At 53.9% G+C, this 112,181-nt stretch overlaps 5 protein-coding genes and 2 pseudogenes across 8 annotated transcripts; 3 read left to right on the top strand and 4 right to left on the bottom strand.

Moving 5' to 3' along the window:
• Nucleotides 1-265: 265 nt before the first annotated feature.
• DRAXIN (dorsal inhibitory axon guidance protein) lies at nt 266-27,563 on the bottom strand. Its single transcript, XM_032361714.1, has 7 exons — nt 27,460-27,563; nt 14,855-15,315; nt 12,280-12,470; nt 10,816-10,927; nt 10,333-10,422; nt 8,664-8,753; nt 266-4,704 (listed from the first exon to the last, which is right to left on the bottom strand). Exons 2-7 carry the CDS (start codon nt 15,303-15,305, stop codon nt 4,592-4,594), a joined length of 1,047 nt encoding a protein of 348 aa, XP_032217605.1. The 5' UTR covers nt 15,306-15,315; nt 27,460-27,563; the 3' UTR covers nt 266-4,591.
• Nucleotides 27,544-40,768, top strand: MAD2L2 (mitotic arrest deficient 2 like 2). 2 transcript variants are annotated; one of them, XM_032361720.1, is made up of 9 exons: nt 27,544-27,562; nt 35,810-35,861; nt 35,956-36,074; nt 37,542-37,613; nt 38,179-38,279; nt 39,113-39,207; nt 39,533-39,606; nt 40,089-40,181; nt 40,424-40,768. In XM_032361720.1, exons 2-9 carry the CDS (start codon nt 35,822-35,824, stop codon nt 40,463-40,465), a joined length of 636 nt encoding a protein of 211 aa, XP_032217611.1. In that variant the 5' UTR covers nt 27,544-27,562; nt 35,810-35,821; the 3' UTR covers nt 40,466-40,768. The 2 variants fall into 2 exon arrangements, with proteins under 2 accessions (XP_032217611.1, XP_032217612.1); XM_032361721.1 differs by lacking the exon at nt 27,544-27,562 and adding an exon at nt 35,268-35,410.
• Nucleotides 31,159-31,846, bottom strand: LOC116601080 (annotated as a pseudogene).
• Nucleotides 40,769-40,884: 116 nt separating the features above from the next.
• On the bottom strand, nt 40,885-47,500 carry FBXO6 (F-box protein 6). Its single transcript, XM_032361716.1, is given in 7 exon segments — nt 40,885-41,184; nt 41,186-41,335; nt 41,481-41,616; nt 42,409-42,504; nt 42,952-43,078; nt 45,037-45,348; nt 47,387-47,500. Coding segments are annotated over 6 exon segments (861 nt in total). The 5' UTR covers nt 45,299-45,348; nt 47,387-47,500; the 3' UTR covers nt 40,885-41,094.
• Nucleotides 47,501-48,664: 1,164 nt separating this feature from the next.
• Nucleotides 48,665-54,201, bottom strand: FBXO44 (F-box protein 44). 3 transcript variants are annotated; one of them, XM_032361718.1, is made up of 6 exons: nt 54,105-54,201; nt 52,712-53,000; nt 51,417-51,514; nt 51,145-51,240; nt 50,898-51,033; nt 48,665-49,814 (listed from the first exon to the last, which is right to left on the bottom strand). In XM_032361718.1, exons 2-6 carry the CDS (start codon nt 52,974-52,976, stop codon nt 49,654-49,656), a joined length of 756 nt encoding a protein of 251 aa, XP_032217609.1. In that variant the 5' UTR covers nt 52,977-53,000; nt 54,105-54,201; the 3' UTR covers nt 48,665-49,653. The 3 variants fall into 3 exon arrangements, with proteins under 3 accessions (XP_032217609.1, XP_032217608.1, XP_032217610.1); XM_032361717.1 differs by having other exon boundaries at nt 51,388-51,514; XM_032361719.1 differs by lacking the exon at nt 51,145-51,240.
• A 429-nt stretch (nt 54,202-54,630) lies between these two features.
• FBXO2 (F-box protein 2) lies at nt 54,631-60,112 on the top strand. Its single transcript, XM_032361715.1, has 6 exons — nt 54,631-54,739; nt 57,700-58,080; nt 58,522-58,651; nt 58,723-58,818; nt 59,307-59,445; nt 59,679-60,112. The coding sequence occupies exons 1-6, from the start codon at nt 54,718-54,720 to the stop codon at nt 59,811-59,813; spliced, it is 903 nt and encodes a 300-aa protein (XP_032217606.1). The 5' UTR covers nt 54,631-54,717; the 3' UTR covers nt 59,814-60,112.
• Nucleotides 60,113-109,400: 49,288 nt separating this feature from the next.
• Nucleotides 109,401-112,181, top strand: part of LOC116568245 — a 5,450-nt pseudogene continuing 2,669 nt past the window's right edge.

Here is a 112,181-nt window from a genome sequence, read left to right on the forward strand (position 1 = left end):
GGGACTTCAGCTGCCCCAACCCTAAAATGGAGAGGGAGGTCAAGATAGGAAATTCCCACCAAGAGCTCTGGTTGAAGGAGAAGGATGAGGGCCAGGTGAGGATAGAGACACTGTCTGGTTTACGGCCGAGCTCAGAGCAAACGCTCCAAGATGTGGCGGAGGAAACACTAGGCTTAGGGTCCCCTCCAAATGCCCTAAGCGTGTTCCCCACCTGCACGCACAGATCATCTCTGGGAGAGGCAGACAGAAACACGAAGGCAGCTAATTAACCATCAGCTCTTTATTTACAGCTCAAGAGAACACATGCAACACGCCGTCACAGGACTACAAGGGCATAGCACCCCCCTCCCCCTGCTGCCCCACACTTTATAGAAAAAGTTCCCAAGAGTCAGAAAACCCAATGACTGCGGTGAGGCCAGTCCAGGGGCTCCACCTGATTTCCCCTGAAAACAGACCACTTCCAGCCCAGGGGGCAAGGTCCTAGAGCCTGGGAGTCGGTCACTGCTGGTTATTAACCAGGCAAACTCGATCTCAGATTTGCCAACTCACACCTGAAGGTAAAGTCCCTGACGATCCAACTTTTCTGTTTCCTCTTAGGAATCCTAGACCTGGGTCTCTCAAACTTGATTGTGCCCAAGAACGGCCTGGGGACTCGGTAAAATGCAGGTGGCTGCACCCCACATTCTGGTTCAGCAGATCGGGGTCGGGGCCTGGGACCTGGCACTCCTGCTGAATTCCCCAGTGACGCCCTCTCTGCTGCTGGTCCAGGAGCACACTCTGTGGGAAGAGGGACTAGGAAGCCTTGTGCACCCAGAAGAAACTGGATCAGACTATCTGTCCTGACTTAGAATTCAGAAAACACGCTCCCTGCAATGAAATTCCTTGGTTTTTCAAATCAATTCCTGCTGCCCCCTCCCTGACACACACACACACACACACACACACACACACACACACACACAGGCACACATGCACTCCTGTCCCCCGTGAGAGGAAAGGTCCCCCCAGAGGTGATGGTGCCAGGCCCACAAAGTCCTACATGGTTTGCTTTCCTGGCTCCTTCAGTGTCCCTCCCAGCCCCCACTTTCCCCGCTGTTCTGTTGTCTTATAAACATGTTCCTTGCAGTTCTGACTCTCCTGCTGCAAGACAGACCCCATCCCAGGGAGCTGGGCGCCCACCCTCTCAAGAGTAGATTTGATTGGGTGGGGTGAATATGGCTTCGAGCAAGGATCCATCTCAGCGGTGGAAGGGGGTCGTGGCTTTGGGATTTGACTTGTGGTTCCGTCACCCCTCAAGGGGCAAGCAAAGCTGTCACTTTCCCATGAAGCTCGGCTCTCATGTCCTGTGCCCCTCAGCCCGTTCCCAGCAGGCTTGGGAGCGGCTCTTGACATGGCCGGACCAATCCCAAAAAGGAGTCCCGTGGGAACCAAGCAAAACTCTGGGGAATGGTGTGCGACTCCGCAGAAGGAATGCAGGAGGACACAGGCCGCCTGCGAGCAGCTACTGGTTTCCACTTGGTCTCCTGCTCAGCTCTCCCTCTGGTAGTATTTTTTTGAAACTCATGAATCCCACCCCAGACCAAGGCCACTTACCCCTCCTCCTGCTCTGCCTCCGCGCTCCGGATCTGAACCTGCTGCCTTGGGCTGAGCCCAGAACAGTTTTCCAAACTTCTCTGATCCCAGAACTCCACTCTCTCTTTTCTAAAGGAGCATCTCCTGGCCCCAGGGTTTCTGGGAATGGAGCCTAAACCGTGACTTTGATGGATCATTGTCACAGAACAGACCACCTACTAAAATTATCCTAGAAAACAAATCAGCCAACACTGGGAGCTTATTCTGTGCCTGGCATTGTTCTAAACATGCTATGAGGATTTTATCTTTACTTCTCACAACATCCCTATGACAGGAGAGTCATTATTCCCATTTTACAGATGAAGAAATTTAAAAAAAGTAACTTGCCTAAGGCCGCCACGGTGGTGAGAGGTGGAACAGGCAGTTTGGCACCAGTGGCATTCCCATGGTCGGAGCACGAGGGCAGAGTTCATGCCCAGCTGTACATTGGAGTCGTCTGGGGGGGGGCCTTGAACACACACGATGCCCAGACACAACCCAGAACAATGAAACCATCACCTCTACCTGGGCCATCATCAGTACCTTTGAAAGTTCCCTAAATTATTCTAACGTGCAGCCAGGTTTGAACCCAGTGGGCTAGAGCAGGAATCTGGAAACTATGGCCCATGGGTCAAATCCAAACCGCCACCCGTTTTGGGGTAATCTGCAAGTTAAGAGAGGTTTTTACGTTTAGAAATGGGTTTTCAAACACCGAGATGTGAACGTGATACGAAATTCACAGCTGAGCCTCCATCAGTAGTTTTATGAGAACACAGCCGAAATCATTTACCCGCCCTTTACGGTAAAAGTTTGCTGAATCCTGGATTGGGGGGTATTGATTTCCCTACTAGCCAAGGAAATCTAAGACAGAATTAAGGCAGAACTTCCGGGCAGAGAGGTTTGTTAAACACTGGGGGGAGGGGGGCTTTGGGATCCCCAGCTCTGGGGTTAGGAGCCTTTGTGACCACCCACCTTTGCGACCTCAAAATGAAGGTGGCTGGGACAAAGAGCTAGGCCCTGAAGGTCCAAACGTGGAACTCCCCTGCTAGACAGGGATCATTTCATGGGGCCTTTCAGCTTTGTCTTGACCTTCTGTGCTTTCCACGGCTGTGGCCCTAGGGCCATCTGAGCTGCTACCCCCCAGACTTAAGCAATGCTTTGTTTCCTGCCTGCAGCCTACTCCACTTAGGGTTCTAGCACAATCTCCAATCAGCCACCCCCAGTGAAAAACACGGCGTGGGTGTTTTCTGGTACAGTCTTAGACAAAACTGCTGGGGGGGTTGATTTCCAAACAGCCGGCTTTGATCTCTTCCATTCCTTGCCCCACCTTCACCCCTAAGATTCCTTTGCGCATAGAACTTGACTAAGGAGACATGAGCAAGGATATTTCGTTTCTCTTTGATCTGTGTGCTTTGCTTGGTGCCAGACCCCTGACCCTGACTGAGTTTCCCAATGGAGTAAACAGCCCTGGCATCGCGGGTGTGGTCCCCCCGGCAGGCGTCCAGGCCAGCGAGGAATTTGGATGGGGAAGGCTTTTGTTGTTTGCAACCTGGTTTGCCCTGGACCAGAGGGCTGACCAGGAGTGAGGTGCCAGGAGGGGTGGGTGGCTGGGTTTAAGTGGCTCCTGAAGTGGCCCTTAGAGCCCGATCTGCTGGGGCAGATGTTCTGGATGGGCATCGTGGGTGGGTCTAGCTTGTGGGGGCCAGTTAGTTTCAGACAACACCTGAACCTCAGAGGTGCGCCAGTGCGTCAGGAGGCTCTGCTGCAGAAGTGTGGGATGGGGTGGGGGGTGGTCTAGAGACGGTCTGTGGGAGGCCTGGAAGCCACTAAGGCAGTATGCAAAGTGGGCGCATATGCACAATGCGTGTATTTTTTGAGCCCACATCAGCATTCGATTCTCGAAGGGCATGAACTACAGAAACTAAGGAAGCGATTGGGGTAATGTCAAAGTGCGTGTCCTGGGACTGAGTGAGCAGAGCCACCGAAGTAGAAGGAACAGCACTGTCGCTTCTTCCAAACACATCGCGTCTCATTTTACCAGCTCCCAGAGGGCAGCGGCCAGTCTTCCCAAATCATGCCTTCCCAGCAAGCAGGGGCTTAATGCACGCTTTGTTTGTAAAGATGATACAACTTTGTCCAGGAAGGGAAGGAAACAGCCCGTAACTGCAGATCTCACCACCGCGAAGGGAACTCCCAGGGAACGTTTCTCTCTCACTGAAGGCCATGGAGAACCTGGAATAAGTCTATGGTTGTGGAGAGGCAAGGATTTGGGCCCCGGAACCCTACAGGTGCAGCATTTACTCCCTAGGACCTGGGTGCTCTCAGGGGGCTTCCCTAGCGGCAGCATGCCCCCAAGAGCTTGTTAGAAATACAGAAGCGACCCCACCAGACTCTGCATTCTAGCCAGATCCCAAGGATTCTCACACGGGTTTAGGTTTGAGGAGCATCCATCTGGGACCCTGGACAAGTCCTAACCAACTCTGCCTCGGTTTCCTCACTGGTAAAAGGGTAGTAATGCATCCTTTGAAAGGTCACTGTGGTAACTAAATGAGATAACGCATGGCACGCATTTAGCACAGCGCCTGGTACATACAGGTGCTCCCCACGCATTTCCTGGGATTCTCTGTCTCTCTGCGGCAGTTTGCCTTCCAAGGCGCTCAGAAGTCTCTTCGTTCTTGGACTTGAAGCGGTTGCAGTGCGGAGGTTGGGCAGTAGAGGGCGCTCTGGACATTGCCATCCGCGGAGCACCGGGCCACCGGGAGGCGCAGGCGGTGCGGGTCCTCCGGGGCGGGGAGGTGGGCGCAGGTGTGCGGCAGTTCGGCGCCCGGGGCTCCCCTCCCGGGGTGAGGGTCCCGAGCTCGAGCCTGCAGCCTCGGTCATCCGGTGCCCCACCTGATCTCCCACTGCTAGTTCTAAACAAATCGCCCGGCTTCTCCGAACCTCCGCGCGGCCGGTGGGGAGGCGCCTCCCCGCAGAGCCGCTAGACGTTGATGAAGGATCCCTGGTCGCCGTTGGCCGTCTCGGGCTCCACGCAGCGCCCCTTCCTCCGCGTGACCCTGCGGTTCCTGTGGAATTTGGCGTAGCAGCGCAACCCTGAGCGGAGAGAGGCCAGGGGGTCAGGAGTGCCCACCGCCAGGGCCCTCCTCCCCTTCCTTCCTTGAGCTCTCTGGGACCCTGTGCACCCTCTCACCACCACCCTACGCTGCCCTGCAACCCACCCAGCGCAGCCTGAATGGGCTTCAAAAAGGCGATCGTTGGGGGAGAAGGGAGGGATGGACAGACGGAGCCCAGGGGCTGTTCAGGGCCCCCAGACTACTCTGTGTGATGCTGTTAATGGTGGATACCTGTTACCATGCATTTATCAGAACCCGCGGAATGCATAGGGCAGAGAGCGAATGCGAATGCAGATTAGGGACTTCGTCAACGTTGGTTCCTCCATTGTAAAAACCGAACCAAATAGTGCAAGTAATAGCAGAGGAACCGTGCAGGGGAAGAGGGTATATGAGAGCAGTGTTTTCTATGCCACATTTCTGTAAACCCGACACTGCTTTAAAAAAAAAAAAAAAAAAAAAAAAAGTCTCCTAAAAAAAACTTGTAAAGGAATGCAGATTCTGCTCTCCCTATAAAACCTGTGGCTCCCCCTTGTACTCAAAAGGAAATCCAAACTTCCTACTCTGGCTTCCAAGACCCCCTAGGACCTGGACCTGCCTCCTGTCTGCCCTCTTCACTTCCCACTCGCCTCTTCATGAGCTCCAGCCACACTCAGTCTTCTTGCTTTTCCTCAATCCCCAGCCATGTTCTGCCTCAGGGCCTTTGCACTTGCTTTTCTCTCAGCCAAACTCTCTTCCCCAAGCTCTTTGCATCGCTGGCTCCTTTGTGGCCTTCAGGACTCAAAGACCCTCCCTCCCTGACCACTCAAACGAAAGTCAGTGTGGCCCTTGTGGCCTACCAGCGGGTGGGTTTCAGAGCTGAAGCTCTCTCTGTCATGACCACAGGCATCCCCTGAGATACATGGGTGGATGTATTTTTCATTTGAGGCCTCAGAAGGCCACCTCCTCTTGGTGGTGGGGGCAAGAGATGTGAGTGTGGCCTGAGCAATCCCTACAGTTCGGGTTAGGAGTTGGTCCCAGGGTCCCAGGAAGACGGGACATTGCTGCTTGAAGATTCACTTATGTCGCTACCAAGAGAATAAAGGAAATGCTGTGAAGTTTGTGTTTAGGGGCCTAGAATTTACAACTGGGTCACTGGGCATCCAGTCCTAAGGTCACACAAGTGACACTTGGAAAGGGGCAGGGGGTTCATGAGCAGGAGCGCCTGGTTCCTGCAGAAGCCCTTCCAGAAGCCTCTACAACCCAGGCTGGCCTTGACTGCCAGACTTCAGCCCTGGGCCCTCAGGAGTCCTCAGGACTCTTGCTCCTCCTGAGGGTTCCTGGCATCACCTAGATCCCTCCAATGTGGCATCTCGGTGACCAACGTCCTCCTGGACCAGCTTTAAGGAGCTGCCTGAGTTATCATTCCCATTCTTCTTCCTCTTCTTCTTCTTCCTTTTTTTTTTTTTTTAATGGAGCCTGAGTCTCCAGGGAGGAGGCCACAGTTTCCTCCAGGATCGGGGACAGCCAGAGGGATCAGAGGAAATGAGCAGATGTGGCTTTGGCGCAGATATATGTTTTGGGTGCCTGGAAAGCTGCCCCCTCCCACCCAATGTCCAGGGGAGGAGAGAGGAAGGATTCCTGGACTCAGCAGGGCCACACCCGCCTCCTCTGGGCACCAGGGTTGGACCTGGAGGCCAAGGACTGTGGTTGGGCCTCAGCACGGTTCTGGCCCCTGTGGACGAGTGTGCCCTCTGGCCCACTCCACACCCCAGTCTCCCACTCTGTAAAGTGGGGCCCCAACCGTGCGCACAGGTAACAGAAGGTCGTTTTCCAGCATCTCCCGCCCCTCTCAACCCTGCCCACTTCCATCCACTCCTGCCCCCCAGAGTCCTGCAGCTGGACCACGTCACTCTCCAGTTTAAAACCTGCCTGTGACTTCCAATTATAAATCAAACAAAGCTGACAGGGAGGATCACACAGGGAGGATCCTGTGTGATCCTCCCTGCCAGCTTCTCCCCACCAGCCCTGAGGCCACCTTCTTTGCTGGCCACTGTGTGCCAGGCCCACTTAAACACGCCAGCCCTATTCCTGCCCGAGCTCTGGGCCTCTGCACTGCTTCTTGCCCAGGGCTCTCCCTCCTTCTCCGCAGCCCTATCCTCAGCTGGCTGGTTCTGCTGCCCTTCCTGTCCAGTCCAGTCTTTCTAAAACAACCCTGATTTCTCATCAGACTGCCCTGATTTTCGGTACAGCCCTTATTTCTTTCTAAAGACATATCACCTCCGGGGCGCCTGGGTGGCTCAGTGGGTTAAAGCCTCTGCCTTTGGCTCAGGTCATGATCTCAGGGTCCTGGGATGGAGCCTCAGGTCTGGCTCTCTGCTCAGCAGGAAGCCTGCTTCACTTCCTCTCTCTCTGCCTGCCTCTCTGCCTACTTGTGATCTCTGTCAAATAAATTAATAAAAATAATTTTTAAAAAAGACATCTCATCTCCTGATTTGCTTACTATCTGCACATCTCACTCGAATGGAATCCAGGGTGGGGGGCGGTTTGCCTGTTCCCTTTGCCACTGAATCTCCAGTCTCCAGAACAGTACCAGACACATCGTGATCACTCAGTAAATATTTCTTGACTGACTAGGCTCAAATGACTTTACTGCTTTCACAGCAGATAATTTTTGAGGCTCTTAGGAGCAAAAACAGGGCCCGTATCTTAGGATGGCTAATAGAAGGACCAAGACCAAATTCTCCAACTCAGGATGTGTAAGAAACCAATTAGCTACTGAATGATATTGAGTAATTACTGTTCGTGGGTGTTGGCTTGTTTTCCTTGAGAGAGAGACTGTGTGTGCGAGCAGCGGGGAGGGGCAAGGAAGGGGGAGGAGAGAGAGAATCCTAAGCAGACTCCACACTCAGCACGGAGTCCAACACAGAGTTCGATCCCCCGACCCTGAGAGCACGACCTGAGCTGAAATCAAGAGTCGGACGCTGAGCCGACTGAGCCACCCAGGCGACCGGTATTTTATTTTTCAAAGAGTACTTATCTTTTAGAGATATATACTGAAATATTCACAGATGAATGATTGGCCAACTTCCCAGAGTTGCTTCAAAATCATACTGGAATGGGGAACTGAGTAGGGGAGAGGCGGCCCAGACTGGCAGTGAGCTGGTATGTATTGAAACTGAATGATGGGAAATGGGGGCTTCTTATTTCAAACATGAATATCTGAAGTTTTTCGGAATATAAAATTAAAAGTATTCCCCAACTTTTCTAGCTGTGTGAGTATGGGCAAGTCGCTTAACCTCTCTGTGCCTCAGTGCGTCCAGGTATGAAATGGGGGTGATAAGAACTCCTTTCTCAGGATGGTGGTGAAGATTGTTGGAGATAAGAGGAGTGAAGTGCCGGGCACAGAGCCTGGCACGCTGGGCCACACCTGGGCAGGAGGACATGCCCGCCGCAGGTGGGAGGTCAGAAGAGTTAAGGATGGAGACAGCCAAGTGCATCCCCCCTGCAACCCCTGCCTCCCGGCCATGAGCGGGCTGGGATAGCCTCGCCCCTCATTCTCACACTTGGAATGCCTCCCCTGGGGTAGAAGTCTGGGGTACCAGCCCTCTCAGATTTGGTCTTATTTAAAGAGATGTGCTCCTCTTCTCCCTTCCCCCACCCCAGATCCCAGGAGAGTGTGCCAGCTTGTATTTCAAGAGGTGAGAAAAGCAAATCTGAGAAACGATGCCAGGAATCGAGACTAAATGAGTTCACAGATTGGAAGGCACCGAGCAAAGCTGTTCTCGCTCGCGTTTGCAGCTCCCGAGGGATCCTGCCACCCTCTCCTCTGCCGTCGGCCCCTGGGCCCACCCTCCACTGGGACGTCTTGGCCTCCTTTCCGTGCAGACCCAGCGTGGAGGAGCAGGGGCTTACTGGCTCTGGAGCTCGGGGGGACCCCCTCCCCGGAGAGGGTGGGCTTACCTTCCATGCACATGCAGTCATCAAAGCATTTGTTGTTAAGGCCACGGTTGTGGGGCGTGCAGAGATGCTCTCGCAGCTCACAGCAGGTGCCTGTCCACACAGCAAGCACACGGTCAGGCTCAGCCGGCTGCCCGGACCCTCCCACCGACGTGCGCACAGTCCCGCCGGACAGGAGATCCATCATCTCTGTGCCGGGGCCGTGGCCTGGCAGGGTGGGCCATCTGGTGCCCAAGGCTCCCTACTGCGACCACTGATGGATATCATGGCCAGGGCCTCCCCGCCCCGGGGACCGGTGGCAGAGACCCCAGCTGCCCCAGATGGGCAACTGATAGATCATGGCGGAGCGAAGGCAGCGTGGGCTGCCCTCCCAGGGAGAGGGGGCAGAGCAGCGTGTGTGTGTGTGTGTGTGTGTGTGTGTGTGTAAGTAATCAGCTTGGAGCTGGGAGGGGCCTTGGGGATCATTGCTGCCAGCATCTTCTTTGACAGATGGGGAAACTGAAAGCCCAGGGGAGCAGCAGGAGGGCCCAAAGGATGCCCCAGGGAGGCTTGAGGACGGGGTTTCCCCCACTCAGACCCGGCCAGCTCCTAGGGTGATTGCCCAGTTGGCCCAAACTCAAGCCTTTTCTTTCTGCTCAGGGTGAAAACGATGGCTTGGAGAGGAAGCAGCCTGTCCGGGAGCTGGTAGTCTGCCTTAAACAGTGCGAAATTGCTTCTTTGGTTGCTGTTCTGTGGAATATCCCGGCCGCTGAATTAAACACTATGGTACTGTGGAAGTGGGCCGCTTGGGTCTCCCGCACCAACCCCCTCTGCCGCAGCCCTGTGCTGTCCGGAGGTGAGGACAGCAGTGAGCTGGTGGCTTCCAGCTGTTAGTACCTTTAGGGCTGGGCCGATGGCACCCTGGTTCCCCAGCAGCCCAACCCCCCTAGCAAGGGGACCAAGGCCTGGCCAGTCCTGCCCAGTGTGAACTCCATCAGCAGGCCACCCTGCTCCGGAGCTCCCCGCTCGGGCTGGCTGAGATTGCACCCCAGGTTTCTGGGTCCATTCCTGCTTCCTCCCCACTTTTGCCATTCACAGGCTTTCCCTCTTCCCCCAGAATAAACCTTCTGCCCTTGGACTCCCACCTCGGTCTCCACTTCCCGGGGGTCCAAACTGACCCAACAAGGGCCAGCAGTTTAAGACATTAGTCCCAACGTCAGGCCCCTTGTTTATAGACTGTATGATGGGCACAGCTGCTCTACAGGTGATGATAGCACCCCCCCCCAGCCCCCTACGAGGCCGCGCAGCGTCATAAGAGGACAAGGACAGAATTAAGTCCAAACAGGTTAAGAGGAAGAAGTCGAGGGAGGGCTGATCCTGACTTGAGACAGCATGGGGCTAGGGTGGAGAATCACACAGACCCACGTTTGAGTTACCTCCTTGCTGTGTGACCTCAGCCAAGACACTTAGGCTCTCTGAGGCTTGGTTTCCTTACCTGAACCCTGGGGATGAGAGGTGCCCTTTCTCTGGGTTGCTGTGAAGATTTACTACAGTATAACAGCAAGTCTCAGTAGAGGGGTAGCCGTGATTATTATCACTTGTCCTCCCCCAAAGGCCCTCTCCCCTGTGCAGGCTCTTCCCCCCACCCCCCTGCACCAGCCTCCTGTCCTGATCCTGGGTGCTGCTTGGGTACCTGGCAGGCAATCTTGGTGATGGTCGCATGGTTCCCCTTCAGCGGGTGATGTCTCATTACCGTCGCTGGAGAATTTACCTCGGTGTTTCTCTGGGGACAAGAAGATGTGTCATCAGAAGCTGACGCCCAGCAGAGCAGAGGGACTGAGCACGGGGGCTCATACGGCCACTCGCGCTGTGTGCTGTGGATGAGACTCTCTACCTCTCTCTCTGCCTTAGTCTTCTCCTCTCTAAAATGGGATCAACAGCAGGATAGACCCAACAGATCGTTTTTCAGGGTAAAATGAGTTGGTAGAGGAAAACATTTGGCCCTCGATCAGCACTTGAGAATGGCATTGGCGTCCTGGGTGTCAGTTCCGGGTTAGACTCCATGCCTTTCTACTCTGGACATCTGTAGGTCAGGCTGGGCTCACTGGTCTCCCCCCGCCCCCCACCACAACAGAAGGGAGCCCAGGCATGGGGGTGGCAGGGGAGGTGGACATACCTTTCTTCTTAGCCGAGGGCCAGACTTCAGGTTTTAAGTCTTCATAATCGGTCCAGTCGAACAAGGCCATGTCCAGCGTGGGCATCACCTCCCCATCAGGCCTGGGCTGAGCCTGCAGAAGGGGCATGAAGAGGAATGAGGTTGGAGTTCCCAACCGGTGGGGAGAGGAAATGTGGGACCCGGATCCAGAGGGCAAAGGAGGGACTCCTCAGGGGTTGGGGGGGTTGGATGAAGCCAAGCCGCTCACTTCCCTGCGGTCCCTTCTCTCCCCTGCAAAATTACTAGCTTTCTGTGGCACCGCGAGACCACAGCTCAGCTGGACTCACAGCCCTGGCCAGAGGTCTCGGGGCCGGATCAGCATATGATAGGACATGGGCAATAAAGGCATCTTCTAGGGCAGGGTTCTCAACCGAGTGGCTTCTGGGGGGGCCTTGGACAGCATGAGACACCGTGTATTCCTTGGAGATGGTCCCCAGCTTTTATCAGACACAGGCGGGGCCTGGGTGTGGGGTAACTGGCTGGCTCGGTCAGTGGAGCATGTGACTCTTGATCTCGGGGTTGTAAGTTCAAGCCCCACATTGGGTGTAGGGATGACTTAGAAAAAAAAAAAATCTCAAGGGGGGAATAAGACCCCAAAGGGAGTAAGAATGACCTGCAGCTTAAAAAGTCTGACTTCTTCTATACATACACTTTATTGATCTGCAATAATTTTATTTGGAAAAAATTCAAAGCTGCAAAAGGGGTCCAAGAAGGATGCACCTCTTGTTAATTTTTCATTTATTCATTTGAGAGAGAAAGAGCGCGTGCACAGGAGCAGGAGGCAGGGGCGGAGGGAGCGGTAGAAACAAGATCCCCGCTGAGCAGGGAGCCCAATGTAGGGCTCGATCCCCGGACCCTGGGATCAGGACCTGAGCAGAAAGCAGGTGCTTTACCGACTGAGCCACCCAGGCGTCCCGGGGACGTGGCTTTTTTTTTTTTTTTTTTTTTAAAGATTTTATTTTATTTATTTGACAGAGAGAGATCACAAATAGGTAGAGAGGCAGGCAGAAAGAGGACGTAAGCAGGTTCCCCGCCAAGCAGACAGCCTGATGCGGGGCTTGATCTCAGGACCCTGAAATCATGACCTGAGCCGAAGGCAGAGGCTTAACCCACTGAAGCCCCCAGGAGCCCCCCAGAGGCATGGTTCTAAAAATTCTTCTTCTCTGGACTGTTGGGTCTGTATGAAATTTTTCCCAAGGTCCTGGCTCTTTTCCCTGGAGAGCCACTGTGCAGAGAGGGTCCTTGCCTCCCTGCTGCCCCTGGAGTGAGCCCCTAGGACCCCATTCTCCTGGACAGTGTCTGTTGGGGTGCACCCGACCTGGACGGGCATCAAGAGACCTGGTTCGGTGGCCTCAACCAAGTCCCTCCCACCCCCTGGCCTCAGTCTCCCTGCATATACTCCGAGGTTGTTCTGGGGCCCCTTACCTGGGGCCACAGAGATGTGACAGGCAGGATCAGGGACTCTTCTGTGGCGGGTGCTGCCTCAAAGGTGGTTAGGTAGAGGTTGGTGGGGGCCAGGCCGGTGGAGGACTCCTCCATCGTGGCATCCAGCGCCTGGTCTTTGGGGGGCTCTGCCTTCTTCATCAGGGAGCTAGGACCTCGGACCACGGCTCGGCCTGAGACACGGAGGGGGACACACAGGGGCTTTATCTGCTCACCGTCCTGGGTCAGCCCACAGCAAAACTCACGTTTCCAACGCCAAGCAAGGAGGTGGCAGGGACCATGGGACAAGCCATTGGCTCAGCCAATATTCCTGCTGTTCCCCTTCCTGGGGGGGTAGAAATGGGGGACTCGGGGTGGCAGGAAAGAGGAGGGAGGGCACGTCTTCAATGAACTTGTGGTGTGGCTGAGGGGACAGCCCAAGGATTCTCTCTAGAGCAATGTTCTCGCAAGTTCAAGTCCAGGTTGGTGGGTGCAGCCAGGGGTGCAACAAATGGAAACTAGTGGGACTAACCACAGGAGGCTTCCTGGCAGAGGTGAAGTCTGAGGAGGGGCGTAACGTGATGAGGCTAAGAGGCATTGCCGTAGGGGAGAAGACTGAGAAGGTAAGAGCTGCAGCTTCTCATGTATAAATGAGTCTTCCTATGTGGTGGTAATCATCCCCCTGTTTATTAAGTACCTGCTGTGTACTGGGTCCTTGTCACATGCTGGGTCCTGCCCTACAAGCATTATTTCATCTAACCATCGTAGGAACTCTTAGGACATGGGTGCTCCTTCAGTTTCATCTACAGGGGAGGAAACTAAAGCACAGAGAGGTTAGGCAACTTGCCTCGGGACACACAGCTAGCAGACAACAGAGCCTGGATTCAAACCCAGGTCCATCTGAGTGCAAAGCCAATGCTTTTTAACAACTAATGCTGCCTTCCAAGACCCATGGTCGTTGGGGTAGGTTAAGTGTGAGGGCGACAGAGTGTGCAGGGTTGGGGTGATCAGAACAAAGAGACTTTGAGAGAAGCTGGGGGACCTGGGCTCATCCTTGCCTCCCTTACTCAGGCAAGATCTGACTTTAAGATTGGTTGGGTCTGTTGGAGCTACCTCACCCTCCAGAAACTAACCACAGAGAGTAGAAAGGGGACTTAGGGACCCCTGAATTCGCTCCATTCATTTTACAGAAGAGGAAACTGGGGCTCAGGCAACCGGAGCTCCACAGCAAGTTAGCAGGGCTGGGCCTGGCTTCTAGACCTCCACTGTCCCTCCTCCATGCACCCAACACGCCGACTCCCTTCGGAGGGCCTCCTTGGCTTGACGGAGCTGGGGCCTGGGGCTGCGCCGGGATGAGTTCCTGCCTCGGGGATACCAGCGTTCCCTCCCCAACCTGACACTGACCTCCAGGGGTGGGAGGCTGAGTCTAAGCTGGGGTCTCTCAACTGGGTTCTGTCCACCTTGTGGGGAGGCCTCAGGAGGCCTGGCAGGGACGCAAGCCCCTGCTGATGCAAGAGACGGGGGCCTGAGTCTCCATCACTCTCCTCCTACAGAATGCCTGTCCCACGTTTGTGAAACTTGGTCTGCCCCTGGAGGCTGTCTGGTCACCTGAAGCCGAGGTTGCCTGGTGGTCTTGGGGCAGGGGGAGACAGGAGGAGCCACGTGGACCGAGCGGCTGGGGTGTGTTTGTTCAAGGACTGAGTGGGTAAAGGGAGGGGGCAGCTGGGGCCAGGGACAGCGGGGCCCTCACAGGGATTTGGGGTTGTGGGGAAACCTAAAAGAAGGTGAGCAGGGCTGCTGGGGAGCACCTCAAGAGACACGCAGGGCAGAGGCCAGAGGGATAAGGACACCACGTCTCTCCCTGGGTCATCTGCATCCGGGTCAGGGGCCGGCGATTCCCACGTCAAGAGCAAGTTGAGAATTAGCTACGTTCATTGCCCCTGATGCCCGCCAGGCACCATTCTAGGCACCTAAATTATCTATGAATCGGCCCCGGGGGAGGATGGGGCCATTATCCTCATTTTGCAGAGGGAGAAACTGAGGCACAGAAAGGCGACTTGCACCGGGCACCCGGCCAAGAAGTGGTAGAGTCACAACCTGAACTTGGGCAGACCTAGCATCAGGGTCTAAACGCTTGGCCCCCGCTCCGGGCTTCCGAGTTGGTTAAGGGATGTGCTTGGACGGCACCAAAGGAGGGCATCTCCATTCAGGGCCCATCGTGGGCTGGATTCAGGTCAGACCCAAGGTAGAACTTCCTGATGTAGGAGGATTGTTCATTGTGAAGACGGAGCTTCGACAGCTGTGTATCCCTCTCCCCCACGCTCTACCTCCAGGCTTCTCCCAGCTCCTTCCTCTTCCCAGGTCATTCTGACTTTTGAGAGACCCCTCCCCACTTCTGGGGGCTCACTGCCTGCCCTCTTTGGGGGCTCTGAATATCTTGCCAAGGTTCTCACACTTCCCTCATGGCCTCCCGCTCCTGCTCGGAGAGCCCCCTTGGTCATTCGGGTATGATCTTCCCCCATCCCCCTACCCCTCCCTTCTGGGGCAGAACCCCACCCCCTCGCAGACCTCCAGCTACCTCTGTGCAGTTTCAACCTCTCCCTGCGTCTCTTGTGCTCCCTGCTGCGTTTCTTGACCCTCTCTGACCCGGGAGACTGGTCCTCCTTCTCAGGGTAGGGCAGCACCAAGCCTAGGAACAGCTCCTTGTCCTGCACCAGGCCCGCAGGACTCTGCCCAGGCAGCCGCTCCTCTGCCCCTGGCAGCCTGGAGGCCTGCCTGGTGGTGGAGACCATAGTTCCGTCCTGGGCCTGGCCAGGCATGCCTGGGCCCCGCTCCTTCTTGCCCAGGCCCCGCCGGCGGTGGTGGCTGGCTGGAGGCATCCACAGTGCTGGCTCCTGGAGGTCGACATGATTCTCAGGAAGGTTCCGAGCAGAGGTTCCAGGTCCCAGGGAGCCTGCCAGGCTCAGCTCCAGGAGCACCAGAAAGGCGAGGAACAGCATAGGGACAATGTGGGTGCTGGGCCCAGCCATGAGCACTGGTCTGGAAGAAAAGTAGCACCGTGAGTGGACAGCCCAGGAGCCCTCCTCTTCTTCTGCTTCCCCACTTCCAAGTCCCCTTGCCCACATTATTAGAGCCCAGTGTCTATCGACAGGGATGGAGGGCGACTTTGCCCCCAGGGGACATTTGGCAATGCCTGGAGACATTTTTTGTTGCCCCAGCGGGGCGGTGCTGCTGATTCCAGGGCCTGGGCCCAGGGATGCTGCTGGGCGCCCCCGAGTGCACAGGATGGCCCCAGCCAGGCGACCTGCTGGACTGGAGAGACCACACTGCTAAGGCTGGAAAGCCCTGTTTTTTTTTTAAAGATTTTATTTATTTATCAGAGAGAGAGAGGGGGAGAGAGCAAGCACAGGCAGACAGAATGGCAGGCAGAGGCAGAGGCAGAGGGAGAAGCAGGCTCCCCGCCGAGCAAGGAGCCCGATGTGGAACTCGATCCCAGGACGCTGGGATCATGACCTGAGCCGAAGGCAGCTGCTCAACCAACTGAGCCACCCAGGCGTCCCGCCCTGGTTTAAATAGTATAAGCAACACCCAGGTTCCAGATGAGTCTAGAATCCCTTTCTCTGCACACACCTCTGCCCTTTGCCAAGTATCTCAGAACGAGCTGGGTTCTTCCAAGCTTAGAAACAGGACCATCATCCCAGAGGTTGACTCAAAGCGTAAATTCAAACAAACAGAACAGCCCCCTGAGCATGGGCCCCAGGCAGGAATCAGCTTTATCAGTGCTTCATGAGAATTTATGTCACTTTGTCCTTCCGACAAGCGTCCAAGGTGGCTCCTGGTGTTTCCTGCAGCAGAAGTGAACTGGCACTGCTGTGTCTGTGCTCTGGACCTGCCTCGCAGCTGCCCCGAGACAGCCCAGTCCTGTCCTCACTTCTTTCTTTCCCTCTAAGGGCCTGGCAGGTTCTGCCCCAGCCCTGTCCCTGCTGGGGCTGCGGAACTCTGGAAGCCTGGCTCTGCCTCCTGCAGGTGGGTGAGCTGACCCTGACCTAACCCCAGGGCCGCCCCCCCATTCTCTATCAGAAGTGGGGTATCCGCCTATGGGAGGAGGGAGCGACCCCTCGATGTCCCTCAGAGACCTCAGAGATAAGGCTCATGAGCCCCGTGGCTGGGGGTGGGAGGGAAGGCTACTGAAGTCCGGAGACCACCCCCTGCGGCCCTCCCCCACGACCCCCACCCTGCACCAGTTTCACGGCTCCGGCTCCGGACAAGCTCAGCGCCAGGTTAGCCGGCTGATTGCATTTTTATGGCCTCCCCGGGCCTCCTATGTGTCCCATTAAGCTGGCAAAGGGGCTTACACAAACATTTCCTTGTGATTTGTGGCCAGGGGATCCCGCAGGGCGGAGGAAAGGTTGTGGGCCCGTGATAACTCCTAGCATCTCTCCCTCCGGCCCTCTCCCTCACCTCACCGCCCCCCTGCACCCCTACCAGGTTCACCTTTAGCCAATGCCCAGTGAGGCCCTGGGAATGGGCGGGGAGGGTGGGTGGGACAGGGAGGCTGGGGTCCCCGCCAGGCTGACCCACTCTGAGGAGAAGGAGGGCCGGAGTGGGGGGTGGGGAACAGCTCTTCCCACCTCACCTGGTCCCCACCATCCTCTCCCCCACCCCCTTCCTCCCAGCCTGGAGGGTGCTGGTCCCCTGCGAGGCCCAGGCCTTGTCCCCACCACTGCCCTCAGCTCTGCTCTTTCTAGAACCATGGGCTGAGAGAGAGAGTCTGTCATATCCCCTCACACCTTGGGAGCTGCCTGCGCGTTCTGGGAGAGCTGGGTGGCACCGTGGGGCGGCGCGGCGTGACATCACACAGCCTTCTGCTCCGAAGACCGGACACCAGGCAGTCCCGGCCCCGCTGTCTTGGCCGCCTCACGGGCCACGCGCTGGTTCTGCCCCCTCAGCCTCACCTCCAGCCTTTCCCTAATGAGGGCCCTGGAGGCCCAGCTCAGGCGGCCAGGCCGGCTGCTCCGAGCTCCCGAGGCAGCTGGGAGAGAGGAGGGGCCCATTCTAAAGGCCTGTCAGTCAAGTATTGTTCTGCTCCCCGGAACCCCTCAAACAGGGTTTCCAGGCCTGAGGCAGATGCGGGCCGCTCTCCAGACTGGTGTTGGCCAGACTTCGCTCTCCCTGTGGCTGAGAAAGGCTTGGATGCTGTGTGGGATGCGGTCCCCCCGCCCGGCCCAGCCCTTCTGTCTCGCAGGGACAATAGCCCCGGAGAAGCCCACAGAGAGGCCTCACGGGAGGGAAGCTTTGGAATCCCCCTCCCGCGGTGGGAGTCAGCGAGGCAGGTCACTCTAGAAGCGCAGGAAGGGGCCGGGGAGGCTGGCTCAGGAGGAGGGGTGGGCAGGACTGCGGGCCTATATGGGCAGCGTGCTTGGCAGGAAGCCGAGGTCTGAGCCGTCTGAGCGCTGAGGACACCCCCTCCTCTGCAGGAACCCAGAGAGAGGAAGCCCATCCCACAGCCTCAGGCATCACAAGCCCACCCGTTGCTATCACTCGTGCTCTCTCTCTCTCTCTCTCACTGACACCCTGTTGCCAAGACTCTTGCAATGGTTGTGGGCCTGTTTAACGTACCCCAACGATTTTCAAGACCATATTTGTTCCCTGCCTCCCTTTGCACCCCACAAATCATGCACAAGCCTGCCTGGGGCCAGCAAGAGGGGGATTTCGGGGTGCGGTGTGGACGGACCCGCAGGGAACCGTCTCTCTCTCCAGAGCTTCTCAGCACCGTCCTGTCCCAGACCAGCCCATACCGCTGACAGAGTCCTCTGACCCTGACCCTCGCCTGCTTAAAACTGTCCTTGCCTCCCTTTTGCCTTCCCATTCAACCATGGTCTCCTGACCTTGGCACTTGAGACCTTGAATAACGTGGCCCGGACCTGATTTCCAGCCTTGACTTTTTCCTCCCCTTCATAGCCAATAGAGACTATTTCCTGAGCCCCGAACACACCCCTTCTTTCCTTTCTCGCTTGGGCTTTCCCTCTGCCTGAAACAACCTCTCCTCTCCACCCCCATCTCTCTCTGTCCGAATCCTGCCCATCCTCTGGGGTTCACCCCAAATGTCCTCTCCCCCAGGAAGTCTCACCAGTCCCCCAGTTATAAGTGCTCCCTGCCCGAGCTCCCACACAGATTTGCCCAGCTCTTGAAGACCGCCCGTGTGTGCGGTGTGTATGTGTGTGTGCGCACGAGTGCACGCGTGTGTGTCTGTGTGTGTGGGTTTGAGAAAGATGGCTGGAGTGAGGGCTGGGATCCTGGCACCGCTTTGCCCCGGGACTACATGGAGCCCTCTCTCCAAGCCCGCAGGGTTTGTACGAGGATCTTGGCCCGGCCAGGCAGCCAAGATGCCAGCCGGGCAAAGCGCCAGCTCAGCACACGTGGGATGCTACAGAAGTCATGCCAGGGATCCACAGCGATGAAGGGCTCCAATCCATTTCTGTCACTCTGGAAGCCGGCTGGAGGCAGCGTCACAAAGCGCCAGGCATCCAGGCAGAAAGGGGCAGCAGGTGCCCGCCTCCCCCAGCCCTGTCAGCCCTGGACGCTTCTGCCTGTGGCTTGCTCGCTCACAAAGTCTGCTCTTCTGGGCCTGGGTTTCACCGCCTCCCCCGCAGCCTGGATGAGAGTTGTCAAGGGGCATCAAGACCATCCACAGCCCAGAGATGGCCCTCGGTCCTCTCATAACTGAGATCTAAGTGACTCATTAAAAGCAAAACAAAACAAAAGCAAACGTAATCTTCGGAGTCTCCGCTTCCTGGGGAAACTCGGCTCTACATGCTGATCTCACCCACTTCTTACGGAGTCTTCTCAGCTGCCCTACACAGTGCACCATTTTCCACGTTTTTTACAACGAGGAAGCGGAGACTCTGGGGCGGGGTTGCTCAGTCACACATCCAAGATGATGCTACTCGGGATGCACTCTGGACGGTCCTTCACGCCACTGCCCGTGCAATAAGCTTCATCAGGGGTCCCCTGCCTCCCCGTCATAGTTGGTTATTGCTGCGAGTGCAGTCAGGGCCCAAGAGGGGGACCCGGCACCATCGGCTGGGGACAGAGGGGAAAGAGCTGACATGTCCTGAAGCTGTCCCTGCATGCTGGGGATAGTTGACTTGTGAACTGTCCCCACCCAAAGGCTGCACATGCAAATGAAGGCAATTAATTGAGCCTGGAGTTGGCTTTGATTCCTGAGCCCCTCCCCCACCAACACCCTGGCATGTGAGGGCCGGGAGACTAGGGGGACTCCTGCCCCACATGCCTGGCCAACAACTGTGGAGCTGGGCTGCCGCTGGGCATCCCGGGACAGCTGTAGGACTCACATTCCTACCTTGTTGATCAGCTCACTCTGTGTGTTAGGGGATGGTGGGTTGGGGGCGGGGAGCAGGGGGGAGCTGGATGGGGATGGGAGGAGGGCTGGCTGCTGGGGATCTGGGCCAGGAATATCAGTGATGCTCTGACGGAGCTGAGGAGTGTGGAGCTCAGTCCAGGCCGTGAGCCAGACACCGACCCGCTGGGAGGACTTGGCCCCAGAACCTCTCCCCCTGACTTTGCATCTCCTCCTCATGTGGGAAAACAACACGTCGGAGCCCCCACGTTTGGTAGAGACGTTTCAGGGGTCCTTTAGATGTTCCATTTTTAACGTCTCATTTTTAAAATATATTTTAAATTATTCTGAAAGCCAACTATTCTGGAGCAAAAACAGCAGACGCTCTCAGACGCCTTCTCTGCTCAGATGCGAACGAGAGCACGCGCCATCACAACTCGGGCTCCTGGGTCATTGAAGACTATCCCCAGGACGCAAGGGGAACAGTTGCAAGGAAGAACTGTGACCATTTGTACCTACTTATGTACGCCCTCTGGGATTTTTCTGGACGTGACCCATAAAGCCAGTTAGACGCCCAGCCTCCTGGGGACAAGTGCAACCCACACCCACTGCATGCCTTTGTATCGCAGGGGATGAGTTCTTTTTTTCTCACTGATTTGCTTTAAGGCAGGATTGTAAATCGGGGGACATAAGGTTGTCACCTGGCATGTCTACATAGGGGGCTGACTGCTTAGGAGAGCTTGAAGTTGTGTCTGCGTGAGACAGAGCAAATTGATTCTGGGAAGAGATTCTCGGTGGGGGTGGTGGGGGGACTCTGTTCATAGGACACTCCCTTTCTCAGTTTGATGGGTTGGGATTATGAATAAGATTCCATGGGAAATGATTTGCACTGCTCAAAAAAGTTGGGGTGAGGGGAGTGGAAGAAAAAGACCACTGGTCACAAGTTGGGTGTCCTAAGGGTCTTGTCTGCCTGGGAAGCCTGGGAATTTACGACCCACCTGAAGTGACAAGCCTTCTCCATCTGTCTGCCTATCTAACTGACAGCCCCTGTGGGGAGCAGTGACAGGAAATATCCTCCAGGATCTGGAGTAGGGACCCAGGGTCTAGGACCATCTCCCGAGCAGCATGAACTCAGAGGACATATTGGCGCATGCTAAAAATTAAAGCACAATCATATGGTAACAACCCCATGCCAGGGCTGGCCCTCCCTCTCTCTTGTTCTTGGAGGAGCTCTGTCTATCTTTCTGTCCATCTCTCTAATGGTGGTTGACCCTCGGGCACCAGTGGGACCCAACCCCCAGAGCTGCTGGGATCCACCCTGGGACCAACATAGCGGTCTCTTTGGGATGATTCTGCTCTTCTGAGCAGCAGCCTCTGAGTGCCTCCCTCCCCGCCCCCCACTGCCCTGTGTCTCTGCTCCTGCTTTTCACCAAAACGTTCTCTGCCTCACGGGTCGGTCAGAAGAACAAATCTGATTACTGCCTCTAAGGCTTAAAACTCTTTGGGGGACATTTTTGCAACCTATCCAACGGACAAGAGATGAACTCCTCAATGTATAAAAAGGTCTTCGGGCACCTGTGTGGCTCAGTTGGTTAAGCATCTGCCTTCATCTCGGATCATGATCCCACAGTCCTGGGATTGAGTCCCGCATCGGGCTCCGTGCTTGGCTGAGAGCCTGCTTCTCCCTCTCTCCCTAACCTTCCCCCTGCTTGTGCTTTCTCTGTTTCTGCCAAATAAATCAATAAAAGCTTAAAAAATAAAGAGCTCTCACCTATTCCCAGCCCCTTGACACCCCCAGCCTGGGAGTGCTGGCAGTGACTACAGTCCTGGAAGCCTGGCTCAGTAGTGTTTAGGACAGATTTTGTTTGATGCAGGAAACATCTCTGGTTCTATGTTCCCATATGTCCATGAAGATTTTAGGAATGTCCTAACTTGGAACCCATCTGCCTGACTCCTCCCTCTGGTGCCTCCTCCTCACCAGGTTGGTGGCTTCCTGGAAGGGCTGGAAGTGGAGAATGGAGGGGGCCATGCCCAGGCCCTCCTTCTGCTCTTCTGCTCTTAGAACAATGGGGCTGCCCAAGCTGGAGCTCTGGCTGGGGGGTCTTAGAGCTCATGGGAGCAGATTCCTGTCTTCTTTACAGGGAGCTGACTCCCCTAGGGCTGGAAAATGGGTAATTTTGCTTGTTCAATCAAAACCATTATAGCCTAGATTGGGGGGGGTGGGCAGGTGGCATTTAAATTCCTGGGCTGGGCTCTTCCCAAGGCATTTTGGGACAAGATTTCACCCCTCTAGCTACTCCCACCATCAGACCTCCTCATGAGTCATGATGTCCCTGTCTGTGAAATGGCATTATCAGCCTGTCACGACATAGGATTATTTAGGAAATCAGTATTTCTATGTGCTGTGTGTATAGGGGGGAAGGAGATTCCTCTATGCATGGAGCCCCAGTAGTGTGTAGGGGGTAGAAGGCAGCAAAGAGGAGCTCACTAGTGGGGTGCTGCCCTAGGGGGTGCTCACTGATGTTCTGGGGCCTTGACAGTCTTGAGCTAGTCCCTACCCCTCTCCCTGGGGGATAGGAAGGGGCGTCAGAAGAGCCAGAACCCTACCTACTCTTCCAGAGGACTTTAAGCCAATCTGGCCTCATGCAGAGGACGCGGCATCTTGACCCGTGAAGCCCCAGGGGCTGAGCATCGGGTGCTTTCTCTGCAATGAAGGCTGTGGGAGAGGGACAGTAGGAGGTCACCACTTGCTGAGCCCGCCTGGGTGCGGGACCTGGATGTGACAACAGCCTGGTCCAGTCTGAAGGAGGAGACCTGGTCTCTATTCCGATAATTGCTGGTCAGAGTGGGGACACTAGGTCGGGCCCTAGGGAGCTCCCAGTGTGATGGGGGAGATCCAGGTCTTGCCTTGGAAGACTAGGAGGGAGGACTCCTAGGCCGATAAGAGACACCGCTCCTGCCCACACGGAGCCCTCAGCCCCGGACCCAAGGAAACCTACCGTCTAAAGGGGCAGATCCAGTGATGCCCTTAGGGGTTTCCCAACCCGATAGGAGAGTTCCAGATCCGCCCTTGGAAGTTCCCAGAACATGGGGAAAACATATCCTTTGCTGGAGGGAGTTTTTAGTTTATGGGCAGACACAGTCGCCTGTGCTCCAGGTGTCCCCACTCTGACCAGGTGGAGAGGCCGCAGGTCTAATGAAACAGCAAGGCCTTAGGGGCCCCTAGGCGGTTCAGTTGGTTAAGCAACTGCCTTCAGTGCAGGTCATGATCCTGGAATCCTGGGATCGAGTCCCCCAGCAGGATCCCTGCTCCGCGTGGAGTCTGCTTCTCCCTCTGACCCTACCCTTTCTCATGTGCACCCTCTCTCTCTCATTCTCTTTCTCAAATAAATAAATAAAATTAAAAAAAAAAAAGACATATCAAGACCCAGACATAACTAGCACTGATTCAAACACAGAGGGCAGCACAAATCCATGAAGCGGAGCCATGGGAGGGGTCCATGGAGTGGAGCGGGAAGAGCTGTGTGACCTTGGGCAAGTCAACGAACCTCTCTGAGCCTCAGTTTCTTCTCCTGTAAAAATGCCAGGCCTTGTAAGGAGGAGGAGACGTAAAGGTATATAAAGTGAGCAGTCCCCAGTAAGGGCGAAATAAGCAGCAGCCCTGGTTTTCACAGGGAAAGGGAGAGAGGGAGAGGGTGGCCAGTGGAGGCGGGGGAGTGGGGTTGGTCCTGGAAGCATGTGTGCATCTGTGCCTGTGTGTGTAGGGGGCAAGCGCAGGTGGCCATGTCCTCAGTCCTCAGTGGGGTGATCGATGGTTTCCGTGGGGTGGGGCAGGACAGGCCCAGGCCTGCCGGAACAGGACCATTGTCTTGGTAAATGAGGTTTGGCTTCCCCACAGGGGCCCCATCTGTTTCCATTGTTTCTAACCCTAACCTTGGGAATTGGCAACCCCTCTAAGGCCCACACCTCAAAAAACCTACACAGGGGTGTTGAGTTGGGGGGCTGAGAAACCCCCCTCCCAGGGGCTCCCAGTGTCCCACGCCCACCTCCTGAGCCCAAATCCTGCCTCCTGCTACATTATATGTAGCTACCACTCCCCCACCCCACCACCAAGCAATCCCCTGACCCCCAAACTCCATTATCTTGGTACCCAGACAATTTAACACCACTTTGCTGTCTGGGCAGACCCACCACTTAATCATCAAGTGACAAAATGCTTGCTGTTGGCTCTGGCAGAGGCCAGCGTGCAGTGGGAAGACACCTGGTGTCCGGCAGGCCTGGGGATGAATCCTGGCTCCGGCACTTTATAGCTGAGTGACCCTGGGCAAGGCAATTAACCTTTCTGGGCTTCAGTCCCACATGTGAAAGAGAAATGTGTTGCTTGAGCATCCTGTATGGGCCATGTACTAATCAGGGCCCAGAGCTTTATGCCCATTATCTAACTCAGCCCTTTGAAGTGGGCGAAAAGGACTCAGTATCAGGGCAAAGCTTTGTGGGACTTGCCCAAGGTCACACGGTAGAGAAAGTGGTAGAGCTGGGACTTGAACTCATGGTTATCTGACTCCAAAGGCAGGGTCTTTGGCCACTGTTCATGCTACCCTCAGGGACCCAAACCAGTGTGGGTGCTGGGACTCTCAAGGATGGTGCATGTCAGGGGCCATAAGCCAGAGCCTGGCACAGAGAGAGCCTCAAAAAACTTGCACTTTCTGCAATGACTCCATCTCAACAGGTGTGGATTCCAGCAGGGGCATTGCCCCACCCCACCCCCCAATTCCCCAATTCGGGGATGTGTACCAGATAGTCAGTGCCAGACCATGGCGTTGTGGTACAGAGAGCAGCCAAAGCTGGGACCTGGCAGGGGTGAGGGGCAGGGCCTCTAGCGGCAAGGGTTCAGCTGCCCTCCCACGTCCTTCCTGGAGAAGGCCTGCACTCTGGTGGCCAAATGGCCCACCCAAGAGGAAGGGCTGGCCGAAGACGGTCAGAGGGGCTGGGGCAGCAAGGGAGGCAGGTGTCGCCTGAAAAGGACAGAATAAGGATGTTCGTATGCACCCCCCTTGGGAACATGCCCAGGACCCCTCTCTGGAGGAAGCTCCTGTTCTCTCCAGGCTGTAGAATCAGGGGGGCTGGCATGCAAATTCCGGCTCCCCCACATTCCTGCCTGAACCCAGTGGAGCAACTCCCTCCAGGTCAAATGGTGAGGAGGCCAACAGTGGGGATTCAAACTTGTGCTGCGGGACTTGGGCGATCACTTCCCTGTCTATAACCAGGCACCAAAGTCCTCCTCATCTTCCAGAAGGATGAAGGGCCCCTGGTACCACAGGGATCTTCCCCTCGTACCCAGGTGGCTTGCTCCCCCAACAACCTTCCCGGCTATGGTCCTTTGCTCCAGGGCCAACCCTGGATAACCTGTGGCTTGCAATTCTCAGTCCACTCCTAACCCCGTGACCAGCGTTCCAGCTGATAGAACACGTGTGCCCAGGGCACCTACTCTGTGTACTGGGACCACTAACGAAATAGGACCCAGCCCTGCCCCAGGGAAGGGCAGACCCCAAGAGAGACAGGGAGGCAAGTGGGGAGCAGGAGGGATTCCTATGAGAAGGGACAGCTAACCTTGGCCTGCCAGGAGGGCAGCCTTCGACTGAACGCAGGGCAGGGGAGACATTCCAGATGGAGGGAAGAGCCCTAGCAAAAGCTCCGAGGAAGTCAGCATGGAGATGCTCAGCCCTCCGCAGTGGCTGAAACCCAAGATGCAAATGAGAGTATTGTGGGAGGCAGGTAGAGTCCTTAACTGAGTGCAACAGGGAGCATTTGCAGGATTTAGGGCTGGGGAGAGGGGGCTGGATTGAGCAGTGAGGAGGACGCAGAGAAAGTGGGTGAGGGGCAAGGCTGAACCCGCGGCTTGGAGGAGAGTTCTGCGGGATTGCAGGGGCTGCTGAGCTGGCTTTCCTGAGGAAGGCTATGGCCAGAGGAGGCAGACATGGCAGGAGGGTCCCGGCTTGGAAAGATGGACCCGTCTGCCACACAGAAGCATGAGCCGGAGGCGGGATGGGGTGTGTCTGTGCCCCCAGTCCTACCCTTGCCTCTGTAAAGAGAAAGGCTCAGGTTGCCAGCTCTGGCTGGGGCTGAAAACCAGCACTTAGCCAAGGAAGCCTAGAACTTGCTGGCTGGGAGAAGGTTTCTCTCTGCTGAAATGACCCTCGTGAAACTACTTGGCCCTTGTCCCTGCTGGACTCCTGGGGGTGGGGGTGTTGCGTGTGTGTCACCTGTTAGGAGGGTAGGGATGCTGTAACGGTCAGAGGCTCCGGGCAATTACACAGCAGGTCCAGGATACAGCAAGACAATGCCCCCAGAGGAAAGGAAATGGCTTGTGAGCCAGGGCCGTAAAAAAGAAATCGGTGCAAGGCAGAGATTCAGAATTGGGAATGAGTCACACGGATGCCTCATGATGAATGACCAGCTGTTGGCAACATTGACACAGCGACACTCATCTCATTTGGGAAGCAGAGACCCTTTTCACCCTGATTTTTAAACTGATTTTAGGACAGGTGGAGAGGAGGATCGAGAAGAGAGGGCAGTGCCTATGAGAGCGGGAACAGTGTACCGGCCTGGGCTGCAACTGTGACCTCCATGCAGGGGAGGGCCGCAGTCCCATTTCTCTGCAGCGTCACTAAGGCTGGAATTGGTGGTCCATTTCCCCCTTGCTGTGGCGCCCCCATTCCCAACCCAGCCAGGGACTGATGCCTCTCCCAGGACCCCCAAGCAAGCTGGTATACAATCTGCTCTTTTTTACTGTTCCAACATACGTCCCTGTAGGTAGGTATTATTATCCCCGTTTTATGAAGGGGACACTGAGGCTCAGCGACATGCGTTCCTTTGTCCAAGATCATTCCCAGGGCCTCCGTCTCCTAGATCACATCGGGATGGTGCTGAACCCGCCCCGGGACACTTCGGCGTGCCACACAGGCCAGGAGGAGGACAGCGTGGAGAAGTGTGCCGAGCAGGAGACCAGACGGAGGCCAAGGCCAAGGAAACACCCAGTGGAGGACAGCAAGAAGACTTGGCGGGAAACCCAAGAGCCCCCTGGTCTCAAATCTGGGCTCCTGGCTCCCGCAGGCGGCTGAGACCCAGGTGCGCGAACAGAGAAAAGCCAGTGGGCAGGAAGCCGGCCTGAGCCCGGGCTGTCGCGGTTGCTACGGCGCGGAACCCGCCCAGGCGCGGGGCCACCAGCAATACCGGTAAGGGCGCACCCAGAACCTCCTCTCCCAGAAATACTTTAGCCGCCCCCCAGCCCGTCCCGGCAGCCTCGAAAGGGCCAGGAGGACATGCCTGCCAGCTCTGCCCAGGGCTCAGGGAGTTTTCGAAGCTTCTTCGAACGGTGGTGGACTCCCCAGTCTACTCTCCGGCCTTGGAGACCACCCAGAGACTCAGAGATAGAGAGACAAAGAGAGAATCGGTCCCAGGGGGAGAAAGCGAGGAGGAGAGCGGGCGAACGCCGCGACCCAGAGAGGGCGGCGAGGGCGCGCGCGAGGCAGAGAGTCAGAGCTTAGAAAAGTGAGCGTCCGGCGGGAAGGTGGGCTGAAGCAGAGAACCGGGAGCAGAGCCTGGAGCTCAGCCGAGACGCGGCGAGGAGCGGAGGCGGCGGACACGCGGACCGACGGCTCCGAAGGCGGGGCGGGTAGGGCAGAAAGCGGGATCCTCACCTCTGGCCACAGACCCCCGCGCGCCCCGCCCCTAAGCGCACGAGGTAGCCCACCTTTGTCCCGGCCGGCTACCAGGTGCGGCGGGAGGGCGGGGCCAGGGGCGGGCCCAAGGCCAGGCCTTACCTGTCCGGCCGGCGGGGCGGGGGCCGAGGGGTGCGGGGCCGAGCGCCTGCGGGAGCCGAGCGCAGCGAAGGGCCAAGCCGAGAAGCGTGGACGGCACGGAGAGGTGCGCGGGCGGCAGGAGGATATGCCCAGGCTGAGTGGGGCTGGAGGAAAGGGGAGGGGGCGGGCGCGCGGGAAGGGGGCGGGCGCGCGGGGAGGGGTGCGGGGGAGGGGCGGCTGGAGCGGGCAAGGCTAGCCCCCTGCTGAGGGGCAGCCCCGGGCCGGGCCGGGTCCCGCGCGCTCCCGGCCAGCGCGCCCTCGCCAGCTGCGCTCGGCGTTCGGGGCCAGCTCCCCAGAGGCCTAGCCGCGGCCGCCGCCGCGAGGGCGCGGGGCAGACAAAGGAGGCAGACAAAGGCGGGCGCAGTCGGGCGGCCGTGCGGGCACCGGGCGAGGCGGGCCCACTCCTCCCGGTGCGTAAGAGCCGCCTCGGCGCTGCCCGGAGCGCGTGGGACGGGCGGGGCGCGGGCAGCGGTGGCGCATCTGGAACGGCCCCGCCGGGAGCGGGCGACAAAGGGTCGCGGCAGGGGGTCCCTGGCGGACCCCAACAATGGATCGGAGCTGTGCGCTCAGCCGCGGCCGCGTCTGGCTGGGCAGGGGCCGGCCAGTCCCCAAAAGGATTATTCCGCCCAGGCTGTCAAATGGGACGGAAGAAATGCCCGGTGCGAGGAAGGCGGGACGGGGCACCGCAGGGCCTTTGTAGCCTCGGAAAGTGCGCAGAGCGGGGGGCGGGGTTCTGGGAGAGGTTGCTCTTCAATGTGGGGTATAGGGGGGATCTTCAAACGTTATCAGGTGAGAATCCCGGGCGTGACGGCCGCACTGATGTGTGCCCCCCCGCCCCGGGAGGGAAAGTAGAAATACAGTTCTACCCAACACACACACACACACACACACACACACACACACACGCACACAGTCTTCCTCTAGCCACGCCCTGTCCAAAGTGCGTCTGATGCTCCCCAGCCCAGCCCAGCCGGGACAAAGCCAGCCCCAGAGGCGGCTGGCTCATCCATCACCGCGCGGGGCGCCGCGTCCCGACGACCCTGGGAGTCCGGGAATGCTGTGTTATGAGTCCCGTGGCCCCCATAACTCACGGTGGGGTCAGTGGGGCCACAGGCACGGCGAGGATCAAAGAGCAGTAGGGCGGGACTCCGGCGCGCGAGACGCGGCAGTCTTGCCCGGCGCTCGGAGCTCACCCAGTGGTTCCTTTTCGACTGTTTTCCTCCTCCTCCAGAATGTGCCAGTTACGGCTCAGAGAGGTTTAGGAGCTCCGTTCTGTGGTCAGGCCAGATGCCTGGGCTTATCTGCGGACGCCATTCCTGGTCACCTTGGGCAAGGCGCCTAACCTCTCTGAGCTCATCATCATCCCTAACTCTTATTAGAGTTCAAGGATTAAGTGCGATGACCTTTGTAAGGAAATAATGTTGCTAAGATCCTGGCCTCATGGGGAAATGCTCTAGAAAAATTAAGTGCTCTTGTTATTGTAATATAATCAGCCCGATGGGCGCCAGGATGGACTGGATTCTAGGCAGAGTGGAGCCATGACCTGATAGGGTTTAACGAGTTCACTCCCATTCCTAAAGCTGGGAGTAGACTGCAGGAGGTCAAGGACAAAAGTGGGCAGACAGCGAGGAACTGTCGCTGGGAAGAGGTGATGGGGGCTGAGATGGGAGGAGCCTCTGTGGGCCTGATCCTCCTTTTCAGGAATGAAACTCTGGAAGTATCCCCTGGGACTGTGGTTCAAAGGTGGCTCCTCTGGCTGTTCACCAATGGGGTGATCTTCTGCCCTGCTCTCTGTCTTCTGGGTTGTCCCAGAGTGATGCACTGGGAGACAGATGTTAGGAGAGGCCTGGACTCTTATCTCATTGTGGTTATGGTGACTTTGAGCCTCAGTTTCCCCAGAGTTGTATGGCCAAAGTGGAAACCACTCAAATATCCATTGACTGATGAGAGGATGAAGAAAATCTGCGGGGGCGGGGGGAGGGGGAGGGGTTCATACAATGGAATATTATTAGGCCATAAAAAGGAATGAAATACTTGCCACCGTATGGATGAATCCTGAAAACATTATGGAAGTGAAACAAGCCAGATATAAAAGGCCGCCTATTGTAGGATTTATATGAAATGTCCAAAAGAGGCAAGCCCATTGAGACAGAAAGTAGTCTAGGGGTTGCCTGGGGCCCGCAGAGGGGAGATGGGGGTGGGGCTTGACCGCTACTGTGTGTGGGGGTTTTTCTTTTTGGAGGGATGAAAATGTTCTGGAATTAGTGCTGATTGCTGTACAACTTACTAAAACCCACTAAATTGCATACTTTAAAGATTTTATTTCTTTGTCAGAGAGAGAGAGAGAGAGAATGAGCGCAGAAGCAGGGGGAGCTGAAGACAGAGGCAGAGGGAGAAGCAGGCTCCCCACTGAACCGGGAGCCTGATGCCGGGCTCCATCCCAGAACCCTGGGATCATGACCTGAGCCGAAGGCAGACGCTTAACCGACTGAGCCACCCAGGCGCCCCTAAATTGCATACTTTAAAGGGAGAACTTCATGGTTTGTGAAATACATCTCAGTCAAAGCAGTTATTTATTTATTTATTTTTTTTAAAGTGGCAGTTGAGCCAGATCAAGGGTTCTTACCCTGTGGTCTGAGATGACTTCAGAGGGCCCAGGAACCCCTGAACTTGTGCAAGACATTTTGTGTCTCTGGATGGAGGTTCTAAGTCTAAGAAGAGATGATTTGTAAGGTCCTTCTGATGAACAAGGGGTCAGTGATGCTGGAGAGTCAGCAGAACACCAGGGAGGGGATGGCATGTGTTTACTGTGCCCTGGCCGAGGTACTGGAAGCCCCCACCGTGTCGCAGGCCTAAGGTCAGGGCCCCGGCTTGGGTCTGAGGTCAGGAGAGGATCTGGGGAGCTATGTTAGTGAGGCCTCATCTCAGAAGGCCAGATCAGGGAGGGGAGGAGCTCAGTGCGGGTCACAGTCCCTTGTCCTCAGGCATCTTGGCCATGGGGATGCATGTCCTCCTGTGAGGCACCTTGGGGGCTGCCTTTTTGAAAATGGGGAAGGGGATGCAGCCGAGGGTGTTTTAGATCGGGTTCTGAAAAGCATGGTGGCTGGTTACAGAGTGCTTGCTCTAGGGGCTTGGATAATGCGTGTAGATCTTTTTTTTTTTTTTTTTTAAGATTTTATTTATTTATTTGACAGAAATCACAAGTAGGCAGAGAGGCAGGCGGGGTGGGGGGGGGAAGCAGACTCCCTGTTGAGCAGAGATGCAGGGTTTCATCCCAGGACTCTGGGATCATGAACTGAGCCAAAGGCAGAGGCTTTAAACCCCTGAGCCACCCAGGCGCCCCAGTGCGTGTAGATCTTAATCTCATTGTCATAACAGCACCAATTGAGAATATATGGGCCAGACATTGCGGACTTCACATTTTTGCAAACATCTCACTTGTTTTCTGCCCCCCACGCCCCGGCTCTATGGAACTGGTGCTACCATTATCCCATTTTACAGATGAGGAACCTGCGATTCAGAGACGGAAGGGCCTCACCGCTGACTAAAGACCAGGGGTGGAGAAGGGAGCAGTGCGTTAGGCCCAGGAGCAGCCTGGTGGGTGCGGGGAGGGGGCACATAGTGGCCCCCCAGCTCTTTTTTTTTTTTTTCCTGGACAGGACAATAAACACCTTTATTACATGACTGAAGGTGGGAGGAAGATTTATTTGCCTTTCCGGGCTTTGATTTTCCTCAGATAGAACTCTAGCTCCTTGCCCTCTAGGACGTAGCCATCTGCTCGGCCACACTGGCCTGGTGGTGAAGCGATGCACACAAGAAGCTTGCCCTGCTGCAATTGCTCCTCCAGAAGACTGCTGATTTTGGCATTCGTCTTCCTTTCATCATACTTCTGAATTTTCTTTGATCCTTTTTTATTTAAAATCTCTTCCTCCTCAGGCGTCAGCTTGGCCCCCTTCTTGCGGCCCAGGGGCAGTGCATAGTGGGACCCGTACCACTGTCAGTACGGTCTGCTGTCAATGAGCTCAATACAGTTCTTCGCCAGGGTCTTGGTGCGGACCAGTTCGTTGTTGGCTGCATTGTAGACAATGTCAATAATCCTCGTTTTGTGCGGACAACACTCAGAGCCCCAGGAGAAGTTCCCCATGTCTAGCCTCAAGGCACAGTACTTCTTATTGCCTCCCCGGACTCGGACTGTGTGTATGAGGTGGGGGCCGATCTTGCTGTTGGCAGTGGGGCGTCCCAGCTCGTACTTCCGCTTCTTGTGGTGGGGCTTTCTCTTGTCCCCGGTCTTGCGGCGCTTGCGCCAGTTGTCCCGAGAGATGCCCATCACTCCCGGCGCTGGCTGCGAAAGAGCTCTTACTTCATTTTTGAAAGCCGCTCTTCCCTGCACGTGGCCACCCGTAGTGCAGGCGTGGAAGCTCCAGGTATGTTCTCATCCAGAATAAGTTAGGGTTCAAGTGGGGCAAGTGGTAATGAGTCACTGTGTACCATGGCTTCCTCTCTCCTGTCTTTTCTTAATTCCTTTGCATGCCCTCACTGAGAACCTGGGTATGGCCAGGCCCTGGGTTAGGTGCTGGACCAAAAGAATGAACAGGGCTGGGTCTCCGCTCAGAGGGTGTTCTTTTTATTTTTATTTATTTGACAGAGAGAGAGATCACAAGTAGGCGGAGCAGCAGACAGAGAGAGAGGGTGAGGGGGGGAAGCAGGCTCCCCGTTGAGCAGAGAGCCCTGATGCAGGGTTCGATCCCAGGACCCTGAGATCATTACCTGGATCCCAGGACCCTGATATTATTACCTGAGCGGAAGGCAGAAGCTTAACCCACTGAGCCACTCAGGCGCCCCTCAGGGGGTGTTCTAACTGGAATGGTCCTTGAGCAACAAGGGGGGTGGGGGACCAGTGGGATTGTCACCAGACTATATGTGGCTGACTCTCTGTGACTGCCCCTCCCCAGCCCCCTCCCGTGTTTGGCATTTTAGGAATCTTAGGCAGGGATGGGACGAATGTTGAGTCTCTCAGTCTGGGAGGACTTTGGCAGCATCTCAGGGGTCTGGACACTCCACTGCCCGTTGTTTTACCCAGTTCACTCGTTGCGTGTCTTTTCAGGGGGACCCCAGGAATCTTCCTTTGCCCCTTGAAGGCCTTGGTCGTTGCAAGACTTTGTTACACCTTGCCTTCTCTTGGTTTCAATTTCAATGTCTCTTGAGAATGATTTTCTTTCTGTCCTCATTGCAGACCCTCAGGGACCTGCTCCAGTTGGCAAATAAGCTTCTCCTCCTAAACATCCATTCTTTCCTCCCAGATGCCTTCCTACATATTGTCATTATGATGAAAAATATGCAAATAACTTTGAAAAACAGTCTCCCAGCAAATGGGTATTCAAAAATGTAATAAATTAACCCCATAATGTAATCTGGGTCCCAAGACTATCCATCACACTGACGTGCTTAAGATCTAGAAAGCCAGATGCCGCAGAGCCCTATGGATAAGATTGACAGATGATCAGTCCTCCTAGAGCTCCCCCGTGGCCCCCCACCCCACCCCTCTCCAGCTTCTCGGCCCCCATGGAACCCAAGGCCGTCAGAGGTTTAGGGAACATCTGTCCAGCCTGTTCATTTTACAAAGACAGAGGCCTTTTTGGGGTGAAGGAGAAGATCAGTTTGAATCTCTCTTCATCTGTCTCCTAGCCTGCCTTCCTCTGATTATGGCTGGCTTTGAATCCAAAGCCCCAAACGTAGGCATTTCGTCCATGGGTTTCTAGGAGGTGCCCCGGAGTCAAACAGAGGCTGTTGGGACCTCACTTCCGTGTCTGAAAGATGTTGAGTGTTGGGTCGTATGTCCGCCAAGGTTTCTTTGATGTGCTTTAGCTCCGTGGGTTAGCAGACCGACAGGTGGCTTGCCCTGTGTCTTCTCAGGGCAGGGGGCTAAGGCTGGGGACCGGGCACGAGTTCCCATGTTGCTCACACTGTACCTTGAAGCCAGCCTGCAGGAGTAGCTGGACTCTTAATTTCCCACCCCAGATTCAATCCTAAGAAACAATTTACAAGAAATTACCCCGAACCCCCTCCCCGCCCCCGCAAGACTGCCACTTCCTGTCGCCAGTGAGAAAAGCTGCTTGAACAGCTCCAGAGAGGGACAAAGAAGGACCTCTGTCTCCAGTGCTAAAAAGTATCCAAGATGATTAAATCTCAAGGAGGCAGGGGACACTGTTTACAAGCCCGAAATGGGCTGCCAGTGTGTCAATTCTTGAAATAATTCATCTATCACTTTGGGGTAAGCCTAGAAATTGTATGAAATGCAGACTTTCCTTGGGAACAGCCCAGAGTGCTAGGCCATCCCCATACTTTTGGGGGCATCGGGGCACCTGGGGAACTTGTTAAAGGGCCGGTACCCCACTTTGCACACAGACTGGTCCAGTAGGTCAGGGAGACCTGGGTCCCAGGTGTTAAATGGGTTCCCCAGGGATTCTGATCCAGATTTCCTAGGACTGCTTCTGAGAAATGCTTTGCTGGTATTCCTGGCTTAATGGTTACTTACCCTCTCCCCTGCATTCACCCCAGCAGAAGTGGGCAGATGCAGGTTTGAAGGCATCCGGAGTGAAAAGCAGTACAGGTTTCCAATACTGAACTGTAACGCATAAACACTGCTGGCAGGATCTGTGTACCCACAGGTGGGCGTGACTCCTAACAAGCAGTCCAGAGGTCAGGGAAGGCTCCCCAGGCTTGTGGTCATGCTTCTCTGACCTTAGTTTTCCCACCTGTAAGATAAAGCGGCTGAAAATGAGTTGAGGCTCTGGAGTCAGATTAGAAGTCAGAACTGGGTTTGTTTACCAGCTGTGTGATTTTTGTCAAATTAGGGAACATCTCTGAGCCTGTTTACCATCTATGAAGTGGGGCTAGGAAATTGGTGCTTTGCTCTGAGGGTTAATGAGGGAATTAAAGAAATCAGTGCTTCACAGATAAATGTTCAATCCGTATTAGTGACGATTAACATTACTATTATTATATCCCAGGGGCCTCTCAGCCCTTCCAGAGTCCGTGTCTCTAGGGGATTCCAAAATTGTAAAGTGTTTGTGCTGAGGACAACTCCACACACATCCCCTCCCTCAAAAGATGTGTGATTCAGGCAGGTTACTTTACCCTTCTGAACCTCGTTTGGCTCATCTGTAAAGTGGGGACAATCATAGTACTTGTCCCGCGGACTTGGTTTGAGGATTTAGAGAGATAGTCCGCTGGCACACTTAGCCCGGGCCTCGCACAGGGCTGGCACCTTATTAAGGGCAGCTACCCCTATGATGCTTGGGCCGGGGAGGTTTTATCTCCTTGGGAGGTAAACCCAGGCTGCATTTAGTTTCCGGGTGGGGGCGGGACTGGGGCGTCCTGGTGCACCCTGTCTTCCGCTGTCCCCGCCCCCGGAGCCGGCGGATTCGCTTTCGGTTGGGCAGCTGAGGTCCGGGGATGGTGACTCTGGAGCTAGCAGTAGATGTCGCTGTCTTAGTTCCCCGCTGTGCCCTCCACCTGGTTCTCACCAGCACCACCTATCCGCCCCCTCTCAGAGCTTCCCAAAGCGAGAAAGATGGCCTAGGGAGCAAAATAAGTAGCGGTCTGCAAAGCCGTCTTTTTTTCGCGCCCACCCCGAAGGGAAGGGAGGCAGCGCGGCCTGGGGACCTTGGCGCCAAGGCCGGCCCCGCCCCTCCCAGACCCCGCCCCCGACTGCTCCTCCCTCCCGCCCCCACGGTTGGCTGCGCGGGAAAGTGGGCGTGGCCGGAGGCGGTCACTAGGACCTGCGGGAGCGCCGCGCGGACGTCACGGAGCTGTTTCCAGGCCGCTGGTTGAGCGGGAGGCGCGAGTGGTTGGGGTCGCTGGTTCCCCGCGCCGGGGCCGGGCCCCGAGCCGGGCCCGGAAGCCGGAACCGGTACCGGGGGAGGGGAGGGGGCGGGGCTCCCTCGGGGGAGGTTTCCGGCCAGGCAGAGCCGGGGGAGTCTTATTCCAGCCCAGTTTCGCTCTTCGCGCGTCCCATTTTACGCTCGCGGGCCTGCGCAACCCGCCGTTCCCTCTGTGGCCATGCGCCCAGCTCTGGTCTCTCCTGCCCACCGAGGCAGCAGGGCTATCGGGCGCAGCCGATGTCCCCGAGCTGGGACGCCAGCGCGGGGGGAGGGTCCATTCTAGCGGCCCTGATTTTGTGTGAAGGGGGAGCGTCCTGCCCCAGATGGAGGGGAGGGGCGGTGGAGGCCGGCGGAGGCCGGCTGACCGCGGCGGACCCTGCGGCTCCCAGCCCCTTGGAACTAGCCCCCACTCCTGCCGCACTCCCTAGGTGGCAGTAAGGATGACCACGCTCACGCGCCAGGACCTCAACTTTGGTCAAGGTAGGGAGGCGGGGCCTGTGGACTCGGGGTGGGGGGCGAGGGGGGGCCTGGGCCGGCGGGCTTTCCCAGCTCACCGGCTTCTGTCCCATGGCAGTGGTGGCTGACGTGCTCTGCGAGTTCCTGGAGGTAGCTGTGCACCTCATCCTCTACGTGCGCGAGGTCTACCCGGTGGGTATCTTCCAGAAGCGTAAGAAGTACAACGTGCCTGTCCAGGTGAGCGCCCCCTCACCCTCGCATCTGGGCGGGGGCCACTGGGTCATCACAGGGTGGGTAGAGGGTGGATTTGTTTTTTAAAAGATTTTATTTATTTATTTGTCAGAGAGATTGAGAGAGTGAGCACAAGCACAGGGAGCAGAAGGCAGAGGGAGAAGTAGGCTCCCCGCTGAGCAAGGAGCAAGGACCCCGATGTGGGACTCTGTCACAGGATCCTGGGGTCATTACCTGAGCCAAAGGCAGATGCTTAACCACTTAACCAACTGAGCCACCCAGGCGTCCCTAGAGGGTGGATTTTTGAACCATCCTCCACTTTTAGGCTCAGGCCCCTTCCCCCACCACATTCACCCCAGGCTGGCCTTGGCTTCTATTTTTTTTTTTTTTTTAAAGATTTTATTTTATTTATTTGGTAGAGAGAAAGATCACAAGAACAGAGCAGCAGGCAGAGAGGGGACAGGAAGCAGGCTCCCTGCTGCCAAGTCCCATGCGGGGCTCGATCCCAGGACCCTGAGACCATGACCTGAGCCAAAGGCAGAGGCTTAACCCACTGAGCCACCCAGGTGCCCCTGGCCTTGCCTTCTAGTTCCCAGTTGATAGCCTGACAGCCTCCCCCACTACTGCGGTGACTTTGCTTTTCGTCCCCTCTGAACTTGGAGTTCTCCTTGCCTGACGTTAGGGACCAGGCCCTGGGATCAGAGTTGCCCGTGAGGCATGGTTGTATTTAAAAGAGCTCCTGAGGCTGATGAACGAATGATTGCTTTGAGGAGGTGATTCCTAGAAACCTCAGGTGCTTTCCTTCAGCCTTCATTGTAATGGGTTGTCTCAGGTCCAAAAGGCAGACAAAGCAGTAAGTATGTGCTCCCCTCTCCCCACTCTAGAAGTGCTGGCTCCTTAGAAGGCACTTAGTAAATGTTAGAATAAATGGATGACCCCATACTGGAAGGTGGTGGAGTCTTGAAGGATGTACAGTGAAAAAAGAATAGCATTTATTGGGCACCTGCTGTGTACTGGGTGCTTATCCACTCTTCACTTTGTCTTTACGAGATCTTGCACAGATGAATTAAGTCAAGCTCAGAGAAACTAAGTGATTTATCTAAGGCCACATAGCTCTTAGTTCCAGATTCTCAATTTTTTGAAAACTGACTAAATTTTTGGACCCCTTCTCTGGGAAAAATGCTTGTATGCCCAAATACATATAATTTAGGGACTTCTCAGCCTCTGGAGGAGCCCACGGACCCATTAGAAACCCCCAATGCTATATTAAGTGCTGATGTTGGGACTGAATTCTTCTAACTTCTCCCTCTCTCTGGATAATTCGCAGTTCTTAGCCCCATGATGGGAAGTCAGTGTCTTGGGTGTGGAGCCCTAGGGAGCTGCCGGCCTCTCTCCCTGGGCTCCTGGATGGGTTGTCGGGTGGTTTCCCGTTGGTGCTTCGGGCCTCACGAGCCATCACGGGGTTGTGTGTAGATGTCCTGCCACCCGGAGCTGAACCAGTATATCCAGGACACCTTGCACTGTGTCAAGCCACTCCTGGAGAAGGTGAGGGCACCAAGTCCCCCAGCCCACCTCTACCCCCAGTCTGTTCCTTCAGCACTCCAGGATGGGGTGATGCTGGGACTGTGCAGGGTCCCCAATGACTCTACACCCTAAAGCCTGTCTCCTGGACCCTGGAGTGGGTACAGGAGTGTCCTGGAGTGTCCCTGCCCAGGGACAGATGTCAGGACACATGAGCCACAATCTGTGTGCTGGGGCCCGGGAGCCCTGGTGAGTGGAGCTGGCTGATTGGGGCCTAACTGCCCCAGAGCTCACATCTGTTTCTCTTCCCACCCCTAAGTTCTCTCTGGGCTTGGCCTCTCAGAGTTTCCTCCTTCTCTCTGAGATGTAGCCCCGTTAAGGCCCAGGCAGCCTCTCCTGTCTCAGTCTGTACCACTCATGTCAGGGAGTGTGCCTACTTGAACTTTTCAAACTTTCTGGGCTCTCAGGGACCCTCAGCCTAGAAGCTGAACAGGGCTGTACATGGATCCTTCCCATCCTTCCTGGGGCGGGGAGGTGGTGGTAGTGGTGGGTTACCCGGTTCTGGAATAGGGGACTCCTGTCCTTGCAGAATGACGTGGAGAAGGTGGTGGTGGTGATTTTGGACAAAGAGCACCGCCCAGTGGAGAAATTCGTCTTTGAAATCACCCAGCCGCCGCTGCTGTCCATCAGGTAAGCTGCCTCTTCCTGGTCTCCTGGAGACTGCTGTGAAGTCTCTAGAAACAGGTCTCACGCTCACCGCTTTAGGCAGCCCCTGAAGTCCTTGGCTTGGTCTGCGTTCTCAGGTCCCTCCTTGGCTGCACCAAGCTGCCTCTCTTCCTTCCTGCCTTTTAGAACCCCTCTGAGAGTCCATCTCCTCCGGGAAGCTTGGTAAAGAGAAAAATGGCAGGTGCGCCATCCCGAGGCCTGTTAGCACCCCAGCCACAGCTGGCCACCCGGTGCGCTCTCCATGTAACCTCTGTGATGTCCACACCTGGAAGATCATGGCGTTGCTGAAGGGCTAGTCCCAACCTGATGTTCCAGATGGATAAGGACCGGAGAGATGACATGAGCTACCCAGGGTCACCCAAATGGTGACAGAGTTAGGACACAGACCCAGTTTTCTGCCTTTCCAGTCAAGTGTCCACCCTTGGGCAAGGGTGTTGGCTGGTCAGCTGCTGGCTTCCTGGGGCAAGGTGTAGGCTCGGGCAGTCCCTCTCCCTTCCTGGCTTAGTGTCCTGGGGTATGAACAGGATTGGGCTGTGGCCTTGTTCTTAGACTGGGCTGCATATTAGAATGACCTACTGGGGCTCCCTGTGGCCCATTTGGACTTAGTTTGGGATGGCACTTGACATTGGTTTTCAGATGGTTTTAACTGTGTAGACAAGGTAAGTAGCCAGGCCCTTAGAAACCAACACACTCAGAAGCAGAGAGGGGCTCTGGGCCCCCAGGCCTGCCCAGGGTTGACTGCCTGCTGGTGGGAGGGGGCGCCAGGGTGATGGGAGGCCCCCCTTCTCTCCTTCCAGCTCAGACTCCCTGTTGTCTCATGTGGAGCAGCTGCTCCGAGCCTTCATCCTGAAGATCAGTGTTTGTGATGCTGTCCTGGACCACAACCCTCCAGGTGTGCTCTCCCCCCACACCCCCGTCCTCAGGCATTGCCAGGGCTCCCTTGGCTTGGTCTGTGTTCTCAGGTTCCTACATGGCTGCAGCAAGCCGCCTCTCTTCCTTCCTGCCATTTAGAACTTGTCTGAGAGTCCACCTCCTCTAGGAAGCTACCCTGATTTCTACCCGCTTCAGGCTCCCTACTGACTGTGACTTGTCCTGGTCCTTGGTTTCCACTCGTCTCCTCTCGGGGGGCTGCCGAGCCAGCTGGGGAGGTGGGAAGAGGCTATGCCCAGTGGCAGGCGTAAGGTGGCCCGGCCCTGACCAAACGCTTGCCTCTTCAGGCTGTACCTTCACCGTCTTAGTGCACACGAGAGAAGCTGCCACGCGGAACATGGAGAAGATTCAGGTCATCAAGGTGAGATGAGGCGGGCTGGGGAGGTGGGCGGGAAGACACAGCCGGGAGGCCCTGAAAACCAGAGCGGGCAGGGGTGCCGCTGGCAGTGCGCTCATTACGTTGCTTATGGCAGTGCCCAGCAGCTGGTGGCTTTTTGTGGTATGTCTCCTGGGTGGTCACACACTTGTCATTGCCCAGCCTGGGCACTCAGCACGGAGAAGAGGGTGGAGCCATGTCCTGGGGCTGCCAGCTCGGTGGCAGTTCTTGCTGTTCCCCCCCCCCCCCCATTCAGAATTGGTGCCTGGGGCCAGTTAAACCATTGGGTTCCCAGCCCAGCTCGGATCTGTAGACTCGCCCTCTCAGGAGCCTGGGCATCTGTCCTGCCGGGAGCTCCCTAGTGATTCCGCTGTTCCCTGAAGTCTGAGGATCCCCAGCTCTGGAGAGGGAGGGGTCGCGAAGTGAGGGCAGGCCACAGTCTAGCGTCCCCCGGTCTCCCACCCTAGGACTTTCCCTGGATCCTGGCAGACGAGCAGGATGTCCACATGCACGACCCCCGACTGATCCCACTAAAAACCATGACGTCAGACATTTTAAAGGTGAGCTGTGTGGGGACCTGGTAAGCTTTATGGAAGGTGTGCGGAGGCCTTGCCAGAGGCTTCTGCGTGGCTCACGGTGTGATGACCAGGGAGTGCCTGGTGTCAGGCTCCAAACTGCCTTTCTCTTAACCGGTGGCTGGAGACCCCAGCCACATGACCCCAGCCTCTGGCAGAGATCTGTCTGCCCGGGGCTTGTGGGCACTCCTCAGTCCTGACCTTGGCTGTGTACTCCTGTCCACCAGATGCAGCTCTACGTGGAAGAGCGAGCTCATAAAAGCAGCTGAGGGTGTGCCTGCCCCCACCGTGGATGTTCCCACCGCTGGACACTGGGGGCCCCAGCCTAGGGCAGTGCTGTAGGGCCACCCTGATTCCAAGTGCTCTTATTGCCTTTGTGTATGGACCGCCCACCCTCCAGCACGGCGCTGCTCAGGGCTGCTTGCCTTCGTGGAGAAACTCTCCCCGGGAAGGCAGGGAAGGATGCTCGGACTGTGATTTCTGATCTTAGCCTCCTGGGATTTGGCCGGCCAACACTGTCTGTCTCAAATACTGTGCTGTGAGTTGTTTCAATAAATGGCCCCAAGGGCTGAGCTGGGCAGTCACTACCTGGAGTGGAAGGGACAGGAGCAGCCGAACTAACGTGGGAGGAGGGGCAGCTTCTCCACCGAAGCAACCAGGGCTTCCACCACTAGACCCCACCCCAGGCTGGTTTTACTGAAAGTATTTATTGTCAGGAAATGTCAGAGTATATGACAGGGAGTTGCCACAAATTGCTGGGTTTGCCCAAGGTTGGAACTGGGGTAGGGGCTCCCAGGGTAGGGGCCCTCACTGCCCACTACAGGCTCCGCTGGAGGGGACCTCCGGAAGTCGAGCGGCCCAGAGAGAGGATGGCTGAACGCCAGCGAACGTCAGACTGTCAGAAGGGCCCGTGCAGATGAAGTGAGGAGGGCAGGTGGGCAGCCTTCTCCTGCCCCTGCAGGGTCTCAGGCTGAGCCGTGGAGGGGCCCCCGGTCCCTGGTCATCTTAGGGGTGATGATGATGCTGCTGTTGGTGACACGGGGCCCATACCAGCCTGCCCAGAACTGGGTGTCCTTGCCCCCGTGCTGGAAGAGGATGTGGCGGACCCCTGACGGGTAATCCGAGAAAGTGTGGGACACCTGGGAGGAAGGGAGAAGAAGAAGAGGTCACCAGGGCTGGGGAGGGGAAGGCTGGGGCCATCACTCTGCTGGAGCGGGCAAGAGGAAAGTCCTGCAGGAGGTCCCCGAGAAGGGGGTGGTGAGGGCCAAGCAGGAAAGGCCTCACCTCTGTCCACTCGGCACTGTTCCACTGATCAATGGTCACAGGCGGGGGCTCGAAGGAGGCCAGGACGATGTAGTTTTCTGAGACCAGCTGCACTCGGATGTGGTACGTGCAGCCACAGTCGGCTCTGGCGGCGAACCTGGGGGCAGGTGGGGCTCAGCACTGTGCACCCCCAGACAGAAGGTGGCCTTGGAGGAGGGCAGGCAGCAGACCCACGGACTGGAGCCTGAGGCCCAGCTGGTTTCACTGCTCTCTGGGCCCTCCTATGCCCCTGGGATCTGTAGGCTCTCTGTGTGGGGCCATATCGGAGCAAAGTGGCAACGCTTTGGGGTATTCAGTGAAGACGTTCCCTTAACACATGAAAAGGTTCTCTATGGAGATAAAGGCCTGGGCTGTGGGAACTGAGCCATCTGTATGTTATCATGGCTCAGAGTGGGGGGTCAGTGGGAGATCCAAGGGGCGGCCTGTGTGATGGGAGCTGGCTGAGCTCACCCTCTGCTTAGCCCTGCTGTCCTCCGCACGTTCCTCAATACCACGCCCCCCCAACACACACCCTTAGAGTGGTGGCCCTGGCTGGCACTGGGGTCCTTCTTCCACTGTGGGCCAAGCCAGAGCCTTGCACAGCTCTGGGCACAGAGCAGGAGCCTGGGAAAGAGCTGAGGGAAGCCCAGAGAAGGGACCAGGGGAGGCAGATGGGAAGGGAGTGAAGTCCAGGGAGGCTGGGTCGTGCTGCCTCTGATGCTCTGGTGCCGTCTGGGACAGCTTATGGGTAGGCCTCGGTCTCCCCATCTGTAAAGTGGAATGAGCAAGTGCCGGCTCCCGGGGCAGCGCCTACCCCAGGACACCGCCAGGCAAAGAGTGGGCGCTGCCTCTAGGTATCCTCAGGAAGAGAAGAGGGAAGGCTGTGGAGCGTGGCCCAAGCCCTACTCACCAGTCCTTAACCTCGATTTCAGGCCGGAATGTGTCTAGCAGATCCTCCCAGTAGCCCTCGGCCTTGAGGTCCACCAGCTGGGACTTGAGGCACATCCTGGGGAGCAAAAGGAAAGGCTCCCAGGTGTGCTTTGCATAGCCAGGACCCAGCAGTGTCCCCAGACTGCTGCAGGACCTCTGCCTCTGGCTGTCGCTGGCCTAGGAGAAACACGCAGGGGCCCTGACCCTGTTGTGCCTAGGTGGCACGTGATCTAGTTCAAGGGTCCCAACGAGGGCACCTCCAGGAACCCCTGTTCTAGATGAGGAACCTATAGGCATCTCTGCCTCACCCTAGTCACCCAGTGGCTCCTAGGCCCCCGTACTGGTCCCCACCCTCCACGGCTATTAATCGTGGCCACTGAGTACTTCCTAAAAGTGGGACTCAGCCCGTCTGGAAACTGCCTCCAGCTGCACAGGGGGGGCCCTCACTTAGGCCTGAGATTTGGCAAAAGGGGTCCTGACCCTTTTCCCTCTCGACGCTGCCAGCTCAAGTTGTTAATCTTACCCAAAAGATGTGACAAAGTACTTCTTGACTTTGGAGTCTGGAAAATCTGTGCCATGGTCTCCAGGGAGGCGCTCTACCTTCCACTTGTCTCCGCCGTTGGAGTCAATTTGCCAGGATGTCAGATCCTCTAGGGAAAAACAGAAGTCAAGGTCAGATCCCCTGTGTACATATTCGGTCCGGTCCTGCCCACCTGAGCCAGGGAGGGAGGAGGGGTTCAAGGCATGGCCTGTTCAGGCTCCCGTCTCCCGTGTGCACCCCAGCTGTGCCTCGAAGCACCCCGACACAGTGCCCTTCCTCCCAGCGTGTCTCCACCTGTCCTCACCACATCAGCTCTGATCTGGGACCTTCTCTCTCCCACTTCGTCCCTGACTCGTTTGACTCCTAACATGAGGCTGGAGGGGGTAAAAAAAAAAAAAAGTATTACCAGGAATTCTAAACTAGCCTTTTCTTCCTTTGGTGTTGCTGGGGGATTCTGGGAAATACCGAAGTTTCAGTTCTCAAAACAGGAAGTTATGAAGGGCCTATGATAATATTTCTGCTCTTAATGACTAATGTCCGTTTGTCCCAATGCAGACCACTTACGTGACGACTCACATTTCCCCTGATACCCTAACTATGTAATTGATACCCCGGGGGGGCCCATGGAACAATTTTCTGGGTTTGCTGCTCTGCCAGCTCGGAGCCCCTCTGGCCACCGTAAAGGTGGCCATTCTCAGTGCTGGAGGCGCACAGCGAGCCCGTATTCGCGATCCCCACCAGCTTGGCTTGGCAGGTTCCGGTCTCCTCCACACTGAACCGAGGGGACCTTACACCCAGCAGTGTTTCCCTACCAAGACTTTCCAGAACAATCACCAAGGGAACTTTTCCAAATTGTTCCCTCTACTAGGAGCCCGCACCTATTCCCCAGGTGCCCTGGGGCCTGCCAGGAGAGAAGCAGAGGAATACCACAGAAATCCAGGAGCCGGCTGTGCCGAGCTCAGGCTCAAGGAGGTCCAAGTGAGGCTGGACTGCCGGCTGCCGGCCCACAGCCCAGTGTTAAGTTGGGGCTGCAGGTGGGCTCCGTGGAGCTGTGGGAGCTGAGCTGGCGGCCTGGCTGGGCGGCTTCTGAGCGGAATCTGGGGCAGGCAGAGAGACTGAGCCACGGTCAGTGGGGACTCCAAGAGGGGCCTGAGGGCCTTCATCGGTCAGGACCAGACCCCAGCAACTGGGCAGTTTCAGGGCAGGATCCTCACCATGGGGCCTAACGCTCGCCACCCATAAAATGGAGCCAACCCTGCTTATTTGGTTAACTCCTGGGGTCCTCATGAGGTTCAAGAGAGAAAATCGGCACGATGGGGATTCTAAGGGTACAAACTATGTACAAACCATTAACTGTTGCCCTAGCCCCCCCACAAGAAGCCTGGTGTGTGGTATGCAGTAGGTGCTCAATGAAGGAAAAAGACCCTGGCAAGTACAAGAGAACCTAGTAAGTTAAACAGGGGCCTCAAGTGACGTGATTACAGTCACCTCTGAAAATCCTTTCCTTCCTCTGGGTAATGGGGACAACGGGAGGAGAAGGACATTTGTGAAGCCCCGAGCCCGGCGAAGTCTAGGGCCCAGCACGGAGGGACCTTCTGTATGAGTCAGGCAGCTTGGACGGAGCAAGAGAGGGAAAGCTGAATGTGCAGTTTGTTCATTCAACAAACGTTTTTCCAGCACTATGTGAAGGCATTACTGTGGACACTCGTGTCGGTAGAGTGGTGACCAAGACCCATGAGGCCCCTGGACCTTGAAGTTTGTAGCAGAGAAAAAAAAAAAACAAAACCAAAAGCTATGAGATAAGACATAATTATAGGTTATGAAGGCTCTACGGAGGAACGAAACAGGAGAGACAGGATAAAGGCGGGGCAGCAGGGGGACCAGGCCAGGTGTCTGAACAGAGACCTGAAGAACGAAGAATGAGGAGGAACCAAGGGCGAGTGGTACAGGTGCCAGAGAGTGGTACAGGTGTGAGACAACATTCCAGATAGTGTGGGAATCGTAGGTGCAAAGGCCCTGAGTTTCAGGAAAGGTGGGGAGCCAGCCCCGGGGCAGCCCCGAGCCCACCTTCCGCACACGGGTTCCGCAGGAGATTCCGGCGGAGGCTGCACAGGAAATAGAAGACCTTCCAGTCGGCCACGGGCTGGTCCCAGTCCTCAGTGATGAAGCCCTCCCGCAGGCACTTTCGCTTCCAGAGTGTCACCAGGTCAATGAGGTCTCTCCAGAGGCTGCAGACCAGGCGACAGCGCAGCAGTTGGCGGGCAGGCGCGTGCGTGAACACCTCCAGCAGAATGTTCTCGGGCAGCTCGTTGATGCTGACCAGGGCCATGGCTGGTGGGAGAGGCGGGGAGGCGGGGGAGGCAGGGGTTGCCCACAGGCCTGTAGGGGGCAACAGTGTTTATGAGTCCTGACCAAGGAGGTGGACCCCTCAGATTTCCAGGGACCTGGGCCAGGGGCTCTTCATCCTTTTTCTTTTGTGAAACAAAAGGGGTCAGGCCTTCTCCTGGGTACGCAGTGGGCCGTCAGAATAGAGAGCACTCACACACGTTACACACATTTGAAAGAGTGTAATAAAAATATTAACAAAGATTTCAGGGGCTGATATTTAAAGAGGCCCTCTCCTGACCCCCACCCCCTGCACCCATTCCTCCCCTATCCCCCGGCCCTGTTAAAAAAAACAATTGCTTTATTTTAAGTTGCTGGGCCCAGTGAACTGGCAGACCTTGCCAAGGCCACGCCACTGTCTGCAAGCTCTGCAGAAGTCTGTGGTCAGGTTATTTCAGTACTGGGAAGTCACTGTTCGTCTGTGGGTGTAAGAAAGATTTCACGTTCTGTGTCACAGCTTCATTAAGGGGTGGGGCTAGTTGCTAAAACCAACTTCTCCCCAAATCGCTCACGTTGACCTGGAAGCCAGATGTGATAAGACACCGCGGCGAGGAGGACCTGCCTCTCCATCCTGGTTGGGGCATCAGGCCAGAGCCCATTTTGAAATGCTCAGAAACTGCAAAGCCGATTGAGGGATCCTGAGCAAGACCAGCCGGGGGTTCAATCCTGGCCTGCAGTGGCTAGCTGGAGAGCCTTAAGAGGAGCGAATGACTGTCCCAGCCTCAGCAGGGCCGGGAGGTCTGAGTTAGTACAAGGCAAGCCTTTAGCACCGGGCGGACATCATTACTTCTCTATCGTTAGAGCAAAAACGCTCGTCAGTAGTAGTCAGCGGCTCCCAAGAACACCTTCCTCCCTCTACACCTGAATGGCACAAGGGTTTTGGAAAATTTTACAGTGCCACTACCCCAGCCTGAATCTTGCCTGGCTGTTCAGATCTCTAAGGGGACCCCCCCCACCCCACCCCAGGGTGGGGATGGGGTCGGGGAGGGAAGGCCAGCCCCTGTCACTCAGATGGGCCTTATCCGCTCACCGGTGGGAGAGGGAGGGGTTATTCTCCTCCCACAGGTAAAGTCTCTGAGGAGGCTTCTCATTTTCCATAGAGACTTGGCCAAAGAATCCACAGAGTTCTCAAAGCTACCAACCCAGCAAAAACGAGAGCAGACGCACAGCGTCTCCTGTGGCTCCCGCCCAGACAGGAACATGTCAGCACCTCAGAGAACAATAAATAAGGTACTTGTACCTTGTGCAAAAATGCTATGACGGGAAAAACTCTATGTGGCTAGGTCTTCTGCTTTTTCAGAAGGAACTCTACATAAGCAGTTTCGAAAATATGAAACCTGTCGGTTTTTAAATGTTGGCAACTTCTAAAAGCACCGTCTAGGCCAAATAAAAGTCGCTGGGTGGGAGTCAGAGTCGACTTAGGTCCGAAGAGCTCCTCACCCAGGCGTCCAGAGTCTGGTCTCTGGCTCTGGTCGCACGTTATTCGTCGCACCCCCTCCCCTAGTTTCTGGCGTTCGTGGGTTTAGGGCGAGGCCTGACTGCGCACGAATGGAGCATGGGGTGATGTTCCCCCACCCCCCGGGGGGGTGTCCCTGTGCTTCCCACGTGCCCGGCCCGAGTCGCGACCTTCTCAACGACCCCTGTAAGCACGGTTACTAAGCCCGTTTCTCAAAAGCAGAAGCTGAGGCTTGGGAAAGTTTGGCCCGTCCCAGGACCGGCGGGCGTGCGTGTGCCGGGAGGTCCCAGATCGGCCCTGGGCTGGGGCGCCACCAGCGAGCTGTGGCCAGGGTGTCGCTCCCAGGCAGCACTTCCCGAAGTCTGAGCCAGGGCCCGGCCGCGCGGGATTTGGTCTCGCGCGTACCGCGCGCCGCCCGGGCCCCTACCCCGCTGTCCCGGAGGCCCGAGGTGGACAGCGCCACCGGCTCAGTTAACGCCCCGCCCCCCGTCCGCCACCCCCGCCTTCGGGTGCAGGACACCCAGCTCTTCCCCCGCCTGTCTCCCCCCGCGCCCGTTCCCCAAGCTGGGCCGCGACCTGGACGCGGGGCGGGACGCCCGGCGGGACCGGACCTCCGCGTCGGTCTGGAGCCTCCGGCCTCGGCGGCGCTGTCCACTGTCGCCCCGCCCCGCCCCGTGTCACGCGCGCGCTCGGACCGCCCCCTCGGGCTCCGGGGCCGCGCCCACGGCTTCGCCCCGCCCCGCCTTCTCCCCGCCCACCGCCTTCTCCCCACCCACCGCCTTCTCCCCACCCACCGCCTTCTCCCCACCCACCGCCTTCTCCCCGCCCACCGCCTTCCCCAAGCCCACAGCCCGCTTCTACCGCAGCTACTCCGCGGAGATCTTGGGGTCCGCAGTGCCGGGGGTCGCGCGACGGCCTCCCCCAACCTTGCAGCCTCAATCTGTCTTCTCCTGAAGGTAATCGGCGGCTCAGCAGTAGGGTCCCACCGCTTCCCTTTGCTTTCCGGGAAGAGAGGGCGTTCACCGAACCTAGTCGCCACCTCTGCGCAGGCCACTCTGAGGCCGCTTCACCAGTTCGCTCCGCTGTAGGGAGGGAGGCGGGACTCTTCCCGGAAGGAGATTGTTGACACTCTAAGGGGCTGGAGCAGGACTTTTACCTTCACTAGGGTTAGGCCTCAGGGAGACCTCAGTTTACTCAAAGGAAAAATCTCCGCATTTTTGTCATTAATTCCTTAACTCCTTCAACAGGTAATCATCAAGCACCTACTTAAGGCAACCAAAAACGGTTGTGCAGGTTGTGCACTGCGCAAAGGTGCCCGGCTCAGGCCACCTTTTTAACTCGTCAGGGCTGCGAGTCCCCCAAAGGTGTCTTCTGCTAACTTACATATAGCTAGTGAGTGGTGTCCCTGCCAAGGCTGAGGCCCTAATCCAGCTGACTATTGAGATAATTAAACCGTACATTGAGCACACACTGTGTGCCATACACCGTTCTAAATGCTTTGGCTTCACTTAATGTCAGTAAAGCTCTTGGCAGAGTAAGTAAGATACCAGTGAGCAGTGAGCCTGCGACGGCACACCCAGCATGAGGTGCATCTCAGATATCCACTGCTCCCCCCTCACCCCAGCTTTGTGGCCGGGCCTCTGGAGAATGCTAGCAGTACTGGAGGGCTGCTGGGGTGAGATGTTGGCAGCTCATTAAGGAGTCTGTATGAGGGTCCTGCCATAGTCTGCCTCCTGAAGTGTCAGTCATTCCCTGCACCTTGGACAGAAGCCACACAGGCTCACCTTCTGCAGGTCCAGGGCAGGACCTCCCATTAAATTTGCCTTTCCTACCAGAAACCACAGGACAAAGGTCGGGCCGAAAATACCTTTTATTTAGCTGCATGCAGCAGGGGCAGAACCCGAGTACTGCTGTCCTTCCAGCAGGAGGGAGAGGCAGGAGTAAGGTTGGGCAGGGTGGGGAGGTGCAAGGAAAGGCAGTTCCAAGGGTAGGTTAGGACATTCCAAGCCCCGGGGAAGCTGGTCTAGGCATAGAGGCGGACAGGTGGTCCTTGAAAACCACCCACTCACCTCATCCCAGGGCTTATGTGCCGCAGCTCTCAGATTCAGGGTCTGATGCACTCCTCCCCTGCCCTGGGTTACCATGCACAGGATTCCAGGGGTCTTCTGAAGATCCTACCCCCACTTGATGCCCATCTGACTTCTGGGCTTCATTGACAGTGAAGCCCGTCCAGACCTGACCTGGCCCCCACTCCATCTTGGCCCTGTCCCTCTCAGACTACACCTGAGCCTCTGGGTCAAAGTCACATCTCTGAGCAGGCAGGCAAAGAATTTGGGAGTGGCAGTTTGAAGCAGAGGACGGGCCAGCACAGCCCCCCTTCCACTCCCAGATCTGGCTGAGCTACATGGTCACCTCCCAGCATCTGCACTAGCCAGAGCAGCCACAGGCTGGCCAGATGTCCAGATTGTCCCTGCTCCGAGGGCCCCCAACGGAGACAGGGAGGAAGGACCCAGGAGGGGAAGGTAGAGACACACATCTAGGTTGGCATCTGAGCTTGGAGACCACTCCTGGAGGAGCCTGGGAGAACACCTTGCACCTCCCCAACCTCAGGGGCCCCATCTCTTAAAGGGCCTGACACCAGGCCTCCCCTGACGTCATTCAGGTTGAGACTTTGGGCCTAGAGCACTGCCCCCCCCCCCCAGCTTGTGAGGGCCGCACAAACTGAGAGGCTCCACAAAATAGGCAACTGAGGGGCAAGGATGATCTTGGAGGTCTGGGGGAGCCTGGTCCCCCTCCCCTTCCCTAACCCAGCCCTTCTCTGACAGCAGTCAGGGTTTGGCGGATCAGGGCTTGGGGGGTGTCAAGGCAGGGGAGGTCCGATGGTGATGCTGCTGTTGGTGACCCTCGGGCCGTACCAGCCGGCCCAGTAGTGAGTGTCCACGCCGCCGTGCTGAAACCAGATGTAGCGGACGCCGGGCGGGTAGTTGGAGAACGTGTGAGAGACCTGGGTGGGGGACAGGTGGAGAGAGGGAGAGAGGTCAGGAACAAGGAAGGTGGGGGGGCGCCTGGGTGGCTCAGCAGGTTCAAGCCTCTGCCTTCGGCTCAGGTCATGATCCCAGGGTCCTAGGATCAAGCCCCACATCGGGCTCTCTGCTCAGCAGGGAACCTGCTTCCCCCTCTCTCTCTCTGCCTGCTTCTCTGCCTATTTGTAATCCCCGTCTGTCAAATAAATAAATAAAATCTTAAAAAAAAAAAAAAAAAGAACAAGGAAGGGGCCGAGGTCTTAGTGGTGGACCAAGAGCCTGCAGAACTCAGTGCTAGCTCTAATTCTGTGATTTGGGGCAGGCCACTTCCCCTCTCTGCCTCAGTTTCCTCATCTGTAAAATGGGGCAAAATCCTCCTGGGTCCACTCCACAGGATTACCCAAGGGCAACTCAAAGGAACTGAAGGGAATGGAAGGAAAGTCTGTAAACTGCCAGAAGATGTCCACTATGGTCATCCCTGGGCACGTGTGGCTATTTAAGCTGAAATTCATGAAAGTTAGATAAAATAAAAAATTTAGTTCCTCAGTCACAGCAGAATCTGGCTCTGAGGAAGCGCTCCATGGTCACACGTGGCTATACAATACCATACAGGTGCAGACAGACCATTTCTATGGCTGCAGAAAATTCTACTGGACAGTACTGGCAAACTGTGGCCCAGGGGCCCACTGCCCTTTTGTAGAATTTTGTAAATAAAGTTTTATTGGAACACAGCCATGTCCATAAAGCTGCTTTCACCACGCAGTGGCAGAGTTGAAGAGCTTAGTAGTTGGAACAGGGACAACTTGGCCTGCGAAGCCCAAAATATTTGTATTTGGCCTGATAAGAAAATATTTGGTGTCCCTGGTGTAGATAGTAGTAATAACTGATATTAATAACTAATAACAGTCAACCTTCTTGAACATGGCTTTACCAGCATCATTTCAGACCCTGAGCGACCAAGGCCCAGGTGAGAAAGAGCAGAGCTGGGATCTGAACCCAAGCCTGTTTGACTGCAGTCTCCACCTGGGGCGACGGGCGACCTGCCCTCTTTCTCGCCCACACACCTCCCTCCACTTCGCATCGCTCTTCTGCTGGATCGTTGCCGGATCTGGCTGGAAGGTCCCCAGAGGTGCATGTGCTGAGGACAGGAGCTGAACACACAGCTGGTACTTGGACCCGCAGTCCGGCCTGGCTGCGAACCTGCGGGCAGAGGGCGGGCCCATCAGGGCCTTGGAGATGGGGGGGCAGGGTGGGGGTGGGGCGCCTGAGTGGCAGGCCCCCCTCCCCCAGACCCTCGCCCCAGGCACTCACCAGTCCTTGACCTCGATGTCCGGCCGTGTGGTGTCCATCAGCTCCTCCCAATACCCTTCGGCCTTGAGGTCCACCACCTGGGACTTGAGGCAGGTGCTGGGGGCGGGCAGAGGGGTGGGAGGGACTGGGGCTCAGCACTAGGGCACTGGGGGGGAGGGACTGGGGCTCAGCACTAGGGCACCCTGGGCAAAGTGTCTTGGGTTCCCCCCCCCGCCCCAACACTTCCCCAGCCTCGGATCTTACTAATAAGAAGTCACGAAGTATTTCTTGACCTGGTCATTGGGGAATTCCTTCCTCTGGTCTTTAGAGAGGGCCTCCACCTTCCACTCATCACCTCCATTCACGTCCAGGCTCCAGAATTCAAAGCCCTCTGGCCATAAAGCAGAATTTACATCATAGGGAAGCCCCCCCTCCCCAGTGGTCTCTTTCTCACAAGAGCCCCTTCCTCCCCGGTCCTCTCCCTGAATCTCTGCAGCTGCCCTCAAGCCCCGTGCCATAGGACACTGCAGATCAACAGTGGCTGTCTTCGATTAGATACTGCCTATGTGCCCAGCATCATGGTGATTTCCACTGGGAATCCCAAGACACGTGACCATGTGAATGACCACGTGAATCTCCTTCAGGGATGGAGAACACTCTGACCCCCACCAGGCCGATCTGGGGTTTGTCCAGATACTAGGCTGTGTGACCTTAGATAAGTTGCTTTCCCTCTCTGAGCTTTGGTTTTGTCCACTGTAAACCAGAGTTAAGAACAAGGGCTGGCAAACATTTTCTGTAAAGGGCCAAAATACTGTAGGTTTTCTGGGCTATACACTATCTATCTCTGTTGCAGTCTTTTTTTTTTTTTTTTTTTTTTTTAAATAACCATTTAAAAGTGCAAAAATGACTTTTAGCTTCTGGGCCAGATTTGGCTTATGGACCACAGTATACCAGCTGGTGGTCAAGAACATGGCTGTTGGGGAGTCAAGGGAGGCAGGCATCTGAAACTGTGGACAGCTTGGAGTCATGTCATCATTATCTTGCTCCAGAATTTGGCCACACAATGGGAAATGAGCCTCCCATCTCATCCCAGTGTCCAGCCGATGGGTTACAGCACAGTAAAGGAAAAAGGGAGCTCTAGGTGATGCAGAAGTTTTGTTTTACCTGTTGTAAATGCTGGAAAGAAGACTGGATCTCTCATTCTTCCATAAGTAAAGTCCGCTTTGCACTCTGGGGCAGTCCTAGGAAGCCTAGCCCTGGAGTCTTGGAACTAGGCCAACAGAATATGGCTCTGATTTCCTGGTCTTGTATCTTGGGCACAGGTAGTCCCAACTGGCCAACAGTCCCTCTCCTAGGAAAGGTCACTGGGGAAATAAGGTTTGGAATACAAAAATGCCTCTCTTTGCCTCAGTTTGCCCGTCTGAAAAATGGGAGTGCTAACAGCATCTACCTCTTAGGATTATTGTGAGAGGATTAAAGGAGTTAAACCATCCAGGGTGCCTAGTTCATAGTAAGTGCATAATGAAAGCCAGCTACTATCATGACAGTGTGTGCACTGGGGGCATGCCAGACCTGCTCTGCACCCCACCTTCAGCACACGGGTTGTGTAGGAGATTCCGGTGGAGGCTGCGGAGGAAGTAGAAGATCTTCCAGTCGGCCACGGGCTGGTCCCAGTCCTCAGTGATGAAGCCCTCCCGCAGGCACTTTCGCTTCCAGAGTGTCACCAGGTCAATGAGGTCTCTCCAGAGGCTGCAGACCAGGCGACAGCGCAGCAGCAGCTGGCGGGCGGGCACATGCGTGAACAGCTCCAGCAGAATGTTCTCGGGCAGCTCGTTGATGTTCCCAACGGCCATGGCGGGTAGCTTCTGGACGCCCCCCTGTAGTTATCGAGAGATATATAGAAAGATATATAGACTGGGCTCCCTCCTCAGAATTGAAAATTTGCAGCACCCCATGGCGGTGGGCGTTCCCATCCCGGCTCTGCCATTTACTATCTCGGGATCTTCGCCGTGCTTCTCTGAGCCTCAGTTTCCTCCTCTGTAAAATGGGGTCAGGAACAGTACTAAAATGGTTTCAGATAACCTGATGCAACAGATGTTTGATAAAAGGTGATTGATTTGGGGGCGCCTGTGTGGCTCAGTGGGTTAAGCCTCTTTCCTTAGCCTCAGATAGTGATTCCAGGGCCCTGGGATGCAGCTCAGTATCAGGCTCCCTGCTCAGCGGGGGAGTCTGCTCTCCTGTTCTCGCTCTCTCTCTCTCAAGTAAATAGATAAAATCTTAAAAAAAAAAAAAAAGGTGACTAATTTTACTGTCAGCTCACAACAGCCTCTAAAGGACGCTCAGGAGGCCAGGAGGCGTGCGAGTACCTGCCCAAGGTCACACGGACAGAGATGGAGGACGGAGTCTTCTCTGATTCTAGAGCAAGCCTTTTCCAGCAGGCCCGTCTGTATTTATGGAGTGTAAGTAACAATGCGCAGTCCGGCAGAACCACCCAGCAAGTCCTCCAACGGAGGTGGAAGAGAGGTTGGGGGCAGGGGATAATTATCATCGTCTCCGACGTAGGTCCAAAGAGCTCAAAGACTTTCTCAAGGCCGCAGAATAAAATGATCTGCCTAGCTGGGACTCGCGAGGGGGTGGGCGATGGTGAAAGGCCTTTCCCAGGCGCCCACCTCCACCCCTGTGGCTGGGCTTCAGCCCCAGGATGCCCGGCGCGCCTGCAGCCTTCCCACCTCGAGCTGTGGCTTTCAAGTACCCCCCAGAGCCGGGGCTCAGACCCCTGGTCATCGATTAGCCACCCCAACCCGGGTTCTCGCCTCCGCTGCCGCTCCCGGCCGCGTCGCGCAGTCCCCGAGGCCTGGGCCTTGTCCGCGCCGGGCCTTCCTCGCGCCCTGCCCGGAAACCGCGCAGTCCGCCCGCCCGCGGGGCCCTGGGCCGCCCGCTCCCCCACCTCGGGGCTCCCAGCGCCCACTCCCCGCGGTCACCTGCGCTCCGCCGCCGCTGCGCGGTCCGGCTCCGCCCTGGGGCTGGGCTGGCCTCGGCCTGCCCTAGCTGGAGCGTGCGGCCCCGCCCCGGACCGCCAGACCCCGCCCCGGGCCCGCCCCCTCGGTCCTGCCCCGCGCTGTGCCTCCCCATCGCGCTGTAGGAAAATTACCTGGGGTGGGGGGGGCACCGGAGGAGCCTCTGTCCCCCTCCCTCCTCCTGGGCTGCGCGCCCCGCACCCTCCGCCTGACCCAGACTCGCTGCCCCCTCGTCTCCTCCTCCCAGCATCCACCCCTGGAGGGAGCTGGAAGACGCCCCAAATCGGACCCCCCCCCCCCCCCATTAAAAAACCCGACTCCCGACCTTTCCCTGCCTCCTGGGTCCGCCGAGGAACCAGTAGCTTCAGGCCTGGGGCCGACCGCTCCAGACTGCGGGGCGTCCCGGCGCCCGGCCAAAGGCGGGGCGGGGGTGGGGGGAGGCTGGGGCCTTTAAGAGGCGCGGCCAGCCGGGCCCCGACCTAGACGCGGACAGCGCCTGGACTCGCCGCCGCCGCGGGACTCGGGCAGCCCCGCAGCGCTCCGGCTCCTCCTCCTCTCAAGACCGCCCTCCGCAGCGATGGACGGAGACGGTGAACCAGGTAGCTGCCGCCAGCCGGATCCACTCGCTCAAGCCCGGGAGGGGAGACCGGGTCAGGCGGGCGACTGCTACAGAGAGGGGGCATCAGAGAGCGAGGGGGTCCCCGACATCCAGCGCGGCAAACTTTCACCCAAGCAAACCCCTTGAGACATTCTTAAAAGAGCACAGCCCTTTGGCTGGCTGGAGGCCTCCAGAGGTGACGGGCTCCTGGTCCTGCTTACCAGGGACATAGTGCAGGAGTCATCCCACGTTCCCCCCTCTCCGCTACCTGAGGGTCTGTTGGGTTCGGGTCTGGGACACATCTCAGGAGGCTGCATGCCTTTTTCTTCCATCAACTTCTTTGATTTGCCAGCTGTGGCCCTCAGCTTCCTGTATCCCCAAGGATTTCTCGGGGTTACCCGTCTCTCCCCACGCCATCCCAGTCTTCCTCCTGGGCTCCCTTGGCTAGTGGGGCTGCTTTTCAACTGCGTTGCTGGTTGCCCAGTGGGGATCAGACCAGCCCGTGAGTGGGAGCTGGGGCACAGCTCTTGCCTATGCTCAGGGCCCTCTGAGACTGCCCAGTCATCTTATCTGGCACGAGACCCCCCCCCCCCCCCCATCCCTTGAACTCCTTACTGAGCCTGTAGGGTTTGCCTGCTGAGTCAGGGTGGGAACAAGACCTGTCTGCAGATTCCCCCACCCCTGCCCCCACCAGGCCCATCTGAGAGGGGGCCTTGCTCGGAGCAGGCCACGGGAAACACTCAAGCACGCTCAGACAGCCAAGCGCCTCTCCTCTAGCACTGAAACTCCCAGTTCCTTCAGCCCCTGTTCCCTATCCATGACCCCCTCGCCATTCCCTCTATAGGGCCCCAGAATGGGCCCTGCTGTTTTCCCAGGGCTCAGCTGTTCCCCTCCAGGGCCCAGTGCAGGTGAGTCAGCCTGGGAGGCAGCTTCCAGGGGCCAGATAACTTTCCGATGGCAACAATGTGGGGAGTTGTGTGTGCTGGAAAAGGGTGGGGGTGGGGGGCTGTAATCAGATCTGGGGCCTGGAGAGCCAGGCCTGAGGCCAGGAGAGGGGACCGGGCAAGGTGCACCTTTCGGGGGAGCATCAGGTGTCCACCAGGGCCAGGGCAGGGCAGGGGGAGGGGTGGAGAGGTGAGGACACTGGGCCCAGCTCCCCAGAGAGCTGTGGGCAGCAGGACAGCAGGTGATGTGGCTTTGGGGCCTGGCATTTTCCTCTCTGCATGCCTTTTGTTCCTGAGTGAAGCTAGTAAGCCTCTCTGGGCCTCAGTTTCTTCTTTGGAAAAGAGAAAGGGTAAACCCCCACATCATAAAGATGTGTCCAAAAAAAAAAAAAAAGAGCTATTAACGAAGGAGAGTATTATGCAGGTTTGACTGTGCTCTGGGCTCTGAAGAAGAGGTAAACCCTGACTGAGCTCCAGGGTCTGACTGCGGGAGGGGGAGAAAATACTGTAAGTGCTGGCAGGCTGGGGTCCTGGCAACACCCTGACTTCGGTCTAGACCCTGCCTGTGCCCTCCCCCACTGCTCAGCCTGTTTCTACCCCTGCCTGGGCTTTCCAGTCTCCAACCCTTAGGACTACCCCCCCCCCCACCATCCTAGGTCTGAGAACACGGCCCTCCCCCCATCACCCGGAGTGGCCCCATCTCCTCGCCACTGTCTTCCTCCTCCCGAGACGCTGCACTCAGTATCTGCTTACTCAAGGTTTTGATGGCCCAGCTGAGGCCGGCTGGGTTCCAGGAGACAGTCCAGCCTGCAGCTCCTGACATCTGCCCCCCCTCCTTACAATTTAGAGTGCCCTGGCCCCCTCCTCAGGGGATCAGAACATCAGCACTTGTTTCAGTGGCCTGGCCCAATGATTACTCCCATTCCGCAGATGAGGAAACAGAGGGCCGGGGGTAGGAAAAGAAGGGAGTGAAAGGACCTTCGCTTCTCCAGCATTTATTATATGTCTTTGTTCCGTATACCTGCTCTCTTTCAGGAAGCCCCCCCCCCCCATCACCCAGCTGTGGCTGTCAGGGGGTTCCAACCCCTGCTCTCCCTTCTGTTCAACCTCAGATCCCCACGACCCTGCCCTCAAACTAGGTGTGTAACCTTTGGTGAACCAAAATCAAACTCAAAACGGCGCCTCCAAAGCCAATACCTTATTTCATTGAGGGCATGGTGGTTAATGGTGGCTCTGGAGCTAGACTGCCTGGGTTCAAGTCCAGGCTGGGTGATCCCGGAGGGTTTCACCCCTCTACGCCTCAGCTTCCTCATCAATGAAACAGCAACGGCAGCAGGAACAACCTGGAAGAGAGGCTGTAAGGATTTAGAGTAAAGAAACCGCTCAGAACTATGCCTAGCTCTTGCTCAATGCCCAGTAAACATTAGCTGCTGACAGTGTGCCAGGGAGGGTTCCAGATGCCAGGCACTGGGATGAAGCTGTGAGTGTCCGAGACCCTGTTCCTGCCCTCTTGCACTGAGTCTGGTCCTGAGAGAGGAGTTTCCAAGCCCACACACATGCTAGGACGATGGCTAGGCAGGACAGGAGCTCCACAGTGGGAAGATGTCCTGGTGGGAAGTCTGGGAGCACTCCCCGGAGGAGGTGAGGGGAGCAGGGATCTCAGGAGGTGGTGGTAAGGATAAAGGAGTGGAGGTGTGACACATCAAGTCAAGTTTGTGCAATGCATGCACGCCCTTATAGGAATATTTTATCAGCTCTTGTCTTCTCAGGTTTACTGGCCCTGCAGGGACAGCTGAGGCCTCTGAGGCCACTCTTGCGACTGGGGGCTGGTCTGTGGTCCTCACCCCTCCACTCGGCACCAGTCTCTGGGCGCAGAATCTCGGGCCCCAGCTGCGGATTATCCGAGGGTGGGTGGGAGGCAGATTACCCGAGGCATGGGGTTTCTCGAGCTCGGAGAGGGACGGTCTGAGCAGAGTCACAGCACCCCGCCCCACCCCCCCGCGCCCCCCGCCTGCAGAGAGCGTGGGCCAGCCGGAGGAGGAGGTGAGCCCAGAGGGGCAGCAGGAGGAGGCGGGCGCGGAGGAGGCGAGCGCCGGGGAGGAGCGGCCGGAGGAGGAGGAGGAGGAGGCGGCGGCGGCGCCGTACCTGGACGAGCTGCCCGAGCCTCTGCTGCTGCGCGTGCTGGCCGAGCTGCCCGCCGCGCAGCTGGTGCAGGCCTGCCGCCTGGTGTGCCTGCGCTGGAAGGAGCTGGTGGACGGCGCCCCTCTCTGGCTGCTCAAGTGCCAGCAGGAGGGGCTGGTGCCCGAGGGCGGCGCGGAGGACGAGCGCGACCACTGGCAGCAGTTCTACTTCCTGAGCAAGCGGCGGCGCAACCTGCTGCGCAATCCGTGCGGAGAAGGTGAGGGGCTGGGCGGGCTCAGTTTCCTCTTCTGCAAAATGGGCAGGAACAATGCTGGCCCACTCGGAGGGCTACGTGGGAGAAAGCCCTGGCCCGAGGCCCTGCAGAGTGGCCCCATCAAATACTGTACGTATGGTTGCCTCCCTGGCCGCCTGTTCTCTGGGGGCGGGGAGTGGGGTCCCTTTCCCAGGTCCTTCCACTCTCAGCGAGCCAGGGCAAGACCGGCCCCGTGGAGGACCCTCCCAGGCGGGAGAGAGAATCTGGGGACGGACAGGAAGTGCCTTCCGTTCTACCCGCACCATCACCTGCCCAGCGCACACCGTTCAAGTCCCGCGTTCCGCCCTCCCCCCCCCCCCCGCCCAACTATCGGACGAAGAGCCAGCCCAGGCACACCCTCAGCAGGGAGTGGGTGACCAGCGTGGGGCTGTCCTGTTCCTACAGAGGACCTGGAGGGCTGGTGCGACGTGGAGCACGGTGGGGACGGCTGGAGGGTGGAGGACTTGCCCGGAGACTGTGGGGTGGAATTCATCCACGATGAGAGCGTCAAGAAGTACTTCGCCTCGTCCTTTGAGTAAGGAGAAGGGGGATGGAGGGCAAAGGGGGGAGAGGGGTCGCCACCCCCTCCTAACTCCAGTTCCCCAGGTGGTGTCGCAAAGCGCAGGTCATTGACCTGCAGGCTGAGGGCTACTGGGAGGAGCTGCTGGACACCACTCAGCCGGCCATCGTGGCGAAGGACTGGTGAGCGGCCATGGGGCCGGGCCAGGACTGGGGGAGGGGAGGGGGTGAAGCAGGGAGTGTGTGTGCGTGCGTGTGTGTGTGTGTGTGTGTGTGTGAGTGTGAGTGTAGGGGCAGCTTGGAGCCGCTGCTCTGCCCCAGGGGCCACTGCATCCCAGCTCTAGTGGTCGTGGCCACGTGGGCCAGGGGTTTTCAGGAGAAGGTGGAAATCCACCTCCCCTCCTGATTTCTAAAGGTTGGCAGTGAAAAAAACAAAACGCGTCCCTGCCGGCTGGCTTTAGCCTCACAGTTGGGTCTGGGGTGGAGTCCTTGGGTTTCGACCTTGGGCGAGTCCTTTCTCTCTCTGGCCTTAGTTTCCTTATCTGTAAAAAGGGCACCTTGGCAGTACCGGCCGGCGGGGTTGGGCAGAAATGAGAACTTCTGTAGCAGGCACGGCCCGCAGTACCAGCTCCGCGGGGCTTGGCGAGCAATCGCTCCCTTCCTCGGGGCAGGTACTCGGGCCGCAGCGACGCCGGCTGCCTGTACGAGCTCACTGTGAAGCTGCTGTCGGAGCACGAGGACGTGCTGGCTGAGTTCAGCAGCGGGCAGGTGGCCGTGCCCCCAGACAGCGACGATGCGGGCTGGATCCAGGTGAATCTGGAGGCTCCGGGTGATGGGGCGGGGCCTGGGAAAGAGGGGCGGGGCTCTTGGGAACCCCGCCCACGGAACGAGGTTAGGGCCTACTTGGGGGAGGTGTGGAAGAGAGACCCCGGCTGAGAAACCCGGAGTAGCGGGGGAGGCTAGAGCCGGGAAAGCGCACCCGGGTGAGGTGGCTGGGGGAGGCGCCAGGACCCTAATCTGACCCTCCTACGTCCACTCCCCAGATCTCCCACACCTTCACCGACTATGGGCCCGGCGTCCGCTTTGTCCGCTTCGAGCACGGGGGTCAGGACTCCGTCTACTGGAAGGGCTGGTTCGGGGCCCGGGTGACCAACAGCAGCGTGTGGGTGGAGCCCTGAGGGACCCCCACCCCCACCTCAACCTCAGCCGCGTCGGAGGGGCAGAGGTCTGGGGTATGTAGGTCTAGTGGGTAGTCTCCTCCCCCTTCCCACCCTGACCCCCACACAGCCTCCCCTGCCCCATACTCCAAGCCCAGCCCCCACACTGGGAAAGAGGGGTTTTGTTGGCATCTATTTGCATCTGGAAAGTAAGATGGGTGAGGGTCTGGGCCTGGGCTGGGCCCACCGCTGAACCCCCTGCACCTAGTACGATGCCTGCCACAAAGTGGGCGCCTAATAAATATTATTTGTCCAAGGAAGGAATGAATGAACAAACGGATGAATGAACACCGCTCCCTTTGCATCCTCTGTCTCCTGAGGGCCCCTGGCCCGGCCTGGAAAAATACTTGGTGGGGTTCCAGCTGCTCTGGTTTCCAGGGGCCCTTGGGCCGGTGCAGAGTTGGCCAGGCCTGGGCCGGCTGGACAAAGGCCGGGATTGTGAGGGCGAGGAGTGGGGAGCTGGGCCTGGCGCCTGACTGACACCCAAGCTGCCCAGAGGCCAGAATGGGGCGTGGGGGGGGGGGCTTCGCCCTCCAGGCCTCTCCGGATCCCTTGGTCCCCATCTCGTTCCTTTCTGAGGGCAGGATCTTCGGGGGTGGGGTGGGGGGAGGGGGTTGTTAGCCGCTCACCTAGAATAGGAATTCTCCTGAGCCCAGGGATGGGTGACAGTGACCCCAGGTGGGGACGGGGAGATGGGGAGGGTGACTTTGGGATGTCTCTGGTGTTGGACTGAGCAGGAGTCATTCGCATCTGGTCTTTTGGTCGTTTTCCAGCCCTGCGTAGAGGCTGGCCCCTTAGCGCTGGTTTGAGGGGAAGGGCCAGGGCCGTGGTGCCCGGCACTCTTTCTGGCCTCCCCAGCAGCTCTCAAACCCAGGACGCTGGTCCTATAGGTGACCGAGAGTCTCAACGCAGCCGCTCTCCTCTCGGAAATGGTGACCAATAAAATCTCAGCGGCGGTCCAGCTTTCCTTTGATTCTGAGCCCTGCTGCCACCTGCTGGCCAGATGGGACGGCAGGGTTTGAGCCGGCCAGCACGCACTTGTTCACAGGTTCATTCATTCACTCATAATTCCTGAAGCCCCGGCCCTGGTGCCAGGCTCCGTGCAGGGCCTTGAGGGTCCAGGGGTGAGGAAGACACTCTTTGTCCCAGGAATATGGGGCACCCTGGAAAGAGATCTCCAGTGTCCTTGGGGGTGGGGCTCCAGCTGGAGTCCTGTCTCTGGGGACACCCTCAGTCTCTCAGAGAACTCCCAGTCTGAAGGTGGAGGCAGAGCCCCTGCCCTATGCGCATCCTTAGGCATCTCTAGGGGATCTCACACAGTCTGGTGGGGAAGGCACGATCCACACTTACCTGAGTTGCCGGTCAGGGGAATTGATGTCTTGCTGGGTTTGATGAAAGTGTGAAGGAAGAGGGTCCCCCTCCGTGAGATTCCAGGTTTACACAAAAGAGTAATAGACAAGATGGTGCTCTGGGGTGATGGGCTAGGATGGGCGTGTGGGGAGCCCCATGAGGGTGAGTTGGGAGAGGCCTGGGACACCCCCACCTCCCCCGGGGGCGTCCGGGAGGAGGAGGAGGAAGCTGGATGGAGACTCAGTGAGCAGGAGAGGTAGGAGTTGAATCCAGGTGCCCGTGGGGACGGGATGTCAGGGCTGTGATGTGGGGATGGGAGGTGCTGCCGGTGGAGGAGGCCCCCCCACCCCCCCGCATCACGGGGCAGTCAGAAGAGAGGCTCCTGAGAGGTCTGAGACTCTGGGCTGGAGAGACAGGATCGTATGTGGCCAGCAGCCAAAGCCAAGGCCCCTGGTGAGTGCTGGGGACGAATGCGGAGTGAGGCGGGAGAGGGCACAGAGAAACCTCAGCCTCCAGGGCCGTGATGGGGGAGACGGAGCAGTCAGGGAGGTGGGAACAGGGGAAGGGGAAGAAGGACACAAGGCCCGTGAGGCCATCTGCAGACGGGAGCCAGAAAACCAGAGACCACATCCTCTGCCCTAAGATCCCAGAGCGTGGGACCCACAGAGGAGACCTGAGGGCTTCAGATAATGGGGTGCTTCAGACCCACTGTCCCTGAGTGCCTGTCACCAGAGGGATAGTTGGATACACTGGTGGCATTTAGCTTGGGAAAACCAGACAGCTGCTCCTGAGTCATCAAAGGGCTGATGTTTCAGGGGGTAGGTGGGGCAGCAAAGCGCTCCATGCATGGGGTTACAGCCTGTCACACCATCCCCATGACCCAGCTGACGATGGGGAAGGGGGAGAGGGCATTGTTAACCCTGCCGTACACATGAGGATACTGAGAAACCAAGACTTGGCATATGGCTCACAGATTCATTCGAAAAGCACAAGGTTCAGCCTAGGTGCAATGGGCTTCAAACAGGGGGCGCTTCACCCCTAACCCCCCCTCCCCCATTGATTATAGGACTGCAGGTGTCTGCTTCCTTCAAGGGAAAAGCTACACTGACCAGCGGGGGGGGGGGGCGGCTGGGAGAGTGTGGGTAGAGGACAGGTGAGCAGTATGGCTCTGGTCCCTGATCATAGACTCAGGAGAGGTGCATGTTCCTGAAGGTCCTTTCTAATCAGTCAGTGCTTATTGAGCGCCTACTATCTGCCAGGAAGGGTTAAACTAGACGAGGACTCTGCCCCCTGGAATATACAGTCTAGACAGAGAAAACTAAATACAAGCGGCTAAATAAATAATTACCAACATGATAGAGTACTTAGCATTCATATCAGGCAATACTCTGAGAGCTTTATATATATATATTATATATATATGTTAAATATATATATAATATATATAATATATATATATTCATTAAAATAACCTTATGGAGGGGGAACTATTACTACTTGCTTTTTCATAGGAGAGAAACCCAGAGCACAGAGAGGTTAAGCAGCTTGCCTGAGGCCACACAGCAAATATCCGGTGGAACTGGAATTTCACTTAGCCATTTAGGCACTTGACTTTCATAGTGAAGTAAACAAACTAGAGAGTGAGAGTGGTCCTTTTGTCAAACTGATCAAGGAGGACCTCTTTGAGGAAGGGGCATTTGAAAGATGAGGAGAAACCAGCCATGCAGGTATGGGGGGGCGGTGAGCATTGTAGAAGCAGTAAGTGCAAAGGCCCTGAGGTGGAAATGAATTCATTCACAGATCAGAAAGCCTGGGGCTCAGTGAGCAAGTAGGGAAGTGGTTTGACGTGAGGTTGGAGATATAGGCAGGCAGTCCTGAGAGTTTCCTGAGCACCTGCTGTGTGCTCTGTCTTCAAAGTATACATGTTTTAAGGAAAAAGCTTTGCTCTATTCAGCAGGACCTAAGAATGGGGGTTAGACATGAGCAGCTTACAGTCAAGGTGATGAAACCAAATTTCCCAGGAGGAACAGCAGTTATCAGGATGATAACAGAGGCATCGGTTGGGACCAGGTGGGAACCCATTCTTGTGCTAAGCACACCGTCTCCTTCGACCTCTCCAGTAGATACAGATATTGCCATTTTACAGATGAAAGAGCTCAGACTCTGAGATGTTGGGTAACTTGCCCAGGGATATAACCAATGTATAGATAGTCATGACTTTCCAGTTTCAAATCCGTTTGAGCTGAATTTCCCGCTCAAGTCCTAGCCACTTCCCTCTGGCACAGGGTCAAAGGTCCGCACATGCCAGGTGACAGAGCCAGGGTAGCAGCTAGAGCCTCTGAGGTGACTAAGCATGGAAACAGTGGAGATGACAAGGGTGGTCGGGCTCCAGGCCTTCTAAGTATATTATTGATTGCCTCAGGCGGAAGGGGGGGATGCTACGTTTTTCCGGGCCATTTTGGTAATGGGGCTGGGGAAGGTAAAATTAATTTTCTTTTAGATTTATTGATGGGGCCCTCTATTTAGCAGTTTTGCAATGGGGAAAAGTTCTCCTTTTCGCCTCTGATTTATTTTCTTTGTAAACCGGGATTTTTGTAGGCATGGTACATTCAGCAGTGGTTATAGTATAGGGAGGAGGGAAGAGGGGCCAGTTCCTCAGATGACCACTAGGTGTCAGCATCGTCAAGGGAGTTCCCAGGCTGGGCTCCTCTTGCCGGAATCTCTGCAGAGGAAGGGGGGCACCAGCAGGAGGAATTTGAATTCCAAGCCTGATTTCTTGTCTGGGGCTGAGGCTGGGCCTGAGAGTCTGGGCCTCCTGCCCGCTTTGGGGCTGCTGTAACGCCAGTCTTCTGAGAAATACATAGGATGCTAGGTCCTCTGAGGCTAGAGTTCTTTAAGGTTAGGATGACTGTGGTCTCCGGGAATCCAGCCCCTAACAGGTCTGGGGGCGCAGATATCACCCCCGCCCCCTCCCCTGCCACCACCCCTGCTAGTTCACCCCCAGCTTGGCAGAGCCCTGGCCCCTCCTGGCCCCTCCCCTGCAGTGAACACAGAACACCAGGCAGATACAGTCCTGATCTCCTGGTGAGTAATGACTTTGCTATTTTTTCCCCCGTAAATTAAACCTAATCTTGTGTTGACTCTGCTGAACAAGGAGAATAATGAAGAAGATTAAGATGAGACGGTATTCATTCTCCTCCAACAAAAGCCAATTAATTGTCTGCAGGATTACCACCCTGAGCCAGGAGCCACCGCTAATCTTACAGACAGGGTGATCAGGGCTGGGGGCTGTCTCCTAGAGGTCCAGCAGGGGTCTGCTGGTGATGCAGCAGGAGAACTTTCAGTTAGATGTTAGGAAGAACTACTTAGATGAGAGAAGGGACTGAAGTCAAGGAGGGGGTTGTGAAGGGAATGGAATCACCTGGCCAGGTGAGGTTTGTAGGACAAGGAGGGAGGCTCCCCAGGAGCATCTGGGTCCCTGAACATTCAAGACATTTGCTCCTTAAGGTCCTGACCTCTCACCCGTCTCCATCCCAGGCCACCTGACACGCTTCCCTGCCTGTCCTCCCTTAAGGTATCGTGCGGTGACCTGTCTCAGCCTCATGGGCTCCATTCTGGGGTTGCTTTGGTAAATGAACTTGCACGCAGGGGTCTCCAGCCTCCTCCCCACCCTGCTTGCCCTCCTCCTTTCCTGTCCCGGGAGTCGGGGTTAAGAGCTTGGATTTGGAGACAGAGCACTTGGGTTTCATCTGGCTTTGCCCCTCATCCTCAGCTGCAAAATGGGACCTGCAACCCCACGTGCCATCCTGCTCTGCGTCTATGAGGAACTCAAGCACTGACGCTTCCAGGCCCAGTTCCTGGCACCTGCTGGGTTCTTTGTATAAGACAGGGGGCCCGCATGGGTCAGGGGGACTGCCACACCGCTGGGGCCGATGGGAGAGGTGAGGTGTAGGGGAGGAGACGAACATTTGTCCATCTCCTGCCCCGGCTACATTATCTCACACACTCCCCATAACGGCCCCTGGGGGAAGCTTCACTTGTCACCCCAATTTATGGAAGGGAAGTTTGACACATTGAGAGGGGGGTCTAGTGGCCAAGTTCACAAACTGTGGCCTGCAAAGCTAGCTGGGACGGACCTGGATCTGAGAGGCCCTTGGGCTTGTGCCCCTCCCCCACTCCACGTTGCTTCAATGCACTTGGAAGGCATTCAACCCACACTTGCCGAATGAATGAAACATTCCTCACTTGCCATTTCTGGCCCAGTAGGTCTCCATTTCAGACTCTCTGGCATCTCGGTAACTCCCAGAAGCAAATGGGTTGTGCTTGATTGCAAAATTCTTCTTGGTAATTGTTGGCAACTCACCCGTCTTGCTACTACTATTAAGAAAGAGTCCACCTTTCCATCCAGATCTCAGGCCTTGCTTCATTTACCGGGATTGATAAGGTTCTGTTGTTTTCTGAGTGTGGCAAGAATATCCCTGAAGTCTGCATTTTCTAGTTCATGGTATTGCACACCTACTGAGTGCTCACTGTGTGCTAGGCGCTGGTGCGTGACTTCTGAATCCGTCCAGCACACCTAGGCACTGTTTCCCTTCCCGTGTGAGAGACTGCGGCTCTCACCAATGGCCAGAGAACGCAGGCTCACCGGAGGCCACACAGCTGGAATCCACTCCAGGGAGGGAGTCCTGTCCACACCAAGAGGCTGTCCCCACATGACTTGACTTTCATGGCAGATTCTGTCCTGTAAGGGGTGGGACTGAGGGGGGGCATGGGGCTCTAGTGAACCCCTGAAGGGCTTGTCCTCTAGAAGCTCACTAACAAAAGGGAGTAATACCTAGTTTGCCAGCTCTGACCCTCCCTGCTGTGTGACCTTGGCAAAGTCACTTAACCAGTCAGTGCACCAGCTTCCTTGTCTATAAAACAGGGCTGATCATAGTACTCAACCTCACAGGGTTGTTATGAGGATCGAATGAATGAATATTGGTAGTGCACAAAGTAATATTTGTAAAGGTCAGGGCTTGCACATAGCAAGTACTGTATGTGAGTTTGTTAAAGAAGTATAATGAACAAATCTGGCAGCTTGTAATCAATAGTAAAAGGGCTATGAGGAAAAGGCCCACTGTATTTTGAGAACCCAAGAGGAAAGGCATCTAACGTGGACCTTAATCAGGGAGGGCTTCCTGGAGATAGCAGTGAGTGGACTCTCGATCTGAGGAATAGTGAGAAGGTAAATCACTTCCCTAACCAGCTCTTAGCTTCCTGTCTCATCAGGTGGAGCTGCGGTAGTAACCGGTCATTTCCTGGGGCTTCTTGTTATAATTTATCAATGTGCTCAGCCCCACAGTGTCCTGTGGATTTGAGCAGAAATCTGTGTCCTTAGGGACCCACAGTTGAGGGTGGTGGGCCAAGAGGGTCCTGAATCTTCTCTAAAGATAGAAGACCCTGGGCAGGTGCAGAGAAATCTCTTGTTGTACAGGATGTAGCAAGGCCCTCCTGGCCTGCATAAAGACAAAGATGTCTTTTAAAAAAAAAAAAAAAAAGGGAAAAAAAAAAAGTAAAGGAGAAGCAGGCAGGGAAATGATTTTCTCAGCTGGCGTTCTCAGGGAATTAAATCTTGTTTTTCGTCACCACTGAGTGGAATAATCCAATATATTAAAGCAGAAGCCCCCCTCCTATTTATTGCCGTGACTTTGACCTAACTGTCTTGGGCTGCATTTGGAATCAGATGGTCCCAGGGAGGGAGGAGGGAGGGAGGCATCGGCCCCCTGGATCAATTACTCTGCTCTCCGACACCGGAAAAATGAATTATTCCCCCAAAAGCAGGCTTCTCATCCGATGAATTCTGCACTGCAGAGCTGGCGGAGTTATACCAAATTGGATTTGGTCTTTGCGAGACAATTTAAAACCAGGTGGAGTGTGCATGTTGGTGGGGAGTGTCTGACAACCACGGGGGCCTCTATCGCCTGGCTGGGGAAGCCCCCTGCTCACAGTACTCTGGGCTGGGGGGTAAGAGGCAGTCATCTCACCTGCCCAAGAGGCCACCTGCATTTTGCAGGAGTGAGACATTTTGTTCCCAGCCTGAGGCTCAGAGAGCTGAGGTTGTTTTTCTGAGGCCACACAGCGAACTAGTAACTATGGCAACCTGTTACCTTTTTGTCCCTCCCTCTCTGGGCCAAGCTGAAAATGGCCTCAAATCCATCCCCCTGTCCCTGCCTCCCCCCCAACCCACCCACCCCCCTGCCAAATCCCAGCTGGAACAAATTGGAAGAGCTTTTTACTCTGGGATACTGGTTCTGCCCAGGCATAGTTGTGTGACCTGGGAAGAGTAGCTCAATTTCTCTGGGCATCCGTTTCCCAATCCAAAAAATGGGTTTACTAAAATCCTTATACTGGCTGCCACTCTGTCAGCTGTAAATGACAGAAATGCAATTGGGAGTGATTTAATGAAAAAGCAGATTTGGGGCTCACATAACAGAAAAGCCCAATGTAGAGTTCTCTCAGGTATAGCTGGATCCAGGGGCTCTAATGGCATATTCAGGATTTGGGTTTTCTCTTTGTCTCTTGGCTCTGTGTGGCTTCATCCCAAACAGGCTCACTCTGGAAGGGGCCTGACACTCCCCACATTAAGTCCACTGGGTTCCCGCACCCGCCTCTGAGCCAGTCATGGCCCTCTCATGGGCAAGACTTGGTATGGACTCACCGAGGGAGGACCACAGGCTGGGAGAAGGCGGTAGGAGGGCTGTGGGGCCTGAAGAAGGGGGACTGGGTCCTGGGACGGAGCCCTGCCACTCATGGGCTCCAGGCAAGAATGAGCTGGTGTTCGACACAGCACGGGGCATAGGACAAGCAGTCTGCCAGCCACGGTCCTGCCGTCAGTGAGTGCTGCCAATTTTCAGCGAGGACGATGCAGTGTCGGCCTGAGCAGGATACACCGGGCTCTGCCCAGACTCTCTGTCTCCTTCATGGTCTCCCGCTCCATCTGCTTCCCCAGCCCACTGCCCCCCCAGGCCAGATCCCAGCCTTGGCCCTCTGCCTGGCCAGGGGTCCCTAGGGAGAGGGGGTTCCCTCACCCCACACAGCCCAGGAGGTGCCGAGATTGCATTTTCACTAATGATGTGGGGAAGAAAGGAAAAAGCTGGTTCAAGATGGAGCTATTTTAGCTGAAAAACCCTCCCCCTGGATTTGAGCAGATTTTTCAGGGCTAATGAGCTGGGGCCGAGAGAGTTGCTGGGGAGGGGGCCGAAGCTGGGGATTTGCAGGAGCTGGAGGTCTGGCCAGAGAGAGAGGGGTGGGGGCAGAGGGGGCTCTGTGCCCCCTGAGCCGAGAGCAGCTCAGCCCGCATTGGCACTGCCAACTCTCGAGGGGCACCTGCTCTCCTCGAGGCCCCGTCGGTGTCCCATCCCCCACATGCAGGAACGATCTCCAATGGCCAAGACAATTTTGCTAGGCTCGATTATATCCAGCCTGTACTGTGAAAGCCCTAGGTATCTGTTTTATTTTCCCCAAATATAAAGTCATGTTTTAATATTACGGTTGCCTTTTTATGTTACAAGCGTTTCCTCCCAACACATGCTGAGAGATTCTGATGAACTCCACCGTGTCCGTTAGACACCTGATCAAGGATGGAGGAGGAGGAGGAGGAGGAAGAGGATGGAAAAGAGGAGCCGTCCTATTTCCTACTCACCGCAGACTGCCGGCACATTCCGTCTTAGGTGTTTTCACTCCAGGCACCCCCTATTCTGTACCTTTCCAGGGATAGATCAGGAAACGGAGGCCATGTTACAGGAGGGAATGAACATGCCTCCCTTGAGAGTCAGCCACCTCGGTTCTGGGATCAGATGTGTGTGGAGGGGGAGGTTGCGTCCTACACCATTGTCCTCTGGGTGGAGGAGAACCCAGGCTGGGGAAGGGTGTGTGTGCATCGGGAAGACTCCGGAGCCAGAAAGGAGATGAAGTAGGAAGTAGGAACAGCTGGCAGACCTGGGCTTCTTGGTGGGGGCGGGGGCGGGGGGGTTTCAGTGCCTGATCTGACTGCCTGGTCCATGGGACCTCAGGAAGCCAGAGGAATTGGTGCTGATACACAGAGAGCAAACCTGGGGTTGGGTTCTGAGAGCCACCGCAGTGCCGAGGTCCTCAGCTCAGGCATGGGTGCAGAGGAAGAGGAGTGACCAGCTCCAGCTCTTGCTGGCTGTGTGACTCTGAGTAAGACTCCAGACTTCTCTGAGCTTGTTTTCTCCACTGTCCAATAGGGAGCAAGATTGGGCTTACCTTGTTTGGTGGACATGAGAAGGAACTTGGATGGTGTAAGGCACAGTGCAATGCCTGGCATGGTTAGGGCTCAAAACAAATATTCGACTTCATGAGTATTATATTTCCTCTAGGGCATAAAAGTTACTTGAGGGCTTTGGAAGAGGGGCCAGAGCTAGAGGCCTTATGAAGGGCAGGGGTGAGGTCATCCAAGGCTGCTTCCTGTAGTCCACAGGGGTTTGTGGAAGGAGCAACAGAGGTGGTGTGGGAGATGGAAGCTTATGGACCTGTGAGGGGGGGGGCACCTGGGGTAGTGTGGAGGCTGGATCTGGGGGAGTCCAGAAGTACTCTGTCTCCAAGACTTTCCAGAATCCCTTCCGTCTCCCCAGGCTGCCCCAAATTCCCAGCCATCAACCCGTAGTAGTGGGCATGTTTGGAAAAAATGTAGGCAGCATCTGGGTTCAAATGTGTCTCTACTCTTAGTGAGCTGGAGGGCTTTGCACAAGTTCTTTGCCCCTTAGAATCTCAGTAAGATTTTTTTTTTAATGGACATCATGATACCTATTCCAGAGTTAAGTTTGTTCTGTGTGCAGCACTGGACACACTCCAGGTGCTCACCGAGGACTGGTACTGATCTGGTTTGGATGTGTGCAGGGAGGGGTTCACGTCTCCTCTGAGGTCCTGCACATCCCCTAAAGGCTGTGGCTCGGGAGACAGAGTACAGAGCTCAGATGAGAAATGCTGGGAAGGACCATGAGGGGGTGAAAGTAGAGAACTTGTCTGGGGAGTTGAAGCTTTAGCCTTGCCGAGCCCAGGTGTGCCCTGCCTTGAAAGCACCTATATTGCAGGTGTGTAGAGCCTGGTGGGGGCAGTACGCACACCCATCTGCCTTCTTACGTCTGGCTGAATTCCCGTGGCTTCAGTTCAGGCTCCATGTTTTGCCCTGAGAGGGCACTGGCCTTCCTTGTCTTCTGCCAACTGCCCTACCCTCCTGCGAAAGGTGGCCTGGGGCGTGAGGACAGGGAGAATGGGACTTCCTGAGTCCAGAGTTCAAGTCCGCATACTGCTGCTTTTTCCCAGGGGCCTTAGGCAAGTTACTCTACTTCTCTGACTCAGCTTCCTTCCCTATAAAATAGGATAATAGTACTTAGTACATGGAACACCTGCTGGAACCAGTGATGGGGTGGTTGAGAACGTGCTTTATGAACGGTTCGTATTCTGCAAATAAGTTTCGACTGGAAGAATTTTCTCTCTTATAAAACCCTCCCTTGGAGACACTGTTTTATGGAGTATCTGAGCTGCAACCCCATGTCCCCCCTGCCCCCCAGTTTCTAATGTCTTCAGGAGGATGTTCCCCCTGTCTATTGGCCTTGGGGTGGACAGGATCTCTAGTCTTGACCTGATGCACAGTGTGTGCTCATTCCAGTGTTTTAGGGAGAAGCTGGCTTTGGAGAAGCTGCAAGTGGCCAGCTGGGGTATATTTGAATGGACCGCCTGTCCCTTCCCTTCCAGATCCACTTCTGACCAAGTGGAACTAGGGCTGAGGGAAGGAGAGGGCAAAGGTTTATTGCTTGCACTTTGGAGTCCAGATAACAAAAGTTCAGAGAAGACCAGAACCCAAAAAGAGAGCAGGGATCAACCAGAGCAACACAAGCCTCAGACACACATGCTAGAGCCCAGCAGCTGGACTATTGCTGGGGATTTTCTGTGTCGATATGGGCTGGAGGTCTGGGCACACTTCCTTTCCGTGTCTCTGCCCCTTGTGCTCAGTTTAATCACTTTGGGATATGGGGAGGCAGAACCTTAGGAGGATATTTGGGCCTTTGGGGCTGCCTTGCGGGGTGGTGGTGAGGTTTTCAGGGCAAGCGAAGCAGGCTGGTGGGACAGGAGATAACTCACCTGGAACTAAGGCAAGCAATAAGCATGGTTCAGAACTGTGGACAGCGACAGCTCCCCCCTACACCCCCCACTCCCGCCCCCCGGGGGAATCCAGGAATCCAGGAGTGGAAATCCTGAATGGGAGAACCACAAGACAGCAGGGTCGCACAGTCTAAGGGAAGGAGAGTAGGGGGCACAAGGATTAATAGGCATTCATATAAGCCCACACTAGTGCTGGACACCTTAATACATTACTCCCACTTGGCCTTATCTTCATTCTTGTTTTACCGCTGAGACAAATGAGGCTCATCAAGTTTAAGCAAGTTGTCCCAGGTCACACAGCTGGTTCGTGTAGAGAATGGACCTCCATCGAGGTTTGTCTTGCTCTAGAATCTCTTACTATGACTCTGATCAGACAGAAGAGGCATGGCCTCTGTACACTTGTGACAAAAATGACTCCAAAGCTGTTGGGCTTACAGCTGAGAGGTTGGATCTGTATTTATGTGTGTGGCTTTGTGACTGTCACTGGATGTGCAAGAGGGTGGATTCAGTGGAGTGTGACTGTTGACAGGAGGCTGTGTCAGTCCCTGGGGGAGCTGGAAGATGAGAGCTGGTGTGGTATCTCTTAGACCCTCCCTCCTCCTAGAAGGAGACCTAGCATTCACTGTTGGCCTTTTTTTTTTTTTTTTTAAAGCACTTAAAGAACAGACCAGAACTGATAGCTAGATTAAACCTGCTGAGAGCGCCTGTTTAATTGAAAATGCCATCTGTAATTTAAATGTCAGAATCAGGATGGTTATTAGAGCCGCCTTGAAGACTGGAGCTCATTTCACAGTTTCAAAACAGACCAAGAAAAGCAGCAAATGGACCATGGCCTGCGGCGTTGTGGAGCGATTAATAACTTCTCTGGTCCCGCTGAGCTCCGGCTCCCCCCTCAGCCCCTCAGAGGGAGTCTGGCTGGGAGCTGGGAGCTGGGAGCTTGGGGCTTAGGCTCCAGGACGCAGTCTCCTGCCTTCCCCACTCCACATCTCTGCTCCAGTATCCAGTCACCTGCAGGGCGCTCTTTCCAACGTGTGAATCTCATCTTGTCCGTGTTCAGGGTCTTCCTGGCATTTCTAGGAAAAATCCCAATCTTTTAGCCTGGCATTCAAGGGCTCTGGAAGACAAGGTACTGCCCACCTCGCCATCTTCAGCTCTTACTCTGGGCTGATGTACACATCCTGAATGCCTCCAGGCCTTTGCACAGGCTGGGTCCTCTGCCTGCAAAACCATTGCTTTTCTTTTCTACCTTGTAAGCACTATTTATCATTCACGACTCAGCCCTAGTGTTTCCACCTCTGGGAAGCCTTCCGTGACTGCTCCATAGATCCCCAGAGCACTGAGCCAGGCAAGGGTTAGGGCTTCCTTCTTGGTCTCCCATGGTCCCTTTGCTCACCTCCATAACTGACTTATCTCAGTGCTGCCTTTTCCCTTTCTCCTTATACTATGAACCACTCAAGGACAGAGATGATGCCTTGTTCATCCTGAGGCCTGGAGCTCTGCCCCGAACAATCACGATAGCTAACATTTATTGAGGCTCTACTATATGTCAAGTACTACCATCAGTCCCCTTTTATAGATGGGAAAACTGAGGCACAGAGAGTACTTTGTTAGAAGCCAGATGGCCACTAGTGGCAGAGCTGGGATTGGAGACAGTCTGCCTCCAGAGGCCAGGTCCTTAGCTATTACAGCGTAGTGCTTCATGCTGAGCCCTCAGAGTTCATCAGGTGTTCCAGTCTCCCCTTGGGGAAGAGATGCTATAACAGAATGATTGGGCATAAACTCCAAATGGAGTTCAGCCAGCCCCTTCCTGTGATGACTTTCCTCTTCTTGGATTCAGATGTTGGTACTTCTTCCTTGCATGAGGGGCCTGCAGGAGGGGTCACTGTGCCCAAGGCCCCCATGGCTTTAAAGCAGGTGTTCTTGTTCCCTCTCTTACCCTTCCATAGGCAACTCTGTCTGTCCACACTCTGTCTATGATCCCCAAGTTTATCCATAACGAAGCAGTGGGGTGCAGTGGGACGATGAGGGCTAGTGTCCCAGCCTTCTACTTGTAGTCATGGAACCATGACAGGCCATTTTCCCTCTCTGACCTCACCATCTTCATCTTTGAAATGGGGTCATAGTAGTATCTGACTCGGAGCGTTGAAGATTAGATGAAAGCCTGGCGGCACAGAGTCGAGCAGAGACACATGGCGAAGGTCCAGTGTATGATAACTATAATATTCATTCACTCATTCATTCATTCTTTCCTTCTTAGCCCACGTCCAAAGGGAGCAGACTGTGCCTTCTCTGTGTTCCGGGGCCCCCAACAACAAGTTCCGAGACACTTGAAACTGCTCAGTGGAAGGAGGGTTTCCAAGGTTACGTGCTTGATCTGAGACTGGCCCCAAACTCGTCCTGCTGTCAGCATGGCCCTGTCTCCTGACCCCTCCTGCCCACACCCCATCTTCATGTTCGGTCTGCCCTCTGCCCTGCTCTGTGCCCCAACGTTCTCTTCCCTGGGGTTATCACGCAGCCAACTACTCCCACAGCCAAGAGAAAAACAGAGAATCTCACTCCTAATTAGATGGCTTTCCGTCTCTCCAGGTCTTCACTTCTTGCATGTTCTTGACTTGTTAGAGGAAATCGTATATCGACATTGGTATTGATTTGCATAATTCAGATATAATTAGGAGAAAGATTTGCCAGAGTGGCAGGCAGCAGGACTGGTGCTGCTGTATCCTGCTGACCTTGGGGAAAAACTCAGAACTGGGCCTTTTACCCTCACCAAGTTCGTGGATCCCGTTCTCTGCAGAGCGCCCCAGGCACTCGTCCCCCAAAATGTACTCTTCTGTGGGGTTTCAAGGCAATAGGAGAGCCCTCTTACCCCCAAACTATCTCCTTGCTTGGCCCAGCATCTGGCATTCTAGGAAGGCCATCACGTGGGGGACCTGCTGGGGATGTCAGAAGACATTACACCAGCGGAGAGGACAGGGTCCAGTTTGCCTACGATGCCCACCATCTGCAGGGAGGAAGAGGACCTTGGGGTGGTGTCACTTTGACAGTGGGAGGAAGGGAAAGCAAAGCCAAGCGGTGCTTGAAGCAGGCGACTAGAAATTGGTGTGACCCAGTGAATTATATCACTGCCGTGATGAAAAGTGGTGGTGCGTCCTTGGAAAGATTAGGAAGATAACGAGGCAGAGAAATAGAAGAAAATGCACAGCCATGCCTGTTCTGTCATCATTCCTTCGTGCCTTCCTTTATTCATCTCTCCATTCACAAAATATTTATTGAGGGGTGATTATGTGCCAGGCATATAGTTAAGAATCAGGTATTGACATGGGGGAAAACAGAGGTGATCTCTTATCACTGTAACTGGTGAATTTGGTTCTTACCCATTCCAGCCCAGGAGGGTGGATTTGCCTCCATGATGTGGGTCCTGGGGGAGCTAGTGCCCAGAAGACTATATGATACTTCTTTTGAATGGTGCCTCTATGTCCCCCATGAGCTGGTTCTATTCCAGGAAGGCAAGTGACGGCATGGGGGTGGGGTGGGGGTGGGGGGTGGGGCTTCCCGAGAAGCAAGAAAATGGGTGGGGAGTTTCTCTCCATACCCAAGCCCTGCCCCCACTTCTGCCCCAGTGTGACCCTTCCTATTCCCACACATCCCCTACAGAGTGGCTGCCACCAGAAGTCATAGACAATTTCCCCAGGGAGCAATCTCCAGGCCACTGATTTACTCGTTAGCTGTCACCACGGGCACTGAATAATAAGGCCTCCTTCTGCGGAAAGGATATTAGAGCCTGGGGTGGGAAGGGTTAGGGCAGTGTGATATTTATTTCCCCGGCATTTGCTGCTATGAATAACGGCGCTGTCTCTAACCTGCTCTCGCACGGCACCGCGTGCCCATCTTTGAGTCCCATGATACTTTCCCTGTGTCCTGGGGTGGGGGGTGAGGGTCTGGGAGGTGGGGGGTGCTGGCCTGGTGATCATGATTTAGGCTGCATGTCGTGCATGTGCGTGGGCTGAGAGGGGGAGGCTACCTTCCTTCGTTGGGAGAGGTCTTCTAGGATTCATTCATTCAGTCATCTGGCACACGCTCTCAAACATCTGCTATTTCCTGCTGTACACTGGGCTGGGGGCTGCACATGCAGGGGTGAACCAGCCAAGCCTGGTCCCTATCCTGGGGAGCCCTCCCTTCTGCTACTACCCGGGAGTTGAGATGGCGCGGAGCACTGGTGGGGACTGGGAATTGATGGTTTCTACATTTTCTGTCCTGCCTGTCTCCCACAATCCCACTCCATGCCATGTCTGTCCAGACGGCTAAACAAGATATGTGATCCCTAAATGCTCCGGTGACATTTCCCAATGTTGTGCTGGGACTCCCATGCTTTCCTTGGGTGGGAAAGGGAAACCTTTATTTTATCAACACTGACTTTTGTTCAGGCTCTTCCTGATGGTGACGGTGACTTACCTTACCTCGTTTAATCTGCTCTTTGCCGATGAGCAAACTTGCCAAGGGTTGAGCAGTGGTGCACCTGTCTGCACCTGGTCTTCGGGAAGGTCAGGCTGGTTGTTTGCAGTGGGCCCTGGTGGGAGTATTTACACCACGGGCGTTGGCAGATGCCGCAGATCAGGGCTTTCCCCCCTCGGAGAGCGGGCTGGTAAGCATTCACCGGCACATCACTGCACCTAAGCTCTTTGACTGGTGTTGTCTTCTGAAGCAGCTGCCAAGGATGGGGGTATACTGGGGAGCCGCCAAGGATGACCCTCTTGACTCCAAGTGGCTGCTTTGTCTGGGGAGAATTGAGGAACAACAGAATGAACTCCCATGGAAGAGTCCGGTGTTTTCAGCCTCTGGCCACTTTTCAACACCACAGGCCGTTTGGGGAATCTGATGTGCTTCCCGCTGGCCTCCCCTCCCACGCCCAGGCTAATGATGGAGTTAAGACCTCGCGGGCTAATTGTGGTCTCATCAAGGTTAACTGGTGCTTTTATTGGTGTGAGTGATAGCTTTTTGTGGTGCTCTGAGGACTAGGCAGGAGTCTGGCCGGGGAGGGTGGGGTGCGCCGAGGCCCTCCTCCCAGGTAAACCCAGACATGTCCTCAAGAATACCCATACGGTAAGGCTGGGTTTCCTCCTCATCCTTTTGACCTCAGCTTCAGTGTCGGCTCCTCAAGGAGACCTGATCATCCTAGCGACGGTATGTTTCTCTGTTCCCACGGTCTTCTTTTTCACTTTATTTTCTGCTTATTTCTTGTTTCTTTCACTAGAATGCAAGCTCTGTGAAGATGGGAAAGAGGGATTTAGCAGTCTGGGGTACAATTTCAGATGCTTCTTCATCATCTCCTCATTGTGGCCCCCAATTCCTGACGGGGAAAGACATCACTCCCAGCTGCTTTCTTTCCGTAACTCGCTGGGGGTCCACATGAGGTCCCTGGGCTTTGAATCCGAGTCCAGATTTTGCGCCCTGGTTGTGTTGCTTATTAGCTGTGGGATCATGGAGAGGGAGCAGAAGGGATAGCTTGGGACAGAAGCTGTGGGAGCAAAGGGAGTCTACTCTCCCAGCTCCTAGCCTAGCACTCTGTGGCTCCATGCCCCGGCATGATCTTCCTAGACACTCTGAGGCCTTGCCTGCCTTGCTTTTAAAAAAAAACTTTAGATATTATTTATATATATATATATTTTTTTTCAAAATTTTGTCTAAATTCTAATTAGTTAAGGGGCACCTGGGTGGCTCAGTCAGCTAAGCATCTGCCTTTGGCTCAGGTCATGATCTCAGTGTCCTGGGATTGAGTCCTGCATCGGACTCCCGTGCTCTCTCTCTCTCTTTCCCTCACAAATAAAGTCTTCTAAAAAGATAAATTCTAATTAGTTAACATACAGAGCAAAATTGGGTTCAGGAGTAGAATTCAGTGACTCATCACTTAACGTGCAACACCCAGTGCTGATCACAAGTGCCCTCCTTAATGCCCATCGCCCATCCAGCCCCTCCCCCCCACCTCCCTCCATCAACCCTCAATTCTCTATCATTAAGGGTCTCTTCTGGTTTGTTGCCCCCTCTCTCTTTTTGTTTCCCTTCCCATATGCTCATCTGTTTTTTTTTTTTTCTTAAATTCCACGTATGAGTGAAACCGTATGGTATTTGTCTTTCTATGACTTAGTTCGCCTAAAATAACACACTCTAGCTCCATCCACTTCATTGCAAATGGCAAGATTTCATTCTTTTTGATGGCTGAGTAATATTCCTTGTATATATAGATCACCTCTTCTTCTTTTTTTTTTTTTTAAGATTTTATTTATTTATTTGACAGACAGAGATCACAAGTAGGCAGAGAGGCAGGCAGAGAGAGAGAGAGGAGGAAGCAGGCTCTCCGCCAGGCTGATGTGGGGCTCGATCCCAGGACCCTGGGATCATGACCTAAGCCGAAGGCAGAGGCTTTATCCCACTGAGCCACCCAGGTGCCCCTAGATCACCTCTTCTTTATCCATTCATCTGTCGATGGACATTTGGGATCTTTCCATAGTTTGGCTATTGTTGATACTGCTGCTGTAAACATTGGGGTCCATGTATCCCTTCAAATCAGCATTTTTGTATCTTTTGGGTAGATACCTAGTAGTACAATTGCTGGATTATAGGGTAGTTCTATTTTTAACATTTTGAGGAACTTCCTTACTATTTTCCAGAGTTGGCTGCACCAGTTTGCGTTCCCACTAACAACGCAAGAGGGTTCCCCTTTCTCTGCATTCTCACCAACACCTGTTGTTTCTTGTGTAGTTACTATCAGCCATTCCGACAGGTGTGAGGTGGTATCTCATTATGGTTTTGACTTGAATTTCCCTGATGATGAGTGATGTTGAGCATCTTTTCCTGTGTCTCTTAGCCATCTGGATGTCTTTGGAAATTTTCTATTCTGTCTTCTGCCCAATTCTTTCCTCTTTCATTCATTTTTTTTTTTTTTTTTTTTTTTGAGAGAGAGAGCGAGAGCAAGTGAGCCGTGCCAAGGGCAGAGGGACGGGGAGAGAGAATCTTAAGCAGGTTCCACACCCAGCATGAAGCCTGCCGCAAGATTCTATCTGATGACACTGAGATCACAACCTGAGCCCAAATCAAGTCAGTTGCTAACCAGCTGAGCCATGAGGCACCCCTCTTCTGCCCATTTCTTAGCTGGATTATTTGGGGTTTTTTTTGGTATTGAATTTGATAAATTCTTTATAGATTTTAGATCCTAACCCTTTATCAGACGTGTCATTTGCAAATATCTTTTTCCATTCCGTAGGCTCCCTTTTAGTTTTGTTGGTTGTTTCCTTTGCTGTGCAGAAGCTTTCCATCTGGATGAAGAACCAATAGTTCAGTTTTGCTTTTGTTTCCCTTGGCTCTGCTGATGAGTCTGGTAAGAAGTTGCTATGGCTGAGGTCAAAGAGGTTGCTGCCTGTGTTCTCCTCTAGGATTTCAAAACGTTCCTTAGGTTTCTTGGCCATTTTGAATTTATTTTTTGTATGTGTATATAAGAAAGTGGTCCAGTTTCATTCTACTGCAAGTTGCTGTCCAGTTTTCCCAACACCATTTGTTGAAGAGACTGTCTTTTCTCATTGGATATTCTTTCCTGCTTTTTCGAAGATTAGTTGACCATATAGTTGTGGGTCCAATTCTGGGTTCTCTATTCTGTTCCATGTGTCTGTTTTTGTGCCAGTACCATACTGTCTTGAGGATCACAGCTTTAGAATAGAGCCTGAAGTCCAGAATTGTGATGCCTCCAGCTTTGCTTTTCTTTTTCAGGGTTTCTTTGACTGCTGAACGTCTTTTGTGGTTCCATACAAACTTAAGGATTCTTTGTTCTATCTCTGTTGAAAAATGCTGGTGGTATTTTGATGAGGATTGTATTAAATGTATAGATTGCAATGGGTAGTATAGACATTTTAACAATGTTTGTTCTTCTAATCCATGAGCATGGAATATTTTTCCATTTCTTTGTATCCTCTTCTGTTTCTCTCATGAGTGTTCAATAGTTTTCAGAGTGTACTCTGAACCTCTTTGGTTCACTCCTAGGTATCTTACCAGTTTTGACGCAATTGTAATTGGAATGGATTCCTTGATTTCTTTTTCTGTTGCTTCATTATTGGTATATAGAAAAGCAACAGATTTCTGTACATTGATTTTTATAAACTGAGACTTTGTTAAATTCATGTATTAGTTCCAGCATACTTTTGATATTATAAAGACAATGCTTACCATTGGAGAAAATTTGGAAAACACAGGGCAACATTAAGACAAAGTCAAAAGTCGAGGCACCTGGGTGACTCAGTTGGTTAAGCGACTGCCTTCAGTTCAGGTCATGATCCCAGGGTCCTGGGATTGAGCCCCGAATAGGGCTCCCTGCTCAATGGGGGAACCTGCTTCTCCCTGTCCCTCTGCAGCTCTGCCTGGTTGTGCTCTCGCACTCACTCTTTCTGTCAAATAAATAAATAAAATCTTAAAAAAAAAAGACAAACATAAAAGTCATCTTTCAGGTAAGAGAATCTTGTCGATTTTACTTCCCTTCCTGAAACAACTCCACCCACCTGAGCCCAAGAACCCGCCTTCTCCAGCAATTATAAGTAACATTAAAACTGCCTCCTGGACCAAGTTATTACTTCCAAGAATAATAGTCTCTGTTACTACAAGAAACTAATTAACAGCATGCAATGAGGGGGAAAAATTCAATTAATTAGTAGCTTAATAAGCACTAGCAAAGACTCTGGGCTTGGCTTGGGAGTTGGGGTGGGGGGGATGGATATCCCCAGAGGGTGAGGAATGGGGGCTTGAGCAGTGGTGGTGAATAAGTACTAGCCTTGGGAATGGGTCAGGTCCAGTGGGAGCCTGAGCAGCTGCAAGATTGTCCCCAAGAAAAGAACCCATTTCTGTTTCTGGAGTTTTTGCTCTTCCTTCCAGGCTGAGGCACTTGGTAGCACTAGCGTGGCGGATCTTAGTCTGGTCCCGATGCCATGGTTCATTGGCTGCAGGGGAAGTGAGGGAAGACTCCTTTCTCTGTTCAGTGGATGGAAGGAGAGGTGAGCACATAGGGTCTCCTCTTCTCCCTCACAACCCTTCCTCCTGGAGCCCCTGCTCTACTCCAACCCTCCCATCTATCAGCCAGAACCTCAGAGTCACCTCTGACATTGCCCCTTCCTCAAGCCCCACCTCCAGTCTGTCCCAAGGTCTTGTGGTTCTCCTACTTTGCTCCTCCCCCCAGCTCCCAGCCTCCATCAGCTCCTCTTGGGACCCCTGAAATAACCTTCCCACATCCAGCCCGTCCTCCACCTGTTCACCATCTAGCAGCTGCTCTGACCTCACCTTGTGACTGTCTTAGTCACCACTGGTGAATTACATGGGTTCAAGGCCCAGCCACCTGGCCCACCACTTGCTCCCATCACCCCTCCAGGTCCGTTGTGCCCCAGGCACTGCTCCTGCTTTGAGTTACTTGAATGGGGTAAATGTGGATTTGCCCAAGCTTGGTGCTCAAGATACAGGTTCTTCTTGTACACAGGTCCCTTCCCCTAACATCATGTCCACACCATTAGGTGTGTTTGTAAACTTTGCTAATGGAGATGTATTAACTGCAGCCCATTAAGACTGTCATCTCTGTCCACTCAGACGCTCTGCTTTCCCATTGCCTATGGGTTGGGGGGCAGGGGTGGCCATGACAGCATTAGAATCCATCTAAGGCTAAGCTGAGGGGACATTTTTTGGTGTGGTTTCAGCAGGATCTACATATGTGGCTCACAATCTCTGAGTTTAGTTAAGGAGCCCTTCTACTACCCCCAACCCATGACTTGCCCAAGGTCATGATGTGAAGACATGGGCTAGGGGTTGAGTTGACTTGGGAGGTGTGTGTGTCCTGAGGTGCCTGTCTCAGAAAGTTTGGCATGTGGTTTGGCTTGTGTAGAGCAGGAAGCCTGTTGTTGGATGTAGAAATTATTATTATTATTATTTTTTAAGTAGGTTCTATGCCCAGTGTGGAGCCCAATGTGGGACTTGAACTCATGACCCTAATATCAAGACCTGAGTTGAGATCAAGAGTCAGACACTTAACAGACCAAGCCACCCAGGCATCCTGGATGTGGAAATTCTTAAGTGGTTCTCACAAAGATCTTGTCAAAACCAGTTCTCTCCAGTCAGGAAGATCCTTGAGAACACATGATATACCAGGATAAACACACTGTGTGTGTGTGTGTGTGTGTCCTTTCTCAATGGTGATCATGTGAAATGGAACTGATTAGAATTCCTGTGTTTGGGGGGATATTCCTTTCCTGCTGCCACTGCAAAAAATAACCACAAAGTCGGTGGCTTAAACAATGCCAACTTGGTATCTTATAGTTCCAGAGGCCAGAAGTCCAAAATAGGTCTTCCATCAAGAGCTAAAATCAAGGTCTGGACAGGGCTGCTTTCCTTTTTGGAAGCTTTGATGGAAAAAATCTGTTTCCTAGCCTTTTACAGTTTCTGAAGGCTGGCTACACTCCTTGGCTTGTGGCCCTTGCCTCCAGCAACACTGGGCTGAGTCCTCATACTGCTGTTTCTGGTTCTCTCCCTCTTGCCTCCCACTCCCACTTTTAAGGACCCTTGGTATTACATGGGGCCCACTCAAATAGTCTCATATTGTCTTTGTCTTTAAGGGTCAACTTTGATTCCAACTGCCACTTCATTGCCCTTTGCCATGTATCCTAACATATTCATAGCTTATAGGGATGAGGGTGTAGATGTCCCATGGGGTCATTAATCTGCTGACCACAGTGGGACATACATCTGCAGTAGCTCTAAGACACTGAGTGTATCCGTGTGTGTGGCCACATGCTTTATGCATCCTATATAACAAAATATATTTACTACATATATACGTATTACATATGTGTATTTATATGCATGCACATGTGTGTATTCCCCTCAATCACGCTGGAGGGATTATCAGATGATTATTTCATCCTCTAGAAAATGATATTACAAAATCTTGACATAGGAAGAGGGTATCCAAGAGTCTGCAGCCAGTATATGTAAGAAAATATTATAGAGGCGTGTTAAACAGTTAATAAAAGTATATTTTTCTCTCCTGGATTTTGTGATGTCTATGTTATTTGTCAGCTTTAGAAAGCATGTAATTTTTAATGTGTTTTCCATTCTAAATAAACATTTATTTCATTCTAAACTTTTAGAACTTTATTTCATTCTAAATAAACATTAATTTTGATGCCTGATTTTGCATTCTTTTTCTTTAAAGCCCCGTCTCCCACACAGGTTGTATAAACTTCAGGTCCCTGTAAACTGGGATCCCCTGCTGCTCCCCCCCCCAGGGCCTTTGCACATACTCTTTCTGATGCTGAGAGTGCTTTCTACTTCCCCCACCCTCTTCTCTTGGTTTTGCATTTAGACCTCAGTTCAAATTTTCATTCTTCATAAAAATCTCTCCCCGTACATCCACCTGTCCAACTTGGTTGGGTCTTCTGGGCTTCTCCTTTGTGGTCCCTCTGTGATCATAATCAATTATTTGTGAAATTGCCTGCTAACGTCTGTCTCCACATTGGAAGGTGAACTCCATGGTCTTACGGGTCTTGCTCATGGCCATTTCCTCCAGCGGTGAGCACAGTCTGGCACTCAGTCCAAACACCATAATTATGTGTCAAATGTGGGCATGAATGGAAGGACGGGTGGATGGCACCTCCAGGGTGGGAGGGAAGGGAATGTTCTTGAATGCAGACACCTGGCCAAGGCCAAGCAACTCACACGTTCTGGAGCTGGGATTTAAACCCAGAACCTTGCTTTGTCAGTGTATGTCCAGTGTGTGTCCTCTACCACGCATTTGAGGCCAAAGGCTATTTAATGGTGCTCATATCACTGGTGTCAGAGGCATGTGTCAACCAATTCTAAGGCAGGCAGTTGGTGATTAGCTAGGCTGGATTAAATCCTGAGGGCGGTAAGGAACCCCCACTGGTTTTGAAAGACTATCAGCTGTCATGGTTTGTCTCTGTGGCAGTGTTCTCTGGAAAAGGGCCCCTGACCTGGCCCATTCAGTTTGGCCCGGCTGCCAAGCCAGGGTCTCCCCCAACCTGTAGCCCACCCAGTTGCAGTGACCTGTCTTCCCAAGGCCCCTCCATTATGCCTATCAAAGCCAGCCGCTGTGGGCCAGCCGCTTCCAGAGGGAGGCCGATAAGGCATTTATTGAATTTATGATTTTAATTTATGACAATTCTAATCCCATTATGGGCTCCCTTTTGTCTGCAGCCCATGCAGTGGCGGAGTTTAATTATGGCCAAGCAAGATTTCCCCTGCTTGGGAGATCTTTCCTGTTAGTCCTGGAGGTCCACTCCCAGTTGCTTGAGGGAGTTTAGTGGCTGGGGCAGGGGGAGGGGCTAGGGGTGGGGGACACGGTGAAGGGAAGGGAGGCTCCCTGGCCCACGGGAGTGGCAGGCTGCTGCAATGCTTCCTGCGCTTGGCAGCCACATCCTGTAGGACGCACTGCGATGCCTGGTGAGTGACAATTAGGACTGCAGCGTGTGGTTGTGCTGGGGGAGCAGTGCACAACCTGCACAGCTGTACGGACCATTCTGGGGTTATTCACAGACAGTCAGAGTCCTGGGGAAGACCAGGGAGAGGGAACTTGGGGATTTGCCAGGGCCTATATAGCAAAGGCTCTGAGAAAATGATGATTGGGTGGGGGGGGGGGCAAGTTCTCCATTGCCCTCTCCAGAAAATGGGATGTCTTCCAAGTGGTGAGGGTCCCCAGGGGGAGGTCCAAGTCAGGGGAATGGTCACAGCGATGTCACAGAGTCACTTCTTGCTTCTGTGAAGGGCAATGCAGGATGGAGGGGGAAATCAGTTAGAACAGGAGTCCGGGGGCAGGAGCAGCTGAGGTCTTGGGTCACATTTAGCTTCTCTCTGATGCTCCTTTGTCAGCTGGGAAATTCAGGGCAGAATTAGGCTTCACTTCAGCCCAGGAGGAGAGTGGAACTGGGGTGGGTGTGAAACAGAGGCAGAACGAAGGACCCAAATATCGGGACAGGAGAGTCAGTGAGAGCTCCAGGCTTGGGCTCCCCCCCTGAGGCTGTGCCCAAGTGAAGGCAAGGGGGACAGGGGAGGGTGCAGACCTCGTTCTGGAGCTCAGGGACTCACAGAAGAGTCAGGAGGAATGAGAGGGCAGTGACCTGGGAAGACAGGTCACTGCAACTGGGTGGCAAAGAGAGACCCAGCATCTAAAAAGAGCATGAGAACAACCCGGCCCTCGCTTCCCACCCCTGGTAGGAGTGGGAGTGCGGACCTGTTGGTGGACGGGGCTTCACGATCGTGTGAGGGCATAACAGCATTTCATGGCTCTCCGGCCCTCGGACTCTCATCTGTAACTGATGGGTGAGCACCAGATGGACTCCCGGAAGCCTTTCAGCTCAGACATTTTCAGAGTTGATGGTTAAACCAGGAAGGCTTCCTGGAGGAGCTGGTCTGAAGGAAGGGGGGAGGTTACAGCCTTTTGCAGATCTGTAGCCCCACAATCCCAATTCCTTAACAGCCAGATGGGGGCAGGGGGTAGGAGGCAACATGCTGTAAGGGGTTAAAAGCTCAGACATCTGCAGTGGGGGGAGGGAAGAAAGTGACTTAATGTATAAGCAAGTGACTTAAATGTATACACTAATAGGGGGCAGTGGGGACTCGGACAAACTGAAGTGTGCATGTCCCACCTAAAGAGGCAGCCGTTTCTCTGCTCCGATGGTCATTGTCCTGAGAGGAGGCTGATCTTGGTTGTCAGACGGTCTCTGTCCTCATCTGTCAAAGGGACACAGTGATGCTACCTGTCTCAGGGAGCTGGTGTGAGGGCTAAGGGAACTAATAAATTCACAAGGCTCACAGTGGCTTTTGGCATGTAGTCAGTGGTAACAGCCCGCACTGCCAACATCCATGAGCATTGTTATTCTGTCTCTGCACAGGAGACCAGATGTCTTCCTTCCCCGACCCCAGCATGCTCCAGAAAGGAAGGTGGGGGGCATCTCATCATTGTGATCTGGTCGCTGGGGGCTTTCAGAGCAATGGGCTTCCTTTGGCTGTCCGTGGCCTTGGCCTGAATGGCTGTCGGAGATGAGAAATGGTCGTGACCTGGGGAGATGGCAGACACGCTGAGAATGTTGCTGCTCACAGAACGCCCCGACTTAACCTGGAATCACTTGGTGAGGGTTTTTATCTTATTTGGGGAGGCTATTCTGAGCCTGAGACACGTTTGCAGGAAGGATTCGTCAGGCTTCGCCGGGCTGAGAGGTCTGCCGGTGGAAGAGCTTGGGGAGAGGGAAAGTCACATGGTGAGGCGTGGAAACAATGCCAGTCGGAGAAGGGTCCAATTGTGAACTAAAAGAGATTCTCAATTGTGTCCAAGAACAGGGAGGGAGAATTAGGAGTGGGAGTGACAGGGTAATTGTCTAGCCAGCTCTCTGCACTGCCTGCATTCCTAATTCTGCCAGGGCTGGCGCAAAGAGAGGGTGTGAACGCGTGTGTGAGTGCACGTGCACCTCGTGCCTGGGAACCGGCTGCTCTGCAACCCCCCCCAGACACTCTCCCTGGTTAACCCCAACTGGCTGGATGGCGCTTTCTCCCATCTCTTCATTTCCAGCCCCGGATTTTTGGATAACCAGTGTGTGTCCTTGGGTAAGTCGCTTACCTTGCCGTGCCTCATTTTACCTCTTTGGAAAGAGGGGGGTCATTCTGGCCCCACCTACTCCAAAGAGCTGTCCCGAGGGGCACTCTGGCAGTGGGGTCCTCAAAGGACCACCTTTGGCTTCCGATGTGCCTTCTCTCTCCCTGAATTTCAAGGAGAAATGGTTTCAAGGCTTTTCAGTGTTACCATGTTCGACTCCTGCCGACCCCCTGGGGCAGGATGGGTGGGTGCAACCCCAGGTTATAAGTGGAGAGACTGAGGTGCAGACGGTGTTTTATGGTGGAGTTTTATGACTATTTAGGTGCAGTGACACCAATAAATCAAGAGGCCACTGTTGTGACCACAGATCTGGAGAAGAGAGGGTGTAGAGGTTGGGGGCGCTGTAAGAACTTTGGGCAGCCCGGTCCCATCTCCCACCCACCACTTGTGTGTGTGCGCGTGTGTGTGTGTGTGTGCGTGTGTGTGTGACAGAAAGAGACAGAGACAGACAGAGAGAGACAGAGACAGAGAGGGAGACAGGCAGACAGACAGACAGACAGAGAGAGACAGAGACAGAGATGGAGAGAGAGAGGGAGGGAGAGAGATGTGTCCCACAAAGCATCGCGACTGAGCTCCTTCAGGGCGCCGCGGAGTGGGCAGAGATGGGCAGAAACAGGTACTATCTGTCCCCGGGTCAATGCTCTTCATTCCCATCCAATAATTCTCTGTGAAAGTCTTGCTCTGCACCAAGCATGGCCTACAGTCCTGGGCCAGAAGCCCTTCCCCACTGTCCCCCAAGAGGGCTTCACAGAAGGGCAAACACCCCGGTGTGGGAGCCAGGATACCTGGCTCTGAGTAACAGCCTCATCCCTGATTCAAGACAAGCCCCGTAAGCCTCAGTTTTCCCATCTGTACAATGGGCAGGTTGGGCTTGAGTGTCCTTAAAACGCCCCCAAGATTGACCCTCTGTGAATACATAGTTCTGAGCCGTGGTCCCGCTTGCCAGAGTAAACTGTACAGACAAGGCGGCTTTTCAGATACAGCTTCCTGGGCCCTCCGCCAGACCCACCAGACCACACTCTCCTGGGAGTGAGGCCCAAGGGCTGTATTCTGGAGAAGCGACGCTGATGGAGTGGGTTCCTGACCTGACATTTGTAAACCACTGCCTAAGAGATCTGGTTCCTCAGATGGGACGACAAGCTCATTCCTATCTGAAGCCCGGCTTGCCTCCTCAGCCCCCTTGAGAGCTGATGGAGTACATCTTGCCTACGACTAGAGAGGCAATGTCTGCTGAGCCCAGACTCCAACCTAAGCCCCTTGGAAGCGGGGGCAGCTTTGTGTTCACACGTGGTGGGGGGCACACAGGGGGACCCAGGCCTGCCAGCTGGTGCAGCATCTGGGAGCTGAGAGCTCTTCCTGGGGCTGTCAGGTTTTACCGCGTGCCCGTGCATGTGGGGGGTGCCAGGTGGGGGTGCCAGCCTGGGGATGCCCAGGAGGCCAGTGGGGAGGGCAGTGCAGGAGGAGCATGTGACCTTGGCCAGATCAGGGCATCCTCTCTGGGGCTTCAGTCTTCTCACCTGGAGAATGAGCATGGCAGGGGACGAGGGGACTCAACACTTATTTATTTTTATTATTTTATTTTTTTAAAGATTTTTTTATTTATTCATTTGGGGGAGAGAGAGAGAGAGAGCAGAGGGGAGAGGCAGTGGGATAAGGAGAAGCAGACTTCCTGCTGAGCAGGGAGCCGGGTGTGCGGGTGTGTGGCTCGATCCCACCCTGAGATCATGACCCAAGCCGAAGGCAGATGCTTCACCAGCTGAGCCGCCCAGACGGCGCCCTCGCCGGATCTATAGAGCTTGGACATTCTGAGTCTAGATGCCTCTTCCAGGGGCTCAGCTGAACCCTGTGTTTTGGTTCAACCATCAACTCTCCTGATGTTTGTGCCTTGGTGCGAGGGAAGCGCTGGACTTTGAGCCCAAGGCCTGGGTTCGAGTTCCAGCCTTGGCCCTGGCTGGTACTCGCCCTCAGCTAGCCCGAACCTCAGCTGCGATGACGACATCTACATGACCAGGATGCTGGCAAGTTTAAAAGAAAGACCAGAAGCTGGGGTGCCGGGGGGGGGGGCTCAGTTGGTTAAGCGTCTGACTATTGCATTCAGCTCAGGCCATGATCGCAGGGTCGTGAGATCCAGCCCCGCATGGGGCTCGGCACTGAGCATCAGTCCCCTTGGGATTCTCCCTCTGCCCCTCTCCCCACTCCCTTTCTTTCTCAAATAAATAAATAAAATCTTAAAAAATAAAAGGAAGGCAGAGCTGGTTGGTGGCCTTGGATCCTGGGTCTGGCATGCAATCAGAGACTTGAGTCTGCTTCGTATCTCTGCCCGTCACCAGCTGGGTGACCCCAGGGCAGGTGCCTCCCCTCTCTGAGTCTCACCTCCTCCCCGGTACAGAGATACGGGTTGTCTTCTCGTGAGGCTCGCTGGTGACCGCGAGACTAACCTGAGAGCACACCTGCTTAGCGTCTGGTACAGGGGTGGGCTGGCTGGGGTTCATGAGCCTCAGGGCCTGGTCCTCTCCCTTCTGCTCCCCTTGTAGTTTAAGATGAGACTTCATTGCTTGTGTCTTGAGGACATGGACGAGACATGCCGGCCTCAGTCCCCCTGTGGCAGCAAGCCCGGGGCTCACCCTGCAGTAGATGCATGGAGACAGGAGACCTGCAGCTACTTGGGACAGACTGCCTTCTTTTCGATGTGTACCTTTTGCCTCCTGAATGCCCTGCGCTACATATGGCCTCCCCCTTTGCTGTGATGCTCAAGATTCTAATTAAGTGGAAAAGGCTTTTACTCCTTACAATTCTCCAGTTATGAATAATGATACTGGCTCATAAATGAAAATTGCTTTTCTATTTAAATTCTGGGTTTTTTTTTCTTCCTCTCTCTCTCTCTCTCTCTCTCTCTCTCGGTTTAAAAAAAAAGAAGGTAGGAAACCAGGGCTCTTGGGTCATTTGCAAGTTATTAATTTCAAGCGGAGCTCTTAGCTAGCTTATTAACGGTGAGGGTATTACAGCTGAGTTAAATGGCTGGGATATTAATTACCTTGCAGGCTTTTATGTATGGAGTAATGGCTTATTTCCACGCTGGTGGGTGGCCTAGGTGGAAACCATGACTCCCCTTCTAGGAGGCATGAGAGGAGGTAGGTCTTGGTGGGATATTCCTTTGGTGGATACTGAGTCCCAAAAATGGGTGCTGGGAACCTTTCCCTGGGGTCTATGGGATTCTGGAGCATGATGGCTGGGCATTCCATAGTTCCTGAGCCAGGAGAGTGAACACGTCTCCCCAACACACGGGACTCTATCTCCTCAGCCCTCACCTCCACTGGGGCCAGGCCAAGTGGAAGTGGGTGGACATGGTTTCAGGAGATAATTCGGTCAGTCCAGCATTTCTAAAGTCTTGATAAGTTTCTCCGTTTTGGCCATATCGACATACTTCCTGTTCCATTATTTACTGACTATTTTTATTTCCATTGACTCACTTTTAAAAAACTTAAATTTAGTTTAAAGGGAAACTTTATATCACCTCCATAAATGGGAAACCAGCATCCCTGGTCATAAATTCAAAGCAACATAAAAATGAATGCATGACGATTAAAATAAAAAATGTCTATTCTGGCACCACCTGAAGGAACTCCCACATGGGCAGTGGTGCGTTTTCCACATGGAGGAAAACCTCGGTCAGCTGAATCTGACTTCATGGCTGGTACAGCCTGGGGGTCGGGGGAGTCAGGGGACAGGTGATGAGGAAGGAGACTAACACAGAAGAACCAGTGCTTCTGGATCCTTCCAAAGGAATTCAGCTGAAGCTATAAGGTTCTAGGCGAAAAGGTAGTTCTGAGAAATTTCTGTATTGTTTGAACTTTGGGGAAAAGCATGTAAACGTTATGCAAATTCCATGCCAGCCAGCATTTCTTCTTGAAGGCTAATCGCTCAGGTGTGTTGGGCTGGCAAAGTAGTTAGCCTTCCTGTGACTCGTGTTCTCATCTGGTCCTTGGGTTCCCAGGGGCCACAACAAGAGTGAGGGGACTGTCCAGAGAGCACTGACCTGAGAGCTGGGATGGAGGCAGCCATGCTCTGCTGCTAACATTGCTGTGTGACCTTGGACAGAACAATGGGTCTCTCTGGAGGGCCTCTCCGCTTCTTTATCTGTACCTGAGGGGTTTGAACAAGGTGCCTTTGGAGACCCTATGATAGTTTCTATTTGTGTCAGTTTGGCAGGGCTACAGTGTCCAGACAAGTGGTCAAACATTATTCTGGATGTTTCTGTGAGGGTATTTTGGAATGAGATTAACACTTAAATTAGTGGACAATAGATTTTGAGTAAAAGCAGTTTGCTCTGCATAACGTGGGTGGGTCTCATCCAACTAGTTGAAGGCCTGAAAAGAACAAAACCCTGACCTCTGGGTCAGCAGACACCTTTGGACTTGAACTTTAGCATGTTCTCCTCTGGGTCTCTAACTTGCTGGCCCATCCTGCAGATTTTGGACTTCCAGCCAATTACTTAAATAAATCTCTCTCTCTCTCTACACACACACACACACACACACACACACTCTATTAGTTCTGTTTCTCTGGAGAACCCTGACTAATACAGACACCCTGTGGCCATCGGCCCCCATTCTGGCATCAGGCAGAACAGAAGGAGGCCCAGGGAGAGGACAGTGGCTGGTCTCCATTTACCTCAGCTTTTCTGCTGCCCTTGTGTGAACGTAATAGAACTCAGCTCAGAGTGGCTTAAACCGGCGAGGGCGTGTATCAGCTCTCGTCAGCATGCCCCACAGCTGGACTCAGCTGCTCAGCGGTATCATCAATTGACCAATTATTTCCCATTGCTCCATTGTCTTCCGTTCCTGGTGTTGGTTTCCACTGGAGAATGTCTTCCTTCATGGTGGCTAAAGAGTTGCCCATCCCAGCGATGCCTCCCAGCCCAGAAGGAGAGAGATATGTCCACCCAGAATTCCAGCAAAAGTCCTTGGCTCCCGGTAGGCTGACTGGCCAGAGGGGCACATGAATGGATGGGCTCAGACCTGGTTTGTGGAAACCAAGCACCACAGCCAGGAGTGTGGGATGACCTTGTGGCAAGTGGGTTAGGGCTGGGGTGGGGCTGGCCTCATGCAAGCAGTGTTCGGGGGCCTGTGTGGGTGCTGAGCTCAGGTGGGGCCCCGTGTGGTCCAGGCACACCCCCTTCCCTTCTCTCCCTTCTGCCTCCTTTCTTTTCTCCTTCTCTCTTACTTCTCTCCTCCTGTCTCTTCCCCCTTCTCCCCCCAATACCCCTCTCCCCTCTTCCCACACTCTTTCCTCCCCAGTGTTCATAGGCTGTAGCCCCACCCCGGCCAGCTGCCCAGTCACCTACTGGGAGACTCTAATGTGTCCATATTGCATCTGCTCAGCACCACTGCTCCCTCCTCTCCTGATGGCAGAGCCCCCTCCTTTGGGAGAACATTCCCCTGGCCATTCTATTTAGTTGTGCAGAGCTCTTCATCTCTGGACTCCTTTCTGCTTAATGAGGGCCCATGAGATCCTGGCTGGGCCAATCAGATCTCTCTTCTTTTGCATGCCCTCCTTCATCTAAAGCTGCTTACTGGGATGATGTCAGCTGGAATTTTGCTATCCCCTGATACATGGAGGGAGCTGTGTGCAGAACACACACACGCACACACACAGAGGAGGTCGAAAGACTTTGTTTAGTCCCTGGAACCAGCTGTGTCTGAAGCCAGCTCTACCATACTTGGAATCTGCAATTACTGTAGCTGCTGAGTACCATTTCCCCATGAACTAGCTTGGGTTGGACTTCGGTTCCTGGTGACTAAAGGCGCCAGACTGGCATACCCACTTTCATTCCTTTATTAGTCTCATCAGCATATATTCAACACTTCCTTCAGGCCAGGTGGTGCTGAAAGGTGGGTGTGATGATGGTCTCTACGTCATAGGTGGGGAACAGAAGTGCCGGGAATTTCAGCAATTTCCCAAGGTCGTTCACTGAGTGATGGTGGAACTGGGCCTCGCTGGGGCTCTGAGCATGTCTTCTTACTCCAGAACCCAGGTCGGCGAAGTAGCCACCATCTTGAATGTAGCAATTCACCTTAGTGCTGAGTTCTGGAGGGTCTCCTTATGCACTTCACTTCAGCTCATACCTCATCGGCCCAAACGGGCAGCATGGCCCCAACCCATACCTGGGGGCCTGGAAGAGAAGGGCTGGGATGATGTAGGGAGAAATACTAATGACCACCAAGCACGTAGAATTTAAGGACTATGGAGCAGAAGCCTGATACTCCTGGGACCCGGGCCTACCTCATCTTGGTGCATGGTGGCATTTTCAGCCATCCCGACCCGTTTTACCGTCTTCCCCAGCCGGCCCACTGAGGGCATGAACAGCGGTACTTTCCCATGGCCACGGCTGGTCCTGTCCCAGCTCTGTTCCTCCTGCCCCCCCACTCCCTTCCTGTTGCCTACTCTCCAGAGCAGCCAAAAGAATCTTGTCTTTTGGGGGTTTTCAAAAAACATATGATTCACATAACACAAAAACCATCATTTTGAAGGGTATAATCCAGTGGTTTCTGTGTGGTCACTATGTGGTGCAACTGTCACAACTAATTCCAGAACATTCTATCCCCCAGAAAGAAATTCTGTAACCCATTAGCAGTCGGTCTCTACTCCCCCTTCCTTGAGCCCTGGACAACCATGAGTCTGCTTTCTGTCTCTATCAGTTTGCCTATTCTGGATAGTTCACGTATTTGGGATCCTACAGTATGTGGCGTTTAATGTATGATTTCTTTCTCTTAGTATGTGAAAAGCTATAGTATTTCATTCCCGTTTGTGGCTGCATAATATTCTACCACGTGGGGAGGCTACATATTGTTAATCAAAAGATTCTGCCCCCCCCCTGCTGCCCACAGCTCTCTAACGACTCCTGCTCAGTGGTCAGAGTGAAGCTTGCATTCCTCCGCTGGCCCCAGGCTCTGTGTGGCCAGGATGCCTGTGTCTCTGACCTCGTGTGGCCTCGTGTGGCACTCCTAGTCATCATCTATCACGCGCCAGCCACAGAGGCCTCCTTCCCTACTCTTGCACTGGCCACACTCACGTCAGCCTCAGAACCTTTGTGGCTGCTGATAACCTCTGTCTAGAAAGTTCTCACCCCAAATCCTGTTTCCTTCATTTGTTTTTACTTTTTTTCCCCTTTCAAACGGATACAATAGGAGAGAAAATAATGAACCTCTCCTCTGTCCATCACCCAGATCCAAAGATTATTAATTCATGACCAATCAGTCTTGTTTTATTTATAGCCCTACCCACTTCCCCCACGGGGGTTTTGTGAAGCAAAACTCAAGCATGTTGTCATTTAATCTGTAACTATTTTAGCATTATCTCCAAAAGATAAAAAGACTCCTTACCAGAGCGTAGTCCTAACACTATTTTCACACCCAAGAAATAAGCTCTATTTCCTTAATATCAACCGACATCTAGGACGCTGGTAAATTACCCCCATTGGCCCATACATTTTCCTTTTGGCAGTGCTTTAATTTATTTTTATTGAGTTTTTACTTGGGGGCACCGGGGGTTCCTGCCTAGCTCCAGATTCAGGTGGCTTCCACCCACCCCGCTTAAGATTTATTTATTTATTTGAGAGCGAGCGAGCGAGGAGGGACGGAGGGAGAGAGAGAATCTCCAGCAGACACCCTGCTGAGTGCTGATCCCGTGTGGGACTCCATGTCACGATCCTGAGATCATGACCGAACCCAAATCAAGAGTCGGTTGTTTAACCAACAGCCAACCAGTTAACTCTGCGCTATTTACTTTTCCCCCCCAGATTTTATTTATTTATGAGAGAGAGAGAGAGAAAGAGCATGAGAGCGGGGAGCAACAGAGGGACTCTCCAAAATCAGGGAGCCCCAAGTGGGGCTCCATCCCAGGACCCTGGGACCACAGCCCAGCCAAAGGCAGACGCTTAACCGACTGAGCCACCCGGACATCCCTGTACTACTTACTTTAAAATGTAAGCAGTATCTTAGATAAATGGCAGCCTGTCGTAGGGTATCTTTCCACCCCGGCTTTCCACTCAACCGTGTGTCCTTGACAACAAGCACTGTGTAAGGGGGTACACAGCTCTTCCTTTTCTCTCCTACAGCTGCATGGTGCCGCACCGCGCACGTCCCCTACTGATGTCATCCGGGTCATTTCCAGTCTTGTTTTCACAAACAGAGCTGCAGCAAACAGCTTGTATGGACACATTTTCATATTTTTGCCGGTGTATCTGTTATGGCAGATGTTTTCTTCACTACTTTCCTTCTTATACTTCAGGATTCTGCGGGGATGACTGTCACCCACCTCAGAGCAGTCATCCTTGATCAGCACCCCCCTCCCCCACACCCCACCGTCCTGGGTCCTCACCGAGTCTATCCTTTACCCTGTACTGTTTCCTTCTGTCTTGCCTGGGGGATGCGTGTATTGTCCCCTTCTCCCATGGTGGAAGTTGCCACAGGCCAGCGACTTTTTCTTAGGCTCCCCTAGAGATCCAAAGCTTGGTATCTGGTAGAGGGATTGAGGGGGTTCTCAGGAGGTGGGACTGTCAGTCTTCAAACCAGCACAGCCTGGGTGCACTGGGAAGATTCGATCACACTACCTGTCATAGAGTAGATGTTCATTAACTATTTACTGAGTCAATATATATTAACTGGAGGTAGACATGTCTTGTTTAACCAATATGATATGTAATGACATGTATTTTGATTAGATAACCCTTACAAACTTGAGTATCTCTTGCAAAAAGCTGGATTCCAGCTTTCTGAAAGAATCAGATGATCTCACATCCCGAGTCTTACCTCCCCACACAGCAGCTGTCAGCTGGGGTAGAATTTTGGCCATCTGTATAGATGAGGCCGAGTCCCCACAACACCCACCACTCACATTCTACTCAACTTCTGACCTGCTCAGCTGTGGCAGGTGTTTGGGGTTGTGTGGCTTACTGACCCAGCGCATAGAAGCCCAAATTTTGGAACGACACAGCTTTGGATTCAAGTCAGAGCCAAGACACCTACTAGTTCTGCAGCCTTGACTAGTCCCCGGCTCTCCCAGCCTCAGGGTCCTCCACTCCACTTCTTTCCACCCTCCACGGGGTGATGTGGTTTCTAGACACTCCTGTTACAATGTGAAGGTCTTCCTAGGCGGGAAATCAGAGCAACCTGGAGGGCCTAGTGTGCCCCTCCTACCCTTCCCCGCGGCCTAGCAGGAATGCCACGCTCAGTCCCGGCTCGGCCAGGGCAGGTGCTGTGAAAGATCCAGTGTGCCCCAAGCTAATAGCAGGGGCAGTGTGGGGGTTACCATGGTGATCGCCCCATAAGATGGGTGTGGGGGTGCAGCGTCCGGAGAGGAGTGGAGGAAGGGAGAAGCAGCTCAAGTGAAAGTCTGCAGAGAATGGAGAGCTGAGCGGATGCCCTTCCTGGGCTCGAATCCCTCTTCTAATGCAAATCCCTTGGGAGGTTCAGGCGCAGGCCAGCTGCCACAGGCTGTTAGGAGAAGTGGAAGATTTGAGGCCCTGGTAGCCTGAAATCAGTGACTCAGACTCTCTCCTCAGTTCCCATTCACACCCCCTGCGGCCATGTGGGTGCGGCAGCTCCAAGCAAGCCTCAGGGCTCTGGTTCCTCTCTTGCCATCCATCTGCGGCAGCCTCCGCCTGGCCCTGGTGGAGCTGAAAGACGCATCATTCTGCGGCCTGGCTTCCGCTCAGAATCCCCCTCCCTTCCCAGATGAGTTGTCTCCTCTTCCAGGAAGTCTTCTAGGAACGCTGCCTCCACCGTCCAGGCAGGGTACCCACTGTGCTCCCTGAGCCTGTGTTCCCCCAATCAGAACGTGGCTCCTCCTCTGTGACTCCCATACTTGTGTCTCTAGCAGTGTTGAGAATTTCCCGAGGCACAGGGGCTGTGGTCCACCATGTTTGCCTGCATAGAGTGGATGGGGGCGAAAGTGTGTGAATGAATGAAGACTTGGTTCACGACTGCGCAGTTGAGCCGGGGCTGCTGTGAAGGCTGAGAGTGGCGTGGGGGCGATCGAGGGAGCCACCAGAGAAGAGGGATCTCTCTAGCTTGAATAAGGGCTTGCCTGCCAAAGCTCACCCACTGGGCGGCCCTGCAAAGTCATGTCCGGTTTGCTGCCCTTGGTTCTTGACCAGCGTGGGTGGGATGTTCCCTGTCTAGGTAATGGTGGGGTGGGCAGCTGAGAATCCCCCCAGAAGTTGAGGCCTTGAACTGCTCCTTGGGAAGTGGCCCAGGGAGGGGTGCTGGGCTGGGGGAAGGAGAGGAAAGGGATCCCGTGTGTGTGTGTGTGTGTGTGTGTGTGTGTGTGTGTGTAGTTGGAGCCACTGGTCCCACAGGTTGTGGCTTATTCAGGACCCGACCACAGTGTGCCTCATGGGTGGACGAGTCTGCGAGGGGCGTACCTTCCTCTCCTCTTCCCCTGGCCACATTCTAGTCTCTTGCCTTCCGCCACAAACCTGCTTAACTAAGGTAGAGGGTGCTGGCCACTGGGCATCCTCCAGCCTGCTGACAGAGGAACACAGCAGACATGGTCACCTTGACCCAGGAAAGATGCTTGGAGGTGGGGTTGGGGACATCCCTCCAGCAAGTGCCCTATGCTGGCAACTTGTCCCTGAGGTCTAACCCACGTCATACATGCTGCATGAACGAGCCCTCCCTCCGTGAACCTGTTCTTGACCGGGCTATTAGGTCCACAGCTAAGCAGCCCTGCTCTTCTCAGATCTGCCTGCTGTCAGCCAGCCAGCTGTATGGGGGAAATATGGCAGGCTTTCCCCCTTTCTTTTCCCCCTCTCTCTCCATTGAATTGAAAAAGAGTGGTCATAAATGTGGCAGGTTCATTAACTAGAAAATACACTCCAAACCACACAAATGAAATTCAACCGACTGGCGAAATAACATTTTTTATTGCTTTGCTCTTCATGGGTGAAAGGGAGGTCTTTGTCTCTGTCTTCGTGTGGTCCTGAATGTCTTCGTCGGGGGCCTGGCAGCCCCTGCTGGGCATGGTCTGACCAGCTGTGGTTCTAAAATATTGCCCCATGGCGTGGCTCAGCTCCCCAGGCTCCCTGGGGAACAGGACAGAGGCGGGGGTGTGAGGCTGAGGCCCAGGGAGGTTCAGTCCCTTTTTCAAGGTCACAGTAGCTCTTTGGGCCTACGAACTTTTAAGGATCCTGCAAAAATATCTGAGAACTTAAAATATTGGCTACAAAATGGGAAAAGAAAACTGCGAAATCGAAATTAATAAATGTTAAATGTCTACAAAATGTAACGTTGGGTCAACTACATTAATTAGTACATTAGGTATTCATAAAAGTGTCATTACTCATGAAAGCAATTTGTCAGCTACATTTTCTCTCTTGGGAAGAAATCCCGGGTAAACCAGAGAATGGATGAGAAGGAAGGCGAAGCCAACTGCAAGTCAAATCGGCGTCTGGTAGCCAAACACTTCCAAGAACCAAATTATAAAAATTCTGTAGAAAATCGTTTGCAAAAATGGTATATTTAATATGAGCTCTTGGTGTACTTTGTTCCCACTGAAGGGAGGACTTTAAAAGTCCTCTTGTCTCGGGCGCCTGGGTGGCTCAGTTGGTTAAGGCAGTCAGTCTGCCTTCGGTTCAGATCATGATCCCAGAGTTTTGGGATCGAGTCCCACATAGTGCTCCCTGCTCAGTGGGGAGTCTGCTTCTCTCTCTGCCACTCCCCCTGCTTGTGCTCTTGCTCTCTCATGTTCTCTCTCTTTCTCAAATAAATTAAATAAAGGGCCTGCCCTTTCCCACTCGGGGAGCCTCAGTGAGGGCCTTCCCAATGCCCTTACTGCCAGTCATCCCTCACCGTGGCTGAGGGAGGGGTTTTAGCAGAGACAGGAAGGAACTCCACCTGCCCCTCCGATTCTGTCGGTGAGGTCCTTCTGTGGGGCTGGTTGCCATCTGATCCAATAGGAAAAGACCCCTGGAGTCTGGGAGCACAGCTGGAGACCCACAGCCTGGGCAGTATGGGAATTGAAGCCACAGGCTTGACTGGGGAGCAGCCTGATGGTTGGGGCCGGCCCTGGCTTGGCAGAGGTGTTGCAGAACTGGCCAAAGAAGGACACCCATGACCGGCCTTGTGGTCCTTATTTGGTCCAGTATCCAACCTTAGCTGGCTCTGCCACAGAGAGCTCTGTGACCTTCAGTAAGATGCTGTCCCTCTCTGGGCCTCAGGCCTTCACTTGACAGTGTTGGAGCATCCCTTTGAAGTTTGAGAGCAAGAACAGGTCTGTCAATGTCATCTCTGTGTTTTACAACTGAGAAGATTGAGCCTCAGAGAAGGGAAGGGGGTCTGTCCGAGGTCACGTGGGGGAGACAGGACAGCAGTGAGGCCAGAACCCTCTTCTGATTCCTACTCTGCCATCACCCTTCCCATTTGGGTCCCCACATCCTCCACCACAGGGCCTTCCTGCAGGGTGGACGGAGAGACCAAGCCCCTGTGGGGACACATGTATCTGGGGCCTCAAACCACTGAAAGCAGGTGATCAAGTCATTTCCCTGAAAAGCTCTCACCCCATCCCTTCCCCACTCCTGCGAGAGCACTGGACTTGGAGTCAGAAATCTGGGCTTTAGACCCTCTCTCCCCATGTAACAGATGGGTGACCTTGGACAAGGTGCTCAGCCTGATTCTCAGGTTATAGATTCTTAATCTATAAAAAGAGGCAGAGACAGGCTCTGCTCACCCCATGGGGTGGCATCAGCTATCAGCAGCCATTTCCCTCGGTCCGGACCTCCTCCAGAGGAAGATATCCCTTGCCCACCCAGGAGAGATATCATTAACTCTATCATTTGTCACAGAGAAACCACTCCATCTGGAGAGAAACAGCAAGAGCCCATGCCTTTCTGAGCTCCTGGTACTGGGAGCTACAAACACCATTCCACAGCACCCCTCCCCGTCTGAGGGTCCAGAGACACAGGAAGACCCACCTGCTGCTGTTCCTACCAATAACTCTGACCCCTGCCCACCCTCAGCAGCCCTCACACCCCGCGGAGAACCTGAAGGGTCCAGAGTCTCTGAATGCGGCCAGGAACCTCCTAATTGGGGTCTTTGTTGGACTGTGGTCCTGGCTCCCTGGAGGAGGGGTGGCCAAGAGTGGGGCCAAGACTTTCCTGGGCTGGGGGGGTCATAGTGAGCAGCAGCGTGTTTCCATCCTTTGGCCAAGCTGACTGTGGAGAATATTCCAGGTAACACCGAATATAGGCTCTCCTGAGCTAAATAGTCTGGGAGGGAAGAAAATTGGGGATGAAATATTGGGGAAACCTCGGGTTCTTCTTCCTCCATCACTACCTCATTCTAAAAAAGCGTCAAAGAATATTGATATTTCTCAAGCACCAATGAGCCAGGCACCATACTGAGCATTTCACATGGATTATTTTATCTAATTCTTGCCACAGCCCTATGGGATTAGGTACTATTATTGTCCCCATTTTATGGATGGACAAGCTGAGCCTCCGGTGATTGGCCTAAGGCCATGCAGCTGGGAAGTGCAGGGATTGGGAGGTGGATGGGGAGTGAGAGCCATAGAACTAACCTCTAGGTCACACTGCCCTTGCTGACACTTTGCCGTCAATGCCCTGGGAACTGAGGCTCTTTCTGGGACCCCTGGGATGGCCACTTCCTCTTCTGTACCTCCTGCTCCCTGGAACTGGGCTTGGTTGGTACAGAGGGGCTGCCCTCCCATTGGGTCTTTTCTGCAAGAGGGTCAGCTTCCTGGGGCTCTTGACACCCAGCCCAGCATGGTCCCAGCAGGGAGCCAGGGATACGGAGAGCTCAGGAGCCAGAAGCCTGTGGCTAGAGGCCAAGTGAGGGTGCTCCAGGAGAGGGCTGTCGTGTTAATGGGAAATCTGTCCTCATACATGTTGGCAGCACCACCACTGTGATGATCTCTCAGCCCAAGACCCTCTGGCCCTGCCCTATTGACTCCATTCAGTGCCATCGATTGACGGGAGCTGCTAAGAGCCAAGTGGCAGGAGAACTGATGTGCGAGGGCCTGGTGGGGCTGTCCCTGTGGAGCAGAGTGAAGAGAGCAACTTGAATTGGGGCCTCAGCTGGGATCCCGATAACATTTCAGACCCCTGTCTGCAGAAGGGGAGAGGATGCCCTCCTAGCAGATCCCATGCTGGGGGTCCTGCCTTTGTGGTTTCCTCTCTAACCCCAGTGTAAGGACCGCCAGGCTGGGTTTCCCGGGGCACAGGCTCTGTCCTGTGCCACTGGCCCCACTGGCCTGTCTGGCCAGCACTTCTCTCTAGGTTTCTCTGTCACCTGCTCAGCACCTGCTGTGGCTACCAGCTACCCCTTGTGCTAATCTACCCACCTCCCTTTTCGCTCTTCATGCCCTTCTCAGAGCACTCATCTAGATCTCCATCTCTAACTCTGAACACTTTCCTGAGTTCCAGAACCACAGGTCTTCCTGCCCATTAGGCATCCCCACCTGGACAACCCCATGCCCCTCAGACTCAACAAAGCCAGGCAGGACCTGCCATCCTCCTTCTGTAACCTCCCTACCAGCTGCTTTCTGGGGCCCAGTCTCCCCATTCCAGTCAATGGCAGAGATACACACTTCAGCAACACATAGGGGAACATGAGTGCTTCAGATGGTGTTCTGTGAGATGTAGGGAGTCCGTGAGATAATGCCATGGCAGTGGTTGGGAGTGGGGTTTGGTGGTCAAGGGAAGCCTGTCTGAGAAAACACATTTGATCTGAGAGCCGAATGATAAGACAGAGCTGACTTTGCAAAGGTCCTGAGAAAGAGTTTTCTGAACAGGGGAAATATCAAATGCAAAGGCCCTGGGGTAGAAACAATGAGGCTGGAGTGTTTGGGAAGCAACAGGAGAGCCAGTGCAGGGTGAAGGTGGTGGTGGGTAACATGGAATGTGTGGGATGAGGTCAGACAAATCAGCAGGCAAGGAGTTTGAATCGGTACGGGAGCCACTGAAGGCTTTTAAGCAAGGGAGGGGTGGTCCTATCTGATTTATATTTTTTTAAAAAATCCTTCTGGCTGCTGAGTGGGCAGGGATGCTGGAAGCATTTAGGGAGTTGACTTGGAAAAGGAATTTAGGGACAGGGACATATGAAGAAGCATATTTTGGGATATGTGTTGGAGACAGAGCCCACAGGACTTGCCAGTTGGGTGCAGGGGGTGGGCAAACCGTGAATACAAGATGCTGCCTGGGCTTTTGGCGTAAGCAACTGAAGTGGAGCCTGTGCCCTTGGGCCTGAACAGGAGGGAAGAGCGGGGGGAAATCAGAATTTCTGTTTTGAATTCCCATCCTAGTAACAATTTTAAACGAGTGGCTGGATGAATGAGTCTAGGTTGGAGATGGGGTATTAGTGGATAAAACTGAGCCCGGTTTTGTGCTCCTGTTTGGCTTACCTTCAGTGTATTGTGGAGGAATGACTATAAAGCATAAATATCCATTTCAGGTATTCGTTAAGAAATAAATTTTGCTGAGCGCTTACTGTGTGCCTGGCTCTGTCCGAGGTGCTGGAGGCTCTGTCCGAGGTGCTGGAAATGTCGTCCTGAGGGAGACAGCGTTCATGCCCTCTGGGAATGTAGATTTCAGTGTCTGACACAAGCCATAACCAGTGAATATATAATGCCATGAGGAACAGGGACAAGAGCTAGGAAAAAATGAAGCAAGATAAGAAGAGAAAGAGGACTGGGGATGTTCTTTAGAAGGGTAGTTGGGGAGACGTCTCTGAAGAGACAAGCTTTGAATGGAGATCTGAGTGAGTGAGAGGGAGGCTGTGTGGATATCCTGTGGGAGGAGCACCCAGGCAGGAGGACTGGTGTGTGCAGAGGTCCCAAGGTCACAACACAGATGTCCTTGTGCTGGAAGCTAATGGCTTCAGGATAGACACACTCCAGGGCTAATGAGAGTAGGAAAGCATCTTCCTGCTTCTAACCTCATGAAAATTCACTATTAGGAACATTTTTTTCCCTTTTACATAATGTCTAGGTTTAATAAAGAGCCACTGTGTAGAAGATTAAAGGCTCTTTGGGGAAAGAAAAATAGGAGAGTCCCACCATCCCCAGGGCAGGACTCTCAGGCCCCAAGTGTTTGCTCTGGAATCTGTTCCTATCGCTGGGGGTGGGGTGTGAATTAAGCTCAGTGACACCAAGTGCCTTAATGGTAATGCTGGTAATAACCTAATGGCTTCACAGGGCTATTATCTGTGACCATGGAAGTTGTCTCAGGGCTGCACTGCCCAGGAGTGCTGGAATGCCATTGCTCCAGAAAGCTTTCACCCCAATTATGTTATTTTAGTCTTACAACATTCCCAGTTAGAGGTGGGGAATGGCACCCTCAGTTTAACAATATCGACTTGGGGGGAATGGAGACAGACCTACGGGCAGAGGTTCCTAACTCCCCACTCTGGATCTGATTTTCCTCCTTCTGCAACCACCTCTGGGTTTTTTGGGGAAAATGAGGTTGCTGTCCTCAGTTTGTACTCATGTAGCATCTGGGGAAGGGGGTTGGGGGGACAAGGGTCTCCCGACTTCTCAGAAGAAAACATTATTTTGTCTCTTGGTAACTGTGACTCTTTGCAAATGTTCTCCAAACTCATGTGTCCTCTGCTGTTGGCTGTTGGTCTTCCTGTCTCTGGGTCTGAAATCTGGGGAGGCTGGACACAAGACCCTGGAGTCCCCGGGTTGGGAGAGACAGTTGTTCCTGATGAAATTAACAACCAGGGACAGATCCCGCCTCTTCTTTAAACTCATTTAGCCAACAGCAGCAGGAGCAGGAGCAATTATAAAGCAGCCATTATATGCTAAATACTTTTCCCCCACAGTCTCACAGTCGACTGTCACTAATCCCATCTCACAGAGGTAAAAACTGAGGCTTGGAGAGGTTGAGAGACTGCAAGGGGAGCTGGGAAATGTAGTTTTCCTGTGTGCTAAAGAAATGGAAAGGGGATTGCTAAGCACCTTGCTGGTTTCAGCTGCACTGCCTTCTAAGACCTCACCTACAGAACACTGAGATTGAGGTCAAGCTGTTCATTGCTCTATTCCCAGTAGCTATCACATTGCCTGGCACTCAGTAGGTGCTCAGTAAATGTGTGTGAAATGAATGCACAAATAGGAGATGGCTTCCATTTTGGCCCTGGTTTCTGAGCTTTAGTGTCAGGTGCATGAAGCTGAATGAATCTGACTCTTGATAAGATTTGGGGAGTGGTAGTTCTCATGGTTGGCTCTAGAGTTCAAATTTAACCCCACCTTCATTGACTCATCAAACACCACAAGGGGCAGATGGAGTGGCTGCCATGTCAGAGGTCACCCATGCTTGCAGAGACTTGAGGAATGAACTGCAGGTGTTTGCAGTAAGTGTCTTCTGTGTGCAGAGGGGAGTGCCAAGGGGCATGGGTGGGATTCCCCAGCAGTCATCATGCGGGAGTAGTCCCAAAGAGTAGGGGGAGAATCAAGAGGGTTTCTGGGGTGCAGAAGTTTCAGAAAGGTAAGTTATCCTCCAAATGGGAAGGATCGTGGTTAGAACTGAGTATGAATACACATCTGTCCCTGCCCCCAACTCTTAAAGAATGACCAAGGTTAATGCATGCATCTAGCTGCCACTTGGAGCAAAATGGGAAGTGAAGCTTTGCTTGGTTCCAAGTGGGAGATTGGTTTCCTGGGTCAGGAAGCTGATTCTACTGTCTGAGAGATGTGGGTGCAGTCAGTGACCCTGAAGGGCTGTAGATCTGTAGTGTCTTCTGTCCTAGGGTTGGAAGCCTATTCTCCCAACTTTTCCCACCCTGTACCTTTTGCCAGGTTTTAGTGTCCTCAAGCCATGGATGCTGGAGTCCCTGACAGAGCGAGGTAGCCAGGTTGAGCAGTGTTGGGGGAAAACCCCTGGGGACCTTAAGTTTCAGGGACTTGGAAAGTATCTGGTTGCAGAGAGGTTACAAAGTAGGCATTGAGAAGATGTTCAATAGATTCTCCATTAATTTGGGGAAAAAATGGAAGAATTTTGTAAAGCATCTCCACTTTTATTAGTGATAATGGTAATAATGAAAAACAGGGGCTGCTGGTGGCTCGGTCGATTAAGTCATCTGACTCTTGATTTTGGCTCAGGTCCTGATCTCAGGGTAGTGAGATTGTGTCTCAAGTCAGGCTCCATACCCAGCTGGGGGTCTGCTTATACCACTCCTGAGTCTGGTTTTTCCTGTCAGGGTTACTTGATCAACGTCTGTTTTTCTTGGTGAGCGGTGAGCCCCAGGACAAAACCTGCTCTATCTACTCACATGGTAGAACTTTATTCATTTTTGCTGAATAAATAAGTCAAGAAACCAAAGTGTCATTTTCTCTAGGACCTCTGACAGGTTTCCTGCAGACTGGGGAGTGGTGGTTCTCATGGGACATCTAAGTTAAAGTTGACCCACATTAGACACAGAGGGAGGGACCCAAGGACCCTGGTCTCCAACTGCTATATCTTTCTGATGACTCCTCCTTCTTTTGAAAGTCAGTTCTATGCTGATTATAAACTGCTGTGTAACAAACTTCCCCCAAACTTAGTAGCTGTTTTAGTCAGTGTTCTCTAGGAAAACAGAACCAAAAGGATATATATATATATATATATATATATATATATATATATATATATATATCACACACACATATATATGATTTTTTTTTAGTACTTGGCTCATGTGATTATGGAGACTGAGAAGTTCCACCATCTGCTGTCTGCAAGCTGGAGAAACAGGAAAGCTGGTGGTGGTGTTGCATCAAGTCCAAAGGCCTGAGAACTAGGAAAGCCGATTGTGTAAGTCTGAGTCCAAAGGCCCAACATTTGGGTGGGCTGATGGTGTAAGTCCCAGTCTGAGCCTGAAAGCCCAAGAACCAGGAGCACCAATGCCTGAGGCGGGAGGCAATGGGTGTCCTAGCTCAAGCAAAGAGAGAAACTGGCCCTTCTTCTGCTTTTTTGTTCTATTCCTCCCCTAGATGGATTGGATGATGCTTACTCATGTCTATAAGAAGATCTTTTTACTCAGCCTGCTGATTCAAATGGTAATCTCTTCTGGAAACACTGTTCCCCTCTCCCCCGATTAACATTTCACCAGCTGTTTGGTCATCTCTTAGCCCAGTCAAATTGACAAACAGATTGACCATCACAAGTGTAACTCTTGTCAACTTGACACCCCCACCGATTTCCATAAACCACACTTAATCTCCAAATAAAGACAATTGTAAGGTCATAATTCCACCTAACACGATTCAGCTATGCTGCATATGAGCCCAAACACACTAACTCCTTCCCCAGAAGAGAAGGCAAAGTCCTTGAGTGCTGTTTCCTCTTCTCCTTGATGCCCCATAACTTAAACACTGGGATATAAAATTAACAATTCATGAATACTGACAGTAAGTCACAACATTTTATGTTACTTGATAAGGGAATAAGAGAGGAAAGAAAACAAAGATATTTGTTTAATATATGTACATAGACACACAAACATTCACAACAAATAAAGAGGAAATGCTGATGATCATTGCAGTCCTCATTTCTGTCACTGGTCACATGGTCATAGTTGGTATTTATAACTACCTTCTTCTACTGCGCATTCTGTATTCCCTCTGCCTTCAGTAAGCTTCTCAGCTAGTGATGGTCTTTTACTTGGTAGGATGATCCAAACCTTCATACCTGAAGATCTGGGCCGTTCACAGTTCTGCCTGAGTTTGGCTATTATAATTTTCCATTGACTTTAATCACAGGGCAACACTAAGAGATTCTCTAAGGGATCTTCTGGATTCTAGGCATACTCTTCAGCACTCCCTTGTGGAGTAATAGTTCAGTTTCTCCTTGGATGTCAGGATCAATCTCCCCAGCCAGCACAATGATTCCCTTTTTTGCCCGTTGACTTGAAGCTTGAAGAGGCTTGAAGATCCTAAATTCTCCGGGTGGCAGTCTTGTCTTCCAGTTAATGGGATCATTGTTGCGTCTCCTAGTGGTTGTCTTTGTCCCTTGGGAACTAAGACTTTTAGCCCAGTGGAGCATAAACTCTCTAGAACAGAAAGCAAAAATTTTGTTAGTGAGTCACTAGGGTTAATAGTGAGTGGTGCCACTCCCATTTCCAGCCCTCCCTTTTGGGGCTGTGAATAAGATTTGGGGAGTGGTAGTTCTTTTCTTTCTTTCTTTCTTTCTTTCTTTCTTTCTTTTTTTTTTTTTTGAAGATTTAATTTATTTATTTAACACAGAGAGAGAGATCACAAGTAGGCAGAGAGGCAGGCAGAGAGAGAGGAAGGAAAGCAGACTCCCTGCTGAGCAGAGAGCCGGATGTGGGGCTCGATCCCAGGACCCTGAGATCACCACCTGAGCCGAAGGCAGAGGCTTAACCCACTGAGCCATCCAAGTGCCCCTGGGGAGTGGTAGTTCTTATGTTTCTCCACTAGAAAGGAGAAACTGCCTACTGGAGAAACAACACCATATATTGGAGGCCAATTCAGAGCATCCACAGCCTTCTGGACAACCTTGCCCCAGCCCTACAAAGCTTTGCCATCTAGCTGACAGTGTAGTGAGTCTTTGAAGGGCCATTCCACTGTTCTATCAAGCCAGCAGCTTCAGGATGGTGGGGAAGATGATAAGACGAGTGACTTCCATGATCATGGGCTCGTTGCCATACTTCTTTTGCTGTAAGTTAGATCCTTGGTCAGAAACAATGTTGTTGCATGGAATACCATGACAGCGAGTGAGGTTTCTCTAAATCCACATATGATAGTTTTGGTAGAAGTATTACATGCAGGGGAGGTAAGTCTATATCCAGAATAAGCATCTATTCCAGTAAGGGCAAAAACCTGTCCCTTCATGACAGAAGTGATCCAGTGTAACCAACTTACTACCAGTAGCTGGCTGATCCCCTTGGGGAATGGTGCATATTAGGGGCTCTGTGTTGGTCTCTGCTGCTGGTAAATTGGGCACTCAGCAATGGCCATAGCCAAGTTGGTCTTGGTAAGTGGAAGTATGTTGCTGAGCCCATAAAGAAATTTCATTCCTGCCACAACAGCCATTTTATTCATGAACCCATTGGGCAATGACAGAGTGGCTGAGGAGAGAGGCTGACTGGTATCATGGAAGAGGTCATCCTATCCACTTGGTTGTGAAAGTCTTCCTCTGCTGAAATTACCCTTTGGTGAGCATTCATGTGAAACAGAAATATCTTCACCTTTTTTTGCCCATTGAGAGAAGACTATCCACATACCTCTTCCTCAAATTCTGTTGTCACCAATTTTTAAATCACATTCCTTCCAACCATCCAGCTAAACCGTTGGCCACAGCTCATGAATCAGTATATAGCCACACATCTGGTTGTTTTTCCTGCCAACAAAAGTGGACAACAAGGTGCATGGTCCAAAGTTTTGCCCACTTTGTCTGCCCCTTTGGGAGTTTGTCTTTGGGACCGTGTCTTCAGGGATGTCCCAGGGAAGGACTGCCATGCTGTGGCTGTCCACTCTGGGTGGTAACGTGCATGTTGTGCAGAGCCACCCATAAACCAGGTCTGAGTTCTTCCCTTCCTCTGACAGCCAATGGTAGGGAACTCCCCATGTGGTATAGGCTGGGAGAGAAAGCAGTATAGCAAGAATAGGGACCATGGGCATTTGGGACATTCTTTCCTGTAACTTACTTGTGCCTTCAGGGCCTGATTGGGTCTGATCTCATTTATACCACTTTCATTTGATGGGAGAGTGTGGTGTGCACACCCAACTTTATGGCTTGGTGGGTCACCTGACACCCAGAAATAATGTTTTACCAGCTATCTGGGCATCCTTTAGCCCACTCAAGTTGACAAAAATAATCAATCACCACACTAACTGAAAACAACAATTTATTATTAACTCTCACATTTTTGTAGGTTGACTAGACTCAGTTCACTTGGGGTCTCTCATGTGGTTTCTAGCCAGATGGTGGCTGGTGTTGGAATCATCCAAAAGCTTGGCAGGGCTGATTCCAAGATGGCTTCTTCATGCACATGCCTCATTTGAGATGCCCCAGAATACCCAACAGCTGTTCAGCAATCTCGCCTCTTTTTTTTTTTTTTAAGATTTATTTATTTATTTGAGAGGGAGAGAGGGAGAAAGAGAAAGGCAGCCAGCAAATGTGTTGCAGAGGGAGAGAATCTTCAAGAAGACTCCCCACTGAGTGCGGAGCACGACACGGGACTTGATCTCATGACCCATGTGATCACAACCTGAGCCAAAATCAGGAGCTGGATGCTTAACCAACTGAGCAACCCAGACACCCCAATCTCTCCCTCTTTATGCAGCCTCTCCATGTGGCTAGCTTGGGCTTCCTCACAGCATGGAGGATGAGTTGGACTTCTTACACGGTGGCTGGCTTTCTCTGGAGTGTTCCAAGAGTCTTAGGTAGAAGTTACAAAGTTTCTTGTGACCCAGCCTGGGAAGCTACACAGTGTCACTTCCATCATGGCTAAAAGCAAATCACAAGCCAGATTGGATTTAAGGGGAGGCACCATGTAAAGATGTGCATGTCAGGAGGTGTGGTTTCTGGTGGGGGGGGGGTCATCTCTGAGGACCAACTACTACAGGGGAGAAGAGGAAATGTGGTGAAGCAGGCAGGCCAGAAGACTTGATACTGGCTCTACCGGTCCAGAAGTGGACTTGATGGTCTGGAAGGTTCTCCTAGTACCGACAGACCTGGACTTGGGTCTCTGGAAGCTCTGCCCTCCAGGCTGGATCTCTGGTGGGGTAGGTGGACCAGTTACCTGCCACCAACTCCCAGAGTCTGTGACCCCCAGCTAGGCTCCCAGCCATGAGAATTGAGAACAGCTGGAGCTTTAAGACCTCGGTTTCAGAAAAAAAATAATCGCCCTCCCTAGCCATCTCTAGGCACATTATTCACAAGTTCATTACTGTTTAATTTAATCACCAAATGTCAGACGAATGCCATTTATCCTGCCTTCTCACCAGAGGTTTACCTATTTATTTTACATTTCAAATGAATTGCTCATTATTCTGTCATTTGGGTCTTTATTTTGTAATTCATTTGGCAAGTCCCGGCAAGTTGAAAATGATGCCGTATTGAACAGAGTACCTTCTGGGCCCGGTCCCAGGGGTCCCTTCCCTGAAAGCCACCCCCGCCTCCCAGTGTCCCTCCTCGGGAGGCCAGCCTGGACACTCTCCAGCTTCCTGATGGGTAACGGAGAGAGATGCAGCATTCCGCTCTTCTCTCAAGTCCAAACCCCACATCCATGATGCACAGATATGCACGCCAAAGGCTGAGCAAGGCAAGAAGCTCAGGACGGAGAGTTCAACTGTCCATGCCGTAGGTGGGTTGCCCATTTGTGTTGATTCCCATGCTGTGGTCCCTAGCCATGGCCCTCACCGACCAAATCATTTATTGTGGTGCTTGAGGCTACAAGTCCAAGAATCTTCAGTTCAAGAAGTTGGAAGATGAGGTCCCCAGATGCCTGGATGTCTATGGTGAAGGGATTCCATAGGCCACTGGCTTCTTTGAAGTGATGGTAGCGGTGACGTTGGTTCACTCCAAGAAGAGAGGTAATGGCTAGCTACATAGACATGGAGAGCAAGTTTCTGAAGCTGGTGGCCTCCATCCAAGCTGCTTTGGATGGGCCAGTGACCTTGGCCCAGACCCTCACAGCAGATGCTTCAAGACAGGAAGGATTGGAAGGTCTTGTGGATGCCTGGTCTTTCCTTGATGTCCCTGTGGCCACTGAGTGGGGGCAGAAACTGACACCCCGATCCTTGCATGTGCATGTGTGTCTGTCTGTCTGTGTGAGTATCTGTGTGTAGGTTTCTCTGTGTGTGTATGTGTGTGTGTGTGTGTGTATGTCCCTGTGAGTGTAGCTCTGTACCCTGTCTTGTTCCTTCCTCTCCCTGCTTTTTCCCTTCTTCCTGCATCCCCACTTCGCTGGCTACTTTCTAGCATTTGGGGTGGTCCTTCTCCTGGCTTCCTTCTCAGGCAGTAGCAAAGAGAAGGAACTGGGTGAGTGAGTTGCAGATTTCAACAGTGCTGGCAACAGCTCACTATTCAATAAACACTGTAGAAGTTAAAAAAAAAAAAAAAAGTAAGAAAGCTCCAGATGGGCCGTGCAATGAACAGACTTTAGTTAGAATTCTGCCTTTGCCACTTGGTTATCACCCTTGGACTTTCATTCCTTTGGGCAGATGACTTAACTTCTCTGAGCCCATTTAGTCATCTGTAAAATGGGAGGGTTGCAGATTTTGGCTCTTGCGGGGTGGTTGGGAAGGTTCAGTGGGATGAGGCATGTCCAGTGCTCCCCCACTGCTGGGCACATAGTTAGCGCTCTCTGAGGGAGGCATGAGCTCATTTTCTCTTAACCTCAAAGTAAACTAGGATGATCCAAATCAGCCCTTGCCAGGTGCAGGGGATTAAAGTCCGAGGACTTGAGAAAATTAATGCAACAGACAGTACCAGGAACCCACCAGGCTGGTGCTGACTCCATCCCTCAGCCTCAAGTCTGGCCGGGAGGCTCCCAGTTGCCAATGTGTCCCTACAGCCCTCGCAGGCTTCTTCACTGCTGCCTGAGAATGGTTGCTGAGCCAGCCCCCCACCCCCACCCCCGGAAGACCCTCAGTCTAAGCACCAATAGCCTCTCAGCCTGTACCCAGCATGCACCTCTGCATTGCAAAGCCTCCCATGCCTCCAGTCCCCTTTATGGGCTGTGCAGCAGAGCCAGAGAAATCAGTTGGACTCCCTTCAAAATCGCTGGGGGGACCTCCCTCGTGAAGATTCCAATTCTTAAACCTGGGGTCAGGTCTGGGGTGAATCCCAGGGGACTCAGAACAACTGCTTTGTGTGTGTCCTTCTCCAGCCCAGAAGCTTCCCTGGCCTCTTGGAGTCTTGAAAAAAAAATTTTTTTTATTTGCTTTTCTAATTACAAGATCAATACCTGTATGTCGGAGGAGACTGGGGAAAGCACAGAAAAACCCACGTGAGGGAAAATGGCAATCCTACTCCCGGGGAGTGCGAACTTTCCCTGTGATCACTCCCAGTCTTTTGTCTAAGTGCATATTACACGTAATACGTCGTCTCCAATGTGTACTGTACTGTTTCAGCCTGTCTCTTCAGTTAAGGGAACAATGCCCGTGCATGCTCCTCCCCAGTGTCTGCTCCTGTCTTCCATCCCCACTCTGGGACTGGCTCATTATTTCTTCCTCTCTCTGGCACTTTTGCCTTCTCCCTCCTGTATCCTAATCTTCAGCCAGCGTCCTCGGGTTCCCCATCTTCAGATACAACTCCTCTTCTCCCTTCCTCTCCCCAAGCCATAGTCCGTGTTCTCTCTTCCCTGCGTTTTCTGAAACAGCAAACTTCCCTCTCCGCCCTCTGCCCAGGTCTCCCCTTAACGTACTCACTTCCTGACCCCAAAACTGAGGCTCTTGCCTCTCCCCACCCCCAAGAGGCACGGCAGGACCGTCCCTGGGAGAGAACTAGAATGCCAGCTACACGTGGACTTGAACATGTCCTAGCCACCTTCAAAAAGTAAAAAGACACAAGTAAAATTAATTTTAATAATATATTTCTTTTAACTCGGTATATCCAAACCGGTATCATTTCAACTTGTAACATGTCACCAATAAAAAATTATTAGTGGACGGACACCTGGGTGGCTCAGTCATTAAGCGTCTGCCTTTGGCTCGGGTCATGATCCCGGGGTCCTGGGATCCAGCCCCACCTTGGGCTCCCTGCTCAGTGGGGAGTCTGCTTCACCCTCTCCCACTCCCCCAGCTTGTGTTCCCTCTCTCGCTGTGTCTCTCTCTGTCAAATAAATAAAATCTCTAAAAAAATTATTAGTGGAGTATTTCCTATTCTTTTTTTTTGTACTTGCTTTTTGAGATCTGATGTGTATTTTGCACCTCTATCCCATCTCCATAACCATATTTCAAGTGTGCTGTAGCCAGGTGTAGCCAGTGACTATGGTATTGGATGACACGTGCCCAGGGACTCACCAAGAACCCGATGGTAAAATCTACTCAACTCCTTTCAGGGAACCAATTCCTACACTGTGTTCCTCTGTCTAACACAGTTCAGATGTTGCCCTTTCTTTCATCTTCCCATATGACATCTTCATTTCTTTTTTTAAAATTATTTTTAT

This window comes from Mustela erminea, chromosome 10 (assembly GCF_009829155.1).
Source record: "Mustela erminea isolate mMusErm1 chromosome 10, mMusErm1.Pri, whole genome shotgun sequence".
NCBI lineage: Eukaryota > Metazoa > Chordata > Mammalia > Carnivora > Mustelidae > Mustela > Mustela erminea.

Excerpts from the sequence above, each read along its gene's own strand:
- MAD2L2 (XM_032361720.1), top strand. The coding sequence starts at position 35,822 with ATGACCACGCTCACGCGCCAGGACCTCAACTTTGGTCAAG. Across the intron at positions 36,075-37,541 it reads AGTACAACGTGCCTGTCCAG|ATGTCCTGCCACCCGGAGCT; the intron begins GTGAGCGCCCCC and ends GGTTGTGTGTAG. Across the intron at positions 40,182-40,423 it reads TGACGTCAGACATTTTAAAG|ATGCAGCTCTACGTGGAAGA; the intron begins GTGAGCTGTGTG and ends CCTGTCCACCAG.
- DRAXIN (XM_032361714.1), bottom strand. The coding sequence starts at position 15,305 with ATGGCTGGGCCCAGCACCCACATTGTCCCTATGCTGTTCCTCGCCTTT. Across the intron at positions 10,423-10,815 it reads GCCCTCGGCTAAGAAGAAAG|AGAAACACCGAGGTAAATTC; the intron begins GTATGTCCACCT and ends TCTTGTCCCCAG. Across the intron at positions 8,754-10,332 it reads TCACCAAGATTGCCTGCCAG|GCACCTGCTGTGAGCTGCGA; the intron begins GTACCCAAGCAG and ends CTGTGTGGACAG.
- FBXO2 (XM_032361715.1), top strand. The coding sequence starts at position 54,718 with ATGGACGGAGACGGTGAACCAG. Across the intron at positions 58,652-58,722 it reads TACTTCGCCTCGTCCTTTGA|GTGGTGTCGCAAAGCGCAGG; the intron begins GTAAGGAGAAGG and ends CCAGTTCCCCAG. Across the intron at positions 58,819-59,306 it reads GCCATCGTGGCGAAGGACTG|GTACTCGGGCCGCAGCGACG; the intron begins GTGAGCGGCCAT and ends TCCTCGGGGCAG.
- FBXO44 (XM_032361717.1), bottom strand. The coding sequence starts at position 52,976 with ATGGCCGTTGGGAACATCAACGAGCTGCCCGAGAACATTCTGCTGGAG. Across the intron at positions 51,034-51,144 it reads GACATCGAGGTCAAGGACTG|GTTCGCAGCCAGGCCGGACT; the intron begins GTGAGTGCCTGG and ends CTCTGCCCGCAG. Across the intron at positions 49,815-50,897 it reads GCGATGCGAAGTGGAGGGAG|GTCTCTCACACGTTCTCCAA; the intron begins GTGTGTGGGCGA and ends TCCCCCACCCAG.